Genomic DNA, 144,179 nt, shown 5'->3' on the forward strand with positions numbered 1-144,179 from the left:
TGTGTGTGAATGTTTAGCCTGCATGATTGAACATGGCACACTGACGGTGTGGTCGCCTAAAAATGAAAGCTGTACTTCCTTTGAAGGTTGGCACTAAACTGTCCCACCCATGTCCTTTCTCTCTAATCTAGGACCAAAATAAGTCCTTTAAAGTGGCATTAAGAGGCCTGGAGGTGTTATGTGGCTTTTTTTATGTACTGCTGCATGGAGTCATATAGCATACAGAAATGTTACACATGCACGAGAGGCATGGCATTATGAATTACTGTAGAGATCCCAAGGACAGAGGAAATGCTTCGTCAAAACTGGCGCAACAAAGTAGAAGGTCCTCCCACGCTCTTTTGGTGTACGGCAGGAGCAGCGGCAGCTGTCGGAAGGAGAGCTCCTATGGGTTTGTGCATGACGAGCGTCTCAACTGTTTCTCCAATTAAGGAGGTTGCGGAGGGATGCTGATATTACGGGGCAAGTTACCTCGCTGAGAAAGTTTAATCGAGTGATAGTATCAGATTTAGGAATGTTTTGAGATAAATTGGACAGGTGGTGAGAGTAACGACAGTTTGAATATCAGTAACTCAGTTCGCATGTAGTCTTATGGAAACCCAGAGATTGCTGTGTTTGTCATGTGATTGCTGAATCGCTTGTCTGAAATCCACTTTGTCGTGTACGCAATACACAGAAAGACTAAAGATTTTACTCTTTTTTTTTAATTTTGTAAGAAATTTATGTTTGTGTCAGAGTTGGTTTTTCATAAGTCAATAGCCTTGATAAATGTTTAAGCAGAGTGGTGGACAAAATTTACCTTTAGGTATTATGAAAGTTGTGCTGTCAAAACTTTGCAAACATTTAGCTAGTAAATAACTACTGATCAGTTTCTTTTCTATCACTTCCTGAATTCCCATTTCTGGCGTGGTTTTCGTGAAGCACTTCAAAGTAAACAATGTGTGCTAGCATTCCTGTTTCCATGCATGGTGTCTCCCTGGCAACTGTTGGTGACTGACTATAAACTTTTCTGGAGTCAGACAGCATTGGTTTCATATCAAACCATGGCAGACATTACAGAATGAAATAGAACCATGTATATTTGTAACATACTCTCTGAAATATTTTGAATGATGTGGGACATGACATATGTGAGAAATTTCCAACTATGACCCTTCAATTATTTTGGTAAAAGTTGGGGATGATAATTCTTCAAAAGATTTGAGTTATCTTGAAAGAAATCAAGCTTGTAATTACAGTGTATAGCAAAAAATTGTAAATCATCACGAAAAAATTGATGAATGGCTGTTTACTGGATACGTGACCAACAGATATTATCTTCTTCACCGTAATAAGACCAAAGAGTCATTTTTAGTTGGCATGTTGATACTTTACCACCAATTGGTGTGCAAATATCAATAACTATATGTCAGGTTCTGGTTGTGCGGTCTACTGTGTGAGCAGTAAGTCATTTAGATTTGATATGCACATGAGAGCTATGCAAGGGTCATTGTAAATGCTGCTCCTATGTCCAAATCATGCCTTGCGTGCCATTGCAAAGAACACACCAAAGCTAGTTGTCACATACAGGTATTTATAAACAGAAGGCAATGATCATTACAAAATGGAAAGAGAGCTATATTATGCAGTCTTTGGCTTTATATGTACATTTGTACATCATAGACAACTATTTCATTTGGGTCAGTGCAATGTTAATATTTAGTATGCAATAAGTTACATGAGGCTTTACAAGAGCTGTTTGCGACAAGACAGTAGTCAGATTTATATTTCTGTTGTCATAAATCGTGTTTTGTATTGTATTGTGTTGTGTTATTTAACTCGCGTGATGTCTGTAAATTATCTTGTTGAGTGATTGTCGGTCTGGTTTCCCTTGGTAATGGGAGCTCTACATGGCACAAGTAGGAAAGTTAAAAGGGTTTTTTTTCTTTTCTTTTCTTTTAAATTCTCTACATCTAGTGCGAAGATATTTGTTTTGTAATATCTGGTGAAACTTTCCGTCAAGTTTCTATGGCATGGTGGTTTGCTGGTACAGTGATTTGGGAAATACAGTCTCACTTTTGACTATTCTTTGGTGTTGTTTTACAATTAATGGCAGTCAATTTATGACTCTCATTTCAAAGTTACAAGACATGTTCCAAGTTTACAGTCTTTCATAGCAATTTCTCTGTGCCCATGTGAAGACGACGTTTTGAGGAAGGATATTTTTCATGCATATTTTTGTACATGAATAAATGTATGTAATGATACCACATACAATGGAAAATCATTGTTACATGAGTTTCACCTGTTTTTATTATTGCTATTTGTTAATGCTTGAAAGGGACTGTACAGTACTGGTTGAGGTTAGGAGTCAGGTTTATAACATTTTTTGGTGAGATAATGAGAAACCTTTAATGAAAGAGCATGTGATTTCAAGAAGGATTCAATGTTTATTTGATGATAATTGGCCTTGAAATGGCTGAGATATCCAAAAAAGCAATCCTAATAAACTTGACAGGCCACTTTTATTAGGATCTCTTTGATTTACCCTGTTTTTAGATATCTCAGTCATTTCAAAACCAATTTTCATCAAATAAACTTTGATTCCCCTTACAATTGTATGCTCTTTAACATTTCATATCTGAGTGGTTTCTAAATATCTCGTAAAAAACGTTACAAGCTGAGTCCTCGCCTCAATCAGTACTGTACGGTCCCTTTAAAGTACAGGATAAGGTATCTAACTCCTAGTGTGCCATATTCATGTGCCCGGCTCAGTCAATGGCTTACAAACTTTGCATATTTTGCTCAACCACACATCCATGCACAAACCAATTTGTTTTAGACACTGGCCAATCGAGAAATAGCCATTATAGCTTTGTCATAAAACTTACATCACAGCAAAGCCTGCAATTTCCTCTGTAATTTGCTTAATTGCATTTCTAGCATGAACGCTTCTATAAAAAATTATGTGGCTTTGAAAAACAGTATGTTTCCAAAAAGTGCTCATGCGTTTCAGTCTCAGAATAATGTGGCACCCAAGGGGTTTACACCGTGGTACACTTTGTGCACCATGGTGTGTATCAGGTCAAACACTTCTAACCAAAGGATGCAGTAAATGTCACACCATTGCTTGAGATCAGAATACAGAGAGTAGGTGACACAAGGATGACATAAACCAGACCAAAACAACACACATCTTCAGACACAAACACAAACACCTAAATAAGGCAGGGCTGCACACTAACCCATTTTTTTCTACTCGTCCAAACTGTCTGTCGGACCAGTAGGTACCCAATTTTTCCATCTTTTACTGGTCCATTCCTGAAAAAAGTTACTGGTCCAGCTGATTTTTACTGGTCCTGGACGGTTGGACCAGTGCCAGTGTGCAGCATTGTATAAGGGTTGTTACAGGTGGCTCTGGGAGATACACAACAGTGTGCACAATGTATACATTGGTCAGTAACCTCAAAATTTATTTCATGTCATTCTTCTAATATACAACATATCCCGACTTTATATATCTCATACAAATACTTTTCGTTCACCATTTTCATAGCACTATGGCTTCTTATGTACATTGATAATACAAAATATGTCTGGCATAATTTAGTATGCGAGTACCAAGGTACGAACTCTGCAGTTTTCCAGCACAACTTAACTCGTAGCATTCTCCGAAGTGACTGGCCTTGTATGGCAGTCACTATTATGCAAAGCAAGGTGTGACTGGGACTGATTCTGAGTCAGTATCCACATTTAATGTCACCAATGAGCAGATCTCTCTCTCTCCTTGCCTTTTAAATCAAAAATGACAAAGCTTAAATGGGTGTTGAATTTAATACTCCTTTCATGCTCAGCAAATTTCAGCAAAATTCACCCTGGTGCACCCCAATGAATGTCAAAGGTCATATTTTGTTTCTGGTTATAAACAATTTTAGGGGTTATTTTTGTTTTTGGTTGTTTTTGTTTTTGTATGTCAGTGCTGGCATGTACCTTCTTTTTGGAGCAACAAGCCAGTATATCAACAATGTTGAGTGCGCAAGAAATAAGCATTTCACACATGCATCCTAAATACATGTGTATGCCTGACCGCTGAAGAGCAGACTGGAGAAATTCAGCTGGGAGTTCAATCACGAGTGTGAAAGAAATTCTTCCCAAGTGTTGCCGTTAGATTCCCTGGCAATCCCCCGAGTGACTAGCATGAAAGGGGTATTAGTCAGCTTCTATGCTTAATGTCGTGCGGATCTCACTTTCTTCTCCAAAGAAACAAAATTCTAGCGAGACAAAGCTCAAAAGAAATTTGTTTAAAAAAAAAAAAAAGGTACAAGGGAGAAGCAAGCAATCTAGACGTTTACTTTAACAACATTTTTGTGTTAATCTTGTTTCAAAGTGAAGGTAATTGTTTATGGGTGTTCTGGCACTGATGGGCTGGAAACTTGTAACACCTTTTGACACTTTAAATGTCACATATAGTACACATTTTTTCCTTGATAAGTTTTCTTCCCTGATGAAACTCACGTAACACTATCTGGTCACTTTTACTTCAAAGACTGATAAATGTTACATGAAAGACTTGCGGAGTTTAGCTATAATAAACTTATAGCTAAACTGTGGAATAGATGCCACAGGTGCAGCAAGAGTTCATAGTGCATATCCAGTTCAATATGTCACACATACAGCATTCATCTGAGGAATATGCGGATGTGCTCTTTCACATAAACTGACATTTTCCATGACACACAAGTTGACAGTGCTTAGGAATTCAATTTAGGTAGATTCAATGAAACACATCTTTAGAGAATTGCAAGAAATGTAAAGGCAGTTTCTTGATACCACTGTATTACAGCTATTATTTGAGTGATATTTTTTGGTCTTGTCTTCATGACTTCATATCACTTATATTCTCAGAATACATCCAACAGAAAACTCTTTTAAAAATTTTTACCAGACATTTTGCCTTTCTGGTATCCAAAGTAGATGTATAATGCATGCCTAGCATCATCTCTGTCATAAAGGATTTATACAGCTCCACATTGTATCACACACTGTTGCAGAGTCTGCCTTGGACGGAACTTATTACACACTGCTGAAGGAGGATCTCTTGATCCCTTGACACAAGTCACAGGACCTTCACATTTGAGGGACCCCCAAAGTTCTTCCAAACATTCCCATGATCCCACAGTGACCTGCTCTCCCTGTCAAGACTTCTCATCGCCCTGGAAACCTCTCATCCCAGTGTTTAGAAGAACTCCGACAGTCTTGGATCAGTCTTGAGTTTCTGATCCAGAGCCATGTACTTGTGTGGAGCCATTTCTTTGTGCCTGGTTCATGGGTACAATAATGACAAGGGAGAAGAGATGTAACAGAATACATAATTACAGATATAAAAAGGAAATGGCGGACAAACTACAAATCAGAACAAACATATGATTTCAAGACACATCACATATTCTTATATTCCAAGGAAATATAATTTTTCTCTGATATTGATATGTGTGTGATCTTGAGGATGTGGTAGGAGATACTTTTATTCCTACCACAGCCATGAAAGGATCCAAATCATGAGCTACAATGGACTTCCATTACAACAAAGTCCTCGGGACCAGCAGCTTTCTTTTGTTATATCGCAATTTCGTTATAATCGAACAAATAAACCATAAAAGTACATGGGGAGCTACTGTTGCGGCCTGAATTTTTACTTCGTTGGAACCAGACTTTCGTTATAACGGTGTTTGTTGTAACGGGAGTGCACTGTATTAACCGATTGAGCCCTGGGGAGCTTGCTGCAGATATCATCATCCTGCAATTATCAAATTGGCAACTTTGAATTTCACTGCACATCTTTTACTCAGCAGAATGTGTACTATTTAGCAGTAATAGTTAAAAAGCAACCCTATGTCCATAAAAGTAAATTTGTAATCCTCATTAATATTATCATCATCATCATCATCACCACACAGTCAACACTGATTATCATTATCACTCTAAAACAAGTACTACAAATATCAGATCAAAGATATTATTGCTGTGAACATCATATTAGATATCATATTAATGATATTTTCAGTTGTAATCTTGTACAGATCTAACAGCCCGGGTCATATGATCACCATAAGCAAAAGTCACAGTTGAACTGTAAAGGTAGAAAAATTCTCTGTTTAACATTTTCGCGGATTGCGGCCGACAGCCTTTTTTTGGGAATGAAATTTTTGCAAGTTGCCACTGGCATCAATTCATTGTCAGTGTAAACAAGAATTTCAACTTAAAATGCACACAAAAATTTCTTATTTTACAGTAATTGTTTGTGTGTGGGTTTGGGTGTTTGTGTAACTGCATGTCCATTGATGGTGGTTGCGGGTGGTGGAGGGGGAGGGGGAGGGGAGGGGCGAGAGGCCCACCTGTTTAGTCTCAGCTCCAGGATGTGGATACGGAACATGGCCTCACTGCAGTACTCTAGGTACTCCTCCTCATCCTCTTTCTGCATGTTGATCTGGTTCTGTTGGTACCACTGCTGCTTCTTCTGTAGCTCTACCGTTTCCTAGCGACAACAAATAAAATACACGCAAAAACACAAAAAAGGTGAGTTACATGTCATATGACACACCAACTATCAAAGTGCAGGCAATGTGACAATCTGGGCCCCATTTCATAAACATTTGATAGCAAGTCTTGCTGGAATGGCAATTGTCATGGTAACAAGAAGAATCCAGCTTCCTGATTGGTTGCTGCTATGGGAAGCTGCCATTCCAGCAAGAGTTGCAATCCTATCAGCTTTTATGAAATGTGACCATGATATCATAACCCCTTCAGTAGTAGCACCACTCTTCCAGAGGGCCCTGCCATCATTATCACGCAAGCGTTGCCAGGTACCCATTTATACACCTGGGTCAAAAGGGACATCATCGGTAAAAACATATCTCTTCCAATAACACAAGCACATAGCCAGATTCAACTCAAGATCTCCATCTGAAGTCAAGAGTTTAATCCAGTATAGTGCCCTGACTAAAGAATAACAATACAAAGAATTACACTAGCAATCAAGAAGTAAGCAACAGACATAATTTAAACTATGGTAATTAAAAAAAAGAAAGAAAATGAAACAGAAAACCAACAAATACACGGAGAAGAATGAGAGCAAAGCTAGCTATGACATTAGTTTAGCTTGTTTATCACAAAACATCTGAAATATCATGTTTTCTGGTAGTTACTACTTGAAAATAATCAGTAATGAGCAATACAGAAAATTCCCCAGAAGGATATATTATATATACATGTATGTATTCCTGTGCAGGATGTTGAAACTGGCCTACTAGCTGGGCTGACTGGGGATTATTACCAGCAGCATGATCTCAATATCAGCTATACACATGGTAGTGGCAATATTCCTCCAAGTAAACAAATTCATGATCCTTTGGTTGCTCAGATACATGTAGTTTTGAAAAATAATGCAGTCTTGAAAACTGCCCCTTATTTTGTAAGTAGTGTGACCCAAGTCCTATCATGCCAGACAAACAGCTAATCTCTAGGTAAGTTCTTGCAAAAAAAATCAGCTTTATCCAAGTTTTTGAAATAGAACATTAAAACATCAAGTGCTTCTTAGGATGTTTTAATATTGCCATGTAAAGTAGGCTTAGATTCATGTAGTACTATATAACAGGAATGGTATGCAACAACACTTTAGACGAGACCGTTTTTCTTTGCTTTTATCATCTTTTGCTGAAATATCACAAATTTGATCTACTGGGGTATGTACACAGTCACAGAGAATATTAACATGTGTGAGCAAATTACATTGTTTACTGCATGTAGATTTGCATGTTTAGCATACTTTTTCTTTCAACATCACTGCTAGATTACAAAACAATGACCTGATATTTGAAATATGAAAAACCTCAAGAATAAAAGAAAAATCAAATAAGTGCTGTAGCAAAATTTAATAGGGACACAAGCACAGTCTGTGAATTGTAAATGTCAAGGTCTTCTGACCTAATGAGGTCTACTATCATTTCCTTTATCGCATTGCTAATTTGATTCATGTTCCATTCCTTTATACCATCGTGAATCACCGCAAAATTGTTTTAAGTCACCATTATCGGGCAAAACCACACTGCACTATCACATGCTGAGTATGTCACCAACCATGCCAACCACACGTAGGATCTCCATGGTCTCTGTCTTCTGATATCACACTGACATCAATAAACCCACATAATGACCAGGACCCCTACCCCCTTTTAAAAAGAGGGGGGGGGGGGGGGGGGAATGTAAACATACAACCAGGTGAAATCAGTTTTTAGTAGCTGTGTTGAGATTTACTGAGAGTCAATCTATGGATTCAGACCTGAGTGTTCGACTCACTTCTTGGCTACACAGCAATGAGTCATCATAAAATTTCAAAGAGAGAGAGAGAAAAAAAAAAGCATTGACACATGCAAGCATCACCATTTTGTGAGTGTGTGTGTTTAGACCCCATGTCCTTGAGAAACAACTGGTGTTCTACCGAACACTGGCTGTCAAAGGTGTGTTTCCATCGTTGCTAAAGATGTTAAGACTCACACAGGGTACTACACTAGACAAGTCATGAATCTGCAGTCCTGGAGATAACACCAATTAGCTTGTATCCATGTTTTATCACTTCATGGCAAATTGCAGCCCGAGAAAGTTACACATCTTCAGATCATACACAAAGCTATAACCTGATAGTAGATATCAAAGATGACAGAGGATTGAATAGCATATCAAAATTGCTGCAATATACAGTGAAATGACATTTAGTCACCAGACATGTGGATCTAGATAGTTTTAAAAAAGTTGTAGTAGTTTCCATTCACAATTGGCACAAGTTTAAAGGGATGGTACAGCATTGGTGGAGGCAAGGATTGGGATTTCAACTTTTTGCAAGATACCAAGAAACCACTCACAAATAGTAAAGAGCACACCATTCTAAGACAAATTCAAAGTTTATTTGACCAAAATCAGTTTTGGATTGACTGAGACATCAAAAACAAAGTAAAATCAAAAGCTATCGTAATAAAAGGTGGGTCCCACCTTTTATTAGGATTACTCTGTTTTGGGTATCTCAGCCATATCAAAATAAATTTTTGTCAAATAAACGTTGAATTCCTCTTGGAATTTTTTTGATATAATCATTTACTGTAAAACATGATATATTCGCGGCAATTTTTTTTTTTTTGCGAATTGCCACTGGCGTTTAATGCATAGTGTAGACAAAAAATTTCACGTGCATTTTAATTTCGTGAATCTTGGCGCTCATGAAATTCGCAAAATTAAAATGCACACAAACATTCCTTGTTTTACAGTATTTATGCACTTGTGGTTTTAGAATTAGGGATCACAGATACATGAAGATATCTAACTGCAAAGAAGGCAGTACAGAAATCTTTCCCTTTGTCTATGATTGTATGGCTAAAGGTCAAATTAGGTAATATCTTCTGTTATGACAACTTCATCTGGCAATGCTACTGGCTTGCAAACACTGACTGCACTGAAGCAATAACTCATTTGAGGTAACATATATTTTTTTCTCTCTCCCATTAAAAATCTACGCTCTATTTTCATCTATCATTACTTCTAGTTCTACCAATGATTTTTTTTTTTTGCAGCACTACTTTTCCTTAGTTCCTTCCTCTTATGTCAGATAGAGGCATATCCTGTATGAAAGGAGAATGAGGGGTGGAAGTTACTGTCACAATAAATCACTTAACTGCCTCCCCTCTGCACCCCCCACCCCCCTTTTTGAGTAACAGCCATAGAGCTAATTGCATCCTCTGATTTAGGTTCCCTTTCCTTGATGGCAATGCACTATTTTCCTGAATCAGCGAGGGTCACTACAAATGGTTCATGCTAAGTTCATGTGAGGAAGTTACACTGAGCGCAGTGCACCAGTCATTGATGTGTCAATGGGGCTATAGACAGAGGGAAATCTTTCATATTGCACACTTACCTGAAATAGTTGAATAGCTTACTAGTAGTCTATATCTTTCAAAATCAACCTACCCCCTTCCATCATAACACAGACTGCCCTGCAGAGCTTATGAATAATACCACGCACGCCCCTCTATCAGCAGCAATGACATAAAGCACTTTCAATATGTCCTATATATAATACATTTTCACTCTAACCTTCCCACTATTGAGAGAAAAGAAATTAAGACTAATGGTAACTAGAGCATTCTCACACTGAGTCATCTGTGCATAGTCAACATGTCTGTTCTGGGGTCTGTTTAAAATTCACATTATATTTTCCATTGGGACTTCTGCACCAGGCTAAAACTATCTAGCTCTCAGCACGCAGACCCTATCCCCACATAATCCCTCTCATTAACGATTCCTTCCATCTTTAATCTACTCTTATCCCTGCTGTCGACCACCCAGACATACTTTTTTCTTCAGAGCGCTAAATGTGCACATGATAGCTGGAATGAAATGAGATCTCTGGCCTGAAAAATCCATATCCAGTGTAACGATGAGGGAATGTCATGAAATCTCAAATCTCATACTCTAAATCAAAGTGAGAAATTGATAAAGCTTTGAAAGTGAGGCAATGGTTCACTGTGATGTGAATCTATTTGTTTATAGCCAGGGTTGCTAGAGTACTTGCAGAAAAAAGTCAGAAACTCAAAGACAAAAAATCTGAAACTTATGGGGAAAACAGCCTGAAGTGCCTTAATCTGTAAATATTTCAATGCATCTGAACTGCATGGAAAAAAAAAAGTCTGAAAAGAGGGGTTACGGGCAGAGTAAAAAGTCTGAAATCATACTAAACTCTGAGCTCTCACAGCCCTGTACAGTGATACAAATGTTTCTCGTTTACAAACATACATAATTATATCTTTTCCAGTAATGTCCTTCATAATTCACAAAAACGTCATGTAATGTACTTCAAATGGTCAATAAAGCACACTAAAAGCAATAATAAAATAAGTGAAACAACTATTCTATGGAAGACTGCAGCAAAGAAAATGTAGGAGGACTCAAAGCTACATCAGACTCCCTAAGTAGCTCATTATGACTGCAACAAATTAAGACTGCAAATTACTGTAGCACAAGCAGGTAACCAAGCAGCTATAAATCCTTTGAGCTGTTGTTACGGTAATAAACATATTATCACTGGAACTCACAAAACTTGTACTCCTGACCATAAGATGGGCATGAGATGCTACAAATGTCACTGTCCTGTTTATGACATCAATCTAGCTGTATGTTGGATCCACACATTTTAAAGAATAATGATTGTACAGCTTGTCATACAGGCATCCTTGCGGCATCCTACACACTCCTGATACGGACTTATCTTCCCAAAGCGGGGCCTAAATGAGGTCAGTCTTGCCTACAAGTCTCATACACTCCTGGTACTAACCTTCTCAAAGCGGGCCTGAGTGAGGTTAGTCTTGCCTGTGAGTTTCATACACTCCTGGTACTAACCATCTCAAAGCGGGCCTGAATGAGGTTAGTCTTGCCCAAGTACAAGTCTTATACACTCCTGGTATTAACCGTCTGAAGTTTGGTCTGAGTGAGGTTAGTCTAGCCTACGAGTCTTATACACTCCTGGTACTAACCTTCTCAAAGTGGGCCTGAGTGAGGTTAGTCTTGCCTATGAGTTTCATACACTCCTGGTACTAACCATCTCAAAGTGGGCCTGAACGAGGTTAGTCTTGCCTACAAGTCTTATACACTCCTGGGACTAATCTTCTCAAAGCGGGCCTGAGTGAGATTGTCTGTCGTGCAGGTCTCATACACTCCTGTTACTAACCTTCTCAAAGCGTGCCTGGATGAGATTAGCCTTGTCAATGAGTCTCATCTTGAGGTCTGCCAGACAGTCCTCCTTCAGCTTGAGGGCCTGTTGCCGAGTCAGCTTCTCAGGGTCTCCGATCTGGGCCAGGAATGGAGCCAGGTAATCCAGCTCCATCTCCTCTCGCCGCTTCTTCTCCTCCATCTGAAGCCGCTCCTGTGTGCACATTAGAGTCAAGATGATGATGATGATGATGATGATGATAGAGAAAAAATGGACATCCCTGACAACCTTGTTTGTGATTTCAACGTTCATGATTATTATAATATTGCCTTTGCTGCTGCTGTCAATGATTGCTCTTACGGTGGTTATGATGACAATGTTACAGTTGCTGATGATGGCTATAAGGAAATGTTGTAGGTAATAGCGATACTATTGATTAGTAATGATGATGACGATAGTGGCAGTGGTGGTGATTTTGATCATATACTTGCCACTGTCTTGGTCTTGCTTCTCTGGCTTCATACATCTCTGATACTACGCCAATTGAGATATCTGGCTAATATGCTTGATACCTAATTTTGCTTCAGAGATTAGGCAAATCTGAATTATATTCTATATTTCCTTGCAAAGGTAACACCCGAGTTTGACAAGTTTGAAATGACTCATTAGGGCAGAATTAAATAGTTTACACTAGCTAAACAGCAGATGCTACTCTCATTGGTACAGTTGAAAGTTCTGAAGGTTTTATCAAATTAATACACCTAACATCATGTATAAAAAGAAACTCTGCTCAATTTGTACTTAGGCATAGATACTTGCTGTAATGAAATAATAATTTGTAACATTCATTCGATGGACAAGACTTAAAAGCTAATTGGAAGTAGCTTACTATCTGTTTGTAAGGCCAGCAGCTACAATTAGTGAGCTTAAGCCAAGTTATAAACTTATCTTTTGAAAAGTCACTACTACTTTGTAATGTGCAGAAGAGTATATCAATATAGCAGCTACTATCCTTTCTTATCAATGATTTTGTTTACCCTTTCAATGCGATGTTGCTTGGCCTTCTCATTACGCTCCGTGTCATACACCGATATGTCCAGCTCGGATCTCTCCTCCTCCTCCTTTCTCTCACCAAGGATCTCCTTCACCTAGCAACCGGAATCAACGAGGGAGAAACGTGAGTCAACTGATCCAGCCACTACTCCTAGTAGAGGCCATAGATGGGCCGCTCTCTGATGGAATGGAGCGAGGGACTGATAAACACGGCTTTGAGGCAATCCTCTGGAGTGATACATTTGATACATGCATGGATGTATTTTCAGAGCCCACTGCTTCTGTTTGTGACAGGATTCAATCAGTAGGTGGATGATTCAGATTTGTATTGCCACTGTCAGCACAGGCAATGAGAGACATCTATTATCATCCTGTCTCGGATGACAAAATCTGTTGCACATCACACTTACTCTTTCTAAATCCATTTTTTTTTCTTTCTGTTTTTCTTTTTTTCTTTTAATTGAGTCCACACTCCATATAGAAGTAAATCCACAAGAAAAGGAGAGTCCTGGTATTGCATTTTGAGGAAAGCACTGTGTACAGGTGACTCCCGTTATAGCAAAGTCCTCGGGATTGGCATTTTTCCTTCGTTATATTGAAATTTCGTTGTAGCTAACAGTCAAGTATATAAAAGGTATACAGATAATAATTTTCAGACCTGAATTTTACTTTGTTTTAACGAGCATTTTGTTATAACCGTGTTTGTTATAATGGAAGTGCACTGTACTTAATTTGCAAAATTAAGAAGGAATGGGTTCTGTCACTATTTGGACTTTAAAAGGTTGAGCTCCTGACACATTTAAAATCACTTGGTAGAATTTGAAGCATAGACTCTATGAAACTGTCTTGTGTAGGTTGGACTTTTATATCTTGACTTTTCAGACATGAAGTGTGCTTTACTCATGAAGCCTCCCACACTGAGATACAAAAGTGAGAACATCCTTAAATAGGTATTGGGACATTCATGCAAATTTAAAGATTCCTATGAGGAATTTTGTATATCATTTCTGAGGGAAAATGGAACATCACTGGTAGGCGGCATTTCTACTGAAACACATCCTTGCTAATTAACTACAGAGAAAAAAAAAATCTTGGAATCTTTTCTACCACTGCACGTGAAAGAGAATAAAGTGAAGAATAATGGTGGGGGAGGGGAGAGAAAGGAAAACTCATGTTAAAATTTCACCTCATCCTCAGAGTCTCTGACACTGTGTACTGTCTTGTCTTCCTTGTCAACCAGTGAGACCAATAGGTTATAGATGTAGAGGTTCTTGGGCGGGTCCTTGTGGGGATCTACCCTAAACGTGGAGGTCATGTCGGGGGAAAAGGTCAACACGGCTCCCTTGTCGTTGGCATTGGGCGGCTTGATGAAGTCACGGGTGGATGCCGTGATCTTTTCATCCTGGTGGTGGAACGTCAGCTGGATGCGATCCTCCGAGATAAGATAGATGCACTCTGCTACATCCTCGTTGGCTGGTTTGGACCGGTTGCGATTGAATCTGTCCATAATTTTCTGGAAAGAGAACAGAATGAGATGAACGTGACTGTTCTTGCTTTTACTGATTAGCAGTCCTTTACAGTGTCTTGACCAATCACAAACTTTGTCAACAAATCTAGCATGTCTACAAAGACTCCTTAACTTCGGAAAATACCATTTGAAGGCACTCAGATATATATGCAGCCTATTCAATACACACTACTCTACATTTTACTATATGTAGCAGTGTCATAGTTAGTGACTAAGACAACTAATGCTTTCAAACAACACAACATTATGTGCACTATGACACTCGCTGGCCACAGGTCTCATTGCTGCAAATGTTCTTTGTCATGAAGATGTAGTTACAAAAGTTCTGGTATCGTGAATTATACATTAGCACATTGTTAATCAAGATAGCAATGAAAAGTACCAGTAAGTAGTAAGGTAAAGATCCACATGAATATGCATTAGGATAGTTTGTGAATGTATTCCTAGATTAGGGAAGGAACTGGTTACACACCAGGATTGGTTTTGGGCCAGACGTGGATTGGGTCCCAGCCGGCTCAAGCTTCTTTGGTCGCTTGCCAAAGACAACGTTCCGGTAGAACAGAAAGTCATCTCTGTTCTCAAAGTGCTCCGTCATCTCTAGGGCAGTTTCTTCCCGTTTGGTCAGCCCATCCACGCGGGCATGGTGGTAGAAGATCATGGTGCGCTCACTGTCCGGCCATGGACTGTAGGTTTGCTCTATGTGGAAGAAAAGAAAATAGATATATATTTACATTTATGATCTACCACTTGCAGCATAATCATAAAAACATAATTAATGTAGATTACAGGTTCTGCTTTATACAGATTGATTAGGTACAATGTTAAGACTGCTGAAGTTCACATCTAATCACAATAGTAACAAACCTAGCTGTATGACTTTTGAATTTTCCTAAGACCATTACACCAAAGAACTATACACTGAACTGGTTTCCTGGGTGCAAATACTCCAAAATAACATACATTTCTTTCATCAGTGCTGGCTGTAACTGGCATAAAGCTGGCACCAGCAACTTATTAATTTGAAGCTAAAGAAGTCATCTGTTGACCCCCTTCATGATGGTATAGCATCAATATCAGAAAGAAGGCAAATTTATCTTATACTTTCCCTTAAGAAAGAAATGGTAAGAGTTGAAGCAATCAAATATGTGACTACATCACAGCATTGAAAGCAGATGAGCTTAACGTCAACATATCCATGATTTTCAAGGTGCTTTGAAGAAAAAAAAAAAACGATACTTGGCCATAAGATAACGTATCTGTGTGTTGGTGTAATACAAAGTAGGCCCTTTTGTATGCTCTTTACCAATTATACAACTAAAGACAGAAATTGCAACATCTATCCTATAAAGGTAAGGATAAATTCTTGGACGACTGGTACCTTTGAGATGCAGTGGTCTGCCCTCTTTGTAGTACTCTGTGATGAGTCCAGTCCTGTGGTTGTGGACTCGGAGGTCCAGCTTGTCTCTGCGATGAGAATACCACTCCTTCACCTGAACCAGCTCCTTCACTACAATGATGCAAGGAAAAAATTGAAATACTCGACAATCAGAATTCTTAGAGTAACTTTATACATAAACTAGACTGGGCATAAACATAAGTACAAGACATCTTTGAGTGTGTATATCTTTTTTTCTTTGGGGGGGGGGGGGTTGGTTGTGCGTGTGTGTGTTTGTTTTTCGAAAACAGCAATTTCATATTTGTTATCATTCAGTACATTAGCTTGATTGCAAATGCATGCCTCACATATTATCAAAGAGTTTGAGCTGGCTTGGTTTAAATCCAAGTCATATCAGTTTCAGATACCATTTGGTTTACACAAATATAGTGTTTTCTTGCTATGACTCAAAGAAACACCAAACGAGCAAAAATCTCAAAAACAGGAAAACTGAATAGACTGCATTCAGACATATCAATAAAATATGACTGATTGAGCAAGTATAAAGAATACAGAAAATCATGGGGGAGGAACTGGGGGTCTGAGTCATTTCACATCAAGACGAAAAATTTGGTATCATAGTATGTGCAGAAAATTTTGGCATTTATAGAAGAGGGGGTTAAAGGAGAAGAAGAAAGAAGCGTCCAACTTACACTCCTTGTCTTTGTAGATAGAGAGTCGAATGATAAGACCATCCTGCATCAGATAGTGGGCATACTTCTCCAGCTTGGCTCTCTTGTACATCAGGGTCTTTTTGCCTTGAGGACAGCGGGACTGGTACTCCTTGAGGGACAGCTGGAGGGGGTCCACCCAGGAGGGGGGCATGTCAAGGTGCTTCTCCTCTTCCTTCTCCTCATCCTGCACCAAGTCACAGACAGACAGACAGACAGAGATGGACAGATTGTAAGAATATACTGATATGAATGATTTTATGATCACTAGAAAATAAGGTGGATTTTTTTTTTTAACCACAGTTATTACATTCCTGCTTAAATTCTTTTTTTTTTTAAACCACAGTTATTACATTCCTGCTTAAATTTTTTTTTTTTTTAATTTGCCTTCTTTCACATAAAATATTCCATGACCCAGGGAAAGGGAATTCATACTGTATAAATTGTTATTTTTGCAAGGGTTTAATTTTCGTGAATTTTGCAAATTACTGTTAGACCACGAATTTAACAACACACAAAAATGTTGACAAGCACTATAGGGTAATAATGCAGTTACGATAGCCTTGGTGTCAATGCATGAAAACAACATCTCGCGAAAATGTCTGTGACCTCTTCATTCCCCAAAATATCTGTACACGAAAAACAACAGCTTAATATACAGTAGTTCATAGGTTTGTTGAATAGTCCACAATTCAAAAGTTGAGTCCACCCTTTACAGACATGCTGGAGAAAAAAAAAAGGAAAGCGATCACAGCAGAATTTAGACAGCTTGGACACCATACATCACACATGTTGACTTTGAATTATAGAATGATGTCATTGATACCTGTGAACAATGGAATACATATGACTGAAAAACCCCTGTGCATTGACATTATTTACTTGCAAATATCTTGGTATTACAGGGGAATACACTTTGCTCTCTCTGCAATACATACCATATATCAGATTAAGAAACCTTATACATTATTTTGTTCATACTGGGGCATGTAATATTGCACTCATTGTGAGATTCGCCACCAGTCTATTTAACGCGGCGCTATGCGCCTTGTTGAAAAGACCAGTGGCTTATCTCGCGCCTTGTGCAATGTTTGTGCCCATATACTTAAAGTCTGGAATTAAACTCACCTCATCATCTTCGAAGTCCAGAGCGTCATCCTCCATGTCTGGTACATCCAACAGTGGCTTCTCGTTGCTAGGGAACATGAATTCCCATCTCACACAGTCACCGAGGTCAAAGAGCAAATCCTGTTGGACAGAAAAGTGACATTGTCATGATGGGTATAATGCCAAACAAACTTTCTCTAAAACAAATTACAACAGTACACATATCACAAGAATAATTCCTTGAATAGAATTATTCAAAACTAAAAACATAATACAAATCAACTATAATGATATCAAACTCAAGAGAATACAAGAAAATTTATATCATATATCCTCACCATGGCTTGCTTTTGGTGACAATGAATAGTTTGATTGGATTGTACATGAAATCAAGTAGCACAGTACCTCTATCTGCAGACACCAAAGCTTATATGATAACTAACCTTACAGCCGTTGGAACAGTCTTGCATATTAACCCAGTAGTTCTGGTTGTTCCACAGTGATTCAATGCCAAGGTAGGAATCATGCTGAGTGGAGTAGCTGTTCCCGGTCAGGGGCTCAATGAAGAAGTTCTCTGGCACCTCCCGCTTCCCACTCAGGACCAGGACCCAGCTGTGGACTCGCAGACCAAACAGCTCATCTGGGGGCGGTTTCTCCAGCTCCTGACAGTGACAAAACAGAAGCAGTGATAACATTCTCTACTCTAGTGATTTACTAACCATGCTTCGCTTCATTTACACAAAAAATCCATGAAAATTTCAATCCTTTATAAAGAAGGTATACATCATCATCTAGCATGCAAGAAACACCTGCTGGTATGGAAGTACAGTACTGTACAAGTCTGTGAACATTTCATTTTAGAGCACCACTACATGTCTAGCCTCTATGAGATTTGAGATAAAGCTCTTACAGTAAACATTAAACATCTGGTATTCCTGGTCATTCACCTAACTTTTGCATGATGAATTAGATTTATACGGAGATGAATGTGAGATGATTCACAAATGATCACAGGGAAAGACAAAAATGTGGAATACTTTCAAATAATATTCCCAAACAATGATGTGGCCGAGACTAACTTTGTCTCATGAATTACGTAAAGATCACTGAGTTCTTGACACCAAGCAAACAGTCCTGCATTTATGGATCAAGTAGATGATAAAAGATAGACAGTCCTGAGCACAATAACTGCGAAGGATTATGATGATTCCAGAATGATATCAAGTATCCTGCCGACAGCCACTATCTGGATGAAAAATCTATACATATATATCGTAGGCTGAGAACCAGAAGGGCGCTATTGCAGTTAAGGGAGGTATTGAACTATTGATATCACATTGTAGAGCTTGATCTCCTCTACATAATGGTGTCAATTTTAAATTATTTTCATTTTCAGTAAAATGTTAAAAACTAAAACCAAAAGGGCATTATTTTACCCAATATTTGGAACATTGCTAATAAATTTACCCACTTTTGATGAAATAAACTTTTTATATGATTGATTGTTTATTCTTTTATAATCTACACTCAAATCTTGGAACACAATAGTGCCCTGGCTCTCAGCTGACAATAAATTCCCCATGACTGTACCTCTTGCTTCTGCTCTAGTTCTTTCCTCCTCTGTTCTTCCTCCTTCTTTTGCTCTGCATCTTTCCTGGCTTCCATCTCCAAGATGAACTTGCTTCTCAAATCCTTGGGTGGTTTCACAGTGTACTTCCTCATCTCTTTCTTCTTTTCTTCCTTTTTCACCTTCACGACACATAAAAAAGGGAAATGTGTGGTAACATAACTGTTGAAAGTAGTCACTTGAATACTGTACTGCGGAAATCTAAACACAAAGTAGGAAATTTCATTCAGAAAAGTATACATAGTTGTTATTTGATGTAATCCTCATTATGAATGTATCATCAACAGGAGAATATAATTTGTTCATTTGTTAATCATGTTAACATGAACTGCATCAACATATTTACTACATTCCCATATTCTAATGACAGATGTGAAGGTGAAACTTTATTAATTTTTGGTTCACAGTATTTTTTTTACATAAATACTTTCTTACCTCATTTTTCTTTTTCATGAGGGGGCAGATTTCTCTGGTTTCATCACAGACTGTGATCTCCCTTGATGCGTAGCCACAGACCACGTAGGCATCGTATCCTGCTCCAAGAAGCAGAGAACAGAGAAGGGTGCTCATCTCAAAGCTATTTCCTCGCTGCCTTCTCAGTACAGTGGTAGGGGACAGCAGAGTTTTGGGCTGTGGAAGAAGTTTAGAACAGGTTAAAATTTCAAGGCTTATGATTACTGTAAATATGATCAAACACATCCATCTACAACAAGGAATCAGATATTTTCATGAAATACCAGTCAGGCAATATCTCAAATACATCATACTAGATTTTGTGCATAACAAATACCCCTAACATATAAGCCAAAGTTCAGTCCATTGCACTCACACCTCTAGGGAAAAGATGAAATAGACTTGCATGAGGGCTAATCATGGAAAAGAAATGCACATAATCAAAAACAGTGTATGAGAGAACATACACTATTTGATATAACGGATGAACGGGTGTGTATTTACACCATCAACTCTGCAAAAAAAATGCCATGGTTAGATTGCATGACCATAATTTTTTTATAGTAAAATAATGAATGTTACACTATGCCAAATCTTCCAATCACAAAACATACATAATAAATGACTGTTGACCATTATATCAATATTGACTCTGGTGAAAGGTGTTGTGCTACGATTATTTTCTCTCCCACTCTTCGTACAAAATTTAATTAATTCTAATAACAGTACCAGCCCTTTACAATTCATTTATTGGAAATAATTTGGAATGATGGGCCTGGACAAACAGTTGATTTGAATTTTAAAATAAATCTGAAAGCACTCTACTGATAGAAATCAAGATATATGGTGACATTATGATGTACATCTGTACATCAAAGTTTACATGTAGCATGAACTTATGTTGTTGCCTACCAGGTCTACCGGTGGATCCAATGGCTCAAAGGTGATGTAATCAGCTACAAATTCAGCACAACCGTCGTAGTCATAGAGTTCCTGGAAAGGTAGTGTGGTGGGCCTGATTGTGGTGCATACAAACTTTTCCACACTACATTCATTGAGTGGATTCAGCAGGAGTGGTTTGCGGTCCCTGTAGAGATGGACATACTGTCGACGGAAGTTTTCGGCATACGCCAACACCAGCTTCTCCTTGTTGTCATTCTCCTTGTATGAAAGGGGGTAGCTGTCCATAGGCAGATCTGCAGGTGTCCTGATGTGTGTCCAGTGAGAATGTAGAGAAAGATTATCAACTTTCATGAAATGATATTGATGTGGTAAAGACAAGGTTACTTACTTGAAAAATATCTAAACAAGATCTGAAGAAATCTAAAAGGTGATCTTTACTATCAACTAAGGTAAAAATTCCTGTGAGTGTTAAGCTACAGACCATCCCTGGTATAACAATAATCAGGTGTGGTATGGAATGAACGAACACATCTGAACAGTGAAAGAATGAAGGTAACAAAACTGAAGAAGAAGAAAGGTATCTGAAGTGATGGTCATGGAGGTGACAACTGAATATCATTAACTGAAATAATGTCAGACTGCAAGGCAGTGCTGAAAAGCAAACTAATGCAAATACAAGGTCTACACAGACAACAAAAGGAGAGTACACAAACGAGACATTAAAAAGCAAACAATGATAAAATAACAGTCCTACACAATGTCAAAAGATTTTGCTTGAGTTAGGCTAGTAGTAGGAGTGATGTTAGTTGACTATGATTATGAACTGCCAAAACTTGCCTTCTTTGAATCTTAATCATTTCCATCGTATTACAAACTGCAGAATCCCAGTTTCATGCATAAAACCCTGAAGAGGCCAATATTTTTCTTTTCCTGTGATCACACGGCACTTTCATCTCTTCTATTATTCTGAGGTTAACCTCATTTGGCAGTCAATGTTTCAAGATAAAAGTGGTCTTGAGTATGGAAAAGTCACAACTAGAATATAGGAATTATGCTATAATTATAATGAAACAATGAAACCGATGTGCTTATACAATGTAATTATGCCCAGAAGGGCCCTGCATCATCATGATCAATTATTCATGTTCTTGTACTACATCTAGCAGATCCAGATTATCATTTTATAAAGGATTCTCATATCAATAAAACTGACAGCAGACAGTTGACAGCATGCAGCAATGACAACATTTCAACTCAACGCATCTGATCCAAGACTTCTTTGCTGTAACTTGTTTATTGCAGGGGAAGGAGAGCAAGTTGTTTTTGTGAGCACTGATTGATGATACTTACTAAGAGTCTAGACTAGATCTAGATCAGATTTACCCCAGAGCCATAGGCATAAGAATTTGGAACACTCTCCCTGCCAAAGTAGTAACATCAGGTACTTTGATGACCTGTAGGACTCTAGGGCCCGAATTCACGAAGGTGGTACAAATGAAACCATGGTTTAAACCATGGACAAAACCATGGAGTGCCAAGTGTTGCATGGAATATTTCGTTACGAAATTGGTCATTTCGTCAACAAAATGACCGTTTCGTTAACGAAATTATCATTTTGTGGACGAAATGTTAATTTATTAGTTATAAAATGCTGTCATTTTGTTACAAAATAATCATTTCATCGGCGAAATGACTGATTTCGTAACAAAATATTCCATGCGATACTTGGCGCTCCATGGTTTCATTTGTACCACCTTCGTAAATTCGGGCCTAACGTTAGGAGTGCAGCCCTACCTGTCATTAGACAGATGGCGCCGCCTCCTACCCTCAAGATGCTGCATGAGAGGCATAGGCACACCTGCACCGAGCACCTGCACCTATTGACACACCTGAGCTCACATCACCACATGCACATGCTACAGCACACTGCACAGCACAGCCCTCTCCAGGACAGCGTCTTCGGGCAAAATCGTGAAATAGGCCCCACCGCAGTGCGCGTGCACCCGTGTGTTAGCAAGCAAGGGTAGGTCCTAGGGTTTGGTTAGGGTTTAGGTGAGGTAGGGTTGTATTTATGGTTAAATTGGCCGTTGAATTAGTCGAGGGACATTAGGGAGTCCTTCCGAGAAGAGAGTACGAAAGATGCTATGCTGTGGAAATCGGCCCCACCGCTGTATCAATTTCGCGTAAACGCTGTTTGGTGGGGCCGCATTCACGAGTATTAATCCATTATACTGTGGAAGGAAGCCCTACCGCGGTGCTTACCTACCGATGAACGCCACACGGTGGGGCTGAATTCACGAGTATAAATAGGCGAGCCGCCGTAGTATTAGTACGGACACGCAGTGGTGGGGCCTATTTCACGAGTATGCCCGTCTTCGCTTTTTGGGAGAGTAATTTACTCATTCAAGGTTCAAGATCAGATGCTCCGATACGGCAGGGCGTAGACAATAATCCATCCCATATCGTGGGTCTAACATTGTTAGAAATAGAATCAACACTCTAACGTTAGATATCTAGATTGATAGAAAAGTACACTTCCATAGCATTTTCAGGGACCATAAATGACTACATTTATAAACAAAACAAAAAAAGAATAATGACCAGAGGTATCTTACATATCAATCTTAGGAGGTTCCAAAACAACTTGGTCGAGTTCATCTTTCAGTTCTCCCACAGCTTCTAAAGCTTCAGCTGGAATTTCATTTTCTGCAGTTGACCCCTCCTCTGGAATAGCTCCTTCGCCGGGATCACCCTCATCAACGACTATTGCTGGACCTTCTCCTACTCCATCCATCTTTAATCATAACAAAACTCCGCTGCAAAAAAATTACAAACTTGTATCATGCAGAAAGAAACGGTTACTGGTTTATGGTAGCTCTTTTTCTAAACACTGCACCAGGCAATATTACGATCTTTGACTCGAACACTAGCTGCAGCACTTACGTGTGTACGTACACTGTCGATGTCCGAATGCTCGACCAAATCACAACTGACTGTATACAGATGTTCCAAATCCTTAGCAACAGTTACAAATATAGTTCTCACTAAAATCGATTGTTTCAACTTCACAAACGGCTTGAACAAATCATCTTTATATTTTACATAGTTTGATATATACAAAAATCCATAATTTCCTAGTAAGATTGATTCAAGGAGGAAAAAAAAATACTTGCGCATTAATATCATAATATGCCTGGCTGTTGTCAGGTTTATGTCTCATTTTGGACGTTGAGGGCAGCAGAAAATATCATTGCAAGATGGCAGCCCCCATGAGAAAAATGTGACCGTCTTAACGGGTGGTGTGGTCCATGGAGGAGAAGCTCCATTATTCTGTTTGCTTGACTTAGGCGGTTGTGAACAGTTGACTGCTGATATTTTCAGTATCCACCATCTTCTACGTCGTATGTGATCATATAGAATAAACTAAAGTATGGAGGAATCCGCCAGACAGCATGAATTGCAATTGACACCGACTGAATGTGTGCGGAATACAGAAATTGCATTGCTGGGCATTGCGCAATCACACGATCATCACCTGCTCAGTTCGGATGTATGTAGTCAGCTACTGTCCACTGTCAGATGTGATATAGGGCATGAAGGTAAAGTCACTAAATTATCAATGTTTATTGATTTTGGGAGAGTTCTAGCGGCATATCTTGGGGAGTACTGGTTACAAGACTTCTTTCGTGTGGGGGTGGGTGGTCATGGTGGTGGACTTAATTTACTGGTGGTGGTGGTGGTGGGGGGGGGGTGGGAAAGGAATTGGGTTTGACAATTGATCTCAGTTCGGGAAACCTCACAAGGGGGGCCCCTCCTTATAAGTAACCCGTCCCCCTTATAAGTAACCCCGTCCCCCTTTATATAAGTAACCCCCGGGGCACCCCTTATAAGGAGTCTCCACGCTTTTTTGCAATGCAATGCGAAAATGAAAGGACTGCGGCAATTCGCTTGATTATGTCCATAAAGCTTCACAAGTTTCCTAGTTACTCACGAAATTTGAGCAAAATCGGTTCGAGGCATCATATCTAAAATCATGGATTTAAATGCGATGTCAAACGACCCATGCGAATGCTGAAATGTGAGCGATTACTGGCGTGAGTGTCGCCAGGCGCGGCGGCGCGGCAATGCTTGAGTGCAGACGTGGCGACTGAGTACCGTACTCAGTCGCCACGTCTGCACTCAAGCATTGCCGCACCTGGCGACACTCACGCCAGTAATCGCTCGCATTTCAGCATTCGCATGGGTCCGTACTCAGTCGCCACGTCTGCACTCAAGCATTGCCGCGCCGCCGCGCCTGGCGACACTCACGCCAGTAATCGCTCACATTTCAGCATTCGCATGGGTCATTTGACATCGCATTTAAATCCATGATTTTAGATATGATGCCTCGAACCGATTTTGCTCAAATTTCGTGAGTAACTAGGAAACTTGTGAAGCTTTATGGACATAAGCGAATTGCCGCAGTCCTTTCATTTTCGCGTTGCAATGCAAAAAAGCGTGGAGACTCCTTATAAGGGGTGCCCCGGGGGTTACTTATAAGGGGGACAGGGTTACTTATAAGGGGGACGGGTTACTTATAAGGAGGGGCTCCCCTTGTGAGTGGGTTTCCCGAACTGATCTGGTGCATACATTTTTTAAGAGTTCAAACTTCACCACATCTACATGGCCACAAGTCCACTTAAAATTTTACTTTTTTTCCCTATATTTTTCTTTGGATCAACATGGTGGTATTTGTTAATTTGTCTCTCGAGTGTTGAGTGTTTCAGTTTAATAGAAATGGGTGAAATGCAGTATCAGTCTTGCACTGACTGTGTGAGAGTTGATAGCCCTGAAGTACACGAATGGTAATATGATTGATCAAAGTCGTTGTGTATATACTGTAGTAGAAACAATATTAAAACCCTGAAACAACAATAATGAAAATTGATTTCATGATGAATGTGGCACACACACACACACACACACACACACACACACACACAAACAAACACAATTTCCACATTAGGGCATTCAGATTGTGAAATAGTCCACCACTCCATTCACTGCCATTCATTTCGTCATAGCCGATGACTGCTTCCAATTAACTTTGTACATAGTGAAGACGCACACACAGAACAAGAGGGACCGATATCACAATTTAGCCCACATTATTTTACTATAGAAAGTGTATGATGAAAATGAGGATTCTGAATTTCATGAAAATGTTAGGGGAAATGGAATTTGAGAATATTTTTTGTTTTATGTTATCACAGTTGGTTTTGAATATGATGTTCATGTTTATTTTATGTGACATTTACTAGATGGCAACCCATTCATATGACATCCTGTGTCATGAGGAATCTAGAGAAGCAAATTAGTGATACAGGCAATTCAAGTATCATTGTCTTTTTGCATTCTTTAATTATAATATCTCTTTATGTGTGTCTGTCTATTTGCAGATGTTAAAGAAGCTCTCAATGCAATGGCTGAAGGAGACTTTGGAAAGGTTCTCCATTCATCTATAGCCAGGCTTATTTTGGGATGGAAAAGTGCAGATGCCAGTGTTTCTCTTGCAGATCTAATAAAGGAAAGCATTTCTTCCTTTGTTAGCCAAGCTGGAAATCCAGAGGATGCCATCCTAAGGTTTGTTTGGACTGTATTCTTTTTTTCTTTTAATGGCTATGATGAAAAAAATAGGGATTACATTAAAAATATATAACAAGATGTTACAATTCATGATATAAACATGCGCTTGTTGTGATTAAAACCTTTTTTCAAGGAAGTGAGGTATATGGTCCTTTCAATTGATAGGATCGGAAGGAATGCCTAACAACTGCATTTACTTAAGATTCTAATTCAGATTATACATTGTGTATGAATGTCATCAAGTGTTTATTTTTGCTATCAGATTGGAATTATTGGAATTATGTGTGAGACACAAAGTTAACATCTCACACACACACCACACACACACACACACACACACACAAAATGTATTCAGTTTCATTCCAATTAATACTATACACAGAGCAAATTACCTCTTTATTTGGATTAAGTGGTCTTTGTTTTGTAGAAGCAATAATTGCTTTTATAGGTCAGCTCTTATTATTTACAATGTGCTTGCTTCAAATCATGTCAATGACATTGTTTTGTCATCTCATTTGTTGTTGTTTTGTCATCTCATTTGTTGTTGTTTTGTTTCTCTGCAGACAGCTACTGACATTGTGTGTCGGCATTGCAAGTCTTCAGTTGTTTGTACAAAACAACTGGACAGGTCCAATCTCAAAGCACAAGGCATCAGAGTTTCTTCCGCAATATTTTCAATCTACAGAAAAGGTATTTGATATACCAATATGATTCCTGGCAAAAGTGGTCAAGTAATTATACCCCCGCCAAACGAAGTTTGAAGGGGGTATATAGGAATCAGCGGACGGTCGGGCGGTCGGGCGGTCGGTCGGGCGGTCGGTCCGTTGCAAATCTTGCGTCGCGAACTACTTCCTCAGTTTTCAACCGATTCCCATAAAACTTGGCACAGATGTGTGCCTTGGGTTGTAGATGTGCAAGACGTATTTTTTGACAGTACCCAAAAGTACGTTGCCATGGTAACGGCATATTATGGGCAAAAATGGGTACAAATCTTGCGTCGCGAACTCCTCCCACAGTTTTTGATCAATTTTTATGAAATTAGGTACAGATGTTCATCAGAATATGTTAATGTGCAAGACACATATTTCCGCAGTGGCAAAAAGTGCGTTGCCATGGTAACGGCATGTTATTGGTAAAATATAGGGCAAAATGCTTCATGGCAAAACTGCTTCATCAGTGTTCTTCCAATTCTCATGGAATTCATATTGAATGTTTGTCTTAGGATATAGGTCAGCATGACACATTTCTTGACAGTGACAAAAAGTATGTTGCCATGGTAACAGCTCACATATTATGAGCCAAAATGATGGAAAATTTTGTGTTGCAAACTACTTCCTCAGTTTTTGCCCAATTTCCATGAAACTTGGTACAGATGTGTGCCTTTGGTTGTAGATGTGCAAGACGCATTTTTCGACAGTACCCAAAAGTACGTTGCCATGGTAACGGCATATTAATGGCAGAAGATCAAGGAAAGATCTTGCGGATTTAACTACTTCCTCAGTTTTTTGACCAAAGCTTATGAAATGTTGTTTGGCGGGGGTATAACCAGTCGCTGTAGCGACATTTCTAGTTTTGTATTTGATACTAGGGAAAAGGCAATGAACAAACTCAAAGAACACCTCACATAGTAATGGTAATAGTATTTTTTTCCCTGCAAATGTCACGTGTTCATTGCTGTGTAAATTACTTTTTGTCATTCACTTTCATGTTGATAGTGGAATCATGATAGTTGAATTAAACAAGCAAAGATGAAATGCTCACTTGTAACTGCCCTATGTTTACTACATGTACCTGGTCACTTAATTAAAACATCTCTCCTTGGAGTGTTGATATGTAACCAGGCTTTGATTAAATATGCATATATTTTTATGTCTTGCTTACTTTGAGCATGCCGATGGTGTGGATTTCTCTGTGACACAAATTTGCTTGAATTTTTATTCTACCTTTTCAGACTGTAGCATATCACAATTGTTAATTGTAATAGAAAACTGTAACTTATGAACCCTAAAATTGACATTCATCAAAGAAAACATTTGTAAATTGATGATGCAAAATATCAATGATAGTGGTACATCATACATACTGTATATCATATCGCAGAATCGAAATCTGTATTCATCGGTCTATCTATCTATCTATCTATTTATCTATCTCTCTACCTATCTACCTACATCTATCTAATCTATCTATCTATCTATCTATCTATCTATCTATCTATCTATATATCTATCAATCTATCTATCCATCTATCTATCTATCTACCTATATCTCGACCTATCTACCTACATCTATCTATCTATCTATCTATCTATCTATCTATCTATCTATCCATCTACCTATTCATCTATTTATCTATCTACCTACCTACATGTATCCATCTATCTATCTATCTATCTATCTATCTATCTATCTATCTATCTATCTATCTATCTATCTATCTATCTATCTATCTATCTACCTACCTACATGTATCTACCCATCTATCTTTCTATTATCTATCTATCTATCTATCTACCTACCTACATGTGTCTATCCATCTATCCATCTATCTATATCTATCTACCTATCTCTCTACCTATCTACCTACATCTATCTATCTATCTATCTATCTATCTATCTATCTATCTATCTATCTATCTATCTACCTATCTCTCTACCTATCTCTCTACCTATCTGCCTACATCTATCTATCTATCTATCTATCTATCTATCTATCTATCTATCTATCTATCTATCTATCTATATATCTATCTATCTTTCTTTCTTTCTTTCTATTCATCTCTGTGTTAGTCTAATTCACCCTATCTGTTAGTCTGTTTAACTCTGCACACACAAATGTATGTTTTTATCTTCCTTTCACACCTATTCTACAAATACAGGGGAAGGAAGTTTACGACATTGCCAAATCATCCCTCAGTCCTACCGATACAACAATATACCCTCTGGTGTGTATACCAGAGCTTCTCCTCACTGCAAAATGCATCCTGGCTTTACTTCATGCTAGTATGTGAGGAATAGTTCAGTTTGCTTCTTTAATCTCTAGGATAAATTTTTGGACAATTCATGTGAAATGATCAGTGTAATATGTCATTAACTCAAGATATAAACTGTGTTCACTCAAGTCCCTGTATATGATTGGACTTTGGCTGTATTGATCATCAGGCACATACAGATGTATCAACAATATTGCTTTAGCTGGAAACAATGGGCACAACAAATAGCACAACTATGTTGTAAGATCCCATGAATTTGACTTTATACTAAGATCGTGGTTTACATTAACTTTAAAATGCAATGTAAATGCAATTTAGCTTGTCATAGAGCTTAATATTTAAACAATTTGCAGTTATTTATTAAGATTAAATAGCACCCACTCTAAATCATGAGATGCTAGCTCCTGCAAACATTTGTTTGTTTGTTTTTTTTTTTTGGGGGGGGATATTTTGAAACATATCAAATTCCTGATTATGTTTTGGTCTTTAAAAAAAAAAAATCTGTCGGTAAAAGTTTCACCACACTTTTTGTAAGTCGTGGTGAAATGATATCATATGTACCAGCGTATATTATTATGATTGTTATTAAATGTTGTTGAATACTAATTGTTCAATGATTATTCTTCATTATTGGATAATCATTAAATTGTATGTTATGTAGAATAATTGTTTTTACATGAAATTAAACAGAATTGAACTGAATGTAATCAACATCCACATAGTAATGTATATGATATAATGTGTATGCATTATGGCATAAATTATATTGTATATATTATATTGTTTGTTCAGACGGCAGACTGGTGGAGGTTACGCTGTCTGTGGATTCAGCAGCAGCTCCTGGATGAGAGAAGTCCAGAGATCTATGCTGCCATCATGCCTCTCATTGAATTACGTAAGAACCAAAGTTTCCAACAGTCATAATGGTACTGATAATTGATAGTGATGATTTGTATCAGAGTGTTATTATCATTTCCTTATTGTTAGTAGTTGGACTATCAATATTTTATAATAATCATCTGTCATTGTGATGATGATGATGATGATGATGATGATGATGATGATGATGATGATGGTGGTGGTGGTGATGATAAGTATTAATATCGTCACAATACCATCATCATTATAGTTACTGTTGTCATCGTCATTGTTACCATTGTTCTTAGTATCATAGGTCTTCTAATGAAAACCTTGCACAGTTTTATACACATAAGGTTAATATGAATCCTGACTGTACAGTAATATGTTTTTTCAAGTCTTTTAAACTTGGTACTAATGATAGTCCCTTCTGATAAAAGAACAACAAAATTAACTTATGTTTGAGACATTGCTGATGCTTGAAAAGCATAAGAATAATGTAGTACATTGTATATCAGTTATGATATCATTTATTGGAGAACATGATGAGTTGATCATGGACACTTTTTTCCCCTGCATCTTCTCTCAGTCAAGGAAAATGAAATACTGATGTCATCAGAGGAGACCTCTGCCCTTCCCATCATGCTCCACCTAGAATGCTGTCACATCTTTGCCTACTATTATGAGTACAAACTGGCTACCGACAGCATCACTTCTGCACAAAAACTGAGTGGATTGGAAGTCGCTCTTTCAGGTAGGGAAGATTAGATATTTTTGTCACATTTGATACCCGAATTGACTCTAGACTCTATTCAGCCTGCTATAAAGAGTGCTTTTCAAAAGAGAATGAAAACCAAATGTATGTGGTTTGAGGGAATGCAGCAATATTGTTGTAAAGTTATGAATTTGTTAAGTTTGGGTGCAACCATCACTGGATAACAAGACTACAACATTTTGTGATATCACATACGGACAACAATGTAAGGGAAAGTGTACAGTCAAAACTGTCTACAGTGGCCACCCAAGGGAGACGAAAAAAGTGGCCACTATAGACAGGTGGCCGCTATAGACAGGGTCGTTAACATAGCTTTTCTCTTGTGGGTAATTGTGTTTAGTGGTTGCATTTGGCAGGTGGACACTATAGATAGTCGTTATTATAATAATAATTATTGTATTTGGATATAAACTCCAAATTTTATTGTCCAAGAATGGAAATTCTTTTTGCCCAATTGATCGTGGGCCCGGCAGCCACTGAGCAGCGCCAGATCGACGTTGCTCTAACCTTTTCAACTGTTGAACGGCAAACAAGGTAGCAGCAACTCCCATCTTTTAACGTCTTTTGGTATGACGCGGCCGGGGTTTGAACCCACGACCTCCCGATTGTGAGGGCAGCCGCTCTACTCACTGAGCCAACACACAGGTTTGACTGTATTTTCACCTTTCTATCACTATGAAAGAGCATCTACTTCTTTCAGAAAACAGAAGTCGTGATATTACCCAAGCATATGTCAGTAACAAGTCACAAGAATATGTATTTTTCATAAAGAATTCAATTTTATGGATTCTCTTATTTTCTATATCTAGTAGTCCATGTATGACATCACAAACTGTAGTAGTCTCCTCATCCAGTGATGGCAGCACTGAAACTTAAAAAATCCTAACTCTCTAACAGATTGTCTGATTTTCCTCAAACTTTGCTGATGTGTTTTGATGTTGATTGCATTAAGTCAATCCAAATTTGGGTTTCATTTTCTGTTGATATTAGCAGTTTGAGCTCAATCAATCTCTCACTCTGCCTTTTCTCTCTGTACAGTATGCACATCATTTACACTACTGTATTTTATGTTTTACATAGGAGCACAGCAAAGGTGATGTACCAGTATGTTACATTTTTTTCATATATGTTTCTTCTTAAAGCCACCAGAAGTTAAGAAAAGTGGAAAGGTGATCATTATCCTATGAAAAGTGTAGAGATTGATTGATGAAGATATGGATATCATTGTGCTATAACTTTTACTTGTTAAACATTCTTTTTCTCTTTATCCCAATTAAGATGTGCAGTTTCTTCATTTTGCGCCAAAATACAGTGATTTTCTCAGATTGCTTTTGTTTGTTTATTTGTTTGTTTCACTGTGCATGATTTTTACTCAAATTGTAATTTGCGTCTGTTGCAGGACCCCTTGGCAGAGCAGTTCTGCGTGAGCTGAAAGGGCTACCCTGCTAAAAGAAAGTGAATGAATAAATAAATAGATAAACAAATTATGTTGTTACTTCTGCATATATTAACAGCAGTACATATTACACTTGTACTTGGTACTGATTTGTGTCCTCTTGGAATGACAGGAGCCCTCGGGAAGAGGACTCGATTCCAGGAGGAGGACCGGGCCCAGCTGGTGCTGAGAGTGAGGAGGGAAGGAGAGGGAGGTGGAGACGGAGATGGGGAGCAGAAATCTGAAAAAATTTTGGACAATGTTCCAGAAGGCTTGCCAAAGGTATGGTGAGCAGCGGAAGATGAGCAGTAGCATCAATTTATCAATATGTTTGTCTTGATTTAGGGGGAAAAATGAAAAAAAAAAGAAAGAATATTTAGGAGTTTGAGAAATATTGTGACACATATAACTGTTATACAAGTTTCTTGGAATTACTAAAATATGCATTATGCTGTTCTAGTATTCATTCTCGTAGTAGCAAGTCTATCTTGAACGAAGAGCTGAATGTGTGACAGAGATCAAAATGATAACAGACTTTCATGATTTGAGTTCTTTTAATCCTCTTGCTGTATGTTTAAGCTTGCTGAATTGGAAAATAATCCATGTGAGTATAATCTGTTACAGTGAGAAAAAGTATAAGTAAAGATATTTCTCTTTGAATTAGGGTGGCTTTGATGTCTAATGTAGACCAGAATATTCATTCTCTTCCTCACTAACTGTTGGAACATCAGAATATTGTTGTTCTTAGAGTATCATAATCTCCTTTTGAAAATGAGAATGTTATAGATGATCATCTTCCCAAGTATTTAATATGCTATTCCTGATGTTATCTCTGTTTGGCAGAGTCTCAGTCTTGATGATGACACTGTGTTGGATGCCATCAACTTCCAAGATGAAGGGTCAGGTAGACTGCCTGGCCTGTCAGGCTTAGAACAAGCCGTCATCCTTGGAGTCTGGTGAGCCTCTTACTTGAGTGATCCTTGAAAAGTACCACAACCACCACCACCACCACCACCACCATCACCACCACCATCACCATCACCACCACAACCATCACCTACACCACCAACACCATCACCACCTACACCACCACCACCACCACCACCACCACCATTACCACCATTACCACCACCATTACCACCACCAACACCTACACCACCAACACCAACACCAACACCAACACCAATACCTACACCTACACCATCACCAATATCTACACCACCACCACCTACACCATCACCAACACCAACTATGATCTATGATAGACTACCACTTGAGGTTGTTTGCTGTGGGTTTCTTTGTGTGTGTGTGTGGGGGGGGGGGGATGGATGTCTGTATCATTGATTATCTGGTGCTTGATATGTCGGTTTTCTTGTTCTTGTATGGTCTGATAGAGGCATTGCAATATCCTTTGTTTGCCCATTTTCTTTTGACAGCTAGACACATACATCAGCAAAAACCACTGCCATTCACAATGACACAAGTACCTGTGGTCATGAGCTTGTATGTCAATGACATTTCATCCCCTTCCCCCCCCCCCCCCATCGACAATCTCTCAAGCACTGATCGTATGGTAGCACACATTAATAGAATCTTGTTTTGAAGTGACAGAAATTGTTATATTTCCTCTCCACAGTATGGAGCACAAGAGGTCGAGAGCAAAAGACTTGCTCCTCGCTGAAGAAGTGATTTCCTACCTTGTGGTAAGCATGATATATTTTGGTTATTCACTCAAACTTTGAGATACTGTATCAATTGTTACCAACTATTATTACAATGAGAAGGCAGATGGTGAAGCTGAAATGTGCTGCACTGTGATTTTGAGGTCTGTGTAATTTTGCTTATGTGCAATATTATAATGGTCCAAGTTTCCTCTGTCTGTGCTGTGTTTCATATTTCTTAAAGATGGCAAATGTTACCACTGAAGGAATGAATTTATGAAAGTTTTCTTGAAAGATCATTTGAAAGAGCAATTGATGTTATGCTTTACCACCATGAGCTTGTGTATTTGCTCTAATTGTGCTTAAATGTAATTATGAAAGCTCATTAATAAACAACTTAATGAAAGAATCAGTCAATCCTACAATTTCTGCTCACAGTAAAAATGATGATAGCCCAATACCTTATCTTTATTTTCATGCATGAATGAATTGTAATAACATCACGTTGCATATCAATCTATCCCTTAAAAGTGATGGAAATTGTCACAGTAGCAAATTTGATGTTATTCATTGACCTATTTCAAATTCTAGTGTACAAACATGTATCACAATGACAAACCAAGAAAATAATATGTGATATAAATTTGAAAGTAAGAAAAGATAAGTAGAATGTGCTTATGGAATGATAACAAGAGGAATGATATGAAAGATTGTGTAAACACTTATTGTTCAGCTTGCATCGATCGACAGTGGTATTTTTGACTTTTTGTTTGAAAGGCTCTGAGAATTGATTCAATTGCAAAAGAATTTGACATAACTGAAACATGGTTAGCAATTCAAAGATCATTCACAACTGCATGAGGGTTTGTCTGCTTGTATTATTTTTGATATTTTCTTCTTTCAAGAGATTTGAATTTTAATTGTAACTTTTCAACCAGGGCATACTGCAGCAGCCACAGGACTGGTCAGTCCAGACCCTTGCCCTGAGGGTCCGCTGTCAGACGGAGAAGAGCAAGTCAAGGAAAAGGGAGAGAGCCATGATGCAGATGCAAGTAGGAGAAACTTCCTCCCAGATTATGATTACTTTTTGTCCCACTATCCTAGCTCAAAATCTTGTAGCATTTCATCATAAGTTATCAGTAACATCGAGGAGAGATTTGTTGTTGTTGTTTTTTTAAGAAGTACACAAAGCTTGCTCACTTATTCAACTTGATTTTTAGATGCAACCATGTAAGCCCTTTCCCCTTTACATATTTCTGTTAGTTCAGTAACTTTCTTCGAGCAAGTATTTTGCTTTGTCTTTAATGATGATGTTCTTATCACAACTTTCATCATTCAACTGCATGGTTTGCTTGTCATGAAATGGCATCAACAGATATAACAGTCAAATGATCATTCAAGCATAAAAGTCTAGACAAGCTTCACAATCATCTATTTTGTGCCATCGATTACTGCACTGAAGGTCACAAAGCTAGCCAGACATCTGTGAACATATGTGAGATGGTCCAAAATGATAATCATAAACATCATGTGTGTACTATTTCATGAATCAAGACTTGGTAATAAAAGTCTGTTATTTGTGCAATTCGCATTGAAGAAGCACATCACAGGAAAAAGTGATTAGTATTAACCCTTTTAGAAGCAAAGTTGGCCATCAACTACCTAGGAGAAAATATATATTGTATTTGCTTTACTGGAGGCAATATCAAGGCATTTTGTTAATATATCCATGAATATCGGTGATCTTGCTAAATTAGTTAAAATCAAACACTGCAAAATTATGTGGCATGCACATTCGGTTTAACCCAAAGTACATTTTGTTGGTGTTGCATTTTATACTTTTTTTTTTCTTTTTTTTTTTTGCGTGTGTGTGTTCATCTCATACTTAATTTGCTTGTAGGTTCTGGTGGACCAAATTTCCTGTGCAGATTGTCCTGCCCAGGACAGGTTGAAGCTCTTCTACTGTGTCAACCTACCTCCAAAGTGGACCCTTGAGGTATGAGGAAATTGTCTGTCAGTGATACATGAATATTATGATTTATTAAACAGTTTATCAAATTCTGAATCTTTATGTTTTCCTGTTTTATGTTCAGAAGACCCTTACAACCCCTGATGGATATTTGGAAACCAGACAAAAACACTTCAGGCAAAGTTTCGTTTTGATTTGCAATCAATTTGATGAAGGCAATAACTGAGTACTGTGAGTTACAGTGTGAACAGGAACAGGTGCAAATTTGTCTTTGTTTAATGTTTTTCCTGTAGCAAAATCTATGAGTATTCATGTCATCTGGCTTGCTAACCAAATTTCATGTCTCCTTAAGAGTCCTCTTATCACATTGCAAAAGTATTCAGGTCATGACTTTTGTGTGAACCTACTTTGATTTGACAAGTTTTATGTCTCTGACAAATGAGCAAATAACTATTAACCTGTTGAGCATGAGTCCCAAGTATACTTGGGCAGGTGTCTATGGGAAATGCGTGTTGTAGCAAAATCAGTCCATCCTCAACAGGTTAAACACATTCTGCGTCTTCATTAAGTTAGGGAATATGCATAATGATATTTCATTTCATCCTGTTTCACAACTGGACTGGTAGAGTATACAAATAGTGAATGCTCACGAGTGCGATGGTACAAGATTTCGCACAAGTTGAAAGACAGAGGCACTCTATTCAACGAGGCAATGCCGAGTTGAATAGTGCGCCTCATCTTTCACCAAGTGCAAAATCTTGTTCCATTGCATGAGAAAAGACCATACACTATTTGTTTTATACAACACCTTGAACGTCAACAGATGTGGTCACACAGATTCCTGAATTTAGCACAGAAATGGTCACCATTTTCCGTGAAAGACGAATGAGTACAGTCCGCACAGTCGTAGTCACCATATACGTACGTACGCTAAACAAAGTTGTTTACAAAAATGAGTGACAAAAGTATGTGCTTGAAAGCGCGCTTGTAATTGTTGAGTGCGCGTGGAAAATGTTTGTTTATTGTGACATCAGAGCCGTGCGATGGAACAAAATTTGGGTGTCAATCGTGAGTTTAACACGGGAGTCAATGGAAATGGGTGACATCAGCCATGTGCTGTCCATTTTTGCCCAAACAAAATTGCATGGCTGATGGCCAGAGCGTGCAATGGAACTTTTAACTAAATGTCACGTGATGGGCAATCGACCAATCGGATAGCTACATTCTAATGAGGTGTTGTATAGTACTCAATATTTTTTACCTACAGGGTGAGCTAGCTGAGCTACTGATTAGCCTTGGCTGTGTCAGCGCTGCGTTAGAGATTTACGTCAGACTACAGCTGTGGGAAGATGTTGTGTCTTGCTACAGAAGCCTTGGAAAACCAGACAAGGTTTGCAATGTATTCATCTTTCTTATATTTTCCTTTTCTTTTGTGAGCTCTGAATGAATTTTTAAGTATCCTCTTCCTCTCTCAAGGTCTCCCAGTTTCCTCTGAATTTTGCATCAGCATTTGGCACAGGTTGTCAGATAGACTGGTGTCAAATTGTTCACTGCTTTGAGTGTGATTTCAACTTTTGTGATCTGTTTTGTCATACCTCAAATGTTGTTTGCCGAATGATAAAATACAATTGATATACAAGAAAATATGTCATGCATATATGACAAAAGATTGGTAAGATACAACGTCGAAAGAGAAGACAGTTTAACATGAGGGTCAGGTCTTTTGAATATTTCTAACTCGTTGTGTGAGTCTACTATTCATTTTTCTCACTTTCATTGTAGATGCAGCGAAAAACAGACATATTCCACAATCTGACATGAAGAAATGTGTTTGTTTTTATTTCAAACAGTAACTTACCAAGCTCAGACTGTGTGTTATACACACCAGCAGTTAGATAACAGTGTTCAATTTTGCAGTGTGATGTTAAGAGATGGGGTACGTGAGATTCTTTCAAACGAGGAGTGGTCGATGCAATGACAAAGTAGACCAAAAGCAAATGGTCGCATGCAGCATTCAATGTCCTTCATATTTTACTTCCATTTGCCTGAAATGATTAGTTTCATGTAGGTTCAAGGATTGATAGGAGTTTTTGACATCAAACTTAGAGGAAGTGAATTGTCTATTAAACTGTTATGCTTCCATATGTGACCCGCTACAACAAAAGGATCCTAAAGTTGCTGACGGCTGAGCCGAGAAAATCGAGTTTGAAGTCACCTCATCAAAATTGGTCAAAACAATCTGATTTCTGTTTTGGGCATAATTTTGTAGTCTAATGTTTTGTCTATCATCTGCCAAAATTTCAAAGCTAAATGATCAAAGGAAAGGCAAGAAATCAGCATTTTTTGGGGCCATGATTTTCTGACTTTCAATGTAACAGAAACGTGTCCGATGATTTGGATTAAGAGCCGCAGTTAGCCTCCGCCCCTAGCAACGAGTGAGTGATCTTATTGGTCAGTGCGTGGCATCCTGATTACTGATTGGTCGTGCGTAGACCACTGGCGCTAAGCTTCAATGAACATCGCGGAGGTCGCTAGGAGCATGCCTTCTATTGTCAAGCGGTGAACACTGTCTCGCCTCCCATTAATCATGATAGCGTCGGAAGGAAAACTTTGAAGGCGTTTTTGTTGAAACTGATTTCCTCAACCACTTGACATGCGCTAATAAAATCATTGATATCTCCGCAACCAAGTACTTTTATGAGTTGTGCTATATATGAAATTATAGTAGAAGAGTAAGGAAATATTGTCATGCCATTTTCAGAAAATTGTCCTCCCCCGACTTTAGGATCCTTTTGTTGTAGCAGGTCACATATGTAGTTGCTGCCTGGTAAAAAAGAATATCTGAAAAGCATCAACATTGTTCAACTCTGATTTTCGAACAGGCGATCCATGTTATTCAAGAGCAGCTGGCAGTGAAGGAAAGCGCCCTCATGTGGTGCCTCCTGGGAGACGTCACCCAGGAGAAGAAGTACTACGAGAAGGCCTGGGAGGTGTCGGGTCAGAGGTCAAACAGGGCACAGAGGTCACTGGGCATTAGATACCTCCACGACAAGGAGTACGAGAAGGCTATTGAGTGTCTGGAGCTCTCCTTGGAAAGAAACTTTCTGCAGGTGAATGATTCACTTTCTCAGTGGAAAGGGAAATCGTATCATGGGAGAAAATTATTTGAATCCATGCGAAGAGAAGAAAACAAGGAGGAAGCATTGAAAAAATTTGTTACTGAAAAGCAAAGATGATCAAGACTGTTAAAGTGCAGGCACTTAATGAGGCATGAAGTCTTTTTGGAACCCTGTCATTTTGAAGACCAGTCGTGAGGATACTTGGGCAGGTTTCAAAAGGAAATGTGGGTTCAAAGTAAAATCAGCTCATCCTCAGTGGGTTAAGGGTGGTTTCAGAATCATCAGGTTCTCTAGTACCAACTTTGTTGTGCTGCCCATCTGTTCAGCAAACACCAAGACCAAAAATGTGATGATTCTAGAGTTTATGCAAATGGAACAACATGCTCTTGATCAGTTCTTTATAAACATGCTCTTTATGTTTGAACAATGTCTCTGTGATATATCTTGAATAGACTCATGAAGAGATAATCTCTTCATAATATGATTGTAAAATGATTGATGTATTACCTTTGTAGAAAAGGAATGCAAATACTTTCGTTATTATATGTTGTTGTCATTGTTGTCATACATGGAAAGTTGTGCCTTATTTGTTTGTTTGTTTGTTTATAATGTCAGTATGGGGCTTGGTTCAGCCTGGGCTATGCTGCATTTCAGTGCGAAAGGTACGACACAGCGGCCAAGGCCTACCGTCGATGTGTTCTGTTGGAAGCAGATGTGAGTACCAATAAAATCTAGGGGTATGTTGATGGCAATGAGGATGACGATAATGAAGATGGTGGTGACGATGATGACGATGATGATGATGATAATGATGAAAATGATGATGATGATGAAGATGATGATGACAAATCGATGATGATGACAAATCGATGATGATGATGATGATGATGATGATGGTGATAATGATGGTAGTGGTGGTGCTGATGATGATGTTGGTGATGATGTTGATGGGATGGGAGAAGGAAATAAGATTGATTCTGTTAATCTCTGATGAAATTGTAAGTTGCATCTTTAGCTCAAGCAAACCATTCTGTTCATGTCTATCCTTACTTGTTCAGGTACAATGTATTGCCTTTTTTTCCTCCACAGAATTCCCAGTCATGGAATAATCTGGCAACAGCATATGTCAAACTGAATGAGAAGTAAGTTTCATACACACACTTTGTTTTCCAGAGTTTAAGGGGCAAGTTACCCCCATCCCCCTGTAAATGGCATACTTTCCTTAAAGGTCAGCTATGAAACATCAAGAACATAAGAATATCAGTAGAGAGGAAAAACTGTTTGTGGGCTCCTATCTATTCCAATCACCTATGGAGGCATTACATCTGTAGTATCCTTTCTTCGGGGCACTTGATAATGTTCTTTTTCATTCATCATAGTTGAATTTTATGTGTCACTCTTGCTTTGCTACAATATTATTTATGGTGCTTCTCAGCATCTGACAACGTATTTCGTCATCTCTCGACAGGGGAAAAGCCTTCAGAACACTGCAAGAGGCTCTCAAGTGTGACTATGAGAACTGGAAAATCTGGGACAACTTTCTTGGGGTAAGGATGGGAAGAAGAAAGAGTGCAACTATCCCGGAATGAGGGAAGTGCACAACATAAAAAAAAAAAAAAAAAAATGCTGATGCAAAACAAAAGCACACAAGCATCAATCAAAACTGTCAGTGTACACTGTAACATAGATGTGTCTTATGTGGGTAATGAATCAATGCTGATGTTCCTTTGCAGACACTTAACAGGTGGGTAGTGTGTCTACATCAATGCTGTCCTGGTCCAGGACAGATTACTTCACATCAGAAAGATTTTCGATAATCTAAACCCAATCTTTGTTGCCAGGAATACCAATATGTTTCTTTGTTTCACATGATACACATCAGGAATGTCAAAATATTACAATGTATTATAAATTGATGTATCTTTTCATTGGTTTTTCAAATTCTGCAGAGTTTACTGTACTTTCTCTTGCTTGTTTGACCACATCTACAAATCAGAGTCTGTATGATCTTAGATTATCTCAGGAAACATGTATGGATCAGTTTACACTCCACAGGAGATCGTTTGAATTCAGAGAATGTGTGATTAAATGATGATGACTGTTACCATGGTTACGCCACCAGGTGAGCATGGATGTTGGCGAGTTTGAGGAGGGCATTAGGGCTTACAGCCGGCTGCTGGACCTGAGGGAGAAACACGTGGATGAGGCGGTCCTTGGAGTCATGGTGCGCGTTGTGATGGAGGACGTTAAGGATAATACTGGGAGACCAGGTTAGTCATAAGACCTTAAAGGGGAAATCCATCCAAAAAATAAATACACTCTAATAGAAGGAAAAAAAAAATCCTACAGAACGTTTAAAAAATAACAAAAATCCAAATTACAGATAAAGAAGATATGACATTTTGAAATTTTTTTTTTTATAACATTTCTTGACCAGTCCGCATGAGGATGTAAATGAGTGAGTTGATGATGTCATGCCCTCACAATTTTTCATTTATGTTATATATGAAATTCTGAAAAATGTTATTCTTTAACTAATACTGGTAAAAAGCATATTCCCATGACAAAATGTATATCAGAGGTAACATTTGTTCTTATTTATTTTGGGTGGTTTTAAGGCAAGTTTTATATTTGTACAGCTCAAATATGAGATTTTTGTTATTTCTGTATATAAAATGAATAAGAAATTGTGAGAGCATGACATCATCAACTTACTGATTTTAATATTCATAATGACTGGTCTCGAGGTGTTTTCCGAAAAATTTTGAAATTTCAGAATGTCATAACTTCCTTATTTCATATCCCATTTTGATAATTTTTGCATTATTTTGCAGGGATTTTTTTTTTCCTCTTATGATGAAATTGAGAAAAATTTTAGAGTGGATTTCTTCAGCACTTCTTTAAAGATAGGAATCTTGTGTCAGACAAAAGAGGGCTCAGGAGGGTTAGAAATGATCTTGTGAACACTTGGTTGTACTGTTACATTTGAGTGTGTTGCAACTTGTAGTTTTACATCAAGTTACTGAAAGTGAAGAGGTTTGTTTGGGAGGGGGGGGGGTAATCTCAGAATTTATCTTGATGAAAAGATGCAGAGGCATTTTATAAAAAAAAATGATCATGCTGATCACGCCTGAAGTAAACAGATATTTTCTATGCTCTGGATGTCTTTTACCCTTTCATGTAACAGGAAGTGTATTAAAGCCGAAGCTGGTGGAGCTATTTGGGAGACTAACGTCACAGGTCACAAACAACTCGGTGGTCTGGAGTCTGTATGGGAGACTACTCGGGGGATGCCTGACAGACAATGCCATTGAGAATGATAAGGTGGGTAGCTTGTGTCCTTGTGACAGTGTTTTACTTTCCATGTGAGGTTTCGTTTGATGACGTGTCTGAAAGAGAGTGTATATGAATGTTTTTTCCTTGAAATGTCACCCTCTGCTCTGTTCAAATTGTGATGAAAAGAGTAAAGTAAAACAACCACAGAAGTTTTGTAATAATCGTACAAATGAGTGAAAGTTACAATAAATGTCATCTTTTTTTTAAAATAAACCAATCGGTGAGTTTTTAAGTGTGTTAGATAACTAGTATGCATATATTGTGAATTCAAAACTTCCATGAATATCCTATTCCATGTCCAGTTTTAACCTGTTGAGGATGGGCTGATTTTGCTACAACATGCATTTCCTGTAGACCCCTGCCCGAGTATACTCAGGACTCGTCCTTAATGACAGTTCTGTTTGATGTACGTTGTACTAGTCAATTTTGTAGAGTGAGCTTTAAAGTGGTGCATAAGTAAAATTTATTGTGAATGAATTTTTGCATAAGTCATGAAATCTTTAGGGATTTTCATTCAGTCTTGAAGTGAATGTTTGTATGTTTCTTCCAGGCCCTACAGTGTCTTGTGAGGTCACATCGCCTGGTCACTCAAGACCAGCGATGGCACTCAGAGGTCAGCAGTGTCCAAGAGGTTATCCAGGTGTCACAGACTCTAGCCGAGGGTCAGTGTTTCAGTCCCACTCATAACAGTTCGGGGTGGGGTTGATGATATGGGGATGGAAGTGACAATAGTTACGTTCAGACGGGAGCCCTTAACCTCGAGGTTAGGAAACTTCGAGGTTAGAGCTTGTAGTTAGGGACCGTGAAGACGCACTCGTAGTTAGCAAACCTCGAGGTTTACTCGATGTTTCGAGCCACGAGAAATCTTATGGTTAGCGCTCTAACCACGAGCCGCGGGGGGTCCCCACTCGTAGTTAAGCACAGTGTGGACACAAAAAACAACGAACTCGAAGTTTAGAGTGACCTCGCCGTGAACTCCAGCCCCCACAATTTCCCTCTGCTTCCGGGTCAACCTCCCAAGCGTACACCACAAATACACTACACGTGCGCCCGAGGTGAAAAACCTATGACGCACATCACAACAACATCATCTTTTCTTCCCATGCGCTTGATCTCTGAAACTGAACACGTCGAACTCGCTACTGTATTCTATATTCTTCTCCGACGCTAAAAAATTGTTTTCGACGAATATCTTCATAAAGGCATAAAGTCATCAGTGCAGTGCTATCTCTGCATACCATGACAGAGGAAGCTGGTGCCGCCGGTGGGAAAAAGAGTACCGGTAAGTGAGTCCAACAGGATTGGACTAAAGAAGAAATAGACGCCTTGTTAGCAGTGTGGGCTGAAACTTCCGGTTTTGTGGGTTTAACATTGAGTGGGACCCACTCGTAGTTACGTGGGGCAGAAGCTTAACCTCGAGGTTTCGTAACCTCGAGGTTAAGATTCGTCGTGTGGACACACGTCATAGTTAGAGAGCAAGAGCTAAACCTCAAGGTTTCCTAACCTCGAGGTTAGGGCTTGTCGTCTGCACGTAACTAGTGGGAGGTGCCCGGTGTGGAGGGGGGGGGGGGCAATGCATATACCAAGGAGGTATGACCACATGAAAAGTAGTGTAGTGGGGTATAATTTAGTCTCTTGTTCCTGATAGGTATTGCTCTGACAGACTGACTGACAGACTGACTGAAGGTATTGTGACACAGCTCCTGGTGTTTCATGACGTCAAACTCCCATTTGAGACGAGACCCCATTGGCAAATGAAGCTGATGGGGTGCTATACCCCCCTAATGAGTCCTCGTTTGAGAAGTGGGAGGATATGTATTTGCCCATTGCAAAATAACTTTCTACTCAGGCGTGGCAAACCTGGAGGCCAAGCCAGGGTTTAATGACTACAACAGCTGTCATATTACGTAAGAGCATGCATGCGTACACAGATCTACCACCTGCATGTATACCATGCCAAAACCAAAACAATCTCCTCCTCTCAAACTCTATGTTAAAACCAACCTAGTGTGGTGTGGAATTACACTTGCATTTACAGCCACATGCAGAATACTCCCCAAAGAAGTGGAGCTTTAGTGCATGGAATTTGTATATTCAAGCTGCTGGTTTGATTCCAATGACCAGGGTGATAATTATGTTGTCCTTTGCTTTGTGCACCACCATTTGGTTGAAAGGTGTTAATATTTAAAAACAAATAAATAAATGAGCAAACCAAAACAAAGCAAAACAAACAGAGGTAACATTACTTTCATAATTATTATTTTCATTTGCATTATGACAGCGTACCAACATTGCAGCAAAGAGAAACAAGCCACAGCCCAAGCCATCCAGTTACTCTCCTCTGCGAAGCTGATGTTAAAGTCTGTCATCTCAAAGATCAAGGTACAGTGGCTGGGGATAATGACCTGGTACACGCCTCTGTCTTTCAGATTCTTTCTCTAATCTTTCCTCGTTTTAACAAACTAAACATCTCTGTATTAGAATTGAGGATTTCATATCATAATTTTATCAGCTTATGTCCAGTTGCAGCCTATCTGTACAAAATATTTCAGTCTGAAATGTTTTTAAAATTGATATGAGAGCCACACTTTTGGTGACAGATCAAATATATTATTATGATCTATCTCTATGTCAATATGTATTAGAGATCTGCCACAATATTGCCAAGGATAAAGCCTTTACTTCTGAATCTGTCTTCACTTTCAAATTAAAACAAAAAGCTAAACAAATACAAACTTGTTCCTATTCTCTCTCTTCCTTTTCCCCTTTCACAGCAAGAGTACTATGACCCTGTGTCTCCACCCGAGAGCTGGAAGGACCTTAGCGATCCTGTGTCTGGATTGGAGACTAAGCTTCAAGAAGTGATGGATAGGATAGCTCAGCTGAAAGCAGGCTAGCATCCTCTTTAAAAAGACTCTCACCTGTATGATGATGATAATGGTATTATGAACTAAGGTCAGAGATGTTTAGGGCATGGAGAGAAAAATGGGTCCTTTATATTGTTTTCAGTCGAAGCCCAGCTAGGATCCTTCTGTATCTGTCCAAAATCATGTCAATAATAATGTCAAGTGACATTGCATGATCATGAACACAGACGAAGTTTATACTTCCGTGTCTGATATTTTTGTGTTTAATTTTTGGTATATACTTTTACGATTTGAGAATCTTGGTCTGTTCTAATCCACACCTCCCCATTTGCTGATACACTTACTCACTGATACACTTACTGACACTTAACTCTTTATGTGCCACGTTCGCACATCCAACTCAGTCGACGTTATGCCAACTTCGCATATTCTGCTCAAACGCACCAATCCGCTCAATCCGATCCATAAATCGTCAAATGCTGCGGTACAATGAAAACGTTTCTCGGGCTTCCGTTCCTCTCACATATAGCTTTCATTTCATGTAGTGATTGATTATCAAGAGGTGTTCCCTACTGGATTTGAGAGTAATTTCTAAGTTTCTGTCACTGCTTTGTGTGCAAAAGTCATGCCTTTGCAGTAATGTAGCTACTGGTCATGTGAAAGAAAAACAATCATAGATTTGTCATACAATAATACGTCAAAGCAAAGCTTGGCATTTTCTCTACAACTTTACTCACTATTTGTCCAGATCAACAGTAATCTATAGAAGTTACATAGACTTGAAAAACAGAATGTTTTCTCAAAGCATAAAACCATTAGTGTCTCAGAATAATGTGGCACAAGTGGGGTTTCCACCATGGCAAATGAGGAGTTTATTGATTACGAGACTTTTAAGAGAGGAAATTTTGTTTTCATTACATCACATGATAAATGGTATGAACCTTTATCAAACTTGATGCAAGAAGAGTACAAGTTGATGCATTTTTAAGTCACTTCCACAGATAACACCATCATAGGTAGGAGAGAAAAGTAGTAAGATTACCTTTTTCATGCTTTGTTTATGATAAAAAGATGGCATTTTATCACCTTTCAAAATTCAGCATCTGCCATTTACAAATGTAGATAGATTTGATGATGATGTGATGATGATGATGATGGTAATATTGATATTGACAGCAATGATTATATAATTAGGATGAAAATGATGTTGGATGAACACAGTGAAAAAAAAGGATAGTTTCAGATGTTTAGGAAGGAATTAGTATAACATATTTTGAAAATTATGGTGATTAGAATGATGATAATTCATTCATTTTGTGGCTTTAAAGTCATCTATTCATTGAGATAGATATCCATTCATCAGGTGTTAGCTAGAGTGCATACTAAGATACCTAGGGTTATCCATTTTATCCTATTAGTCTCTTGGGATTTTGTCCACCCCGTGTGGATTTTTATCAAATAAACTTGTAATTCTTCTTAGAATTGTGTGGTCTATAATATTTCATATAAGTGGTTTCTAATTATCTTGCAAAAAGTTAAAACCTGATCCCCCATCTTAGCCAAAACTATACCATCCCTATAGCAACAGAAATATTGTTCCACTATTAAACAGAATTATATATTGCAGATGACGTGTTAATTTGTAATTCTTCAAAATTTAAGCCATAATTTCAAGCTTTTACTTGAAATATTATTTCTTCAAATTTAACACGTTTTCATGGCAACCATCATGTGAGATATATACCATGATTATGGATAATTAAGGTTTTGATTGTAGCAGACCTTTAAAAGGTACCTTGTGATCAAAAATTCAGAAAGCTGACAAAACTTCTGTGTTTTTACATATTCGTTTTTTGTTTATTTTATTCTTTCTTTCCTTTTGAATAAAATACTTTTTTCTTTAAAAAAGCAGTCTTTCCTATGTCGTTGCCATAGCAATGAAAATGATGTGGGATGAACACAGTGAAAATTAAATGCTGATAGTTATAGTAATTTGTAATAAATATGCTACTCAATCTTGTCATTTTTCATGCTTTTTCATGAACATGTCATATTTCTTTTTAATTGTTGCCATGGCAGCTGTCATTGTTATGAGGTAATTGTGACTTTGGAATATTAGGATTTTTAATTTTCTTAAAGAGATGTTTATGTTTATGTTGACATATTTTGGCTTTACAGCATGTTCTTATGATGTTTAATGAAGAATACATGTCTTTTTAAAGAAAATTAGTTGCCATGGAAACAGCTGAAGACAAGTGGATTTGTGTGCAGCACCCCCAAAAGGGAAATAGCACAAAAAATAGAGCTCTTCATAAAATTTTAAGAATGCCCCAATATTGTAACAACTTGCTGTCTACTAAATTATGAGCTCCATTATTTTAAGACATATGAATTTGTCTCCTTTCTGTACTCTGTAGGAATCTACTATGTTGGTATCGCTACTGATCATCTTGCAGTCCAGGTGGTGTGTACTGCAGATGGTACTATCTCATATGCACAGTATCTAGCCAGATGATGAAATCATTTGATGATATTCTCGTCGCATCGCCTGCCCTATCAAAGATAATACCATCAAGCCTAAAGGCTTGCAGGTTTGAAAAATCACACACACACAAAATGATGATTGCATTACAGTGTATATGAAAGAGCTTTCAAAACTCTTTTAAATTACATCATGAACAAAAATTCGATTTGGGGATGAAATTTCATGCTCGGGTCTTTTTGCTGGGCTGGTGACGATTAATGCTGTACTATTTTTTCATTGACAAATGGCTTAAGCATGACTGTCCAAAGAGAATTGTAAACTGTATCACTGCAATTGCCCACATGAACTGTTGACAATATTTAAAACGAGAACTTCAATAAGATTGGTGAAATCAGCCGTTTGGTTAAAAAAGGAAACATTTGACAAACAGAAGTTCAAATCTTGATAGCTGCTGCATGTAGGAAGATGTCACCAAAGAAGAATATCAGTAGGTCCTATAGCTGTGACACTGCTTCTGAAAAACTTCATTCAAATTGAAGATACAAAATCAGCGTGGGATTATTGTTGCAGTAAAAAGAAGGGATGCCCTTTTTCTTAGCAGAAGGTGTAACATCTGATATGAGTTGCGAAGATACATGTACACTGCATTTTATATGAAAAGTTGTACATAAATGATGACATTTCATGTTCATGAAATATACTAAGAAACTCTTTGGAGTTGCTTGTGCTCTGTAGCTATGTTGGAGTTATGTCACAACACATAAAATAGAATGAGGAATATGTGTCATTTCATTCAGAACTTTTGAGCCCTGCATGATAATTGATCTTATTGTAGCTAGTCCTTACTAACTGCACCTTCGGTACTTCCACAAAATTTCGTCTGTAAACAAAATTTTAAGATATGAATAACTCCATGAGATACTAGGTCAGGTGAAATACTCATTTCCTGTGTGATTGTCTCGTATCCAGATTTCTCCACCTACCTCAACTCTCATCCCCCCAAATAAAACAGAAACAAACAAAAACTAAACAGTATTACCACCTTTTCATATCTCTTCGTCTTACCTAACATGCTCTGATTGCCCAATAGAAATGGTTCCAACAGGGAGGTGATAGAGAAGGAGAAGAAACAAGAATGTCTCCTTTGTACCCATGTTCCGTTCCTCGGAAAAGTTATGCACTCTATCACTGGTGTAAATAAATTGCTTTGATAAAAGACAGCATTTCTGTTGAGTATTCATCCTTCCGCAATCTGAACAGACCAACAAGCATCAGTTTGCTGTCCCTTTCAATGTTTTCGGCAGCAATTATTGAGTACAAAGGGAACAGGACACGCAAACAAAAATCAGTAAAAGATTTTACTTTTTTTTAACTGTAAAATCCTATCAAACACGCAGAAACGCATATGAGAGAATGACTTAATCCACAAGATTTTAACACTAATATTCCTTTTTTTTATGAAGAGAAATTGAAAGTACATGTATTTGTTTCATAACATATTACCAAAAATTTCCATAAAGGATTTCAACATTACTGCTGAAATGCAGCTTAAAATGGTTAAAATCAAGACATCTTCTTTTTCTGCATACAATGTATCCAAATTCTATGGAAGAGCGGCTTGGAGCATGGACCATCAAAGCCCGTGGAATGTTAATCATTCAGTTGTCGTGCTATTGAGCCTACACATAAATTTGCACAATTATACTGTAATTGGTAAAAGTTCCACTCCTTTTCTAAAGCTGCGTTTACACCATGTTCCCTGCAACCATGGCAGCCCCGTTTCAGGCCACCGTGGACAAAACGGGATGGACGTAAAACAATGCGGTGGTGGGATAGGCAAACGTGACAGGCCTTCATTGCCGTGGATGCCTTGTCAGATTTTCAGACTGTCAAAAAAATTGCCACGGCAGCCTCGGTGCTAATGAGGAATCTTGTATGCCGCGATATAACGGGGTGAACGCAACAAAACGGGGCGGCATGTAATAGGCCGTAAGAAAACTTGGAGGCTGTCCGTAGCAGGACGCGACCGAGAATATTGATAGCCTAGCCTGACCAGACACAGAACAGCATCTCGTAGCTATGATGTTCACAGGGGCGAGGATTAGAACGAACAAGGCTAGAATGCGAAGGGGGAAAATTTAAGAGAATGTCTCTATCGTGGCCGCCGGGAACATGGTGTAAATGCAACCCCTTACATTTCCCTGATTCCAGTATGACATCATGCAGTTTTTCTAATTAGTAGTATATGGGATAGGTTTCAACAAACCTCTCTATGGCTGGTTGTGATTCTACAGCAGCTGCATTTCATATAAAAAAGAAAATAAAATGTCAGTGGTTAAAGTTGCTTATACAGTATAAAGACTGATGCATCCATGTATTCTCCATGATTGCATGTGCTCGCTTTTAATCCTATTCCTAAGAGGACTTATACTCGTTTGAGGGAGAGACATTTTTGGCAGTATTTTGGCCCAATTGGTAGCACGTCTACTTTCAGATCCAAAGGACCCCGGTTCGATTTCCGAGTCTATATAAACTGAGCAATGTTGTGTTAATCATACTGTCCCCTCTAGTAATAGGCAAAACGCTGTCCCTTGGATAGGACATAATAAGATGGAGTTCCCGTGTATGAAAGAGTCACAACTCGTGCACTTTAAAGATCCCGCTTCATTCATTCATCGCAAAGAGCAGGGTGTTTTACCCGGTGAAGTAGTTCCGCCTCATATCCAACTGGACCCCATGAAAGACCAGATATTGCAACTGAATATGGGCTATCCAGCCATCTTCCCAAGTGGAAAAATTAAACAATATATTTCCAACTGGTTAATTTTCAAGGAGAGAAGCGAACTGCTGGAGAGGTGATCATTTAAATTCTTACGGTCATGAGAGTTACTGGAAGTGGAGAATAATCATGTTTTATTAATCATTTTCAACAAAAACAAAAATCAAACTCGAATGTTAACGGCTTGGTCGATTGTCTTGCAATCGGTGAGCTTCGACCATTCCTGATCACCAACACAGAATTTTCTAAACTTATTTGGGTCAAGATTTTTGCAATTCTAAGATAAATAATCCTGGGAGTCGCCGTCGCTCCAGAGTTCCAAATCAAATAACTTTTTGAATGATCACCCATTCCGCCGCTCACTACTCCAGATTTCTTTATACTATCTGAGCAGTGAGTAAGCATCTGATCAACTAATCTTGTTGAAACTCGAGTGATTCTAGTCGCTTTCTTTATATGTACTTGTATTATGATACTACTACTACTACTTCTACTAAACATTGTACTACTACTAATGATAGCAATAATGGACTCTTGTGAAGCACTCATTTTACCTAAAAAGACACTCATATAGCACTGTGGAAACAGAATGAATAGGTATGTTACGTGACAACAGTATCATAGAAGATAGAACATGAGAACAATACGCAAACAAACAAACAATCTACCAAATGGTAATTGATGATCATCAGGGCTCTAGAATATCCTTCGGATCCTGCGTATCACATATACTGTTCTACACAGTGTAGGTGACGAATTCGAGTCTATGTAGTTGTTGATGGCCCGGGGTCAGGATTTACCAATATTCGAACTTGACCGACATCTGGCAAATCCCAGGTGCGCACCTTTGAAGGTAGCTGAAGGTTGTGTTTTGAAAAGAAGGGGAACCCCCATGTGGCGGGTAATACGAATTCATCCCTGCATATACCCCTCAGATAATACAAAAATCGTCAATGGCGGTAAATAGTAAATATTAACAGTGAAAGGCATTTCAATGGTAAGTTTCCAGTGTTCAGTGTTAACTAGCTGTCAATCGTGAAAGGTATTTCCATTGTAAGTTTCCAGTGGTCAGTGGTAACTATAGGTATATCAACATTAGTAGAACACATCAGTGAAAGTTTGAGGAAAATCGTTTTGGTGGTAGAACCGCTGGATAAAAAAGGAGACTACTTGAGTTTATGACATCATGTGTGGACAAAAATATAAAGAAAACAAAGAAAATTCAACATACCTTCCCTTTTCTAGCATAATGAAAGAGAATTTGACTAAAGCCCTGTCACACCTTTCCGGGTAAGCTACGCGGGCTTGTTGCGAGTAGGGATTTGCAAGCACGCAGGGGAATTTTCTGCGGGCGGACAAGGATGTTGGCGAGTTTCGCACTGGCGTCTTACCTGCTAGACGCGTGCTACTTACCTGCTACTTGTATGTATTCCATGTGACCTGCGTGAGAGCTTCGAAACCGATCCGTTTTCAGTTACGAGTGACGTACAGGGACTGCGAAGTACCTGCGTGAGAGTTGCCTGCGAGGTGCTGCCACTAAAGGGCCTCCTACTGGTGTTCTGCGAGACACGTGCAAGGTACTGTCATATTGTGCTGGTCATCTGCGGGGACCTCCGGGTAGCAGAAATTGTTCTTCGCGAGTCGCACGCAAGGCTTGTCCGGAAAGGTGTGACAGGGCCTTAACCGCTTTCAGAAAGCAGAGGGAACTACTATCCTTAACAAATGTCAGTATCAAGTTGATGGAATGTGTAATAATTTTAATGAAAAATGAATTTTTGTGTAATTCTCTTTATATTTTCTTTATATTGTTGTCCACATATGATGTCATGAACTGTAGTAGTCTCCTTATCCAACGGTTCCAACACGTCCAACACCGAAACTTTAAAAATTCATAACTTTTGCTTTCACTCTATCCACATAGCTCTTTGGGTTTTGGTTTCCTTTAAAATCAACTGTAAAATCTCAACAGCCAATAGTATCACAATGGAAGTGTTATGATGACTTACAGAAAACCCTCAATGATTCTGGGCTTTGAATGATAGATCCATTAGATTGAATATTATCACTGCAGTTTCAAACAATGGTTACTGAGAAGGAATTCTATGTTGAAAATTGCATTCATCAAGGGTGCCTTGTAGCTATTCTGTATGCCTTTTGGTTTCTACTGGATTGGTATTGCAACCTATGAAACGTGTTGCTTATAGAAGACTCTACACACTAAAAAAATAAAGGTTCAAATTTGCACCCTATTTGTCCCTATTGCAGCACCCTGGGGTGCAGAATTGCACCTTTTATTATGCAATTAGACAATTAAATCTCGTAATATTTATATTCGTACCTACAAAGATGTAGACATATCCACCAGAGTGTAAGTTTGATCTTTCGAGTAAAGCCTTAAAATTGGTACTCGTGGTCCAAATTTTCAATTCATGTTTGCACCCTTGATTAGCACTAAACTGAGGATGCAAATTCGCACCCCTGCAGGTTCAAAATTCAGCGTATTGCACCTCTAAGGGTGCAAACTGCACCTATAGGATGGTTGTATAGCGACAATTTTGGGGTTCAAATTGAACCCGTATTTCTTAGTGTGTAAAGACAACTAAGTTTTAGTTGCTTTTATCAAATAACATTGGTTTGGGACGTTTCTACTGGTTTCTCCTGGTTTTTATAAGGTATATGTAATGCCCCTGTATAAAATGAACGTTATACCAATGGTTGATGCTGAACGGCAAACCAATGGTATGCCAATGATCAATCCTGAACATTCATGTGTTCATGAACTAATCATAATATATGGACAGGGAGCTTTAGTGGTATAGTGAAGGGTAGACTAATGGCAATTCGAGTAGTATGCTCAATGGAATACTAGTGGTGAGAGGAGAAAAGGGTACGCCCATATGTGAAGTGTCGTGGTAAGGGGTATTAGACAAATGGAGTGGTATGTTGAAGGGTAAATCAATGGTAAGCTGAGTGTGATATGGTATACTACAGAGTACTCCAGTAATAATCTTAAAGGTATGTTGAATGTTAGGTAAATGGTCATTCTACTAATGAATGTTCATGAGTGCAATGGACAGAATATTTCATGAGGTGAAAGATGAAATGATCTATTCATCGAGGTGCAGCCAAGTTGAATGGATCAATACCTTTCACCGAATGAAATATTCTGTCCATTGCACTCATAAACATTCATTATTTGTATACTGACCCCCCCCCCCCCAAAAAAAAAAAAATCATTACTTGTTCTAACATAACACCTAAAATTAGATCCTTGTCATTTGATGTCTTATGCATTTAGAAACAAGAGAGAAGGAACTTACATTTTTGGCTGGTGTCATGTCCGTCAAAATGCTTTGATCGCATGCACACAGCAAACGCAACGTTTACGTACGTCTTCAAAGGTGGCCTCACACTATGCGGTTTTTTCTTGCGACTGCTTGCGGATTCGAGAAGTCGCACGCGGTTCTCGACTGCATGCGACTTCTCGAGACTTGGAGGCGTCCGCAAGCCTTGCGACCTCCTCGCGGCTGCTGACAAATTTTGAACATGTTCAAAACCTTGCCATCGTCTGCCGTTGCCTCTGCGAACCCTTGCGACCGGCTGAAATTTCGCAAGCCTTGCGGTTGTTGCGTTCACACTATGCGACTCGATGATTGCGATCTGGCAACCGCAACGGATCGCAAGCACTGCGATCGAAAAAAAAAACCCGCATAGAACGGGCTCTCGGCGTGTGTGCATATGGAGCAAATCGCGTGGATTCAAGATTGCACGGTATTGACGACGTAATAGTAAAATGGGACAAATGATCAACAAAATAATGATCAACAATCAAGCAACGATCTATTTAGGTGTTATATAATGGTGGATGGTTGATGCATTGTCGATGGTAATTTCATATCTAATGTAAAGTGATGGTGCCATTCATTTGCTAGACCGATTCAATATGCAAAATTGATGTTCCAATTAGGGTCTACTTCAATTAGTTTGAATGACAGTTTTGAATGAGAAGTTGTGAATGGTGAAAAATGGTAACTTGAATAGTACCCAAACATTGAAGAGGTAAATTCTAAAAGGTAGGCCTAAATGAATGCTGCATATAGCGTCGATTGTACACATTTCAATACCAAATGTTTTAAGCGGTAAACTGTAAGAGTGTAAAAGGTAAATGAAAAGTAATATCAATGGTATAGCTTTCAATTTTCTTCTTTCTGTAAGGGAAGTCTCCGCCATGCTGTCGAGGAATCCTCTGTAACTGCACCTCAAACCGGCAGCTTGTCCAGGGCGGCGGTCAGGCTCAGAATGCTCACGAAGCCCAGGTGGAATTCGTCTTGTAGGATCCGGTGGAAGAACTCCGGAGAGCGGGCGAGTTGCTTCCGCATCTGCACCAGCTGCTCTCCGTTGAGGGTGCTGAGCGTCTCGTGCAGATTATGGACGTTGTTGGACTCCAGCCAGCTGTGGACCTGCTCCGGGGTCCACTTTGAGATGGCCACCGCGCTTGGGGCACTCTTGATGGACGACTTTGCTAGGAGTGCAGGGGCCTCAGGGCGGGGCCGTGGACTTGTTGTCAGGATAGATTTGTGGGGGACAATACCTGCATGACAACACAATTGACACATCATTTTGCTTGCGATGGATGCAACAACAGCATCACTGGTTCAACACTATCTAATACAACATAAGCGAACCGTGATGAAAGGGGAGGGGTTGCATAGTTGCAAAATGGCATTACTCAACAATGGAAAATGGAGATCACTACGTACGCGGGGCGATGGATTTGTGGGTGACGTGACAAAACAAAACACATCATTTTATTTCCGCAAAGAAGGAAATGAACAACATCACCGGTATGTCTACCGGACCGGAGGGGTTTGCATAATTCATCACTCAATAAAGAAAATGGAGATACATCACCCAGCGGCAGGCTAATGATTGGTGTTAGCCCTCATTTTCCATACATTGTGAAACATGCATTAATCATTAACAGTAGGTATTTCACAAAAACTTTGAAAACAGACAGACGATTCTCGGAGATCATCCTCTTCTTTATAAAAACAGGTAACAAAATGATAATTATGAGACATGGAAGACATATACCGTTGAGTATATTGATGCCGATGTAGATGACAGTTAATGAAAAAAAAATGAGATAATTAAGAGAAGAACTCGATGATTCTGCCACAGAAAACTAAATGCAGATATTGTATATTTGTACATATATATATATATATATATATATATATATATATATAGATATATATACAGTACATATGTTTACATATATTCTGGATCACATTTTGTTGTACACTTCGTATTGCTTTTCCTTTTCCAGTGTATTGAATTATAACTTTGTTGAGTGAATAAGTGTATGTGCGCATTGCAGTTGTACTTTCCTTAGTCTTGGCTATGCATTAAGTTCTGTTTCAGAAATTCTACCATTTAATTACATCATGTGACAATAACGAAATTAATAGGTTGACACGTAAAGAAAAAAATATATACTCTTGAGGGAGAAAGGTTTGCGGTGACACCATGTGTACATAGTCCTTATCTGGATAGTTGCTTGGCAGAAGAAGAGCCTAGAAAGAGGAGAATTGAGGAGGGAAGCGACATAATGGGAGTTGTAAGGAGGGCAAAAAGCAAAGAGTGGGGGACAGTAATGGGCTGGAAGTTGAAGTTGCACTAGTGGAGACGGTAGAGAAAGGAGTGGTAAGAGTGGTAAGAGTGGTAAGAAAGAATAGAGTGAGTATCAAGTAAGGTGTTCGGACATCTTTGGGAGGAGAAAGATGAAATAGAAGAGAGGGGGAAGAGGGAGTAGTTGAAGGTTGGAAAATCATAGAGATTTTGGAGAGAAAGTGAAGATTCATGAAACCAAAGAGAATAACAAAGTCGAACGATGGCTATAAAAACGCGGAATCAAACTGAGAAAGGATGAATAATCCCGAAGGAAAGGTAAGTCGAAGAGAGATGGGACTATAGGCAGATATGTTGAGAGAAGGGAGAGACAGAGAGGGAGAGATAAAAAATAAGGAAACAAAAAGGAAAAGAGGAATGACAGCTAAGAAAGTAAACGGGAGGGGGATTGGTTGGACCCTAGGAATAAATGCTGTAGAGGAGAGAAAATATAGAGAGGAAAAAAAATTATTACAGTTAAATCCTGAAGAGGTTCCTGTTGGAGAAAGGGAGGAGAGAATATAAAGTTATAGTGTAGTCCTAAAATCTACTCTTTATTAGTGTTTTCATTCATCAAATAATAGTACGACTTTAGGTGTATCCAAGCTCCAGTAACTAATAATCTATTATACCCATATGAAATAAATCCTGTTCATTTTGACAATGAAATATTGCATGATACAGGTACTAAAGACGACAATCAAAATGTTACCAAGACCTAAATGTCAACATAAGTTTGGTCTAGATTTCCACTCTAGATTTTGTGATGGGCAGTTAAATTTTCCACTTTTCACGTCTCCCAAAGAAAAAGTCTTCAAAAAAAAAAAAAAAAATCGATCAGTAAGGCTTTTGAAATCATGCTTGCATTACGTGGTTACAACTTTAGTGTAATAGCACTTTCCAAAATTAGAGTTAGTGTTAAATAGGCCTACATGTTTTAATTTTTATAACATTTTTAATTATTCTCACTTTCATAGGCCTATGTTTAGAACTCAGAAGACTGATAGTGGAGTTGCTATCCGAAATGATTATCAATATCGTAAGGATTTGTCATTTGTATATGGAAATAATCTTCAAGAAAAAGTCTGTAATTGTAGCATGCACTCACAAACTACCATATACTGAAATGATATCATCTTTTCTCGATAAAAGGCACAATGTACTTGAAGAACTGGCATGTGACAAGAAACATTAAATATGTATTCATCTAATTCATACCCTTTGATTACAAAGCCAACTCGTGTATCTACGAAACATACTTATTTGACTGAAGATATCTATACAAATACTTTCCTGAATAATCAATTTCATACTGAAATTATATTTATTAAGATCCTTCTTATTCCAGTTTTTTTTTTTTGTGTGCACTAAAACCAGTGGCGTATCTAGGGAAAACGGCGCCCGGGGCAAGCACGAAAATTGCGCCCCTAATTTCTGAAAAAGTGTTCAACCCCAACCCCATCCCGGTAGGGACTTTAAACAAGGTCCACATGATGCTTTTTCAAGCACTTAAAAGGGATCTTTTGAGGGTGATTTAAATGTAATGAATTTTGATAGATTTTGGCGAGCGAGCGCAGCGAGCGAGCCGAAAATTTTTGTATTTCAGCTTACAAAACATGGAATTCTTGTCATTTTTTGCTTACCAAATCTTACAATTCTAAACAAGATATAGTGACGGCCTTATAGATAACGATTTATACCAAAAAACTGAGGACTCTAAAAAATACTCTACATTAGTACGCGCGAGTGAGCTGAAATTTGTATATGTCCTCGTCATCATCACGTATTGTTCTTATCTTTTTTTATATAAATTTTAGCGAGCGAGCGCAGCGAGCGAGCCGAAAATTTTTGTATTTCAGCTTACAAAACATGGAATTCTTGTCATTTTTTGCTCTTAATCTCACAATTATAGTGACGACCTTATAGATAACGATTTACACCAACAAAGTGAGGACTTGAAAAAATACTCTAAATTAGTACGAGCGAGTGAGCCGAAATTTGTATATTTCTGCGTCATCATTACGGTTTTTTTTTTCTTATCTTTTTTGATTTTTTTTTTTTGCGCCCCCCTCCCCCTTATGTTCGAAACCGTTGGCGTCCTCTTTTGATAAAATCGGCGATCGCTTCAGAACGAATGAAATTGCAGACGCTGCTCCGTGTAACATTTTTCCTGCTAAATATAAAATGACATGAGTGAACACAATAGACATTGTCATTTTGTCCGCGTCATCGTCACGTTTTGTTCTTATCTTCTTCTCTTTTTTTTATACAAATTTTGGCGAGCGAGCGCAGCGAGCGAGCCGAAAATTTCTGTATTTTAGCTTACAAATCATGAAACTCTTGTCATTTTTTGCTTATTAAATCTTACAATTCTAATCAAGATAATAGTGACGGCCTTATAGATAACGATTTATACCAAGAAACCGAGGACTTGAAAAAAATAATCTAAATTAGTACGAGCGAGTGAGCCGAAATTTGTATATTTCCGCGTCATCATTACGTTTTGTTATTATCTTGTTTGATTCGGGGTTTTTTGCGCCCCCCTCCCCCTCCCCCGTATGTTCGAAACCGTTGGCGCCTTCTTTTGATCCAATTGGCGATCGCTTCAGAACGAAAGAAATTGCAGCCGCTGCTCCGTGAAACATTTTGCCTGCTAAATATAAAATTACATGTGTGAACACAATAGACACTGTCATTTTGTCATCATCACGTTTTGTTCTTACCTTCCTTTTTATATAAATTTTGGCGAGCGAGCGCAGCGAGCGAGCCGAAAATTTTTGTATTTCAGCTCACAGAACATGGAATTTTTGTGTGAACACAATAAACATTGTCATTTTGTCCGCGTTATCATCATGTTTAGTTTTTATCTTGTTTGATTTGGTTTTCTGCCCCCCCCCCCCCCACCATTCTCCCTCCCCCTTCCGGACGTTTTTTTTTTTTTTTTTTTCCTTCTTCTTCTTCTTTTCTTTTTTTCTTCTTCTTCTTCCTTTCTTTTCTTCTGTTTCTTCATTTTTTCCCCGTTTTTTTGCGCCCCCAAGGAGTGGCGCCCGGGGCACGTGCCCCCCTTGCCCCCCCCCCCCCAGATACGCCACTGACTAAAACTAAATCTATGGCCATGGCAACAAAGGAAGGAAATTTATTCGTGAAACATTGATAACAAATATATCACTTGAAAAAAAAAATTATGTCACTGATTGGTCAAATGCTTGGGGAAAAAAAATTGCTGTAAATTTACTTTTTTTTAAGTTTTTTTTTTTAAGTTTTTTTTTTTTTTTTTTTTTTTTTATGCCTCCGTCCCGAACTGTCTCCTAAGGCATTATGTTTTCGGGTTGTTCGTCCGTCCTTCCGTCAGTACAATGTAATCGATTTTGTGGACAGCGTATAACTTTAAAACAGTTTGAGGTATCCTAACGAATCTTAGCATAATATTTATATATGAGTGGATAAAGTTGTGCCTATCAACTATTGGGTGCACATTCTGAAGGCCAAAGGTCAAGGTCAAGACCCAATTTTCTCGAAATTCCACAATATCCCCCATACACTCTTATGAGTGGATAAAGTTGTGTCTATCAACTATTGGGTGCACATTCTGAAGGCCAAAGGTCAAGGTCAAGACCCAATTTTCTCGAAATTTCACAATATCCCCCATACACTCTTAAAATAGTTGGGCCCCCCCCCCCAAAAAAAAAAAAAAAAAAAAATGCCCAACTTTTAACCAACACTGGGCAACATACTGTCCACACAACTATTGCTTAAAATCTGCCCAACTGATGTTGGGTAATGAGTTTGCTATGTGGTTGGGCAAATTAAATTGCCCATCACCTGTTGACCAATCAGACTTTACCTATATAGCTTTGCAATTTCCCAACTGTTGGTTATATTTTGAGTTGGGTAATCGTTTGCCCAACCAATTTTACCCAATCAGATATTGCCTAACTTCCATTTAATTGTCCAACTGTTTAGTAAGTTGAATTTTGGTCAATCAAAAAATTTGTGTTGAATTATTTGATGTATGGGTGTTTACCAGAACATGTGTATGTCAAGACATTGTTCATAACCTATCATAATCCTACAGCTAGTCGTAAAGCCTATACATACAAGTACATCTAGGCTTAGCCTACATCTTAGACCTAGTTAGTAACAGGGGTATTTCATTCACATATATAGGGACATTTAGTTGTAATGCTTTAAGACATGGTTACCATGTAGATTACACTTTTATTATAAAAATATGAAAATACCTCATCAAAGGTACAACTTGAAATTGTGAATATCACGGCAATAATATTTAATAAATTTCTAATACATTTCAGAGTTTATTGAAATCATAAAAAACATTAAATTTAACAATATTTTATCTTTTTCACGAAGAGAATTTGAATAGCTTATGAATATTCATGAGCAAAAAACAAAACAAAACAAACAAACAGTAGAAACCAATAGAAAGCAACAGCTTTCAACTGGTATCAAAATTTCAATGTTTTAGTTACTGGGTTTTAATGTGGAATGAAGTGGTAAGCAAGTCCAGTCAGGTAGGCCTATATGGGTTTCAAATTGTGTCATCTAACTACTTGCACACAAACCGACACACACACACACACGTGCACACACACGTGCACACACACAAAACACAAAATAGCAATATTGTAGGAGTATCCTGCAGTTTGCTCCCACAGACAGATACTCCCACAATGTTGATTTTTAACCCCTCCGGTGTTGACGGAATAAAGGGAAACGTAAGAAAATTATGTCAAAATACGTCCACAATGTAGCTCTTGCTTATATATATATATATATATATATATATATATATATAATGTATATATAGACAATACCGTGTGTGTGTGTGTGTGTGTGTGTGTGTGTGTATTGTCCCCCCCCCCCCCAATTCCTAAAACGGAGAACACCCTATAGTAATTCTTGGTACCCCCTATACAAAATCTTAAGGTTCCGCCATCCTTCCATACGTAGGCCTATACCACACACACACACACACACACACACCGTCAAATACATACACACTCGCGTACACGCACAGACTTTTTGACTTGTCCATGAAAATTTACCAACTTAGAAAGGAGCGTAACAAAATTACCCAATTACTGGTAAGAAATACCCAGGCTTAATGTGCACAATAATGTTGGTAATATTATATAAGGCGAATTTCTACCCAAGTATCAGTTGCCCAACAAAAATTACCCAACACGCAAAGGGAATGCGTCACTTACACAACAGCGGGGCAAAAAGTACCCAACTCTCCATTACCAATTCTGTTGGTAAATATTCGCCCAATATTTAAGTAAAGATAATTGCCCAATGTTGGTTTCATCACCTAAAAGCTCAATTGGGCGATAATTGCCCAGAATGATGATTTTTTTTTTTTTTACCCAACCAACAATTGCCCACCTAAATTTACCCAATATTTTAAGAGTGTATGTTGTTTGTTTGTTTTTATTTCCGAAACAATAAAATCATATACAAGATAAACAGTGTTGAACATGACATAACTGAAACATGAATCAAGATTGAAGTATCAAAATACAATGAAAACAAGCTGACATGTGACAATGATGATAACATGTAACGGTGGATAGCCCATTTCAGATCTATCAACATCATAGATCTGTTCTTCCATGGGGTCCAAGATATATAAACATATAATAACTAACATGTCTTTAATTCATACCAAACATAATATCTGAAATCATATCACAAAACAATCCCTCAAACATCCCCCCCCCCCGACTCATCTTAGATCTCTGGTGACATAGGGTAGTATACATATAAATACATACAACATATTCATCAATTCATTTTCAATAATTCTACTATTTTACGGTTCAAAATCTACATATACAATTTTTGATTTCTCTATTGAAATCAGTAAGGCTGCTGGACTGTCTAATAGACAAAGGTAGATCGTTGTACAATGTACTACCACGATATAAAAATGTACGTTTGCAATTTTGAGAATTAGGTTTCGGTAAAATCAATTTCTCACATTGTCTTAAAGAGTAACCGATTTCTTTGTAAATAAATTTATCACGTAAATAAGTAGGTGCCATTTCATGAAGAATTTTGTACATGATCAAATAAACATGCCTTATGCTGCGATTTTATAAAGTTTCCCACTTCAGATTATCATGAATTTCACTTATTGATTTATGTTCAGACGACTTTACATTGAGTATTATCCTGCCTGCTCTGTTTTGTAGTTTCTGTAACGTTTCTACATGGGCTTTGGCTGCTGAGTGCCAGATTACATCACCATAATCACAATGTGGTAAAATTACGGAATTATACAGTAATTTCATAGTTGATTCGTTGACGAATCCTCTCACTCTGCCCAAAAGACTTATCATCTTACTAATCTTTTTACACATTGCCCAATATGTAAGTCCCATTTTAACTGCGAATCAATGATAATGCCTAGATACTTGAAACTTTCAACTTGAAATATAAATTTGTTCTTTATTCTCAAGTTGAGTGTACTATGTTTATGTAGCATATGTTTTGCACCGATTAATATAGAAACAGTTTTTGAACAGTTTACTTTCAACTTATTATGATATCTAATGCAATGCCTGAAACTTTGCGCATGCATGTATTACCAGATACAGATTCTCAAGGGAAAGTTTGGGAAATTGTGGTCAAAGGGCAAAGGTCAAGTGAAAATGTTAAAATTACATTTTTTTCCTCCATTTCTCGGAAATGGCTCAAGGTATCTTCATGAAACTTATTACATATGTATGTACTGCCTGACAGTGATTATCTTACGAATTTTGGGGTCATTGGGTCAAAGGTCAAGGTCAAATTCTCAAAATCTCATTATTTCCTCAACAGCCTGAAGGTATTTTCTTGAAACTTAGTGTGTACATGTATTACCAGATAGAGATTCATAGGGAAAATCTCTCGAGGAACAAATGGGTGACGCACGAGACGTACATTGAACGTCAGAGAACCATAAACGTGACGAATCAATTGCAGCAAGGCCGGTACATAATCGTTAAACGTCAGCTTCATGTCCTGTTCATATACTGTGGAAGTGCTGTAGATATCCGGTAGATATGCTGTAATCATCACTTATATGGGCGTCCTATCCATTTGTCATCCGTAACTACATGCGTTTTGCCCGGTAGTCGTCCTGTGGCTATGCCATGTGTATGTGTTTGATGTAGTGTACATTGCCGATCCATCCGTTCCAGCTCTTGCAGCAACTGACTCTACAGAGCCTAGCGCATGAAAACGCGTGGAAAACGGCAAAGTACAGTGCAGATACAGGAGAAAACGTTCAACTATCGGACAAGGGTCAGAACGCGCTATCCGTTTTTGGCGAGGAAAAAAAAAATCCCTCAAGAAAACGAAATCAGAGAATGGAGAATATTATGTAATGCAGGCCAAGGGTCAACAAAGATTGTGTGGGATCAGGCAAAACGTTCTGATTTCAGAAGTGAAATTAATGAGAGCATCATAGATGACATCTCTGCGAGAATGGACTCTATTGAAGTGAGTAATGTCAATCAAACCGTGATAGATAATTTGTTCGTTTCATTACAAACTGTGGACTTTAACGGCAGCCTCTAACACGAATATGGAATAACGCAGAACGTCTGTAACAAAGACTAAAAAGTACTTTCGAAAAATCTTCGGATAATAAACTATGGTTTGACGATAATTGCAAAAAAAAAAAAAAAAAAAAAAACTTATCGACGAAAAAATTTATTTAGAAAGCACAATACATGTTCTTTTGATAAAGACACCCATGAAAAATTACGTGTCAAGTGTCAATTGACATTGGAACTTTCCGGAACCATTCTATAAGTTGAAATGATATTAATGATGGTATGCTGGGATCGAAACCGACGAGTTTTGTAAATACAAGTACTTGCACTGCAGCACATATTCCTCTTACCATGCATATTGAACATGCTTATAACGACCGAATATCTGTAGAAGAGGTGACTGCTCACGTAAAACAATTGAAAAACAATAAAGCATCTGGTTTTGATTTGATACTTAATGAATTAAAAAAAAGCAATGCGTCTTTAGTGCATGTAATAACCAACTTATTTAATTTAGTTTTGGATACCGGAATCATTCAAACGGATTAGACTATTGGTATGATAGGCCCTATTTACAAACTAGAAATGTCGCTACGGCGACTGATGCCTCCGCCATAATGCATGATTCTCCCAATAGGTGTATAGTACAATGTCTTGACAATGTGTGATGACAGTTTCACATAACTGGCAAAATATCGAAATAACAGGTTTGTCAGAAATATCTTGAATGTTCACTTTCCACGAACTGGGTTTGCTATAATTGTCTATTAAAGAGTGCAGGTACATATATTTGGGGAATTGAAAATTTTTACTTGACTTCTGACCGACCTTATTATAAGTTTATGCATTGAGTATAATTTTCAAGGTATGAAGAAAGAGTGTAATTACAGTACAAAATATATTTTTTTTTCATTTAAACCTGACCTTTGACCCTTAACCTTTGACCTTTGACCTTCTGGCTGGAAATTTCCAAGAGAATCTCCATCAAGTAATACATGTACATATATTAAACACTTTTAAAACTAATAATGCAATCACTGCATATACTAGTATACATGTATGAGGGAAATACAGTAGTAACATTTTGAGGAGTTGACCTTGACCTTTGAACCCCTGACTATTGACCCATGACCCCTAAATTCCCTAGATAATCCCTGCCAGTCAGTACATGCATATGTACCATGTTCCATGAAGATACATTGAACCATTTGCGAGAAAAGTGATATTGCAACATTTTCACCTAACCTTTGACCTTTTGACCTTTGACCTTATGACATGAAACTCTCTCTGGAGAATCCTTATGCAGTAGTACATGTCTACACTAAGTTTCAAGAAAATAACTGCGGGCATTGCATAGATATGGGGGAAATAGCAACATTTTTAGCATTTGACCTTGACCTTTTGACCTTTGACCTCTTGTAAATGTCACTAGAATCTACTCAACTAATTGTCCCATCATACATCATCCTTGGACCAAGTTTGGTGAAAGCTGCTTCATCCAGTTTTGAGTTATCACATAAACAGATAAATTTTAGGATTTGACCTTGATCTTTGACCTTTGACCTCTGTCCGATTTCACTGAAAAACTAATCAAGTAATTGTCCCATCATACATCATCCTCCAACAAAGTTTGGTGAAATTTGCTCCATACAGTCTTGAGTTATCGCGTAAACGGATACAATTTTATGATTTGACCTTGACCTTTGACCTTTGACCTTCAGCCGATTTCACCCAAAATCTTATCAAATCGTTGCCCCATCATACTTCATACTTGGACCAAGTTTGGTAAAATTCCAGTAAATATTACTCAAGTTATCGCGTAAACGAAAGCGGACGGACGTACGGACGTACGTACGGACGTACGTACGGACGGACGGACAACCCGAAAACATAATGCCTCCGGCACCACTTCGTGGCGGAGGCATAAAAAAGAAAGGTTCTGTTAATGACCCTGATAATTATCGTGGAATATCTTTATTAAGTTGCATTGGAAAATTATTTACTTCAATAATTAATGATAGATTAACAGATTTTCGTGATGCTAATCATGCGATCGGGAAGAACAGGCAGGATTTAGAGAGACTTATTCAACTGTTGATCACATATTTTTTTTTGTACTCAGTTATTGACTTGTATTTATCCCCGAGAAAATGAGTTTATTGTGCATTTATAGATTATAAGAAAGCATTTGACTCTGTCGATAGAACATTGCTATGGAATAAAGTTGATCGATGTAATATACAGGGAAAAGTTTTCGACGTAATCCGAAATATGTATCAAAATATGAAGTCGTGTGTTATCGACAATTCAGGGCGTTCTGAGTTTTTTAATTGTAATATTGGAGTGAGACAAGTAAAATTGTGGTTACTACAAGTTAATATCAGTAAAACAAAAGTAATGATTTTCTCAAGAGGAAAAGTTAGAAAATTTAAGCCCCTTAAGTTTAATGAGAATATTTCAAAGGTTGTAGATAAGTATACTTACCTTGGAGTTGTGTTTAATTATAAAAATATTTTTAAAAAGGCCCAAGCTAAACAAGTTGATAAAGCGAAACGAGCAATGTATAGTCTAATAGTTAAGTCTCCAAAGATGCGGCTTCCATTATAGATATCCAGTTAGAATTGTTTGACCGGCTTGTTGTACCCATTCTTATTTATGGAAGTGAAGTTTGAGGATATGAAAATTTAGTACCTATAGAGAGTCTGCATACTCAATACTGTAAACATTTACTGATTAACAAAAAATACTATGAATAGCATGGCTCTGGTGAAATACCCTGTACTGTTAAGGAAAGAATACTTTGGTTGAAGTTTATCACTGGAAAAGAGAGCAAATATTCAACCATTGTATGTAAGATTCTATCAAATTTGCGTGATTACAAGATATATTCACCGCCATGGTTGTTGAAAGTTTATGATACACTCGATGAGTTAGGAATGTCTTTTGTTAGGAATAGCTTTGATAACATAAATTCTTCGTGGTTTAAGTATTCGATAAAACTTAGACTACGTGACGGTTTTGTACAGAATTGGCAGTCGAAGCTAAGGAACAGTATAGCTGTACCAATTACAGAATCTTCAAAACGAATTTGTGTTTAGACTCATACTCGTCAAAAATTCCTAGCGTGTTCAGACGAACTCTTGCAAAAAATTTCGTTGTGCCAAGCAGTTTTTTTTTTCTCCAATTGTGACTAGTAGATATGTGGGTATTAAACATAGCGATCAATTTTGTAATTTATGTAATTCTAATAGACTCGGTGATGAATTTCACTATTTATTTGAGAGCCATACATTGACTAATGCCAGAAATAAATTCACTAAGTCCTATTATAGAATAAGACCGAACACTTTAAAGATGTCCCAATTATTCAATTCCAGAAATCGTAGTGAGTTGATTAATTCAGCTAAATATTGTGATGAAATAATTAAGCTCCACAAGAAATAATTATTGTCTATATCATTATTTGTTTGATTTTTTTAGTGTTAATCCGTATTTACAATATTTTGCTTTATAATAATTGAAATTGCTCTTATGTTCTTAAAATTTTCTGTAGATTTTGATTTTTTGTGCTATTTCCCCTATTTTTGGGGTGCTGAACACGAATCCACTTGTTGCCATTTTTCTAACCGACGTCTTCAGCCGTTGCCATGGCAACGCATTATTTTCCTTAAAAGAATATGTATTCTTCATCAAACATCATAAAAACATGTAAACACCAAAATATGTCATTATAAACCCTCTTTTATCAAATCTATAAAAAATTACAATTCTTGTAGTGTCATGGTTACCTCATAGCAATGACGGTTACCATGGCAACAACTATCTCTAAAGAAAAATTGTATTTTCATGAAAAATCAAGAAAACATGACAACATTTAGTGGACTATTTATCATAAATTACTATTTTGATTGCCAGCTCATTTTTCTACTATGTTAATTTCACATCATTTTTGTTGCTATAGCAACAACATGAAAAATCTACCTTTAAAGAATAGTAATAATAATAACAATAATGATAATAATAGTGAGACTTTTATAAAGCGCACATTTCTACCTAAAAAGATACTCAAGGCGCTAAGCATTGAGATTGAAAGAAAAGCAAGAATAAAATACGTCGGTAGATAATAAATTTCTGTATAGTGAGATTTTTTGTGTTATTTCCTTTATTTTGGGGGTGCCGAACACGAATCAACCTGTTGCCATATTTCTAAATGACATCTTTAGCCGTTGCCATGGCAACAAATGATTTTCTCTAAAAGAACATTCTTCATTAGAATCATAAAAACATGCTATAGACACCAAAATAAGTCAATATAAACATATTGCTTCAATCAAATTATAGATCACAATCTCCGACTGTTACAGCTACCTCATAGCAATGACGGTTGCCATGGTAACAGCTATTTTTTAAAAGAAAATGATTTTTCATCATAAAGTATGAAAACATGAAAAGTTTGAGTAGCATATACTTATTGCAAATTACTATGATAATTATTAGCTTTTTTCATTATGTTCATGCCACATTATTATCGTTGCTATGCAACAACATTATGCTTTTTTCCCAGAAAGAAGAAGTATGTCATTAAAAGGAAAAACAAAATAAATGATTGATTTTTGGAGAGTTTTATTTTTTCGGCTCTTTCTTTTCTATTTTGGGAATGCTGAAAAGGAATCCACATGTGGTCACTCTTCTAAATGATGTCTTCAGCCGTTGCCATGGCAACATTTTTTTTTTAAAGAACATGTGTTCTGCATTAAACATCATTAAGACAGGAGGGCGCTATTTTCGCTTCATCTGAGCGGTCACGACTACTTTGACGGAGCCAGAAAAATCTCCCTGATTTTATTGTTTGTGAGTGAAAGTGAATGATATATATATAATTTCTTGATTTTGAAACACCTTTGAAGTAATTGAGCCAGGAAAATTGTGCTATCTAGACTAAGAACAGTGGATGCTGGATGATTTCTTCAATAAGTCTCTGCCTTGAGAATGCCTCAAAATGGCGACAAGTGTGTCGTATTCAGCAATGACTGGCGATAGTCAAGAGCCGAACAGAGGTAAGCCAGTTTTTCTCAAGAGCAAGGATATTCCAGACTTTAATGGGAAAAATGTGTACGCAGATGACCCCTGTTCAAATGTCTCCTTCACGTTGTACCCTCAAGTGAAATCAAAGGAATTCAGAGAATTGGGGGACTTTGGCGCTTGTACATTACGGATAAAGATGCTCGTATCAAACTCATCACCAATGGCCTGAACATTCGTAGTGTCAATGTGTGTGTGTATGATTCGAATCCTTTTCTTCCTGGTGGCAGAGAGGACACACTGCGTCTTGTCGTAAAAGACATACCGTTGTCGGTTCATGAGAACGTGATAACCGATGAGCTAGAGAGGAGAAAATGCAAAATAACGGGAAAAATGCACTGTCAGAAACTCAGAGTGGATGGGAAACTGACAGAGTGTTTGACTGGGGATCGTGTGGTGTATGTAGAACCCATGGCGTCACCCCTCCCACGAACAATCACCTTTGGGCTTTTCAAGGGAAGGATCTTCCATGTTGGACAGCCAGACCCAAACAAAGCGAACAAGATATGTTCGAGATGCCTGAAGTCTGGACACCTGCGATCAGCGTGTATGAATGAGATCGTGTGTCGGAATTGTAAACAAACCGGTCACGTCGAAGCTGACTGCCCAACCCATGACACACCCACCTCTCCAGCCAATCAACAATCAGGAAAGAGACAGCCCTCTCGATGGTCTCGCACAGAAGACCAAAGAGGTCGCCACGAAAACCGCCAAGCAGATAATGCTCTATCACGGGACCGGTATGAGACAGACTTCCCTCCTGCCGAGAAACTGACCCATCGAAGAAGTAACAGCCTCCCCCGGAGAACACGGAGTAGCAACAGAACAGCATCTTCTACGTCTTCATACCGACAACATGCTGGTCCACGGAGAGATCACGAGGACAGCAGCAACATGCGATCTTCGGATGCAGCGAACCCCCAACAGCTGGAATCCACCGCTGCGTTTCGTCCCGCTGAACAGAAGTCAGAGACAGCTGATCAGACCGCACCCCCAAAACCGTCCAATCAGCAGCAATCAAAAATTACGCAATTCATCGAGCAAGCTAGGCAACACAGCGACGCTATTCGCGAACACAATGGAAAGCCAGCTGACACCAGCGCACTGAGCGACCAACACTCAGCTGACAACAGTGCCTGTTCTGAAGAAGACGAGTCCGAATCAGGTGAATATTCAGAGTGCGAGGAAGATAACATCACTCAGCACCAGTCTGATCTCTCGGCAGAGTCTCCAGAAACAGGAAAAGTGCGTGGTAAAGTGAACCAGACATCTAAAAGAAAGCAGAAACCCAAGAAGAAAACCGCGAAAAAAAAAAAAGATCAAAGCATCCACTTCCTAAATGTCTTCTTCTTTATGTCATTTGCTTAGTCTGAATGTGAGAGGATTAAGGAACAAAATTAAACGAACTCAGATATATAAATGGTGTAAACAGCAAAAAGTAAACATAATGTTTTTGCAAGAAACATACTGGACAAAAGATATGGAGACAATTATCCAAAGTGAATGGAGAGGTAAATGCTTCTTCTCACATGGAACCAATCACTCTTGTGGTGTGGCGATATTTATAGATAATAGATTTGACATAGAAATAAATAAGATAGATTCACACAATGATGGAAGAACTCTACTTTTAGATGCTAAGATAGAAGGTTATGATGTTATCTTAGTAAATGTTTATGCACCCGCTAAAAAGATGAAAAGAGAAAGTTTCTTTATGAAAATTGATAAATGGTTGAGTTATTATACTTCAGAAAATGAAGTCCATCTTATTGTAGGTGGGGATATGAATTGCGTTCTCGATATAAAGAAAGATGTGCGTGGTAGTCAAAACTCATATTATAAGACACAAAGTTTGCGCCAACTTTGTAAAGAAAGAAAACTGATTGACGTGTGGAGAAATACTCATACCGATATCAGACAATTTACTTGGAGAAATTTGTCATTAAATGTAGCATCAAGACTTGACTACTGGTTAGTCAGTAAAAATGTACAGGCAAAAGTTTTGTCAAATGATATAAGACCATGTTATAAAGCTGATCATAATGCTATTTCTCTTAAGTTAAAGATTTCAAATATTTTTAAAGGTCCAGGGTGTTGGAAAATGAACGCAGAAATATTAAAGGATGAAATATATCAACAAAAAGTTAAATCGCTCATCAGAAGCATTTCAGGTAATGCATGTTTTTTCCTTTACACAGGTATGGGAACTCATAAAGATTAAAGTATGTGAGTTCACGCAAAAGTTCTGCAAAGATAGAGCTTTAAGAAAGAAAGAAGCAAAATTATGCTTAGAACAAAGATTCAGTGAACTTCAGAGAATGATTGATGTAGACAGTGACGTCAAGATACTGAAAGAGTATATATATGTTAAGAAAGAACTTGAACAGGTTAATGAAAGAGAATGTAGAGGTGCAGCTGTTAGAGCAAGAGTTAGGTGGCTGGAAAAGGGGGAAAAGTGTACGAAGTATTTTCTAGGCTTAGAAAAATATAAATCAGAAAGAAAAGAGATGAACCAGTTGTTTTCAGTAGAAAAAGACAGATGTTTAACTGAACAAACAGAGATACTACAAGAAGTAGTGACATTTTATTCACTGTTATATAAGAAATCTAATGCTGATGAAAATAAGCAAAATCAGTATATAAACTCAGTTCAAATTCCTTCATTGAGTGAAGAGGGAAAGAATAAATGCGAACGTCTGCTTACAATTGCTGAATGCAAACGTGCGGTTTTTTCAATGAATAAAAACAAATCACCCGGTTCTGACGGTATACCTATAGAATTCTATCAAACTTTTTGGGATGAAATTCAATTTGTATTGTTAAATTTTCTTAATGAATGTTTCAAAAAGAAAGAAATGTCCGAAACTCAAAAAAAAAAATGGACTCATAACATTGATCTATAAAAAAAGGAGATCAGCGATATTTAGAAAATTGGAGACCAATTACACTGTTGAACTGCGACTACAAGATAATTGCCGCAGTTTTAGCCACACGCTTGCAATCAGTGATTAGTGAAATTGTAAATGAAGATCAAACTGGTTATATAAAAAATCGATTATCCGCTTTTAATATACGAATGACAATCGATGTTATTGAATATATGAAAAGAAAGGGAATAGATGGTGCAATAATGATGGCAGATTTTTCAAAGCTTTTGATGTAATTGATTTTGATTTTGTGTTATTGTGTTTAAACAAGTTTAATTTTGGTAATATTTTTCAGACATGGATAAAAATACTGTACACAGATATTCGCAGCTCAGTGTTAGTAAATGGCTGGATATCTGAGTCTTTCTCAATACAAAGAGGCATTTCTTTTTTTTTCTTTCTTTTCAACATTTCTTTAACTGTTCCTTCTTTCTTTCTTTCTTTTCTTTTCTCCCTCCCCCTTTCCCTACCTTCTCTTCTGTATCATTAGATACTACAAAGAAGAATTTTTTTTTTTCATGTGCAATATACATATTCAATAGTACTCAGCGACACTGAGTCAGTTGGGGCTGTTTGGTTTCGACCGTAGTCACTTCCTTTAATCTTTTCTTAGGCGTCTGTAGATCTGACACATGAATTGTGTTTAGGGATTTATATGTATCATAAGATGCCATTTAAATTTGTTATATATGTATTATAATATGTTACCACATGGTATTTAACTTGTTATTGATGGGGAAACAATAGGGTACATGTAGTCTCTCTACCAGCATATGCATTTTTTTCTCTTTATCTTTTCTTCTTTTTCTTGCTTTCTCTCCCTCTCTCTCTTTTCTTCCTTCCTCTTTTCTTTCCCCCTCATTCCCCTCTCTTTCTTACTTCTCGTCTCGTATCACTTGATATAATGAAGACGTTTGGTCATATTTATTTATTTTTACCACTCGATTTGTTTTAACCTCACGTGCATTAAGCACACTTACACAAGACCATGGTAAATTGTTTGAGTAGATGCGCATTGTCTCGCCTGGAGTGTGCCGGGCGTTGATCGTGCTAACTACACGAATTTGCATGATTCGGTTGGCATGGTCACTGCATGGCTTGCACCTGGTGGGACATTCCTGCATCAGAAGTTACATGAAGTTACATGAAGGTATGCTACTCCTGAACACTGCATTCCAGCATGTGTCCTTAACTAGGGCACTATCGACAGGTTGTCTTTGTGTCTTTCCCAGTGCAGTCTTTGTATATGTATTTCTTTCTTGTAATTTAATTTAAACACAGTGCAGTGCATAAATGATGTCCCTTTTCTTTTCTGTATATCAGACTTTTCCTTTCTTTTTACCACTTCTAGTTGGGTGTCTCCCTTTTTTCTTTCTCCCTCACTCTCTTTCTTATTTCTTTCTCCCCCACTCTCTTTCTTATTTCTTTCTCTCTCTCTATCTTTTTATCTCTTATTAGTCTCTCTTCCTGGTTACTCTGTATTATGATTGTGAAGATATTTTAATTGTGTTTTAAATTTACGTGGATTGTATATTATGTGCGACTGCTAAGTTATATTGTTGTAGTTATTTTTTCATGTCTGAATTATGTATACAGTGTACTTTGTATAATTTGTATTGTATTTTTTCACCTGGAAAATGATTATCTTTTTTGTTGGAAGAAAGACTAATAAAAATATCTGTATCTGTATCTGTATCTGTATCTGTATGTCCACTTTCAGCTTTACTCTTTGTGCTTGCTGCAGAATTTATGTCGACCCGAATAAGAAATAACAAGTGTATAAATGGTATTTCTGTTTTACAAATGGAGGAAAATTTTGAAGTAAAATTACTACAATATGCAGACGACACTTTATTTTTTGTTTCAGATAAACAATCATTAGAAAAAGTAAGTGAAGAGTTGGAATTATTTGGAAATGTAGCAGGACCAAAACTGAATAGGAGTAAAACATCTGTTATGTGGCTGGGAGCTGCCAAGTCAAAATGGTCACTCGATGATCTTGATTTAGTGTGGACAGACACACCCACAAAGTACTTAGGGTTTTATGTTTCACCTGATATGAATAAAGCACGAGCATTGAATTGGGAAAACAAACTTACGAAATTGCAAAGACTTTTGGATAATTGGAGAAAAAGAAAACTTACTCTTTTTGGTAGATTGATTATTGTCAAAACCTTAGCTTTAAGTCAAATAGTTCATATACTTATGGTTGACACAATTCCTGAGAAAATATTGAAACGATTGAATAATCTGTTATATATTTCTATTTGGCAAGCAAAAACTGAAAAAATGAAACGAACTATTATGATTAAAGAGTTTGAAAAAGGAGGCGTTAATATGATCGATCTTTTTAAGCAAAAACTCAGTTTCCGATTGAGATGGCTTGGTCGCACTATAGGTGCAACGAAAGGAACATGGGGTAAAATGTGTTTTTATTGGTATAACTTTTTCGGTGGATTGGAATTGTTGCTAAATTCTAATTTGGATTGTTTGAATATGAAGAAAATGAGTAAAGATCAACTCCCATTGTTTTATATTGAAATATTAGAAGCTTGGTTAATGATAAAGAATGATATTTGTTTAAAATTTCAACCCATGGTACACGGAGTACAATATGAAATTTTGTGGCATAATAAAAATGTAACCTTTCATAAAAAGACCTTATTTTATGATGGTTGGTATCAAAGTGGAATTGTATTTTTTAAAGATTTTTTTAAGAATGGTAAGTTTATATCCATTCCAGAAATTTTATATCTACTTAAACGACAGAAAATTAAGCAAACATTAATTTTTGATTATATTTTATTACGCCAGGCTATCCCAAAAGCATGGATAAGTAATTACGAGGAATCATGTATAAAGTTTCATAACAGGTTATTGGAAATTCCTAAAATAAGAATAGGAAGAAAAGAGCAGAAAAGAAGCATTCAAGATGTTTCAACCAAACAGTTTTACAAACTATTGTGTACACAATGTCCCGATAGTAACAGATGTTGTATATACTGGGAAAAGATATTCGACTCATCATTTGATTGGATGAATATATTCAAAAGAAACTTGTGTTATTGTAAAGAAAACAATTTGAAAGAATTTAATTCTAAGATTTTGTATAATCTACTACCAGTTAAAAAGAATTTGTACAGATGGCAAATCAAAAGAGATGGAATATGTGAGCATTGCGGTGTAGATGAAGATAATCTACATGCGTTTATTGAGTGTAAATTGAATAAGTTTTTCTTTTCGTATCTAACAGTTATAATTAAAATTGTATATAAAGTTGATTTTAAGATAACAGGGATGCATCTCTTAAAAGCTCATAAAGAGACTGAATTAGATTTGTTTTTGACAATTGCCTTTTGGTGTATTTATAAATATATACTGTTAAGAAATAAAACCGGAAAAGAATGTCGTGAAACTAATTTGCAACATTTGTTTGGAAGAGAAATTTGTAAAAGAATAGAGGAAGATCTGAATAGTAAGAAAACATATTATAATTTACCAAAGCAAATGAAGTATATTGTGTAAATAGTTTGTGGTTTCCTTTGATCTCAGGAACCCCTTTTGAAGCTCATTGTATTTTTTTTTTCAATTTTTTGTATAATGTGATATAAAATGTTGAATTATGGAGGCAATAAATACCGTGTTGGGGTCAAAAAAAAAAATCATTAAGACATGTTGTTAAGGCCAAAATATATCAATATACACTTCTCTTCAGTTAATCAAAAACAACCCCCTTTTCCAATTTCATTGTTACCTTATAGTAATGACAGTTGCCATGGTAACTGCTCTTAAAAAGAAAATACTGATATTTTAATGAAAAAATTGAAAATATGACAAGATTGAGGAGCATTTTCATCACAAATTACTATCAAGCAGCTTATTGTATTTACACCGTTCATTCCACATCATTTCTGTTGCTATAGCAATAACATAAGAAAAATGTTTTTTTTTTTCAAGGATAAAAGTTCTACAGCAATCTGTTGGAAATTGCTACAGGTGAGGTATCATAGTCATTAAAGGTTTACAAATGTCTTGGAGGCATCAATGCTGAAACAGAGTACATCATGACAAGAAAATTGGAAATTTTGGGGAGGTTTTTACACATTTGAATTGCTTGTTATTTGCTATTTTATATTCCCTAGGTATTTCTATGGTAAAAGACAAAAAAAAAAAAAAAATCTATTCCTTAACAAGTTAATTGTTGCGATAGGAACAGAAATGATGTTCCATGAACAGAATTATGTATGGCTAATAATCTTGCTCATTTGCAATTCTTCAAAATTTAGGCCATAATTTCAAGATTTTTTTTTGAAGATATTTTTGTCTAAAAAATTGATGCATTTCCATGGCAACCATGTTAAATATTAACCATTATGACGGATATTAAAGGTTTTGAAGGGTGCAATGTGATCAGAAATTCAGGACGTTGACTAAACTTTTGTGTTTTTACTTCTTTGTTTTTTGTTTAGTATGTTCTTTCCCCCTTATTTAATGATTAACGTTATTTTTTCTTTAAAAAAACAGTTTTCTCATGTTATTGCTATAGCAACAAAGACGATGTAAGATGAATATAGTGAAAAAAAAAGAACTGATAGTAATTTGTTATAGATATGCTACTCAATCTTGTCATTTTTTCATGTTTTTTCATGAAAATATTATTTTCTGTAATAAATTGTTGTCACTATGGCAACTGTCATTGCTATGAGGTAACCATGAAATTGGAAAATTGTGATGTTCTACTAAATTAATTGAATAAATAAATGTTATTCTTTGCTATTTATGTATCATTTCTTCAAACGCATGTCGAATTTATACTTTTTGTACACTCTGTTGAAAGAAGTGAAAATAAAACCTTTGAGTTGAATTGAATTGAATAAATTAAAGAGACATGTTTATGTTGACACATTTTGGTGTTAACAGCATGTTTTCATGATGTTTAAAGAAGAACACAAGTTCTTTTAAAGAAAATAATTTGTTGCCATGGCAACGGCTGAAGACGTCATTTAGAAAAATGACCACAGGTGCATTCCTATTCAGCATCCCCAAAATAGAGGAAAAAGCACAAAAGATTTAAACTTTACAGAAATTGATCATTACTTTATTTATTTTAGTCTTTCTTTTCTTTTTAATGAAATATTTCTTCTTTCAATAAAAGAAAGTTTTCCTCATGTCGTTGCCATAGCAACGACAATAATGAGAAATGAGCATATTAAAAAAAAAAGCTGATAGTCAGAATAGGACCCTAACTGGTAATGAATAACAACTCAATCTTTTCATGTTTTCATGCTTTTGGATGAACAAATCATTTTTTTTAAATCTAAAAATAGCTGTTACCATGGCAACCGTCATCGCTATGAGGTAGCTGTGACATTCGGAAATTGTGACTTTTAATTTAATCAAAGAAATATGTTTATATTGACATCTGTTGGAAATTACAGTATGTTTTCATAATGTTTAATGAAGAATACATGTTCTTTTAAAGAAAATAATCTGTTGCCATGGCAACGGCTAACGATGTCATTTAGAAATATGGCAACAGGTGGATTCGTGTACGGCACTCCCAAAATGAGGGAAAGAGCACAAAAAATCTAACTCATCAGAAATGTATTATAAAGGCCTACTGATTTATTTCATTCTTGCTTTCCTTCTAATTGAAATGCCTATTTTTTTCTTTAAAAGGTAGCTTTTGTCATGCTGTTGCTATAGCAACAAAAAGGAAGCGAAATGGACATAGTGGGAAAAAAGCTGATAATCATGATAGTTGTTAGTGATCAATATTCCACTCCATCTTGTCATATGTTCTTGCTTTTTCATGAAAATATCACTATTTTCTTTAAAAATAGTTGTTACCATGGCAACCATCGTTGCTATGAGGTAACCATGGCATGATAAGTATTGTGATTTTTTTTTTATTTGATTAAAGAGATGTTTATATTGACTTATTTTGGTGTTTACAGCATGTTTTTATGTTTAGTGAAGAATACACGTTCTTTTAAAGAAAATAATTCGTTGCCATGGCAACGGGTGAAGACGTCAGTTAGAAAAATGGCAACAGGTGGATTCGTGTTCAGCATCCATAAAATAGGGGTATTAGCACAAAAAATCAAAATCTACAGAAAATTTTAAGAACACCCCAATATTGTGACAACTCGACGTCTACTATAATATTGCCTTGCTATTTCAACTCTGTTTTGTTTGTCCTGCTTCTCTCTCTCCCTCTCTTTCACTCTCTCTCTCTCTCTCTTGGATCCTGCACCACTCTGTATATCTTGTAAATAACATGCAATTTTTGTACTAGTGTAAAATTATATGAAATCACTAATGTAATAACTCATTTTATATGCTCAGTACGATGTCTGTTCAAATTTTCTTCAATACATGCTCAAGGCCTTGTCATACCGTATCTGGGGAAGTTTGACTTGCGGGGAAGCAAATTGCTACCCGGAGCTCTCCGCAGTTGGTCCGCACCTGACAGTACCTAGTGCGTATCTCGCCCGGAGGTGCGCACGCAAGTCTGATTTACCCGCAGCTAAGTTTACAGCATGACCAAAATTTTTTCCGGGTGAGTCGTGGGAATTGCCTGCAGAGGTACACGCAGAACGCCAGTATGAGGCCCTTAGCGGAGGCCCTTCATCTCTGATAATTTTATTTTGTACATATTTGTAGGTCTTAAGTTTTGTACTTTTGTTATGCTGTTTTGTTTTGTTTTTGTTTTATTTTGTTTTGATTTGTTTCTTTACTCATTTTCAGTTATGTAACTATTGTACGGTAGAATATCATTGTGTATCGTGTATTTCTAATTCACGGACTGGCTGAAAAACAGCCTCCGGCTGAGCTCGGTACCGTGAAAAAAAAAAATGAATGAATGAAATGAATGAGCATCTCGCAGGCAACTCCCACGCATGTATTTCGCGGCCAAATTAATGACATACAATGTGGTACTTCTGCCATTCCTTCAGAGGTATTCCTTCACTGAGTTGTCAGCCCCACGCACCTGGCACGCAGGTCACACAGCATACCCGCACGAAAGGCAATCGCAATAGCTTACTCGAGCCTTCAGCTCGGGTGAGCTAAATAAGTGTCTTGCCTGTCTTTACTGCTGCAGCAGGACCATATCACCTTAACTCCTTGACCGTATTATAAATCTCGAGCCCATCCATGGGTTTTTAGTTCAGTTACCAAAATCTGCAGATTGTCCAAAATGTGCAGGCAAATCCACTTTTAACTGCACATTTTGGTAACAGTTGATCCCGTCAGGTATAGGTGCACTATCGGCACATTTTGGTAACTTGCACATTTTGGTAATTTACCAAAATGTGCCGTAACATACCCTTCGAATAAAAATAGATATTTCTCCACTTCGAATGCTCCTCGAATGTTTTAATCATGCTTAAAACATTCTGGCTGGCCACAAGAATGGGCCCGAATGTTTGGAACGCACTCAGAATGTCGTCAGAATTTTTAGAAGCACTTCGAATATGCAGGAATGCAGGAAGAATTTTCATTCCAACGGCATTCCGGCTCTAGTGTGACGGGGGTATCACTGTTTAATATTCACAATGAGAGAACCTTTGAAACACCGTTTACCAGTCGTGTCCACGAATGAAATTCCGTTCACCATTGACCATTCACCAAGTTCCATTGAACACAGTATACCAGTTGGCCGTTTGACTGCTGACTATTTTAAAAAACCGTTTACCATCGACTATACCATTAAGTTACCATTTACCTATCACTGGATCTGTTTGTTGTTGATGTTTGTATGATCACGTGTATGGCTTTGTTTTTATTTGCGGTCATACACTTTAGTGTGTATATAAAAATTTGTCAGTGAATGGATATGTGTCCAGGAATTATAACATAGGCCAACTGCAGATTCTCTTAGTACGTGGGTGCGTGACACTTTTGCTGACGACTGAAAGTGACATTGTTAAAAACAAGAGAGCACATTCCTGCAGACTATTACCTGAGAACCTGCCGAGTATAGTTTTGCTATCTATGCAGTTTAAAACAAACAAACAAACAAAAGGTAAAAACTGACCACAATTCAGTCCCTGCTTTACCTCTGGATCCACCATAGATAACCTTGAAAGTAGTCTACATCAGTGGCGTATCTAGGGAAGACGGCGCCCGGGGCAAGCGCGAAAATTGCGCCCCTAATTTCTGAAAAAGTGTTCAACCCCAACCCCAACCCCATCCCGGTAGGGACTTTAAACAAAGTCCGCGTGATATGTTTTTTTCAAGCACTTAAAAGGCGTCTTTTTGAGGGTGATTTAAATGTAATGAATTTTGCTAAATTTTGGCGAGCGAGCGCAGCGAGCGAGCGGAAAATTTGTGCATTTGAGCTTACAAAACATGGAATTCTTGTCATTTTTTGTTTATCAAATCTTACAATTCTAATCAAGATAGTGACGGCCTTATAGATAACGATTTAAACCGACAAACTGAGGACCTAAAAAAATGCTCTAAATTAGTACGCGCGAGTCGGCCGAAATTTATATAATTCCGCGTCATCATCACGTTTTGTTCTTACCTTCTTTTTCATATAAATTTTGGCGAGCGAGCGCAGCGAGCGAGCCGAAAATTTGTGTATTTCAGCTTACAAAACATGAAATTCTTGTCATTTTTTTTTTGCTTATTAAATCTTACAATTCTAATCAAGATATAGAGACGACCTTGTTATAGATGGCGATTAATACCAACAAACTGAGGACTTGAAAAAATACTCTAAATTAGTACGAGCGAGTCAGCCGAAATTTGTATATTTCCGCGTCATCATCACGTTTTGTTCTTATCTTTTTTGATTTTTTGTGCCCCCCCCCCTTTCGTATGTTAGAAACCGTTGGCGTCCTCTTTTGATTAAATTGCGACCGCTGCAGCGTGTTACATTTTTCCTGTTAAATATAAAATGACATGTGTGAACACAATAGATATTGTCATTGTGTCCGCGTCATCGTCACGTTTTGTTCTTATCTTCTTCTCTTATTTTTTTTTGGGGGGGGGAGGGATAAATTTTGGCGAGCGAGCGCAGCGAGCGAGCCGAAAATTTTGTATTTCAGCTTACAAAACATGGAACTCTTGTCATTTTTTGCTTAAATCTTACAATTCTAATCAAGATATAATGACTGCCTTATATATTATAGCGATTTATACCAACAAACTGAGGACTTGAAAAAATACTCTAAATCAGTACGAGCGAGTGAGCCGAAATTTTTATTTTTCCGCGTCATCATTACTTTTTGTTCTTATCTTGTTTGATTTGGGGGGTTTTTTGCGCCCCCCCCCCCCCCACCCGTATGTTCGGAACCGTTGGCGCCTTCTTTTGATCCAATAATCTTGGCGATCGCTTCAGAACAAAAGAAATTGCAGCCGCTGCTCCGTGAAATATTTTGCCTGCTAAATATGAAATGACATGTGTGAACACAACAGACATCGTCATTTTGTCCGCGTTATCATCACGTTTTGTTCTTGTCTTCTTTTTTTTTTTATATAAATTTTGGCGAGCAAGCGCAGCGAGCGAGCCGAAAAATTTTGTATTTCAGCTTACAGAACGTGGAATTCTTGTGTGAACACAATAAACATTGTCATTTTGTTCGCGTCATCATCATGTTTTGTTTTTATCTTGTTTGATTTGGTTTTCTGCCTCCCCCCGACCATTCTCCCTCCTCCCCCCCCCCCCCTTTCCGGGTGAGTTTTTTTTTTTCTTCTTCTTCTTCTTCTTCTTCTTCTTCTTTTCTTTTTTATTTTTTCTTCTTCTTCTTCGTTTTTTTCTTTTTTTTTCTTTTTTTCTTCTTCTTCTTCGTTTTTTTTTTTTCGTTTTTTGCGCCCCCAAGGAGTGGCGCCCGGGGCACGTGCCCCCCTTGCCCCCCCCCCCCCTAGATACGCCACTGGGCTACATTCACTCATGTATTTACTAAAAGTATTTCAAAACTTTTTAGACATTCTTTTTTCTTTTTATATTCTGTAATTTGGGGGTTCTTAATTGGGTCCTTGTGTTATATTATCACGATATATTGATATTGGGCCGTATGCATAATAGTAGCTATTGCTTGCAAAGCAATTGCTTCAAGCAGAAGCATCAGCTTGTCAAGCAAAACATCAAGCTCAAGCAATATTGCTTAAATCCATGATACATGAAATTTACTATGCATAATCTTTTGCTTGCCATGCACAACCTTACGATTTCAACAAAGGGGACGTAATGCCTGTGCGAACATAAGAACCAAGGCGGGTTTGACAGCATGTATTTGAAAGGGCGTGTGTGTGCGGACATAATTATTTCCTGACATAGCAGAAGAGCTACATAACTTTTTTTTTTAAATTCTTTATTCGAATTTCGTTCAATACCATAGAATTCACATTCACAAAAACAAAACAAAACATTTTACAATGACAAAAAATATACACAAACTCTTGTGCAAAGATGATATGTCAGATCTTATAGATCTTACATCATGACTCATTTGATCAAACACGAAATCCGGGTTTTTATTTTTCTAAACACACATACATTCAAGCAAAGCGCCCATAACTGTGGACATGATAATTTGCTCAAGACAAAATGGGCACATTCCACCACTTGTTTCTTGAAACACACGGATTTCCCTTACCTAGCGTTAATCCGAAATTGAAAAAAAAAAAAAAGGTTCGTTAGTCCTAACATTCGAGGCTTTATTCCGAAGGTTCTTTAATCCGAAAATGAAATAAGATTCGTAAATCCAAAGGTTTAACAACAACCTTTGGAATAAAGAACCTTATTTCATTTTCGGATTAAAGAACCTTTGAAATAAAAACCTTATTTCATCTTCGGAATTACGAACCTTTGGAATAACGAACCTTATTTCATTTTCGGATTAACGAATTCATTCGGAATAAGGAAACTTCAGAATAACGAACTGTAACCAAGTAAAAGACGTAGTTTTTCAAAGATACTGACCATGTGGCTTGATAACAACTTTTAGGGGCATCTTGCCCCTGTCTCCAAGTTCCTTGATAAGGGGTTGAAAGTTGTCTAACGCCACCTGGCTTGAGTACATCTTGTAGTAGAGCAGCGTGCCGACAAGCGCCCCCAACCAACCATCAGCGTCATAGCCCTCTTCCAGCTGTAGTGGTATAATTGCCTTCTTCAGTTTGTAGGCATACGTTGCCTCTAGGGGGGGGGGGGGGGAGGGGTGGATCCAAAAAGGAGTCAATGCCAGGTAAACTCAAGATGTAGTCTTCACTCTGCAAGGGCTTCACTCTTTGTATTTTTCTGCCACTTTACTGCCAGGCCAAGCATTGCTGTAAGTTTATGCCATCAAGATTAAAAACAGATTATCTCTAAAAGAATCTCCAAAAGAAACCCTCTTCCTTTGAGCTTTAGTGCCATTTTCTGCTCATACTTCTGGCAAAATAGAATGATAATTTCTAATTAGTCGGCAATTTACAGTGTATATTGTGGAAATTCACCTCCCTTAATTGTTCTTGTCCAACCTGAATTAATTGTGCCCAAAGAATCGATGTCTAGAATACCCATGACTTTTTCCATTTTATTTTTAATTATTGTGTCTTTTGGAATGTTGTGATTTCATCACGTTTATCATGAAAATACCCAAATGACACTATTACAGCTTTCACAAGACCTGAAATAGCGTGTTTCATAACACAAGTTTGTTGCATTCACAAATGATGGCAGCATCTGCTCAGTAGAACAGGCAGCAAAAACTATCCCACAATCTAAAGCACTGCCATGCTACACCTACTAGCTGTTACAAAAATCATTTCCTACTTTTGATCCTTCATAATTGGAAAACTATAGGCCCTACATCAGGTAACACTGTCATAGATATGGGTAATAGCTGAATAGTGTACAATTTAATTGGAGGTGATTTGAATATGAGAGCATGAATCAGGTTCTTTCAATCCATGATTAATTTTAAAGTTAAGTTGCAGATTTACGTCAAACTCGAACCCTCTGTACAAAATTGAATTTTACACATTCAAATAATGTGTATGTGAGTGTGTGCTTACAATGACTCGAGCAATAGATGTGAATACCACAAATACCACTTATTCAGAGCTCTGCTGACTAGGCTTCTGGTCTCTTGCTCCAAAGCACGTGAATGCTTTATTAATTCCATTTTATTTTTAATTATTGTGTCTTTTGGAATGTTGCTGAATTCATGGTAAAGGGTAAAATGCATGCAAATGAAAAAGATAAGCACATGTTTGCATGTACTTGCATACACTATATTTCACGATGAATAAAGACTAGCTGTGATAGTGGAATTCCTCATGAACATTTTAAAGAGCATTCAAACCCTTTCCATTGTTCAGGACCATTGTCTGGGTGTTAACCACGCATTCCCATACACACCAATTGTCCCCTGTGCAAAGTTGAAGTTTTGTACAGAGGGTTGAAAATAGAGTAAAATCTGAAACCTAACTTAAAAACTAATCTTGAATTTAATGAAACTGATTTGTGCTTTCATTTTCAAATTACCTCCAACTAAAGTGTACACTATTCAGCTATTGCTCATATCAATGTCAGTGTTGTGTCACCCATTCCAAATCCTATTTTCATCTAACAAATTTTGAATTCCTCTGAGAATGTTGCACTCGAAGATTTTGGAGTGATCCCTGAGATCACTCCAAAATTAGTGAAAATGAAAATTTTCACTCGAAATTCATTCCCATTTCACTCGAAACTCACATCTTTCTGTTATTCACTCCTTCAAGAGTGAAGATTTTCACTTTTTTTTTTTAGAGGGAGAGTAAGACAAGGTTAACCAAAAATGTCGGAGGGATCGATGTGTAATTTCAACACGGCTCTTCTGAATCAGAGGTTTATGTGTGGCTGCTATATACGTCTAAAACATTCAGGTTCTTTTATAGTAAATTATCGGTTAAAGTTTTATCACACTGTTGTCAAATAAATAGTACAAGGTAGTTGATACTAATGATCTAGGCAGCAATAAAGAGAATATTCATCGAGTTGTTGGAGATATTGACAAACTTTTAGTGGTGTATCAGAAGCTACAATCAAAGTTGTTCAAATTCCTATCTGTCGACATTTCTATCTGTTTTATACTTTCATCTTTCCTCCACTCTCTCCATCTATCTAGCTATCTTCTTATTCATCTATCAGGACATCTATCTATCTATCTAAACACACACACTCTCATATAACCTCCTATTTCTAAGAATTTACTGTGATTATAACTCTCCATATAGATCTGAGTATGGAGGATGCCCATCCCCCCAGCCCATACTCAAAATGGCATGATGATCTGTGACAGGGACACTAAGACTAGCGACGGACGTGATGTATTACTGTAAGACCAACACCCAAACATACCTGTTCTTCCGTTGTGGCTCTCTGAGTACTTTTGAGTCATGCAGACCAAGACAACAGCAGCTCTCTCAACAGCCTGGGCCATAGCACCGAGGATGTCTCCCGCTATTTGGGAAGAAGAAAAAAACGCATTTATTTTTGGAAGAGAAGCATTTCTTGAAGCCAGCCACTGTTTGATAATTTTTGTTAAATTCTTTATAGATAATATAACAACTTCTTTATTGCACATAAAAGAATATTTCTCATCATGGTTCATGATTTTCGACACAAATTAGATAAGACCAGGTCTCTAGCCGTAATGTTCTTACAGGGGAATTCCTGTGCAGTTACACGTTAGTCTGAAAAGAAGCAGTAATATTTTGTCAGCACAACAATGAGAATTTGACCAAAAAATTGGATTAAAAATAAGGCAGTTATGACATTTTGACGTTTCGCTAATTTTTTCAGGAAACAGTTCTTGAACAGTCAATATGAATATAAAATTAATGAAGGGATGATGTCATCCCTCACAACTTGCCATCTGTAATTTGTACATGAATTTTGAAGTTTTCGGTTTCTTATTCAAACGCAATTACGCTCCGGTCTTAAATCCTGATATATCTAAGTGATCATTATTCTTAAGTTATTCAAGCAGGAATAACATCATGTTCGACACTTAACAAAAACAATTGATTTTTTATTCTTTGTGAGGTGATGACATCATCAGCTCACTCATTGGCATATTTATATAAACTGTACGAAAACTTCTGCAGAAATTAGCGAAACTTCACAATTTCATAACCTCCATAATTCTCATCCAATTTTGATCAAATTAATTTTGACTGTTGCACGCCAACTCGTAAGATTTTACTTTTTCTTTTCAGACTAACTTCTAACTGGACTGGAATTCCTCTTCAATGTTGTGCAAATTTCAGAGGAAAATGGAGAAGAAACTGTAATGGATAGAGGGTGCTTGATTTATATATGTCACGATTTTTTTCTTACTGTCAATATGTGTACCGGCTACTAAAGTTACAGAGATGATATCATATTCTTACTGTTTCCACCCTAATACTTCATGAGAAAATTACAATAGACATTGTCATTTGTATATTGTTTAATAGACATTGTCATTCGTATGTTTTATGATGGTTCCAACAGAGACACTGTTTGCAACATCTAGAGTGTGTCACGGGATTAGAAATTTGAGTCTGGAAGATTTGATTAGAGTTATTTGGAAGGTCTTAGGATTACAGCTTGAATATGGGAAACTGATAGTACACTTCATTGACATGCTCCTACACAAAAACAAAAACAAAAAACAAATAGAAACACAAACTAGGAAAACATACACACACACACAGCCAATCCCATACACTTGGGTCCCAAAGTTAGAGAATACTTTGAGTATAAATGCATCAGTGAATGTATACTTTCAGTATTATTTATGGTAAATCCATGGATGGCTCCATTGGCGACAGAAAGAATTGGGTCAGATTTTACATTCTTCGTTTGAAAATGTATAGTCACACTTTGTATAACAATAATTTCGTCGCTGAATCCACGAACCGGCACACGCGCACCGCCGGTGCGCGAAGTACATTTCGAGTAAATCGCATTTAAAGATTTCTGTTTTTTCAAACTATTAGTAAGATATGTTAATGGAATTGATTTTCAATAAATTTCATTGTGACGTATGAGAAGAATCTGCTCTTTCTTGCTATACATAAAAATCCTCCCAGTGATGTAAAATATGCACACAGTAAGGCTATAAAGTTGTGTGTCGTTTTGTGAAAACTCCAGACTAGGTCCAAAAAAATCCACGAACCGGCACACAGTGCTTAGTGTCGCATATCGCGTTCAGGATTCTCCGCAAAATAAATCCACGAACCGGCACACAGCGCTTAGTGTCGCACATAGCGTTCAGGATTCTCCGCAAAATAAATCCACGAACCGGCACACAGCGCTTAGTGTCGCACATGGCGTTCAGGATTCTCCGCAAAATAAATCCACGAACCGGCACACTGCTCTTGTGTCGCACATAGCGTTCAGGATTCTCCGCAAAATAAATTAGTTACAGCTCGTTATTCCGAAGGTTCGTTATTCCGAAGGTTCATTAATTCGAAAATGAAATAAGGTTCGTTATTCCGAAGGTTCGTTATTCCGAAAATGAAACAAAACTCGTTATTCCGAAGGTTCGTTACCGACCCTATACCCTATCATTTCGGATTAAAATCTTCGGAATAACGAACCCTATTTCATTTTCGGATAAACGAGCCTTCGGAATAGCGAACCCTATTTCATTTTCGGATTAACGAACCTTCGGAATAATGCCCCAAATGTTCGGATTATCGAACCCTATTTCATTTTCGGATTAACAAACGTCTAGGTATACTGTGTGTTTCGGGTTAACGAACCTTCGGAATAAGGAACCTTCGGAATAACGAACAGCACCCAATAAATTCACGAAACGGCACATGGCTTTCAAATTTATTTCTGGTTAAGGTTATTTCACTAAGAAAAGTTTAAATTACAGTTAGCTCTTCTAGTAATCGTAAAGCACTGCGCTCTTGGTATTGTAAATCTAATATCCGTGGATAAAAGTATTGTAGATTAGTTGTTCTTATTTATGGAGCTTCATGTTTAGATCTTTACTTCTTCTTTTTTTTTTGCATTTTTCATTACGTATTCTCAATATTCATTTAAACAGAAAGGCAGCCTTTTATATTTTGTTTTTCATGCACTTCCTTGTTCACGAAAATGAACAAATTCCCGACTCATTTTAGATAGGTATGCAGACGTACATTAATACCAAATAAGAATTCACACAAATTTCTCGTACTCCTCTCTCCATCACTCCTTCTCTCTCAATCTTCATCATCTTCATCATCATCCTCTACACTAAGTCTTGTCTTCTTCGAGAAATAATGACATTTTCAAACACTCTCAAGTCCTGTATTATATTTAATCATTCATTAAAGGAAGAAATACACATTCCTTTTTAACAAATGAAATTTATCTTTATTAGATTATATTCAACATTTAATTCGGGCAGAACTGAAAAAAAAAAGAAATCTAGGAAAAATAATTGTTTGAATATATATTCATTACTATAATCATATTGTATTGTTTCCAAGTATCATACGTTGTACATTTCATTAAATGGATTTCCACATTTCATTTTCAGCCAAATTCAAAATGCATTACTATATATGGTATTTCGTAACAACAAATATAATAAGCAAAACTGCTGTTAAATAAGAAGCTGTTAAAATGAGATTTCATATTACCTCCAGGATAGACAGTAGTTCATTCAATCATAATTTAAAGTAACTATATTTCCCGTAATGAAAAAAATCTTAACGTTATTGACATATATGTTCTAATGAACAAGACAATTTCGAGGAACCCATATCACAATGAAATAGAAATACATTACATTGTACCTTTACACAATATTGCTTTACCTTCATAGAATAAAATATTGCTTAGTATTTCTTATATCCATTTCTGACCAAAAAATGAAGGAATCTTTTTTTCTTATCATCAAACTAAATACTAGTTATCTCTACTTCTTCGGAACCGATTATAAAATGTATTGTTCTCGCAGCTTTCAGCTCTCTGGCAGAAAGAAATTTAATGTTCATTCCAAATCGGCATAATATCAATCTCGTTTCTTACTCCAAAATCAGTTACTGGATATTCCCTATACACGAATTAATGATAAGTTTTACTTCTTAAACTTTACTGTTGTTTAAGTATGATTGATTCTAAGTGGAGAAATAAAGTCCAACCTCTTCAAAGCAAACATTTCTTCAAACAGTACAAAGATATTGTTAAACACTTTACAGAGTTATCTACACAAGTAATGTTCTTTTAAAAAAATAGAGATGAATTTCTACCTGATATTTTTACTATAGATTTACGTGGAAATTATCAGTTTTGATATCTCTTCGAGTATCACACTTTCCACATTCAGATTCGTTAACGCAATCACATTTTTCATGTTTTTATATTTCTGTGGTTCTTTACGTCACAAATATTTCTGTATATAATTTTCTGCACATATTTCTGTAAATAATATTGACACCATGAAACAAGGTGACTGTTTTTTTTTGTTTTTTGTTTTTTTTTTCTGGCACTGTACCTGTTTACAAGTAGACTGTTAACATATCAGACCTACATTTCTTCATTTTTTCTTTGAAAAATGAAATCTACAACAATATTCAATATAAAAAGACATAGATAATGATGGCCATGCTATAAGTCCTCATGTGGACACAGACTGCAAGAATATGGCTGTGTACTGCAGTACACGTATCATCCAATAAAACATTTTCTGTCAGAGTTTATTATTCATTCTCGAGTTGCAGAGAGAGAGAGCAAGCAGAGGAAATGTAAGCATCCAATTGCTTATAACCCTCTTGCAGTCTCCTAATACCTTTCTAACTCGCACAACTTGACTTGAAGCTTGGTCCTGACTTTAGTTTATGTCTGCTGTGGGTGTCCCTGGTGCTGGGGTAGGCATGATTAAAAAATACTGGGAATCGTTAACGGGGTTGGCCTAATGGCGGCCTGGCTAAAGGAGACAAAATGAATAGTATGATAGGTGAGCTGCTTCATAAACAAAGTAAAAGAAAATACATTTTATATGGATTTTGATACTTATATAATTTTTGCTTTGAAAAGCACTGTTAAGCCAAAGAAAATGGAAGCATATTACAGTGGAAATTGAGGATGGCATCATTGTGACAAAGGTGTATGGAGAGACCCATGGATTGATGGTTATCACGAGTAATGCCAGTGAATAAAGTGACAGTGTAAGATACAGTACATAGGATTAATGTCCCATAATGTCCCCTTGATTCTTTCACATACAATATTTGAAATTTGAGACTCCATTGATAAACACATAGCAGTACGTTCAGTTCATGGTTTCTTCATTTGACATGATGATTTCATCACTAATTAGTTTGTGGATTGTCAGTCAAACAGATACAGAGATAACAAGCTATCCCAAACTCTGCTGCAAAAGTAGTGTTCAAATTTAAAACGAAATATATATAAACATTAACACAAATTTCACTGGTTCTAAGAAGCTTGCACTGGCTTCATGTCAAAATTCATATTCAGTACAAAATGTTGATGTTAACTTTTGAATACAAACTATTTGAGAGAACTACTTTGAATAGGAGACACACCAGAGAGAACCCTTTGTTCAAAAGGCAGGGACTTATTTGTTATGCTGAATAAAAAAGCAACAATATACATATGTGCTTGTCATGTCTCTACCATATGGAAGAATCTGCCCCAGAATTTAAAATAATTTACAAATGTTAATCTAAGTCTGCCTTGGGAATGCCTTCATTACAGTCTAAACATGAAACAAGGTATTATTGTTATTGCAATTGTATGTTTTTGTGTAATCATTTTTATCCTTGATCACATAGGGACATAATACAGAATGTTCTATGTGCTATATATAAGTACTGTTGATTATTATAATTACTTTTATTATCATTTATATCATTATTATTCATGTCATCATTATCATCATCACTATTACTATCATCATTATTATTATTATTATTAGTAGTAGTAGTAGTAGTATCATTATTACTATTGTTATCATTATAATTATTATTATTAAAATGATGTCATATTTTATAATCCCACTACCCCCCCCCCCCCAATTTCTGCACACACACAACCCAAAGTCATTAAACAGGACATTAAGCAGAATATCGAGATAATGTTCTGCCAGAACCTGACTGCCCATTCATCACGCACACACATTTGTGAAAAGTTCGCTGAGTGCTGTCTGGAGCAACTTTGTGATTGTAGTGAAATATTGCTATGCTCTCCTTCCATAATGATCCCTGGCTTGGACTTTGGTGCAGATGTTCAGCTCAGCCACCCTAGTCATTTGAAGCTGTTCCGGGTTTCTCTTTGCTTTCTCCACTTTGACATATCCAGTAGACAGTTGTCATCAGATTCTCTCCCTATATGCAAAGATGAACAATTGTTTTTCACGACAATGTTACTTCTATATTGCAGAGGGGAATGATGACATTTGAGACAACAGTCATAACATACTACTTAATCAATTTTCCTCATCTGTAAAACTATATTGATTTGCCTGAGAAAATAATCATATAATGTTCCTTTCATATCAACACTTTGGTAATGTTTTGCTCAAAAGTGCTAATGCAATTCTGTTGAATTATACGTTTTAATCAATGTGATAACGTACATAACAAGACTATACTAGGATAACTCCTAATTGTCCATTGACACTGGATTTTCTGAGTAATATCTATGACAAAATGAAACCCAATACTACATGAATAGGTGTTGCACTGATTGCTGTTTATATCTTGCTCACCTTTAGCTCAGTGCACAATGTAACCTTTGAGTGCAGTAAGGAGAGGATGCTAAGCCAGACGAAATGGTGAATGAACACATTGTTGACTAGAATCAGGAGCAGAACTGAAGTAAAGAATAAGACAAAGAATAAAGAAAGCAGAACATCACAAGTGAAAATCGGTGATATAGTTAACCCCATGTAAAAGTCTCAGACTCTTACAACATTTGACTTCTGAATGTACAAAGCAAAAAAAAAAAACAAACAACAACATTAATATTAGTGCAGCTTTAAATGTATATTGAGACCTTTCATTTTCATTGTCTTTGCCAAGTATTTGTCATACAGTATGTGCCATTGACTTTTGCAAAGCTGATGGTATCTCATATCAGTACAGAGAGCTGCTCATTTCCCATCTCCATTGTCCCTCCCCCCCCCCCCAAAAAAAAATAAAACCAAAACACAGCAAACATTAAAAAACACACACACACAACTACAGTTATAACAGTAATGAAAGATACATGACACTGAAGAAATGCATATACCGGTACCATATTATAAAGATCAGATTGAGAGACTTCATTGCCTTTATACCAAAATGCAGCATGACTGCAGGTAATTAGATGTCAAAATGTCGGATTCCATGTTATGTCAGTGCTTCACGTCCATCAAAACTACAAATACAGTTGTAATTAAAAAAAAAGAGTAAGATACACAATCATTTCAGTACGGTATGTGGAAAGTTAAATTATTAGTGGTATGCCTGCACTGTGTACTAGTATTACACACTGGTCTGTCTAAATCCTTGTCAGATAGTAATGTAACTTACTGTTCTTGTTCAAGCTTGTGATGATGGTAGAAATCTACTGGGATGCGGTTTGGAGTACAATTGTGTAAAGTAGCCCATCATCGAAGAACATCACTCATTTCAGTCCAGTCTGCAAGTTGTTGCGTTGTCCACACAAATGCCTCAATATCTGTTTGGAATGGAAGATGAATGCAAGATGTCAGTTACATGAAAATCCATCACTACTTACAATTCTGTAAGATCATCAATACGAGCCACAAATTTCCAAAACATCACACTGCCCCCTTCCCCACCTCCTTTTCAGGTCTACATTATATGGCGTATTAGAATCTGAAGTTTGAGAACATCACTCTGGTCTAATTTTACTATTCATGCCTCCCCCCCCCCCAAAAAAAAAAAAAAAACAAAAAACAAAAACAAAAAACAAAAAACAAAAAAACACACAAAACACACACAAAAAAAAAACACTGTGTTTCAAAGAACCATAGATTGTAGAAAATCATAACAAGCAAATATCACAAACTAAGGCAAAATTACTTGCCAGGTACATGTTTATAATGTTTACATTTAGGCCTATAGCATGATATAACAATTTATGAATTCAGGTGCTGAGCATTAACGTTGCATAACAAATACGTTTTTGCTTGTTTATCCAAATCAAAATTGCTGGTATGATATTCACGACAACATTATCAAACCTTATTGTTGTTCGTAACACCTCGCCCTCAATTTAGACAATTGTGGGAGGAGGACCTTCCTCATTTAGATTTTAGCATTTATAAGTAGCTTTAAATCATTTTTTTCCCATTGAGACTTCAAGGGTAGTCAGCGAAATAACATCACAGTAACCTGGACAGGTAAAGGTATTCAAGATCACTATCAATAATTTAACACTGTAACACAGTTAACTATCTACATTAGATCTAGAAGAACTGTAGATAATTCCTGGAAGATTCAGAGTGAATAAGAGAGCTAATTTACCTGGGAAGAAGTAGGCCGTAGCATTACATACTTGAGCTCGTATTACAGGCAACAATAAAATTGTACAATATATTACCGTTTAGTGCGTTACAGATTCGATGCAAATGTGAGACGAGTTCATTTGACTCTAGTTCGAACCGCTTTCCCTATCCTTCACTTACACCGAATAATAGCTGTGGGACTGCAAACGTAGCGCACGAAGCTAGGACAGAGCCAAACTAAGTCATTGTGACCTGTTAGAGTACATATTTACACTCTTTGGATATTCTAATTCCTTATTCACAAATCTACATTCAATAAGGTGAAAAATTCGAATAATTTAACTGTCAATACAGAGCGATATGTAACTTTACCGATTTCATCTGTCTGGTTTCCGCTGATCTGGGCGCAGCCATTTTGGACGAGCGCGTACGAGGACGTTTGACAGATAAGTGATTTGTGATGACATCCGGCGTGTACGCACGCGATAGTGCCACTTCGTGAAAATCCAGACCGACCAAACGGAGTTTTCACGAAGTGGCACAGTCGTTATTATTACGTAATTACTCGAGATTGAGGTTCAAAAATTTGTCAGGTTGTAGAACTCGGTATATACTATCATAATATGCAAAAATCTCAAAATCGAAAATTTACTCGATTTTGGCCGGTTGTGCCGGTTCGTGGATTCAGCGACGAATTGGTAGACATTTCTGCCAGTGTGATAGTATAGAAATGGACACCCATACCCATATGCTCCTAGGAAGGCCTATAATCTGATAGTAGTCTATAAGAATGCGTGGAAGGTATTTTGTTCTATTTCATTTCATTTCAATCATTTGATTTCCGACAAAATTGCAATTACAAATAGATGTAATTTCAATACACAAAGCTAACAAAATCAATACAAAATTGTATCAAGGAAATTACTGTCAACTAAAATTAGATAAATGTGACTTTTATGACAAATACCGAATTAGAATTCATTGGGAATACAGGGGACCATTAACAATAGAGCTTGCAGTTTGCAGTCACCTCTAACAATATTTAATGTCTAATTGCTGAACTAACGAGACTATGCAAATTGCCTTAAAGAGGAAAGAGAGACAAAAAAAAAAAACACGCATGCGAACAAACACAAGGTAGCTCTCTTGTGAAAAAAAGAGAAAAACAGGATAAGCGTGGAAGGAATAACAGGAAGAGACTAAAGAGGACAGGGAAAAGTGTGAAGGAAGAAGAGTTGAAGGGTCAAAATCAAAGCACGCGATTCACGAAATGCATGAACTCATCGAGGAATAGAAAACAGATTGCATTAAAAAGACGATAAACGATTTTGATAAGAAAAAGAGAACTGAAATCAAATTAGGGCTTACGAGTGTATAACTCAAATACGAATTTCTGAAAAAGAAAATAACTTGTAAAAAAAAACTAAAAATAGTCCTCGTCAATACACAAGTAAAATTCATTGGATTGCCACGTAAGATATGAGTGGACTGTTTTGTTTTTAAAGAACATGGAATGAAATACAAAGACGAGAATGGTTCGTAAGTAAGTACATAACTTGTCCTAATATTGCCAAAGACAACTTGTTAGCTCTTATCCATTAAAATAATTTTATCAATTCGGGGTTTGTAGTATCAATCAATGCATCAGGATCAGAGTGAGATAGAAACACATTAGAATCATCAGCAAATAACAAAAGAAGAAGAAGAAAGAATACTTAAAATACTTGATGAATTTGGCAAATCGATATAAAGAAGAAACTAAACTCAGAAATTTGCCATAACTGTCAAATTAGGTGATCCATTTAATTTGTGATAGGGGCAATTGGCCATGGAATTTCTGATATGTTTATCGCAGAACAGATATTTGACCTTGGCATCTTGCAGACGATAAACTTCAGGATCTGCTCTGCTCTGAGTATGGCACAAAATCTCTGTAAAGTGAAGTCTGAGTTTCAAATTGAACCACATTCTTAGAAATGATTGCAACATTCAACTAAAAAACAATGGCCACGTGACGATAGCCCAAAGTGCCAGCTACAGAAAGTCGAAATCTGGAAGAAATTCAATCAGGGATAAGTGAACTACTGCTCATTTAGTAAAGTCATGTCATTTGCATTTCGCAAAAAAAAAAAAAAATGCCATAATGACAAAACGTAAAATGGTCAAATTTGACAAGGGACAACTTCAATCGATTTTGCACCATGAAGACGTCATCACATTGAAAAATTGTAGAACAATTTTGATTGAGAATCTAAAAAGCTACAACAGATTAAAATGTGTGTACAAACTGATCAAGGATACGTTCGAATAAATTTGAAATCTGATGACGTCAAGAAATTTCATATTTTTAATTTCACGCAGGAATATTGATAACTTTGAAATATTTTGCAAGACTTGTAGACGCAATAGCTGAAATCTACCATTCGTCAGCTTTCAGAATATGACACAAAAATAATATGGGGGTCATCGTCCATTCCACGAGACGGATAAAAAATAAGCATTTCCCCCACATTTGCACTGTATAACGGCATTGACTGAGACACGGAATTTCAACTTTGGCACGGACAGACTTGATTTTTTTTTAACATACTCTTCATAATAATTTATCACAATATAATTATATGCAAAAATATCATTACAACGTGATATCTTACAGACGATTGGTAACAGGTTATGCCTATAACTATACACGATACGAACTGCACAAATCTCCGTAAATCGAAGCCTAATTTACAATTTCAACCAATTTCAAGACATGATTTACACATCCACTCAAATATAAATGTAATTATCATAAACATCCATTAGGTAAGGTACAGCGTATGAAAATTTATGAGAAATTTAAGGATAAGTGAGCTAGATTAACACGGTCATGTCAATTTCGAGAAAGGAAATTGGGCTACCATAGAGATAACATGTAAAATGGTCAAATTTTACAAAGGTAATTCAATCGATTCTTTTTTTTTTTCACCATAATGTCGTAGTGACATGACATTGAAAAATAGTAATTACAATTTCGATAAAAAATTCAATAAGCTACAACACACTGAAATTTGGGCAGCAATTGGTGAAAGATAAGATAGATACGCTTAAATGAATTTGAAATCTGATGAAGTCATTATGAAATTTCATTTTCCTCATTTCATGCACAAATTTGATATCTTAATTTAAATCGTTTTGCTAGCCTTAAAGTCCCTTTAGCTGATGTCTATCCCTCGTCAGCTTTCAGAATATGTACAAAAAATGTAGGGTCATCCTAACGAGCTACAACGAATTATAAGATAGTCGTATGCATTTTTCCGCACATTTTCATTGTATATCGCCTTTGACCATGTTGCCGCACGCACGAAAACTTTGACAGGTTTTATGACGTCATATCAAGTCTAATAGATTTGAAATTTGGTTTTAAAAAATGTGCTCGATGGAATTAGAAACTGATTCCATGCAGAAAATTCATTTTTTGCCTTACGGACGCGCACATGCGCGCAAATGACGGGCGCGTAGAAGTGCGCGAGAAAATTTTTTATAATGCTCAAAATGGTCTGAAACGTATCCAAATGATTTCTTGCTCGATTGGCACATTTTTAAATTTTGACGCGCACGTACGTGCGCGACAGGACAATTGCCTATATCAAGGAAGTAGATCATTGCATGAAATATGCATCTGCTAATTTTCATTGCAAAAAAAGTTTAGAAATGGAGATAGAGGCAATAATGTGCTTTTAGAAATTACGTCATAATGACGTCACGGTTAAGCAATCACATATAAAAAATGAGCTCATGAGACATAAGAAATTTCAAAAGCGAAGAGCTTGAATTGAGCTTTAAAAGAAACGCGATATACAAGATTTATACGAAAGAAACAAAAAAAAAATAAAAAAAGAATTTGTACAGAAACAGGTGATCCGTGAGCTTTCACAGATCACCTAATAAAAGGGGTCCACGCAAGCTTCTTTGAGGTACACCACATTTGACATTTGCAAAATGGATGTGTGACTATTGATAAAAGCAGATTTTTTTTTGCGATTAGTAAGTGGAATAATTCATCAATTGGAATAATTGATAACAATTAATTTATCAATGGCTCTTGAGACTTAATCACAGAAGGTAATGACCGCATGAGATGAATTGTGTTTTTGCCGAAAACCAAACTGATAATCAGAAATCATTTTATCAATGTCCAAAAATTTTCAAAAGAGTAAACAACTGGTTTTTTTTTTGTTTTGTTTTTTTACTTTTTCTAACAATTTTGAAATAGAAGTTAGAAGGGATATTTGCATGTAAATTTGATAGCAAACATCTTCCCTTTCCTCTCTCCCACCGACTGGAACTTGGACACTTTCACAGCCTCGGACACAACACCATATGAAAGGACCAATTGAACACATGTACCAGCGGATCAACAATAAAACCCATTCACATAAAAAAGCATGATCACTACCGTTATGTCCAGCTCCTTTTTTTTCCACCCTGAACCCCACCCCCATCCTCACCTTTTCAGTATGTGTTACCACTAAGCCCAAGTATTTTCCTTCTGAGGAAGACTTCTTTATGCCATGCCCCACTACTGCACAAGCAACTTATCGTGCCATTCCAGCCTGTACAGTGTACACTACTGTGTACACTGTATAACACCATGTCCTTGTTTGCTTGCGCTTATCCGCATGGATACAAATAGGGAGGGGGACATAAGGAAGTCTTTTCATTTTCTGAATGATATTGATGATATCAAATTTGCATTTGGTAGTGTTAGCAAAATGAATTGCAATGCATTAAAAAAAACTGAAATCTTGAAAATTAGCCTTGGTCAGAGGATTCACTTTAATGTTTGACAAATCTGTCCTACATCACTATGCCTGTTTGCATACATAACACATGTTAAAGTATAACCTATTTCCATCCTTATAAGGGGTTTCTCTATAGGAATCTGGAACAAACGTATATGTGTATATATTTACTCCCTGATTTTTTTTTTTTTTTTTTGGGGGGGGGGGTTGTTCTAAATTGTATCTATTATAGTTCGTTTCTATGTAAAGGAGAAAAAAGGAGCTTGAGTTTGTAAAAAAAGAAATGAAAATAATCTTACTTATGATTCTGGGCAATATTTTGGGCAAGATAGTTGTATATCTGCGAAAAATACTGATTGAAAATATTCCCTATTTATGCGGGGTCAGTAATTACTGAATTATCATGTTGAATTGTAGTAATGCGGGGATTATCGTTGTTTTTCTTGATGGCTGTATTGATAATTTTCCAATTATTTTGAATATCACGTTTAAACAGAAATATTCTGGTTGATGAAGTATTTACTTTTTCACAGCGTATAATGTTGGGGTAAGGACATTTCTGCACATAGTTATAATGAGATTCCTGAGTGCAAGCAAGCCGGAACAATTCTGGTTTTGGGGGGCAAAATCTCGACAGGGGCACATTAATGTCAATGAGCGGGGGGGGGGGGGGTGGGAGGGTGGCATCCCCCCTCAGACGGTAGGGCCTTTTGTAAAAAAAAAAAAAAGTACAAGGGTAAGAGTACAAAAGTCGCGTTTATTGAGCATTTAAAAGCAAATTTCTAGGGAATTAAACAGAGTGAAAAAAAAATCAGTGCGAAGGATAATGATTATAACATACGCGAGGTACATTGTGACGGTGTGAGATCCTCGGTGAGGGAGCGAAGCAACCGAGTGGGGGAGGGTGTATCCCCCCTCTGACGGCAGGGACTTTTGGGGTATCTCCCCTCTGACGGTAGGGAATTTTTGTACAAACAAAGAAAAAGTCGCGTTTATACAGCATTTAAAAGCAAATTTCTATAGGGAATTAAACATAGTAAAAAAAAATAGTGCGAAGGACTATGATTACAACATACGGAGGTACATTTTATGTGACGGTGTGAGATCCTCGGCGAGAGAGCGAAGCGACCGAGCGGGGGAGGGTGGGGGGGGGGGGGTACAAAGGGTAAAAATGACTTTTTCTAAAACAGAGGATGAAAGTCGCGTTTATAGAGCATTTTAAATCAAATTTCTACAAAAATAAAAAAAAATCACTACGAAGGACTATGATCATAATTTACGAAAACTATTCGAGCCTCTTTTACTTCGCCATTCGTCTGAAATGTATTCATTAAAAGCTTAAACGTGATCGCATTGTTCGAGCAATGAAAATCAATCTTATATTGCTAGGAAGCATAAAAGAAAAAGACAAAAAGAAAGGTTTACTAAAGGTACCAGCCCCACCCCCCCCCCCGCGCCCGGGGACCTTGCTTGAGTGCTAATAGTTTCAACAACATGAACAGAATGCAAATCAGTCTAGAGAGTTATTGATCGCATCAGGTTACAAACATCTGTAGAGTTGAAAGGATCTTTTGCAGTTATAGATATTTTTTTCCTAACTACAGGAATGTGCTTATCCAACAAGAAAGTCATTGCAGTATTGTGTACACACTGGACCAGTCCACTCCACTAGATCGTCTTGCTACCTGACTATATTGTCAGGTGTTATGTTTCGATAGGTTACCACAGGGCTATTAAAAGTGATTTAATGATTTATTGCGGAATCTCAGTAAAGATGGGATAATGAACTGATAAGTCTGATGAGACAATACCAGAAACGGATAAAGGGTTGATATTCATATATATATATATATATATATATATGCACATATATATTCAATTAGAGTTGTTGAATGATTGCTTCCATTGAGTTGGTTTTGTTACACAGGTAAAAAAGATGTAGACATTGTAATGATTATGAAGAAAAGAATGAGCAGTATTTGACGTTTGAAACTTAGCTTTAAAGGTCAACATTTAATTCAATTCAGTTCACACATTTATTCAGTAATACAAATCGTTTGGATATAAAATGTTTACAGAATGTAGCAGGTACAGTTCTGAGAAAGCCAAAGGCTTGTTAAAAAAGAATGTACCCTTGAAAACAATCATACACATATTGCAATTTAAACATTGAAAATGATAAAAGGAGCACAGAGAGAAGAAAACATATTAAAACAAACACAAAATAAAAAAATTACAAAAATTACCGATAACATCAAGGGAACATGGAGAGAATAAAACATACTAAGACAGAGGACAAAACAAATAACACCACATGAAGCAAAGCAAACAAAACAAAACGAGGTATAGAACGAGACTACAAAATATACGTGTTAATAGTACGAGAAAGCATTACCGATTGCAGCACATGTAAAATACATAATTAAACAAATGTAATTCAAATTTCCTATTCTGACTAAAATGAGGAGAAGGCAAGAGCATATCGAATTTTTTTCTTTAAATTGTGCAGAGGCAGCTTTTTAAGATTTTCCGGAATTCCAAATATTAGATCCATGAAACCTTATCGATTGTTTTTGGCCACGAGTTGTTCGGAAACAAAATGGATACATATTAGATTGATGCCGAGTGTTTTTTGAGTGATTTTCATTACAACGTTTGAAATAATCCATAAAAACAGATGGAAGTTTATTGTGAATTAACTTATACATAAAAATTCCAGTCTTATACAAAACCAAATCAGACAGAGATAAGACGCCGAGGCGTCGAAATAGATCATGTGAATGCGCACGATAATGTGAGCCAGTAAAAAGACGAATAACCTCCTTCTGTAACACCACTAGTCTCTTTAAAAGGTAGGCAGATGCACGACCCCATTATGAGGTTACAGTAGTTGTAGTAAGGTAATACAGTGGTGTTGTACAGTGCATGCAGGGCATTTAATGGTAACATAGTACGTAGCTTATGCATAATAATGTCCCATCATGTAACAATCTTTTCTGAATTTGTAATACAGATTGTATGTACGTGTAGTCAGAAAAATCTTAATTATTTTAATTACATGGTCTACACATTACTACTACAAGTGTATTCGCAGAATACGGGACCTTAATTTCTACAAAGAGTGATTCAGTGACTACATTCAAACAGTTCAATTCACTATGAATCCCGTACTCAAGATTTTGCTTGACGTAAACAATGGAGCAACTCCTCCAATTCAAACTTTATTTCATTTTTCGAAAAGAACATAAACATTTCACTTTCTTTGTTAACAGAGAATAAGGTTGCAACTGATTGACAAATTGCCCTACATCGACGTAAATAAGCACTGAATTGATCAGTGTTTTAGTTTTAGCCATGATAAAAAAATCATGGGCGTACACATACTCGAGCAGGATTCGAACCCACGACCTCCTGATAACCGGACAGGCGTCATCTCCACTAGACCACCGAGCTTTCGCCCGACAGCAAGTGTTGGTTCTAATCCTTATAGCATGCAGCGGGTACTGCTTTGTTATTCAAATTCATGAAATTCTTCCGTCGAGATGTTTTCATTGCAACTAATTGACAAATTGCCCTACATCAACGTAAAATAAGCACTGAATTGATCAGTGTTTTAGTTTTAGCCATGACAAAAATGGGTTCGAATCCTGCTTGAGTGTGTGTACGCCCATGATTTTTTTTTTATCATGGCTAAAACTAAAACACTGATCAATTCAGTGCTTATTTACGTCGATGTAGGGCAATTTGTCAATCAGTTGCAATGAAAACATCTCAACGGAAGAATTTCATGAATTTGGAGAATAAGGTTGCATAACCCAAACAAAGTAAATTGAGAAAAATATAATTGTGGAACCTTGGGGTAACAAATAAGTTGTAATGAAAATTGACTGACTGAAGTGATAAAGACGATATAACAATACCCAAAACATCGAAAAATGGAGGGACCCACTAAAAAGACAATGCTTGTAAAATGTGGGACCCTCAGGTACAGAATGTCAATAGAAAATGAACTGATGCAAAAAGGGGGAAAAAGGCTGGGAATAAAGTCAGAAAAAAAGTCTGGAAGCCCACTAAGAAGATACACATACACGGGCGAATTAACATTAAACGAGACTGGGACGACGAAACTAATAAAGGGGGACTAAAAACAAGACAGAATGAGACAAGACTAAACATAACAGGAAGACGATACAACGGACAGAAAGGCAAAACAGATCCAGCGATCCTCGACAGAATTATATCGAAAAAATAATGGGATGCGTGAAAAGGATACGGAAATATAGAAAAATAGAGAGAAATAGATGCAGAAGTCATATTAATAAGATCAAATCTACTCAAATCTACTCTAAATCTACTCTGTGGGATCATGAAATTGCAATAAAAAAAAACCTTTAATCTCCTTTTGAATAAATATAGGGGGGCATTTTTTTATCATTATTTAGAAAATTCCAATAAGTTAGGCCAGTATAAATAAGTGTGTTCTTGGCAAAAATCGTTCGTAAAAGAGGTACATGAAATTCATTGGAGCGTCGAGTGGGATACTCATGGAATGATTGATTTCTTTGAAACATAGAATCGAAAATGGACGGGAGTGAGTTGTTGCTGTACATGTACATAAATTGCCCAAAATTGAATAAGAACAAATCTTTAATCTTTAACAGCTTATTAGAGGCAAATAACAAATTTGAGTGGGAGGGTATGGAAGGATAACAGATGACACGGAGAGCTTTCTTTTGTAGAAGGGACACCCTATCCAGTCAGTAGGTTCTGATGAGTGTTGCCCCAGACTAAAACATCATAATTAAGATAAGGCAATATCAATGACGAATATAACATAAGTACCGTAATGATTTTTGTGGGATATACAATTTCATTCTATTCATAATGCCTATATTACGCGAGATTGTGTTGGATATATAATCAATATGTAACTTCCAGGAAAGTTTGTCGTCAACAATAATTCCAAGGAATTTAAAATGTGGAACTCTTTCTAAATGAAAATCATCCAAAACTACAGCTGTTCTCAAAGTGTCAACAGTATTACTGAAAATCATATATTTCGGGTTTTTTTTTTTTTTTAGCATTCAACGATGATTTATTGGCTCTTACCCAATCATTCACTTTTTGTAATTCAGTATTGACTTTTTGAACAAAAAAAAAAATAACATCACTGTGGGCAAAAAAAAAAAAATACATTGGTCTCGTCAGCAAAATGGATGAAGGAAAGTACTTCAGATGCCTGACCAAAAAAAAAAAAAAAATAATGTAAACAATAAGTAGTGGCCCTAATAAACTTCCCTGTGGAACACCACAATTTGCCTCTCTTATTACTGAACAATTGTCTTTGATTGTAACAAATTGTCTTCTATTTCCTAAGTAACTCTTGAACCACTCCAAGGCCTTCCCACGTATTCCGTAATGTGATAACTTTTGGAGTAGAATATCGTGATCAACTGTGTCGAAGGCCTTGGAGAAGTCCAAGAAAATACTAATTAAATGAGAGTGATTATCAATTGCGTGAGCTACTTTATTAAATAAAATATAGAAGAGCATGAGTTGTACTATGCTTCTCTCGAAAACCAAATTGAGAATTATTAAGAATATTGTGCAACTTCAAAAATTTAATAATTCTCTTATAAATGAGTTTCTCTATAACTTTGGACAACGATGATAATAGTGAAATTGGACGATAATTACTGACTTCAGATTTGTCACCCTTCTTAAATCATGGAATTACTTTGGCCAGTTTCATCTTATCAGGAAACACTAGCACCGATAGAAATTGACAAATTAAAAATATGCACAAGTGGATCAGCAACTGGAGATATAACACCTTTAAGAATAAAATTATCTATATCATCATAACCAGAACTCCTCTTGTTCTTAAAAAAGATACAATATTAATAATCTCATGTCTATTAGTTGGAGTAAAGTAAACAGAATTGGAATTGCGCTGACCTGAATATTCAGTAAAATGATGCTCTGACACAGGGATTTTTGGGGCGTAATTTTCACATACCTTTGAAAAAATAAGAATTGAAAATATCTATTTGCAATGTGAACAGAGTCACTGATGGTTTCATCATTCAACTTATTAATAGCTGAATTCTTACTCAAAACATTCATAGCTTGCTTTAAAACATTCCAAGTATTTTCCATATTAAAGTCGTATCTTTGCAATTGCCTAAAATAATATTTTCTTTTTCAGAACGTAAAATCATAGAGTATTTTTATATGAAGTGTATTTATGTTTTGATCGCTCATTTTTTCCAGTTTGTATCTATAATACAATCGATTTTTTCCTGTTGATCGAACGAAGAATTGATTTTGAAATCCACGGTAACCTATAACAATATTGAAGTCGCCAAGGAAGAAACAATCCTTGTTTTTGAAAACTGGGGATTTTACCAAATCTGAAAGGTAAGTTAAAAAATCCTTGATATTGGAGTTGGGAGGTCTGTACATAATGCCTACTACAATATTCCTAATTCCTGGGATGTAAATTTCGAAAAAAAAAGTGATTCAACAATACTATACATTTTCGAAATATCACTATGAACAATGCATTCAAAAGTACGCGATATGTACAGTGCAACACCTCCACCACTCATTAGGCCTCTTATTAACTTTTTTCTCTAAAAAAAACAACAACGTATTTTCTCTAAAATCATAACCTGGGAGTGAATGATATTCAAAGGTAGAAAGTTTTCAAGAAGAAACTTGCACAGATGTTGCGGATTAGAATTAGTTGGCTTCTTTAGTTTTAGGTGAGGTACTGATCACATTCAGTGACATAATTTTTAGTTCAAAAGTTTCTTGTTAATGTTTTTGGTTAGATACGTAGACCCACCATGGTATTATCGTTTGTTTTATTAGTATGTTTATAAATGTCAGTGTATGGTTATTGTGTGATTGTATGTATGGGGTTCAGTGGAAGAACTGTACCTGTCCACGTATGTTGCACTTACTGTAAATGTCATTGTTTTGTCATCTGCTATGATTGTATGTGAGGGCCCCCGGGAAGAACAGTACCTACTACTGATGGGGCTACCCTGTTGAAATAAGTCTGAATAAATTCATAAATAAACAAATAAATACATGAACAAATAAATAAATAAATAAACAAATATTCGAGTGCTTAAGGTTATTTTCCCTGACATTAATAACTGTGCAACTTCAATGTATTGAATGGCCTACCTCGAAGGAATACAGATAAGCGTATACAAAGCAAAAACAAATAAAAAAAAAAACCACCCGAGATATGCAACTCTCCTCTTTAAGACGACTTAGGTGATACGCAGGGGTGGTGATTAGATTGTTAGATATCGGTCGCCAGTAATCGTTACCCCTTAAAAGGGGACAGTTTGAAATCAAAAGTTTGCTGTTATAAAATTTAAAAATACATGTATAGTCACAACCCTTATATTTCTCAATTTCGACTCTCATTTAAACGAGTAAGGGAAAGTTCTTTAACAAAAGATAAATAAAAAATGACATTAAAGTGTTTTAAAGGTCATCTTGACTTTAAAATTTGCCTTTTCAAATATGAACTCTGGCAGTCATTTGCAAAACCAAGATGTCTATGTATAACCTTGCCGTTATCATATAATATATTCAATTGAGCAAGCTCTACAAGCCTACAAAATTTTACAGACGTCGGAGCAATAAAACCTTCTTTACAAACCAAAGGGAAGTTGCGTGCATGTGCGTGTGGGGGTATTTATTTGACATTATGGTTTCAACATAAACGAAAGAGGAGATTAGCTCAACTGAAAAAAAAGAAAGAAAAATGATCTTATCTTGTCGGGTTCGAACCTGCACGTGTCCGAACTTAGGTCTCTAGCGTCAGAGGCCGAGTTCTTAACCATGTCTCCATAATTATGTCTACAACCTCAGCGCATGTAGAACGTAATCTAATATTTGAAAGGTAAATCAAGAATCACTTCTTCCGGATTCCAATAGCAATTTCACTTTTAGACTTCAAAAACATTCACCCTTATCAGCACATTAAAAAAAAAATAGAATACAAGATCACTAAAGATTATTGTCTCAGCTACAACATATTCAACTTTCAGAGGAAATATTGCAAAATCAACTGAGATACAGCTTCCAGAACGTTGTCAAGTCAATGCATGAATGGCACAAAAACATCACCCCACTTGTACACGTCACAATTTTTTATATGATGACGTCATCAAATGGAAAAAAAAACAAAACAAAACATTGAAGCTGTCTCGGAAGGCACGTTTGTCCAAAGTACAACAATTTGGGAGAATATTGAGCAAAAAAAGACCGAGATACGCTCAAATGAATATCAAAAACGTTACGTCGCACATGAAATTAAACTCCTTTTTTTTTATTTCAGACGACGATATGATGACGTCAGCTCACTGACCTGAAATATTGATTCTTGAAATGTCATTTACAATTTATATCCTTTGGCAATATAAAACATGTGATACCTGGCATATATGACAGGTATGAAACAAAAACTCACAAAAGTGTTACGACTCAAATCATACATAATATATATCATTGGAGAGTTAATGTGTTCGAAGTGTCCGACCACCTTCCAATGTTTATTGTTGACAAGAAGAACATATCTCTCTCGAAACAACCCGACATTTTAAAGTATCGCAAAGAATATTCATTTTATTTCAGAACGGTACAAGCTTCAGCAAGGGCTGTTCTTCAGCTTGTCCGTGCACAGATAAAGAGCAAACAGAAATTAATACACTGATATGCTATTCAAGGAAAAAAAAAAAAACCCTGAGAGGAATATTCCATCTGTAGAAGCTTAGGGTGGTGTACTCAGTCAGAATGATACGAACAGTCAGGATCACTTGTCGTTTTCGGCAAGTGAAATTCTTGCCATTATCGGAAAAAAAAACAACAAAAAAAAAAAACCGAGCTCTGTCAATAGCGGGCGCGAGCGATCACGCGACACTTCCCGCGATATTATCGTTGAACTATCGGTGATCATTGAGTACTTGAAAAATACTCCAGTCGTTTTATTAAAACAACGAACGCTTCGCTTTGTCTCTTGCACTCACTCTGTAGTATTCTTATAAATATTCCTTATGAAAAATGTAATCATAAACTGAAGATTTATTATTAAAAAATATATATTTGTAAAAGTAAAGTCTGCTTCCAGAAAACCTTAAAAATCCATGGATAACAAAATTAGTTATGAAATCAATTAGAACGAAGAATCATCCGTGTGAATCTTATTTGACAAATTCTGCGATTAAAAAACATCAAAGTTACACAAATACCATAACAATTTGACAAGTATTCGAGTGTCTCGTAATCTACAGATATTGCTAATTTAATTCAATGATTGCTATTTTTTTTTAAGATTTCAGCAAGGCGCATGACACGCTTAACAATGCAATTTTATCTTTTAAACTCCATTCATTATACTATGTGGTAAATGCGCTTTCATGGTAACGGAATAATGCAACGGAATTGGATTTCATCAGGACTCAATTTTGGGGCCTCTTCTTTACTCTTTTGTTCGTACATGTTTTATATCTAATGCGTCACCTTTGCTATCATTCATTTCATTTGCTGAAGACACTAACATTTTTTATTCACGAAAAACCTTTAAACACCAGTTAATGTATACTGTAAATTCGGAATTACCGAAAGTTTTTGAATTCTTTAGGTGCAATGTATTATCCCTAAATATCAATAAAACTCATTTTATACACAAGAAGTGGTTACTACTCCTTTAAAAATTAAGATTTATAATACATTTCTTGAATAGAAACAAAAAAAAATATTTTTTGGAGTCGGTACCATCTATTGATAAAAATCTAATCTGGACTGCTCTATACGTTATATTTGAAGCTTAATCCAAAGGCTTAGGAATCATTTCAAATTGAAATTCATTTTACCTATCTAAGCACTATTTGTGATGAAGACTAAAGTCAATCCTATTTCAGTATTACGAAAAAAAGAAGAAAGAATTCGCATCTGTACAGGCTTGTCCCATATCGATAATTTGAATACATTATTTCACAAGCTGCTGCATCAAAGGTGACCCATATCAATGCTTTCCAAACTGCCGTTTTTATTATGCTATTTTCTAAAATTCTATATGAACAACTTCCCTCACCTTTGAAAGCCTCTTCATGTTAGAGGACAAGTCCACCATCATAATAACATGTGGATTGAGTGAATGCAGCAGTGTTTGTGGAACACATCAGTGAAAGTTTGTGGAAAATCGGACAATCTGTTCAAAAGTTAAGAATTTTTAAAGTATCTGCACAGTCACTGCTGGATGTCAAGACTACAAGAGTGTATGATGTGTACAAAGGTATAAGGAAAATATGAAGAGAATTTAACAAAATTTTCTTTTTGAAAAAAAAAAAAGTGCACATTTCCTCGACTTGTCACTGACATATATTAAGGGTAATACTAATCCCCCTTGCCTTCTGAAAGAGGGAAGTCAAGTGTTCTTTTATTATGCGAGAAAAGTGAAAATATTTTGAATTTTCCTCATACTTTCCTCATATCGTTGTACACATGTGACATCACAAGCTATAGTAGTCTTCTCATCCAGCAGTGACTAAGCAGAAACTTCAAAAATTCAAAACTTTTTAACGGATTGTCCGATTTTTCTCAAACTGTTGCTGATATGTTCTATTGATATTGCTGCAATCACTCAATCCATATGTCTATGAAGGTGAACTTGTCCTTAAATAACAGTATTCACTCATATCCATATGGTTTTTATCTTTGGGTTAGAAACCTACAGTAACTGTTGATAGTGCATAAAACTGCGTCTAATTATCAAAATGTTAAGGGGCCAATCTTAAAGGGTGCTGTTCGTTATTCCGAAGGTTCGATATTCCGAAGGTTCGTTATTCCGAAGGTTCGTTAATCCGAAACACGCAAATTCCCTATACCTAGAGGTTCGTTAATCCGAAAATGAAAAAGGGTTCGTTAATCCGAACATTTGTGGCGTTATTCCGAAGGTTCGTTATTCCGAAGATTTGTTCATCCGAAAATGAAATTCGGAAAAACGAACCTTCGGAATAAGGAATCTTCGGACTGAAGAGACTTCGGAATAACGAACCTTCGGAATTACGAGCTGTAACCATTTTAAAGTAGGGAGGAAAAGTACGAAAGAGAGAGAAAATTAAAAGATGCATTTAAGAACAAAATATTTCCACACTTGATATTATCTCTTGTGCGCATCATGTTTATATTCTAAGGTCTAATTAATGTGAGCCCAAATATTTACAATAGTGATATGCTAACAATCACTTGCAATTAGATTTTTTTTAACATAATGTATGTAACATTATAAAGACACGTTCTGGTATCGCGTGTGATGACACTCGATTGGCGAGGGTTGGGGGGGGGGGGGGGATATCCACCTACAGGAACGAGGGAAAATAAAGCTCTCTCAAGCCTACCGAACGGTCCCGCGTCACTATCGCATTCTGTGCATGGGCTTCAGGGTACAGAATACCCCAAGCCACACATGCAATGCAGTGTGGGGGAAAACCCGGGGCACAGTGGACTATTTTTTTTTTTGTCCAGCCGAAACGGGAATTCAAAGCAGAGTAAAGCAAAATATGGAGGTTATAATATTTTCTTGGGACTACCGTTAACAAATGACACTACTTTTTTTTTTCTCGAATTAACAGTTTTATCAAATACTGTCAATTTGAAAAAAGTTTGAAAACTCCATTTTGCCCCAGACCTTTGGGACAAAGTGAAACACTTCTCCTAGACCTCTACGCTAGAGGTTGTCTTCGATGTAAACATATACCCCCTGATAAATTGCTCTACTATGGCGTTATACATTCTTGTATGGTTTTGAATGTCCTGTTTCCTTAAAGGCCTACTTACATGGCTTCAAAATGAAATGACTTTATTGTGTGTGGTAATGTTCCACTATAGAGTTCTGAGCGTTTTCTGAAACTGTAACTGAAAAATAAATAATTTGCATCATATTTCGAGGAACTGTATGCAATTTATGTTAACTGTCATGTCACGTGACCACCCTCAGAATAGTGATTATTGACGTGTAAGCACGGAGTCAAAATCAGATTCTGCTGGCGATCCAATCTAGCAACTATAGGAGAGCGTATATAGCTGCGGTATAAGGCATGCGGCGTGCGGCCCTGTTGCGCGGCCTCGAGCGTGGAAACATACCTAACTGCATTTTATATTTTTACCTACAAGCCCATTATCTAACATGTTCCGCATTGCCCCGTTTACACTTTTTCCCGACCATGTATAATTCTTCTCAACATGCATCACTGTGACGGCGGCCGTTATGCCACGATTTATGGAAGCTTAGGCCCATGCATCGTTACATAATTATCATTATCAATTACTGGTTTTGAGAAATGAAAAACAGACATTTTCCCTTAAAACTCACATGCAATGACTTAATTATTTGCACGGCCCAGTTTTCCCCTACTTTCATCCAGAATTACATTAATCATCAAATATATAGGCCTACGCATCTGCGATAACTTTATTCGAACACCTCACTACAAGTTAGGACGCGACGGTACGTGCGCACGCTTGCGCAGGCTGCAAACGTAGAAGGTGCCAAAACTTCAAGACTTAGTTTGAGCATCCCTCACCATTACTTTCTCTTTTCCTGGAAAGAAAAAAAAAAGATGTCAGGTGCTTATCCACATGGCAGTGTGGGTGTGTGTGTGTGTGTGTGTGTGTGAGTGTGTTCGTGGGTATGTAAAGGCTATGATAGGATGTGCTTCCTTAGGAAGATAAATTCATTTAATGTTGATGGGTAATTTTAGAGTTATTTCGTAAATCAGTAACTGAAAGTGTGATGTTTTCCAGTTGAGTGGGTTGGTACGGTAGGTGACGAAAGAAAGAAATTACAGAAAAGCTGGTAAGATGACTGGTCTAGGGGCAAAACTGACACAGGAATGCAACATTATGATTTGAAATAAGTTTTGTAAATATTAGGGAACGTCAATCATCCTTTTCATCAATGATATATTTCAAGGTGATCAGGAATATGGTAAAGGTCAATGAACGGATGGACTTCACGTTTTCTTAACTCTTTTGTTCCTTTTTTTTATCTGAAAGTAAAATGAATTATAACGAATAATAAGCTGGTTATCATGTATTTGTTCATGATTATATGATTATCATGATTGTATAATTGTACATTGAAAATTGTACCGGCATTTCATACATGTAAGTATTTATACACATGTATGTATGTATGCGCGTATGTAGATATCCCTATTTGTATAAACATGATAAATGCCAATAGAGAATTTCTTATATTGGACAATAAAATGAGTTCTGAATCTGAATGTCAAAGTAGTCCAATGGATTTTCCTTTTACAGCACAAATTTGTATGATTTTACTTTGGAAATGGTTAAAGGGTGTGTACATGCAGTTCTGGTCGAGGTGAGGATTTAGCTTTTAACATTTGGCGAGATATTCAGAAACCACTCTATGAGATGTCAAAGAGCATGCAATTCTAAGGGGTATCAAAAGTTTATCATTTTGATGACAATCAGATTTGAAATGGCTGAGATATCCAAAAACAAGGTGAAACAAAGAGATCCTAATAAAAGGCGAGGCCTGTCGCCTTTTATTATTATCACTTTTTTGGATATCTCAGCCATTTGAAAACCAGTTTTCATCAAATAAACGTTGAATCCTTCTTAAAATTACACGCTCTTTCATATTTCATAGGAGGTTTCTCATTATCTTACTTAGGAATGTTCAAAACGTGAATTCCCACCTCAACCAGTACTGTAGGCCTACAGCCCCTTTAAAAGGCGGCGGGTCACATGCGTATATACCCCCCCCCCTTTTCTTGCATTTCTATCAAATGGGTGGGGGGGGGGGGCAACAAAGACCGCCCAATAGGGCTCACACCTGTAAATAGAATAGACTGTCCCAGACCCCTTCACAAATTCGTACCAAAGATACCAAAATAAATGAAGAAAAAAATTAATCAAAAATCAATGATGTAGTTTGGCAAAAAACTGAATAGCTGTAGATATTGAGTATGAATTCCTCTACAAACTGCATTTTGGTTGGAGGATGAAAGCTTTTCTGATGGAATTTTAGGGGACTATATTTCACTAGGTACGTGTACGGAAAATAGGTGATTTTTTGAGTGACAAGAACTCGTAGTCTGGCTTTGCGGACCCTTGGACAGAATTTGAGCCGAAGAACCCACTCTGCAAATTTGATGGATGAAAGGTTATATCTCACTTATCCAGGTTAGTGAAGCTGAAACACCTCATTTCTCCCAAGTATTTTATAGAATTTTTTGAAATTTGAATTTTAACACACGTCTCTATGGGGAATTATTTACCCGTGTGAGCCCTGTAGCCAACCAAGGTTGGCAGGGTCAGTTGTGACGTCCAGTGCGAGGGAGCGCTTGTACCTACCCATCTTGTCGATGTCCATCCAGACGTTGTAGCCGGCTTTGATGAGAAGATCCCTGACCTCAATCATTCTCTCCTGGCTGTCCCACTGGTAGCTGATCATGATGTGCGGCGCTTCGCTGCTCAGGGACAGCGTCGAGGAGCTGACAGGGCGCTCAGTCTCGTTGTGGAGACCTAGCGGCACCTTGGAGTCGTAAATCTCCCACAGCGCCCCCGTGCACGAGTCTCTGATAGTTGGACTGTCGCTGTTCTTTAATACCATCAAAGCTGGAATTTAATATACATTAATCATAGATCCGATGATATCGTTATTTGACTCTCGGTTCTTAGATTATCCTCATTGTTCGCACTACATATATTTACGCAAATTTATTCCACATCACAAACAAGAGATTAAAATTCACGATCTCAGATGTATTAGTTTGGTTTGGTTTGATTTTATTTCTGCATTTTTCAAAATCACACATAACAAAAAATACATACATTTAGAAATTAACATTACACGACGCACAAGCTAGCATACTGTCGTACAAATTAATTCAAAGTACATGTATACATACACTATGAACATGACAGTATTCGATGTATGAGACGTATAACATAATATCACCACACACAAAAAAAAAAAAAAATCAGAAGGAAATCGTAAAATTAACGGTTGTAAATCATCTAGATGATGATTGATTATGCATTCAGAATATGCTATGTCGTTACAATGAACGAATTTCAGGAAAAAATAAAAGAGGGGGATTTGAATGAACTGATTTTAGAATCGTGCATTTTTAGACATTATAATAACAGAAAACAGGAGGCCACGATCATAAGCAGCAGCTTGACATGGATCGAGGCCTCGGGGTAAAATTCGAAATTTAAATTCGATTTACGTAACTGTATAACGGACGTGTCTACAAAATAGAATCAATAATCAAATCCAAAATATCGTAGTAATTTGTGAGGTAAAAAAGAACAGAGAGGACAATTCAAAACAGTTATCGTTTATTTGTTTTCAAGAGGCATTCTTTACTATAATACTGTGCTGTGCTGTGCTGTGCTGTGCTGTGCAGTGCATGCCATGAAATACAATGTTGTTAATATATCGTTAGGGCATATGATACATAATTGGGCTTGTTTTTAGTATATTTGTGTGTCATTATGTATGTCTGTAACATAAAAAGAACTCTTGCAGCTAATTACTAAACTCCTAATATACCTGTATAAGCTGTTTATGAGTTAAATAAAAAAAATTCTTATCACTCATCACTAATACATTATTACACTTCGATAAAAAGATATTTTTCATGTCTTAAAAGAATATAATTTAGTGGTTGCCTTTATTTGCTCAGGGAGATTATTCCAAACATCTGGTCCATGGTGTCTAATTGCCTTATGAGCTATCATTAGCTCCGGGGATTGTGAAGGTGATAATCTTTGGAATGTCGAGTTGGGAAAGCGTGGACGCTGGAGTTCACAGTGAACAGGTTGTGGGAAGAGGAAGGGAATGTGTTGGATGTGTAGGCCTATTTGAACATGAATGTTGCGCATTGTAATGCATGAATATCGTTTATTTCCAGGGTTTTAAATTTAGAGAATAATGGTTCAATGTTTGCAAGATAATGTGAGTTGGTGCAAATGCGAAATACTCTTTTTTTGTAGCAGGTGAACTGATTGAATTTTTGTCTTGCTAGAAAATGCCCATACCCTATTGCAGTATGTGATGTATGTTAAAAATCAGTGCATATTATAAAACAAAAGGAGACTTTTCTGTCAAAGGATCTTTCAGTTTAAACAATATACCTATATTTCTCGATATTATACCACTTATATTGTTTACATGTTCATTCCAGGTAAGATTGGCATCAATAATTACATCAAAGAATTTGGTGGACTTTTTTTCTACAGGGGTAAAAGCCCATCAATATGTGAATTACATTCAGTATCAGAAGATCGAACATTTTTTAAAATATACAAAATTAGTTTAACCAATGTTTAATGATAATTTATTGCATTTGAACCAAGAAGAAACTTTACATAATTCAAAAGATAAGTGTGTGGATCTTTGTGTGAATATAATATTGCATGCAGCAATTCTCGAACTGTCAATACATTATATCTTGACAAGAAATCGACCAATATACCTGTTCACAAATTAAAAATACAAATAATAATAGATATTAATTAAAGGCATAGTTTACCATTTGCAGATGAAAGCATTAGTGCTTTAAAATAGTTCTAAAATGTGAGTTAGGGATAGAAACAACCACTGTCAAAATTTGAATCCGTATAATCGATGTTAAGTGTTGTTAAATACACAAAATGTGAACAATAGTTATAATGAAAATGTTTCCAGACTAAACCGTATACAGTTACGGTTTACTGAGAAAAACCCTGATATCTCCTTATATTTTAGGTTTTATTGCAAATATTTAATATGGTAGGATGTTTTATGATACAACAGACCTACACATATGCATCAAATGTGATACCTTGAACATTTTTGAAATCACTGCTCCCAAAGGTAAACTGGACCTTTAAGTGCTCGTTCAACTGTATAGAAAGATCCATATAAATATTGAGTTTCCCAGCAAACTTCTCCTCTAAATTCTCCTCACATATTATAGTAAGACAGATCAAATTCACTTACACTTGATGTCTTGCTCTTGCCGCACTCTTCCCCTCATTTACATCACCATGCAAACTTTCAAACAAGACATAAAGTGACTTACACTTGATGATGTCTTGCTCTTGCCGCACTCTCTCCTTGTTCTCCTCCACGAAGGCAAGCTGCCAGATGGTGGTTGCCGCAATCTCCTTCTCCTCGTCAGAAAACTTGTCCTGTAGCATTCTACCAATGAGTGGCAAGCCCCCGAGCTCCATTATCAAACGCTTATTGGAGTCATTCATTGCCAGCTGACAGATTCCCTGAAGGGTCTCGCGGGCTGAGAAGCGATATCTTTTTGCCATATGGTCTTCGTACTCAAGTGCTTCTTCCAGCATTCCAAGCATAAATTTCATGCAAGCCTCGTTGGTCTCGAGTTTCTCAATCTCTGATATTTTAGCAACATACGCCACCACGATGAACGCCTTAGCACGGACGATGAGATAAGAAGAAGTGGAAAGCTCCTGCAGCAGATCTATAACGCGGTGACATCGCTGGCGGTTTTCCATTATTCGGCTACAGCAATTGTGCATAATACCGAGGATTCCTTTGACAACAAACGTCTTCTCATCGTCGATAAGTTTGTCCACACTCAGCTCAGGGTCTTTCAGTCCTTCGGCAAGTAACTCCAGGGCCTTGCTCTTGCCGAACTCTCTGCCCAGCTTATCAGAGCAGTCGGTGAAAGTCCAGTAGCTTCCCAACATCCTCTTTAAATTAGACAGAGCCTGTTTGGCTTTTGGCACTGGCTCATCAACATAGAGCTGGTAGCTGTTCAGGTCGTTCCACATTCGTATGAAAAGCTGGCAGTAACCCAGATCCACCAGATGCTCTGCCAGCACCACCCGCTTCGATTTGGGCTTCATTTTGCTCGCCCGTCGCAGGTTGTCGTAGATCTTGAAGCACTCCTCCGTAGCATAGTCGTCGTTGCTCTGCAAATACTCCATGCTGTCTTCCACTATCAGACGCTGCTCCTCAAACTTCGCCTCCTGCTCCGCGTCGCCCGCCGAGGCGTCCTTCTCCGTGTTGGCGATCGGTGACGCGGACTGGATCTTCCGATCCGTCTTTTGCCACTCAGCCGGCATGTCTGGCATGTCAGCGGTGATCACCTTCCTCCCCTTCTTATGACTGCTCATCGCTGTGCCCATGGTGAGGCTGTAGGTGGGGAGTTCCTGGTGGGGCTTTTCTGGATCACTCCAACGTCAGAACCTGTGTGGGGGAGGGAAGGAGAGGAAGAGATGCAGAGAGGAGAGGAAACTGAGCAGGGAGGATTAATAACTAAAATGTCGCACTCCATTGCCGCGCATTCGATTGTATTCCCCGGCACTAGCAGCAGCTTTTGCTTCATCTTCATATAGAGCGCATACAAACCATCCATCAGCAATATGACCTTTGACCCTATAAAAGACGGAACACTGGGAAAAGCAGATCCAAATCTATAAGCTTGTAGATTATATCGTGGCAGACCTTCATACCAAATTTGAACAAAATCCGTCAAGAAATGTAACATATAGAGCGCATACAAACCATCCATCAGCAATATGACCTTTGACCCTATAAAAGACGGAACACTGGGAAAAGCAGATCCAAATCTATAAGCTTGTAGATTATATCGTGGCAGACCTTCATACCAAATTTGAACAAAATCCGTCAAGAAATGTAGTCTATAGAGCGCACACAGACCATCCACCAACATGACCTTTAAACCTTGAAAAGACGGAACACTGCATGGGGGCGGTACATCCAAAATCTGTCGACTTGTAGCTCATATCATGGTAGACCTTCATACAAAACTTGAACAAAATCCGTTTAGCCTATAGAGCGCACACAAACCATCCACTAACAATATGACCTTTGGCCCTATAAAAGACGGAACACTGGGGGCAGCAGATCCAAAATATGTAGGCTTGTAGATTACATCATGATAAACCTCCATACCAAATTTGAACAAAATCCGTTAACAAGCCATGTGACCTCTAGAGTGCACACAAACTATGCCCAAAAATATGGCATTTTACCCTATAAAAGACGGAACACTGGGGGCAGCATCACCCAAAGTTATAGGTGTGGGGATATTACCAATATTATGAACCTCAAATGCAAACTTTCAAAGAAATCCGTCAAAGTTTATGGCCGCTAGAGTGCACACAAGAATGTGACGCGGCGGCGGAGACGGCGGCGGAGACGGCGGCGGGGTAACGCTGCTGCATCCAAAGTATCCTGCGGCATACATGCCGGAGGATACAATAATGAAACGGAATATATTGTAATATAATGTAATTTATTCCTAAATTGTCTCTCAATGTTAACCAAACGAGATATTTCTTTTCAGCTTGTGCCCAATAAATTCCAGAGTTTAGGACCGGTGAATGTAAAAATTCTGTTAGCAGGCAACATTCCATTCAAAGGTAAATGCAGTGAGTTTGACCGTCTTCTTGGGCAATTGTGAACAGATCTATTTTTGACAAACACTTCAGATAATGTCATTGGAAGATCATTATAATTGAATTTGTGCATGGACTGTCCTCATTGAAATCAGATAAATCATGACTTGATAATCTTTTGTTCATCATCTTTCAATCGATGTAGCGACTTTTGTAAGCAAACTCTTCATAAAAAGAACACACAATTATGCAACAAAATTTATCTTAAACATCCTCAAATTGAAATATATCTCCTCTGGCCTCGGGTGTTATGCCATTACACACATCTTAGGAGAAAACTCATCAACACAGCGCAGTTTCAGCAGGTTTGGCTGCCATCCCTCCTTCAAAACTACAGCACACAATAGAGGGATACACTGGTATAACAATGGCCAACAAACTTTGACCCCCAGCCAATGTTTTGAAATACACTAATAATCTCTCAAATTGCAAACTCATGATAATATATAATATACATCACAAAAGACCTGCAAAAGGGCACATTCACACATACAGCAAACACTATAGATCAATAGTATTTAGAACTCGATTCGACCATTAGTGTTTAGATCCGGGAAGAGACATTTGACATCAGATGAGTAAGGAGACTTTGATAAAAAGAATTATTATTATCCTTGGTTTTTTTTTTTGACCAATCATGACAATTCCCAGTTACTAGCCACTATAAAGCAAAACTATTACATAAAGTCAGAGCATCAATGTGTTCAGTCCCATCATGCATAACCGTATATCATGTACACATTCATACGCAGGTAAACTGTATGGATACAATATCAAAATAACAATTGTAGACTATCAAATTACTTTTTAGATAAAACACAATACCGGTTAACATGTGATACTAAAAAACAAACACATAAACGAACAAACAAACAAACAATGACATAGCCTGTACGAAGACAGGCTTTCGTTTTTCTGCAAAATAGTCCACAAAATTTGACATTCTTTTCAAATACACATGTACTGTAAAGCTTCACGTAAGATGAGAAAAAGATTAGACCAAGAGTTACGATTCATAGTCATCTCACGGTTGCAACTGCGTCATATCAGGCGTTATCCAACAGAGATCTGGTTAGACGATTTTTGCATTGGAGCTGGCGAATATTTTTCTCCAGTGACGGAGCAGCACGGAATGTCAACACATTAACCTATTATAGCCTTTTTGTGTTGATACCTACAGTGCATTGAAGCTACAGGCACCGACATTCTGAAAGTAATCCTAATCGCGTCCTGCCACATCCAAATCAGTGTTCGATACCAGCAGACGAGCACTCGTCTTCCTGTATAAGTGAAGTGACATGGCCTTGTCCCTGAGAACACGCAGGAAACGGACACATAGAGCGACATATCCACTTATAATTGTCAGTCGTGCTGTGACAACTTGCGTCAGAGCGGTTTGATTCTCGTTTGTTTTGTTTTGTTTTTTGTACGATGAGATGAAATGCATCCTGATAACAGCGACTTTAAAAATCCATTCTAAACCTACAAATATAATTTAGGCTACCACATATGGGTGCTGTTCGATAGTTCATCCTAAGGTTTGTTATTCCGAAGTTTTCCTATTCTAGAACACTCAAAAATTCCCTACACAGGCCTAACTAGCTGTTCGATAATCCGAAAATGAAAAGGGGTTTGTTAATCCCAGCGGCGTATCGGGGAGGGGGGGGGGGGCAAGGGGGGCACGTGCCCCGGGCGCCACTCTTGGGGACGCCAAAAACGAAAAAAAAAAAAAAAAAAAAAAAAAACTCGCCCGGACGAGGGTGGGGGTGGGGAATGGGGGGGGGGGGGGCAGAAAACCAAATCAAACAAGATAAGAACAAAACATGATGATGACGCGGACAAAATGACAATGTTTATTGTGTTCACACATGCCATTTTATATCTAGCAGGCAAAATGTTACACGGTGCAGCGGCTGCAATTTCTTTCGTTCTGAAGCGATCGCCGATTGAATCAAAAGAGGGCACCAACGGTTTCGAACATACGGGGGGGGGGGGCGCAGAAAAACCAAATCAAACGCGATAAGAACAAAACGTAATGATGACGCGGACAAAATGACAATGTCTATTGTGTTCACACATGTCATTTTATATTTTGCAGGCAAAATGTTACACGGTGCAGAATGGTTGAAAGTGCGTTCTTTATTTTTCTCCCGATAATCTCTTCGCATTTGTGCATGGATTCTTGAAAGGTACACGGCATGCAGGGCCGAATTCGCGATCCTTTTTGCACCTATTTCTACCTCAAATATCAGCGGGACTGTGACGATTTCATAAATTACTTCGGCTGTAATATTTAATGATGCGCGCTCCAAAAAGTGGTTGAAATGTGTCCGTTATTTATCCCGATGAACTCTTCGCATTTCGTAAATGCGTTCTTAAAAGATATAAGACTAGGCCGAATTCATGATCCTTTTTGCGCCTATTGTTTCCTCAAATTTTAACGGGATTGCGATGATTTCATGAATTATCATTCGGCTGTAATCTTTATGATGCACTCGCCAAAAGGGGTTAAAAATGTGTCTTTTATTTTTCTCCCGATAATCTCTTTGTATTTAGTACCTGCGTTCTTAAAAGGTATACGACACGGCCGAATTCATGATCCTTTTTGCGCCTATTTCTCCCTCAGCGGGATTGCGATGATTTCATGATCTTTTTTTTTTTCTCCCGATACTCTCTTCACATTTTGTGCATGCGTTCTTGAAAGGTACACGGCAGGCCAAATTCGTGATCCTTTTTGCGCCTATCTTCGTTATGAGACCATTATGAAAGAATGAAAATATTCATTTGTGAAACGTGTAAAATGAAAATGAACGCAATCAGATCTATTTACTGTTGAATATGTTTTTTACTTTTTCAAAAAATCGGCACAAGTAAATTAGTTCTAACATGTCAACTACCACGCTGTTGCGAAGCAGGGATCGGATCTTGCGTTTAAAAATCATGAGTAAAATGACCACAGAAATGTGCGGTGGCTGATTTCCGCCAAAAGAAAAACACTTTTTTAAATTACGGCGTTATAACGCTCTAATATCAATAGGGCGTTATAACGCCCTAATACGGCGTAATAACACCCTAATTTATGGCATTATAACGCCCTAATTACGGCGTTATAACGCCCTAATATTAATAGGGCGTTATAACGCCCTAATACGACGTAATAACGCCCTAATTTACGGCGTTATAACGCCCTATTTACGGCGTTATATCGCCCTAATTTACGGCATTATTATGCCCTAAATTACGGCGTTATATCGCCCTAATTTACGGTGTTATTACGCCCTAATTTACGGCGTTATAACGCTCTAATTTACGGCGTTATCACGCCCTAATTTACGGCGTTATAACGCTCTAATTTACGTCGTTATTACACCCTAATTTACGGCGTTATTACGCCCTAATTTACGGCGCTATAACGCCCTAATTTACGGCGGTAATAGGCCCTAATTTACGGCGTTAAAATAGGGCGTTATTACGCCGAAATAGGGCGTTATTACGCCGTAAATTAGGGCGTAATTACGCCGTAAATTAGAACGTTATTATGCCGTAATAGGGCGTTATTACGCCGTAATTAGGGCGTTATAAGGCCGTATTTAGGGCGTTATAACGCCGTAATTAAGGCGTTATAACGCCGTAAATTAGGGCGTTATTACGCCGTATTAGGGAGTTATAACGCCGTAATTAGGGCAACGCCGTAATTAGGGCTTTATAACGCCGTAATTTAAAAAAAGTGTTTTTCTTTTGACGGAAATCAGCCACCGGAGTACATCAGCCACCGTAGATACGCGATCTTTCACCATAGAGACAGTTCTGTGAGATGCGTGCATACAATTTCGAAACAAACAGGTTAGTGGGAAGAGTCGTCTTGCCGGGATCGGTCATGTTTGCAAAAGTATGCCCGATTCTGGAAGCTGGTATCTCACTGAGCGGCGAACGTTTGCGAACGTAGCGAATTTGAGATTCGCCAACTTTTCTGACGAACGTTTGCGAAAAATCAAGGTTCGCTTCTGCCATTAGCGACAATTAGCGACTTTTAGCGATGTTTAGCGACAATTAGCAACACTTGAGCGAACGTTTGCGAAAGTGTTTGCGAAACACAGATGGCGACTATTAGCGAATGTTAGCAAATGTTAGCGACAATTTTGCAAATGTTAGCGACAGTTTTGCAAATATTAACAACTGTTTGCAAATCCTTTGCGACAATTTTGCGAATGTTCTTGGACCTAGAAAAGTACCAGGCGATTGTGTATAGTCAGACCCATAAAACGAACGTAAAACCTTCCACTGAATTCAGATCTCTTGTGACAACCGTTCAAGATGGATTTCCAGTATATGGAAATAAATTTCTGCCAAGAAGAGGCTCAAGGTGTTGCTATTCTTGAAGAGCTGCTTTGTCAGGCTGCTGCTACAGCTATTGTGCAGCATAAGAGAAATAAAATAAAGAAAAACAAGAAAGGAAGAAGAAAAGAAAGACTGTTTGGGCCAGAGAGTGGTTCCAGAGGACAGACTTGCAGCAATTACATGATGGAGATTTCAAGAGCTTCAAGAACTTTCTTAGAGTGGAACCATGTCTGTTTCAGAAGCTTTTATATAGGAACCATATGGCTACTTGTTCGCTAGCAGTGGCGAATCAAATAAAAATGTTAGCGACACCGTATTACGACCGTTTGCGAATTCTTACAAGTGTTTTGCGAATGTTTGCAACTGTTAGCGAAAATACAAATTCTCAAAGGTTCGCAAAGAAATTTTGAACATGTTCAAAATTTCTTTGCGACAAGAAAAACTGTTTGCGACAATAAAAACCGTTTGCGAACTTTCTTGCGACTGTTAACGAACAGTTTTGCAACCCTTTACGAACCCTGACGAAATCCCAAATTCACTACGTTCGCAAACGTTCGCCGCTCAGTGAGATACCCCCTGGAACGATTCTTTCATACTTTTCTTTTTTCACCTTCCGCTCCCCGGCAACTGATGAAGAGAGCGGCTTTTGGACTAACCTGTTTCAGTTCATTTTTTGGCTAATGCCCCAGTCACATAGACATCCCGGACCACCGGAGAGATCCGTGTTGACGCCGGGGACATCCGTGTATGTCCGGGGACATCCGGGGACATCCGGGATGCCAACACGGCAACTTTTGGATGTCAAAAACATCTATCCGGCGTCATCCGGGGATTGCCGTGTTGGCAGAGCAATCCGGGGTGGTCCGTGTGGCTGCCATGTACGTAAAAGCCGGGAAGGTCCGTGTTGTTACCTGGAACGACCGTGTAGGTGCCGGGAGTATCCTTGGCAGTCCATCTCTCTTTTTTTTTTTTTTTTTCACATCAAGATCACACGGACCCACTCGACTTCCCTATAAATTGGGGAAGATTTCAACATCATCTCACTTCTCGCTGCTGCCACAGGCGCTGCATCCATGGATGACGAGATGAGATTGAAGTTGCTGAGCTGCCAAATTGAATTGCGAAAGAATCAAATTGAGAATTGCCAAGAGAACATGCAGTTTTATTAAGAGGAATTCAAAGTTTTGAAATGGTCGAGATATCCAAAATAAAGTAAAAGAAAGCGGTCGTAACAAAATATGATGGCCCATCTACTTTTATTTGGACTTCTTTCTTTCACTTTATCTGGGACATCTCAGCCATTTCTAAACCGAATTTCATGAAATAAACTTTTGATTCCTCTTAAAATTGTATGCTCTTGGCAACGGCGTAAATCCGTACTGAGGAGTGGGGGGGGGGGGGGATGGTCACCATCACCACGATTACAAGCCCATAACCGGACCGGGGGGGGGGGGGGGGGGAGGGGAAAGAAGCTTGGTGCCCCCCCCCCTCCCCCCCCCCCACACACACACTTTACAGGGACCGGATGTCCCACTCTTTTGCATGAAAATATAAAGTGGGAGGAAAGTGGCAGCAAAAATATGAAGACTTTTTGTTCTTGTTGCTTTTTTTGTGCTTGTCAGATGACTTTCGGCGGAAAATCAGACCTTAAAAGTATGAAGACACTTTTTTGTTTTTTAAATATCTGTGAGAGGGAGCGGAGCGACCGAACGGGGGGGAGGGTGTGTAGGGGGGGGGGGGGGTATCCCTCTCCCACACGAGGAAGATTTTGCATTTTCAGACCTGAAATTCAGCGATCTGGTGCACACTTTTGGTGAAAATTTTCTTTTCTTTTCTTAAAAGAAAATTAAGAAAATGAAATATTCACAATATATTATTGAAAGACTAAATCGTGGTATTTCAGCTCTTGCTTCGCCTGTGCGACATCACTGTGAAGGCCTACTAAATAATGGGGCCTATTACCGGCGTAGACAGGATTTGACCTATAGGAGGAGCGGTTATGTGAGGGAGCGAAGCAAACGGGGGGGGGGGTATAAATCTTTTTGTATTGAAAATTTTGACATTTTACAGTCCAAAAACTGCCGTTTGTAGCTATATTTTCGCTTTGGAAATTAAGGGGGGCACACCGGGTGCAACTGCTGTCAACCACTGGCAGCAACATCAGGAGAATGGCCGCTATTTGATAGCGATTAAATGCGAGCGAGCTTGAAAATTTTGACATTCTACAGTCTAAAAACTGCCGTTTGTCGCTATCCTTTTTCGCTTTGGAAATTATGGGGGGCCGCGCCGGGCGCAACTGCTGTCAATCACTGGCAGCAACATCAGGAGAATGGCCTAGCGGTCAAATGCGAGCGAGCGGAGCGAGCGAGCTTGAAAGTTTTCACATTTTACAGTCCAAAGATTGCCGTTTGTGGCTGTATTTTTTCGCTTTGGAAATTAAGGGGGACACACCGGGCAAAACTGCCGGCAATTACTGGCAGCAACATCAGGAGAATATCATAACGAATAAATGCGAGCGAGCGAAGCGAGTGAGCTTGAAAATTTTGATATTTTACAGTCCCCCAAACTGTCCTTTGTGGCTGTATTTTTTCGCTTGGGAAATAAAGGGGGAGCACCGGGTGAAAACTGCTGGCAATTACTGGCAGCAACATCAGGAGAATGGCATAATGATTAAATGCGAGCGAGCGAAGCGAGCGAGCTTCAAAATTTTCACATTTTACAGTTCAAAAACTACTGTTCGTAGTTATATTTTTCGCTTTGGAAATTAAGGGGGACCACACCGGGCGCAACTGCTGTCAATCACTGGCAGCAACATCAGGAGAATGGCATAGCGATTAAATGCGAGCGAGCGGAGCGAGCGAGCTTAAAAATTCTGACATTTTAGAGTCTAAAAACTGCCGTTTGTAGCTATACTTTTTTTAGCTTTGAAAATTAAGGGGAGCCGCACCCGGCGCAACTGCTGGCAATCACTGGCAGCAACATCAGGAGAATGGCATAGCGGTTAAATGCGAGCGAGCGGAGCGAGCGAGCTTGAAAAGTTTGACATTTTACAGTCCAAAGACTGCCGTTTGTGGCTGTATTATTTCACTTTGGAAATAAAGGGGAGCGCACCGGGGGAAAACTGCTGGCAATTACTGGCAGCAACATCTGGAGAATGGCATAATGATTAAATGCGAGCGAGCGAAGCGAGCGAGCTTCAAAATTTTCACATTTTACAGTCCCAAAACTACCGTTCGTAGCTATATTTTTCGCTTTGGAAATTAAAGGTCCAGTTTACCTTTGGGAGCAGTGATTTCAAAAATTTTCAAGATATCATATTTGATGCATATGTGTAGGTCTGTTGTATCATAAAATATCTTACCATATGAAATATTTGCAATAAAACCTAAAATATAAGGAGATATCAGGGTTTTTCTCAATAAACCGTAACTGTATACGGTTTAGTCTGGAAAATTTTTTATTATAACTATTGTTCACATTTTGTGTATTTAACAACACTTAACATCGATTATACGGATTCAAATTTTGACAGTGGTTGTTTCTATCCCCAACTCACATTTTAGAACTATTTTATAGCACTAATGCTTTCATCTGCAAATGGTAAATTATGCCTTTAAGGGGGGCGCACCGGGTGCAACTGCTGTCAATCACTGGCAGCAACATAGGAGAATGGCATAATGACTGAATGCGAGCGAGCTTCAAAATTTTTACATTTTACAGTCCCAAAACTGCCGTTCGTAGCTATATTTTTCGCTTTGGATATTGAGGGGGGCGCACCGGCCGAAAACTGCTGTCAGTCACTGGCAGCAACATCAGGAGAATGGCATTATGGTTGAATGCGAGCGAACGGAGCGAGCGAGCTTTAAAATTTTGATATTTTACACTCCAAAAACTGCCGTTTGTAGCTATATTTTTCGCTTTTGTTTGTCCCGCTTTTATGGGTGAACCATCCCCCCCCCCTCATCGACGCCTCTGCATATGAGGTTGCTTTTGTTAAGTGAAAGATCTGCTGCACACTCTTTGATGAATTAGGGATTTATACGTCAATGTCAAAAGTGTACAAAGTTTATCGAAGGGGATCCTGTATAGCGGAGCTTTTGCATGCTTGATTGCAATACAACGATCTGGTGCATAGTTCTGGGGGATATTTGGACAATTTAAGAAAGTTCGAGATTTGTCCTCATCTCGGGAATTGCTTGGGGGATAAATGATTTGTCTGCCTAAACACTTCCAAAGGGGCGGGGCAAATGCTCTTTGCCCCCCGAGATAGATTTGACGCCCCTGATCTTCCCTGGGAATGCCCATAGATGTATCCTGACTGAGTAATCAGTCACTGTCGTTTCTGAGGAATGATTCAGGAAATGGAGGGGGTTCAATTATGACGATATAGTTTTTGTTATTGTTTGTTTGTTTGTTTTCGTACATATTTTGCAGATGGTCCCCAGTTACTCGCGTCATAGCATGTTTACATGTAGGCCTATACTATTTGACGTTGTCAACGTCTGAGCCATACCTTACAGTGACTGTATGTCGATGTTACTTTCTTCGCGAGCGAGCAAAGCGAGCGAGCGCTTGAGAAAATTGTGTATACATTTTCCTACAAGATAGAATACTGTTCAGCTATATACCTGTCTGAAGGCCGGCGTACAAACGTCATGCAATAATTATGTCAAAATTGTTACAATCACATTTCTGCTTCCTCCATTTTTTTCCTCAAAATTCAGGGGGGGATGATTGTACAGGCCATCCCCCCCCCCTCCTCCATTTCAGGGGGGGATATATCCCCCCCATCCCCCCCGGGATTTACGCCCATGGAAGTATGTCGTATATCAGTGGATTTCGATTATCTTGCAAAAATTTAAAACCTGAATCCTCATCTAAACCAGAACTGTACTATCCCTTAGAATTATGTCATTAACAAAAAGTGCAGTCAGATATACGTTCTAAATCCATTATATTTCTGCTTTGTTGTGGTGTTTTTGTGTGTTTGTGTGTGTGTGTGTGTGTGTGTTTGTGGGTTTTATAATTACAATAACTTTTTTTTTTCTGTAAAACTCAACTTACCGGGATTTTAATGGCTAAAGTCTGGTACTCGCCTTATGTTGTCAACTTCACAGCAAACGCGACTACATGAACGGTCTATCTGTGTTCATTATAATTTTGCATTTTATCTCCATAAAGGTAAAAAAAAAATCAGGTTTTTGAATCGCATGTTTCAGTGATCGGGGTTTGATGTAAATCGGTAGTTAAATGTGTCAATGAACCATAAATGCTTTGTCAGATACGTTACCAACATTTATCGATTCTTGAGGGCTAATTTATTATAGACAGGTACAAAGGAAAATTGAATTCACGTGTATTATTTGCATAGAAATCTTTTCCAATTTCATTTTTACTGTCTTTCGTGTAATTACAAACTTTCTGAACTATATCAAAAAAGTATTGTGGATTTATGTTTGTTTGGTTGTCGTATTTCATGTATATCTCAAAGTTTTATTGATATGATTGAAGATTTATCTAATCTTCTATCTATGACGAGACCATTCTTTATGATTAGCAGTGCGGTGTTTTAACTGAAATAGTCACATTGTGATGTTCTTACAAGTTCAAATCAATTTATTGGCATGATTGGCGTTGGGTCTGAAACGTACACGCTAACGGAACTTCTAATACGTAAGATAGCCTACGTTACCACACTGGTCGTCTTCTGATCCAATTTTCTAAGATGCTACCTCTGGTAACGTATCTGACATGTGGTTTTAACATTACTTTTTTGAGTAAAAAAAGGACTCTGCGTTTGGAAATGTTTCTAGAAAAAAAAAATGAGTGTTCAAAAATCACCCATTGATTGTTTTGTGTTCCTACAGGATTAAATTTTCTGAATAACTGGTTAAAAATGAATGAAATCTGTGATGTTGATTTTTTTTTGTCACATGTAGGCCCTACAACTGTAATTACACACTTTTTCGGAGAATTGCCCATACGACCCCTTTAAAGATGCAACATATATATATCAGTCTAATATGTTATTTTTTTTTTGATGATTTACTGAAGAAGGAAAAGCGATGTTGACGTGACGAGAACGACAAGACTGATGAAAATTCAAAATTTGCTCGCTTTTTCGTCTGCAGGTGTGGCATGTGTGTAGCTGCCGTGTTGGTCCGTGTTGGTGCCGTGTTAGTCCGTGTTGCTCGTGTTGGTCCGTGTAGACGCCGTGCTCTGCCTGCATGGACCGTGTAGATGCCGGCTTTGTCCGGCATGGTCCATGTTAGCGCCGTGTAGATGCCGTATAAGTCCGGCCTCATCCGTGTAGCTGCCGTGTCGATGCCGTGTGTACAGTCGACGCTCCATTCTGGGCAAATCTATCCCGGATCTCCCCGGATCATCGCACGCATGATCCGGGGATTGCCGTGTAGATCCTTGAGCATCCGTGTTTATATGTGACTGGGGCTCCTGACGGGATGTCGCCGTTTATTTTGGCCAATGTTTTGGTATTTCATATATGGTTGGATCTACTATACTCATCGACCGGCTAATGTTTATTTGCTTGATAAGAATATTTAACACTGAAATTCACGTAAAAAACTTGACCTACGTGATTGAGAAAATCCAGCACTATCAAATGCAGTTGTTCCCTATTCAATTCGAAGTTTCAGTGCAAAAATATCGCCGTCGAACTTGCGTGGCCTCTTTTCAGCTCCCCGCGGTAACTCTCCCTATTTAGATCGACCGCTGTTTTTGCATTGACAATGCACTCAAACCGAGTTGTATTGAACACCGTGTTGTACGAAACTTTTTAGAAACTTCCATAGACATTACATCACGATTCGGTTAAAATATTTATTCGAAATTTTGTCTCTGATTCAAACCGTCAATGAACAGTAAATTTTCGCGTTTTCCCACACATCCTCATCAAAAGTCAAAGCCAATCCATTTTTATGTGCTCTGCGCGCAGTGACGTGCGTACTAAGCGTGCTGTACGCCAATACTACGTGGTCGGTTTCAATAAGGGCGGTCGATGAGGGTATACCATATATATAATTTATTTATATCTGAAGTTATACAAGGTATGATGGGGGTTGTGTACCCGGACACTTAAGAAGTTGAGATTTAGATGAATTTTTCACATTGCCATATGCATTCTCAATAAAAATATTCCAATACACAATGATGAGGTTCTGAAAATGATACTTAACAGTTCTTCCAAAGCAAAGCGAACAAAATCAATTTTTGTCGTAATTAGAGAACTTAGCTGAAACCCTTGCAAATATATTTTGAACGTTGCAGCCAGCCTGCGTTTATTGTCTATGGGAATGGATTAAGACGGAAGTTTGTGTTGTTTCTGACTCAAACACGCGCACAAGTTTCATATCCCGCGTGTGATAAAATATTGCGCGCTTCTTCTGGTTGACAAATCATGACAACAATCATTGACAACAAATCGCCGAATTCTTCTTTAGAGAAGTTACCTAAAAAATTGGTATAAAATATTTATTCAAAAGCCATTGTTTTTTATGCTTATTTTATGGGATTTTATTGTGTTTATGGAAGTAAATTTTTAGTCCGGTCCCACAACCTGTCCGGTCCGACCACGTATGGTCACACTTACAACTGTTTGGCCCGAATTCACGAAGGTGGTTTAAACTTAGACCATGGTACAAATTTAGACCATGGTCTAAAATAAGCGTTAAATAGGCGTACTATATGCGCGCATCAATGCACGTTTTTTTACTGGATGCCTGTTAGCGTACACAATCTGTCGATCATATCTATTATGTTGAAATTGCGTTCTCCAATACCCTAATGGGGTGACATGAGAATAAAATTACTGTCATTAGTGTCATTACTGTCATTACACAGAAGAAATATACATAAACCATGGTTTAAATTTAGACCACCTTCGTGAATTCGGGCCTTTATGTTTATATCAGAACAACCGGTGTTTTAGTCAAATGCGTACGCAGGCGCACGGCGCAAGTTTCCTATTGACCGATTCTGTGACGCGCTATGTGTATTTTTGGCATGGGCAGCGCCATTACTGCGGTGTCTCAGCCGACCCCCCCCCCTTCCCACTCCCCACCCCTCTCACGCGCGCTTAATGAGAAACTGATGCATGGTTGTTTTAGCCAATGGGCGTCTCGTACTGAGTGCGCGAATGCTTGCTTAGTGCGCGAACCTTTGTTACAAGTGCGCGATAAACATGTTGCCCTTGGGGTGGGGGAGAGCAGGAGGGGTCGGCTGAGACACCGCAATATGAGCTCATGGCTGCGCCCAGTGCCATAAAAATGTCTGCTGCCCTCAACGAACCCGAATCGGTCAATAGAGACCTTTCAGCGTGTTTCTACAGAACCCCAAATTCCGGGTCTATCGGATTGTATCCGATAGAGGGGGCTGTAGAAACACACCAGTAACGGTTTCTTTCCGATGCAGATTCCGATACCGATTCCGCTTAACTTACCCGTCTAATGAGGTAGTTCTTTCCGGGGCAGTTTCCAGTGTCAGCGCTGTAGAAACACGTCAGGTTCAATAATCCGATACTGACCCGGAAGACAATCACCTAAATCAATTTAGACAATTCTAAATCAGATTTTTTTAAGAGTAACATAGGTGTAAAACAAGGCGAGAATTTATCACCAATATTATTTTCGTTGTATTTAAACGATTTTTCGTCATTTCTGTCTCAGAGATACCCTGGCCTGGATTTTCTTTCATCAGGTATCAATGAAACGTGTTCTACCGAAGAAGTGAATATGTTTGTTGATTTATTCACATTACTATATGCAGATGATACGATTGTGTTGGCTGAAAATGCTGAGGAACTCCAGTTAGCTCTTGATGCTTTATTTGATTATTGCCAATTGTGGCATCTGACCGTTAATACTACTAAGACTAAGATAGTTATTTTTTCCCGTGGAAAAGTTAGAAAAACTCCGACCTTTCTTTTTGGAGATGACAAAATTTGTGTCTGCAATGATTACATTTACTTAGGAACGACGTTCAATTATAACAATGATTTTAAGAAAGCTATAAACAAACAAGTAACCCAAGCCAAAAGAGCCTTGTATTCCATGAAAAGTAAAATTTTACCTCTCCTTCTTCCAATCGACGTAAAACTAGAGCTATTTGAACATTTGATCATGCCTATTTTGCTTTACGGCAGTGAAATTTGGGGTTTTGAAGACCTCGCCCAAATTGAAACTTTCTTTTGTAGATATTGTAAGGAACTTCTTGGATTACATAAGCGAACTCCGAATTGTATGGTTTACGGAGAAATAGGTAAAGATAGATTACAAAAAACAGTGACCCTTCGGATGTTAATGTTTTGGTTTAAACTTGTTAACAGTAAGATGTCAAAGATAGCGCATGTTTTGTTTAATTTTCAATATGTTTTATCGGCGAGGCAAGAAAATTCGATGACGTGGGTAATTAGGATAAAAGAAATATTTAACAACTTAGGTCTAACTGCAATTTGGAACAGCCAAGCATCACATCTCACTTTAGCTGGCTTTAAAAGTTTAGTTAGTACCAGATTAAATGATATCTATAAACAAGAGTGGCATAGTAATGTAGACAAAAATTCTCAATGTTTAAATTATCGAATCTTTAAACAGGATCTTTATTTTGAGAAGTATTTTCGACACCTTAATGATTCACAGGCAAAAACTTTATGTAAATTCCGTTGCGCAAATCATAAACTGCCCATTGTTTCTGGAAGATACAATCAGATTCCAAGAAACGAAAGGTTTTGTACCCATTGTAATGAAGAGAAAATTGGTGATGAATTCCACTACCTTTTTCAGTGTAGACTCTTTAATGAACAACGAAAGAAATACTTAAAAAAATATTACTGGAAATACCCCAACACTATGAAGATGGATCAATTATTTAATAGTCAAAAGAAAACAGTCCTTTCCAATTTATCCAAGTTTTGTAATTATATAATGACACATGTTTAGATTATTAGTATTTTTTATCCTTTTTGCAAATACTATACATGCCTTTTTACAGGCTGTGCCTTCTTTATAATTAATATGTAACTTATTTGTCTTTCCATTCTCTCCTCCTTTTTTCTTCCCCTCTCTACTTCTTCTTCTTCTCGTTCCCGTCTCCATATTTCCTTCATTCTTGTTCACTTAGCGTATGGATTCATTTCCGATATGTCTTTGCGTTTTTCTTTTTATGTTTCTATTTTTCTTTTTTTTTTCCTGAACCAAAAGTCACTCGTATATCTTTTGTTAATTCACCAGTCTTGTGTCCTTCTCACTCTCCCTCTTCACCTCCATATCCCTTCTCTCTCTCTCGTCATATTTTCCTTTCTTTGTTTTTTGTTGTTTTTTTTTACCATATATCGTGTATATATTGTATATTTCTGTACATTTTTTTTTTCTTTTCATCAATCGCATTTCATTCTTATTTTGTTTGTTATAGTTGTTTTGTACACTTTTCAGAGTTATTTGCAATTATTATTTATTAATATTATAATGTGCTATATGTTTTTTATTGGACTCCGATACCCAGAGTTTGGGTTGTGAGTAAATAAACTTTCAAACTTTCAAAACTTTCAAACTTTCAAACCAGTTTGACATACACGTGTACGGTAATGTGGCCATGACTTTTATGTGCATGCATGTTGCACCTATTTTATCTAACGTTGAATAGTTGGGTGTCTCCAAAACGTCCGAGTATCACTGCAGGTTCTAACGTTACTAGTCACAATTTGCCTCAGATTTGACAAACTTGTAAAGAAAATACTCTGAATTTTAACATAAAGAAAAGACACACGAACAGGGGCAGGGGTGTTATTTTTATACAGTTGCGCTGTAATTTTAAAACCAAGGCAACTAACACTAGATCTAGTAACCGTTCTCACTTTAGTTCGGAAAAGACAAACTCTAAGGTCTAGCATTAGCAAACTAAAAGGGTTTGTTTTACGAACTTTTTGTCGTTATTCTAAAGGTTCGTTACTAGGGTCTAGTTTGTTAATCCGACAAAGAATCAAATAGAAATATGGATCTTGGTAGGGCCTATAAAAATACGACGTTTCGTTAGTCCGAAAATGAAAGGAAATTCAAACATTCATTTACTGAGTATCGAAACATAATTGAAGCACATTTTGTCAATCCAAAAGTGGAAAAAGTGAGTCCACTTGGGGTGTAACGTTAGAATATGTCTAACAAAGACCTAGTTAACGTTAGATTTTAGAGGCAAGGTGCCTACCTATTAAACAAACTTTACCGTACGTTAGAATTAACGCTATCTAACGTTAACCGTTAAGTGTTTTGTTAGACATCCTAACAACAGCTGCTTCTGTTCTAAAATCTAACGTTGACTTGGAATATAACTAACAGATCTTTAATGTTCCATAAACCCGAGTTTCTACCCGAATTAAATCCTACCTGCCCGAAGAAAGAGGTCTAACACAGTTAACACAAACAGTCAACGTTAGCCCTCACGTTTAATAGGCCTTTGTTCTAACGTTACTTGTAAATCCAATGACACACAGTCGATCCTTTTAGTTGTAACGTTAGGCCGTTTGTGTTTAAGACTCTGACAGTTAGACTAGCGTTATACTGAACGTTTTAACTTGTTAAGTTAGAGTGCTTCTCTAGGTCTAGGGCCTAATTTAAGGGGCCCTGAAATTCAAATGCATGTTGATTTGTGTTGATTTAAAATACCCTCAAGTTCTCAATACCACTTTTGTGGTGAAACGGATATCTAACACGATTAACGTTAGAAACATTCTATTTATTTTTAACGACTTTTTCTTTTTATTGTCCAGATTAACGTTAGACTCTACTTGGGAACGCCCACAAAAAAAAAAAAAGAAACCACCTTCCAAACTAACACGTTACAAGTTCTACGTTAGATCCAGAGATCTAGAGTCTACTTTAACTAAGACATTTCTAATCAATATTATTCCTCATCTGTCAGTCATTGGTAAAGACAGTAGATCTATGTAATGCAGTAGTAAAGTACGTCTAGGCCTACTGAAATATTTAACAAAACTATAAAAAAAACATCTTCCAAACTAGTTCTAGATTGACTTTAATACATTTCTAATCAATATAATCAAAATAGAGCCTGTAAATATGGAATGTTTCTTAGAACCACCCTTATATTCCCAAAAGTGATGTTTTCAAATAAAATTGGATTTCAGGGCCCCTTTAAGAACGTTAGTAAAAGTAGGCCTAGATAGTAACGTTAGAATCTAACGTTAGGCCTAATGACAAGTAGAAATGTGGAAATCACTATTAAACATGAATAGTCTAACATTAGAGCTAACTTGTAGTATGCCTAGGCCTAGGCCCTAGGGCCTAGTTAACTATACACAGCCCAGTCGCCGCTGTTTAGCGTATTAACAGCGTCTGGTCGGGCTAGGGCCTAGTATGAGTAACTGTTAGAGTATCCAGTCGCAGTAGGCCCCAACGACTCTTAACGCCTAAACGTGTAACTGCTAGGCCCTAATCTAATCATTTTTTTTATCTTAACTTGTTAGCGTTAGAAATATGCCTAACGTTGGGCCTAGCCCAACAGTTGAGTAGGAGGTTCTACTTCTACTCTAGAAACTAGTTAGAATTGATGATAGAACTTACAGAACTCAGTCAGACGCGACAGAAGCTGTGTCTCTGTGAACTGCTGTTGTCTCGTCACATGTGATAATCCAGTTATAAAAATCCAACCTTAAGATCCGTGAAAAATTGACGAACCAAAGAATTGGTAGAAAACAAAACTAGTTTCTAATCCATATAAACGTTGGAGCTAACGTTAGAGTAGGAGCCCTAACGTTAAGTTAGATGAAAACAAATTCGTCCAGCAGCCGGTCGTAACTTGTACCCACACTAGGCCGGGCCGGCCGGCCCAGGGCTAGGCTAGCTAGGCAGGCCCTGTGCTCAGTTTCGTTCAATCGGTGATCGCATCCGCATCATCAGTAGATGCTTGACCTTGACCCAGGCCCACAATGCACCAGCCAACTTTCCAGACATCCGGTCACACCTGAATTCAGGTGGAGAATCGGATTCAATCCGATTATGCGCTTTCTGTAGAAACAACCCGGTTCCGCGTTAGCGCACTGTTTGATTACGCGCTTGCAAATGCTAGGTCTATCGGATTCTCTGTAGAAACACGCTGAAAGATAGTAGTTAAGCGTTTTTGATAGAGACCTACGCTATGGACTCCTCTTAAGCGCTTACGCTTTGGCCCACTTCCCCGAGTCCGAAGAAGTCCGATTCACTGTAGTCAGTGGTCGGATCACAGTTCGGCTCATGATTCGGCTGAGGGGGATGACAGCTTTAGCAAACTTCTTTTGTGATGTCATAATAACAAGCACAATTTGTCATATGCACGCACCCTGGCATTACTACAAACTGCGCCATGCGCAGAGAAGACAACGAAGGCAACGGTACTGGTCCGGAAGCCAGCGGGGGTCGGTCAGCCTAGCTGAAAAGGTTACCAATTTTTATGTATATAGCAATTTAGTACATATCCCCCCGAGTATGAAGATGCATGTCTGGCTGGACATCGGTGGTGGGTGTGGCCAGGAGGGCCATAAAAAAGGACCCCCCAAAATTTGGCTAGCATACTTGCCAACATTTTCATTTGAGAAAGCGGTAGAATCCAGGATGCTTATGCGAGCAGCGCTAGCTTGAATGCTAATGAAATCTTTCAAAAGCGGTAGTCTAGTCTACCGCCAAATTAACTACACGCAGCCGCTGTCGCGAATCGCGACAGCGCTGCACCTCTTTTCCTTCGCGGACGTTGTTATCGTTCACTGTTTCCTTCATGAATATCTTTATTAATCGTGGAAAACTAAAATATAAGGAATTATCGTAATCTATGACCATCATTCAATAACCGGTATGCGATTTTTTTGTTTAATTACGTCTAAAACTTACCGAAATCTATGGCTGAAATCAGGTCTGTAAACGTCCTTACTGCTTCACTCCTCATCTGCGTGTTATATGAATGGCATTCACTCTCGTATACTACAACGTAGGTAGTCGGAGATAGTCGGATGACCCCGACTAAAAAAGGTCAAATCATTGCCAGTGCAGCACGCGCGGATCTACTACAAGTTTTACGCAAAGAGATTTTCCCCAGTGACTGGGGAGGAGAAAAATCTCTTTGGTTTTAAGGCGGACTCACACTGTGCGATTTTTACTGCGATTTACCCTTTGCGATGTCGCACGACGAGAAATCGCACAGTGTGAGGATGTCTGCGATACGACAACCGGCGATTTGGGGCTATCGCAGGGATCGCAGCCCCATCGCAGAACTTTGAACATGTTCAAAATTCTGCGACAATCTCTCTCTCTCTCTCTCTTAGCTGATCCCTCCACTATTTTGGAGATTCCTGGAATCCAGATATGCAAATCCAGCAAGATAAGATAATGGTATCAAACATAGGTAGAACGGCAAGTATGGATTTTATGAAGAAAGAAGAGGGATAGAAGAAGCAGGCTATTTTGGATTACAGATGGCAGGCAAGGTTGAAAGGTTAATAAGGTAGCGCGAGAAAATTGCAGTGGGTAATCAGTGTCATACAAGTCCAGACAGTTCGGGTGATCAACGAGACATTCCTTGACTCTGCATATGAATTCTTGACGAAGATGTACAAGACTGGGACAGGATCCGACAAAGTGTTCCACTGTCTCATCCTCAGAATCACATAGGGGGCAAGTACATGTGGACGACTTTCTAAGTATGTAGAGACGACGTTGTGTTAAGTAAGTGGATGACAGAAGTTGGGCTCTAATTATTAACGCATGACGGATGATGGGAGACGGGGGGTTCTTCGGATATAGGAGATTAGTAGTGGGTGGAATGTTATCTATCCAGAACTTGAGGGACGACTTGGAGCGGATTCCTTGTATGGTAAGATGTCTTACAGCCTGATAGACTCTGTATTTGGTCAGCCTCTTCCAAGTTGAGTACGGGAGTGGTGTAGAGACGATGCTATGTAGATCTGGAAGATTATATTTCAGTACAGTCTCTTGTAGGACTTGAACCGTGGGTGTACAAGCTTTGAGAGCTGCTAGAAATGTTCTGAATTCATAACGGCTATGGTCAAGGCTGGCGAGTTGGCCTAGAAGCAACAGTCTGTCAAGATCTATCTGTGCAGAGAGAGGCAAGAGGTTGGTGAGCAGATAGACTATCTCGTCAGCAGCTGATTTTGGAACTCCAAGTACTTGCTTGAAGAGATGGGACTGTGCCCCATCCAACTTCTGCAGCATCAATTTTGTGAATTTAGTGGTCAACGTGCCATGCAACATTCTCGGGATACAAAAAATCCTCCATAACTGGGATACAAGTGTAGGAATAAGCCCTCCCGTATAAGCTCCAGAGCATAAAAAGTACGGAGACCAGTTCCAATGATGTTGTCTGTAGGGTCATACCGTGAGCCTGATTTAATGACCCCAAGATGAGGATGACTGGATTTCTCCTCAACAGTGAATCCATTGACACACCAAGATGATCTAGTGGGTTGCTTAGCATTGTTGATAGCGATCACTGCACTTTTGGAGGGATTAATTTTGTAATGCCAATGCTCCGCATAGTTGAAGGTGACCTCTAACATCTGTTGCAGCTGGTCTGGAGAGTTAGCGATGAGTGCTACATCATCGGCAAGAACTACCACACCCGAGAAACGGCCGTCTATTGAGCATCCAAGGTTCTTCTCTCTTAACTCCTTTATCAGGTCATCAACGAATGTTGTGTAGAGTAATGGAGACAAGACCCCGCCTTGTCTTACACCTTGGGTGATAGGGATCGGGTTGCTGACCTTACCCTTCCAGAATACTTTGCTCTCTAAGCCATTGTACATTGATTGCAACATATCCAGAATACACGGTTCTAGCTTTGAAGACTTTAGCTTACGAAAAAGACCTCTATGCCAGACAGTGTCGAATGCCTTTTCCGCATCGAGAAGAGCTAGGTATGTTGGTTGTTTACGGATGGTATTCAATTCAATAACAAGCTCGAGTGAAATTGATGTGAGAGAGCAAGAGAATCCTTTCCTGAATCCAAACTGGAGTTCATCTGGGATGTTGCTAATATAGAGCTGACGTTCAATATGAGGCTTAAGAGACAGTTCAAGGAGCTTGCACAGGACAGATGTCAGAGTTATGCCTCTATAGTTCCGTGGATCGTGTGGGTCTTTCCCTTTCCCTTTATGTAGAGGGAGTATGAGCCCTTCCTTGAATGTTTTGGGGCAGTGTGCATGATGCAAGATGGCATTGTACAGGGCGAGAATGAGTCGACGAGCGGTCTCACCCAGATGCTTAAGATGCTCTGCAGAAACATTATCGGCACCAGCCGCCTTCTCCGTCTTGAGTCGCTTGATAGCTTCATCAATATCTACTGACGTAAGATGGATACTGCTGCACGATTCCAGTCCTAGGGCGCTAGAAAGATCTCGAGAAGAACTGCATTCCATACTTTGCCTGCATTCAGGGTCATCATGAAGAGTATCACTGTCAGTACCAGCAGAGGATAGAGCTGCGAAGTAGAGCTGCCAACCGTGTAGCATGTCATCACCTTCATATGTATGATCTCCATATGAGATTTTGTCCACTTCAGCACAAGCAGTGTCTGAACCACGATTCATTTTCACAATACGAAAGAATAATTTGCTGTTGGAGGATGAAGCAGTCTCAATTTTAGACAGAAGGTTATTTCTCAGTTGTGCTCTAGACTGCCGTAGACTTCTCCTGAAGGCTTTCTTAGCATTGACGTGATCTTCATTAGCTTGATTTTTATTATCGGGGCTGGACAGGAGCCACGTCTTCCTGGCTTTCTTGGCTATATCATATGCCTGGCTAACCTGAGCATTCCATTCTGGCTTCCCTTTCCTAGATCCAGAGGGGAAGGTATGTGGTAGTTCCAGTGAGTGTGAGATCATGGAGTCAATCAGTGAAGAAAGCAGATTGTCAACCTCTACTGGAGGTATATTCTCTATGTCGTTGATACTCTGAAAAAGGTCACTTGACACCTTTTCCATCGGAATGGTATAAGATTCCTTGATTGTGGTCTGGTCGAGACATTGCCATTTCACTTTGAGTCTTTTGATACCAACACAGGACTGGGCGGATGAAGCGTGGCCATCGTAATCCTTGACCTCATAAATCCTAGTTACTGTGACTAATAGGTGGTCAGAAGTATTTGTGGGATCATCTTTCTCTGTCACAATGTTGTTATATAGATGTTTGTCTCTTGAGGGAGTGAGGAAAGAATCTATGCAAGACTTGTGTCTTCCATCATCGGAGTGAAAGGTGTAATCCATTGTGCAGCAGTGAAATGAGGTGAGGCTACAAGGATTCTCCCGAGTCAAGAAATCCTTGAGAATGGGGAGTGTCTTCTTTGTGTTTGGATGGATCAGATCCACATTGATGTCTCCAGCGATGATAGGGGAAGATCCCCTTGTAGTGTCAAGCAATTGCGAGAGAAGGGACATACAGGCATGATAGGACACCCCACAAGGTAAGTAGCAGCATATAAAGGTAAAAGTTTCCTTAGCATCTTTCAGAATGGTATGGACAGCAAGGATTCTTGAAGAAGAACATTTGATCTCATTACACTCCACGATCAAAGATTTCCTGATGAATAGGGCAGTACCACCTTTCCCTCTTTTGGTACGGAAATTGAGGGCGCCATCTAGTTTCTCGGCAGGTTTGTGGAAGACAAGGTGCTGGTCACTCACAAGATTTAACATGTGACAGTCATGTTCCTGCAGCCAATGTTCTTGAATGGCCAAGATATCTAGTTTGAGAAGTTGCTCCTTTAGATATGCAATGATGGTGTTAAACCCCCTGACATTGAGTGTGCCCAGGGAAAGTGAGTTGGGGATGAGTGATTTCTTTGTCAAAGAAATTGGTTGCAAGGAAGTGGTAAGATTGGCCGGCGTAAAGGTTGACTGCTTGGTGTCCGTTGGTGAAGTCAGGTGATCCAAGATGTCTGGGGTGGTTGTTGCGATTAGTTGCTCAGTACTTGAGTAAGGTTTAGTAATTTCATACTGGATTGAGTGCATTCGATCACTTGCTCGTGAAGCATTCTGATTTCTGCTGTGATCACTGGATCTTGCCGCGCCTTGGGGTAGGACATTAGATGTAAGGTGGCCATGAGGGAGTAATGGGCCCTTTCCAGAAGAGTAGTGTGAGAGAGATTGGAGGCCCGTCCATGGCGAAAACCCTGGGCAGACTGCACGTGAGGGTGTCCAGTGGGAGGAGCATTACCCCTGGGAGAAGGATTCAAAGTCCCAGAGGAAGGGTTCTGAGGTTCATTGCGTATGGAAATATCTAGGTTCTTATCGGGCTTCTTTCCATTCTGTTGGGGTTCAGTAGCACATCTGTTATGAGGCATACCGTTGGGGCGACAGTCATCACTATTTTCCACGGCACAAGCACTATCATCCTCAAGATGAGGTGATGACAGAGATGAGTAGTTATTATGTGCTCCCGAAGTAACCCTGTCTGTATGTTTCAGACTGTCATGAACAGCATGTTTTGGAGGGGCAGTGATCTTTACAATACCAACCGGTTTTGGAGGGGCAGTGATCTTTACAATACTAACAGGTGATACATCACTGGAAGAGCAAGAAGCCTGTAACAGATCACCAACTGGAGATTGAGAATCTGAGACGGAGGATGGGAGGGATTGAGTCGCAATAAGATCTGCCTTGGAGCTTTGTTGGATCTTGTCATCTGAAGAAAGGGATTTGGATACAGAGGCTTGTCGATTGAGCTCAGTCTTGGCAAAGGCTGTTTCAGACTTTGGATTGGGAACATGTTGCGTTGTTTCAGATTGCGAGGTGTAGTGTGAGTCCAGGAAAGAGGTTGATCCTATGGAGATGTCCCGGTCACATGGTAATGATCTTGTTCTTGACATAAGCCTGGGTGGAGAAGGGTGAGAAGTCTTTGAGAGCCTGCAAGACTGTCTGGAAGGGGAGGAGGGAAGTGACCTGTGGGCATTACTCCTCTTTGTAGTATTGCTTGAGTGGTTAGAGGCAGAACCAAAGTTCAAATAAGAGCAACTCTGTTTGTAGATATGGGTAGACTGTTTCATCGGTGTGCGAATTTCGTTTGTGGATGGACTGCTCTTTCTCCCATCAGAATTCCTTCTACCGGTGCTAGCAGAATTACTAGCGAGTTTGTTGCCATGATTATGGGGAGCAGTCTGGCTTTGTTTAAAGTCAGAAGTAGAGTTATTTGCAGAACGTGAGCTCTTTTTATAAGAGACATTCTTCTTACTGCTACTAGCAGTAATATTGGGAGTATCCTCCTCAAGATCACTAAGGATGCTGAATGCATTCTTTACTGCCAAGGGTCTACCAGGACGTCCTGCGGCAGAAACAGATGGGGAAGAAGGAGCGGCCTTAGACTGAGAAGGAACAGTGAGACTTCCATGTATAGCGATACCATTTTGCAGGCAGACAGAGTACAGGTAGTCATTATCAGTTAGAAGATTTAGATTTTGTTGTTCAGCATCATGAGATTTTAATTTCAATTCAGCTATTGCCTTCTCTTTATCACTGATGATATCACGGTCTTTTTTCTGGCGAGTTTTCAGCTCTTCGAACTCCCTTTTCAGTTGCTCATGTTCACATACAATCCTTTCATGCTCTTCAAGCACTGTACTGCAGGTTCGTTTCTGTTGCTCAAAGTTTTCTTTGGATATCTTCAGAGATTTTTCAAGTTTAGGACACCGGGAACAAGGTACCGGTAATTGAATATCCTGAACAGTAGGAGGAAGAGGCATAGTTTGGCATGCTGTGGAGGCGATCTCGTTGTCCGAAGACTGAGTTTCTGTTTGCGAAGCAGTTGATCTAGAGAATTTCACGTGGGGCTCTGGTATACTGATAAGCTTTGTTTGGGATGCTGCTTTGAAAGTGGCACCTTTACATGTGCTGGGTGTGAGAAGATCCAAGTCAGGAGATGTGGCAGTGTCAATTAAGAGAGCAGGATGTGAGGTTTGCTTAATTTCCATGCTTTGAGAGGGTTGACAGCATAGGTTACAAAAGTAATCTTTGTCTTGTTTTGAGAAGTCATCAATCTCTATTGGCGACAGAGCAGCACATTTGAAGTGAGTCCAGTTCCCACAGTGTGAGCACTGAACTGCGTCGTGACAAGCATGATTGTTACAGAGAGGGCATGATATTGCTCTGTCCGCAGGTGAGCAGGTGCAGGGATGAGAGTTGGATTCTGAATTTGTAGTGATGGCTGCGCGACTAAGATCATGAAAGAGACATGAAAGTTCCGACGATTGGAAAAAGTTGGGATGGTCTTGCTTTAGCTTGTTCAAGATCCATGGTAATATGATACTCACAAGTTGAGAGAGGTGTTTCCCTGTAATCAGAACTTCTCCAGTGGTACACTGTAGTTGTATATCAAATTGTTTGATTTTCCCTGGTTTGCCGGATTTCAGTCTGTTTTGAAATATTACGCCAATCTCATCTAGGGCCTTAACCTTAGAAGATCCAAGGTTAGACCAGGAAGCCGCTAGAGTTGAGGAGTATATCCTCTGATTGTCCTTGAGCAGAGAGGTGATAGCATCTTTGAAGCCAGAGAGAATTCGAAGAGGAACTGTGGCCGTGATGCGCTTCTCCCCATTTTTCGATGTGATTTCCTTTACCACAAATAGGTTGGCTCTACTATCAAGGCTATTTCTTTTAGATAGAGGCATGGCAATAGGTGAGTAGTGAGCTTCAGAATGCAAGTTTTTGCAGCGCAGAATAAGGCAGAGTAAAGGTGATGCAACATAAAGCAAGCAAAATAAAGGTGATGAGTACAAACAAGCATGCAAGAAGCAACGGAACAGGTAACTGACAGGCAACACGCGTGCAAGAAACGACGGAACAGGTATCAGTTAGAACGTTGGCATATGACGAGGACAAAATCAGACGTCAGCAGACAATTACATGAAGGTGATGAATACAGACAAAATCAGGTGATGAATACAGACAAGATCAGACGTCAGCAGTCAATTACATGAAGGTGATGAATACAGACAAGCATGCAAGAAGCAACGGAACAGGTAACAGGTAACAAGCATGCAAGAAACGACGGAACAGGTATCAGTTAGAATGTTGGCATATGACGAGGACAAAATCAGACGTCAGCAGTCAGTTACATGCAACAGCCAACAAAAGAGTCACAGTTATACAATACCGGCTCTCAGGCTCAGCAGACGCACGAAAACTTTTTGCCGTTTGTGGTTTGAAGATTTGAAGATTTGAAGAACAAATAATGCTGTCCGTTGTACGTGATGGCACAGTCGTGAACTATCAAACATCATAGACGTGTGTAGATGGGACTATTATGTGATCGCTGAGTGGCTTTCCCGCGTATACAGCATCAAAGTGTGTAGGTGGGACAATATGATCACTGGCTGGCTTTCCCGCGTTTACTTGGTGAAAGAAGGGTTGCACGTTGCAGCGTCAAAAAACAAAAAAAAACAGCGTCAAAAAACAAAACAGATGGAGAAGACCTGTTCGCTCATATATATAAGATGATGCTAGACACTATGTTTGTGAAAAGAATATGAAGTTATGAAGAAAATAGGAAGGCAAAATAGGGAGCTCTAAAGGATAGAACGTCCGTGATACACCTCCGTAGCTAGCCACCTTGCTTGCGACGATGATCGAATACTTTCAGTGAAGCAAGGTGGTAGAAGACGTACTAATCAAGATTTGGCTGGATATGCTTCCTTCATTCCACATTTGTTCACCGATCTGCCTCAACATGATGACGAAGATTAAATTAGGAGGGAGTTCTACAACGACTTAGAATGTAATCGTGAGTAATTCTACCATGAATATGGGCTTGTCGCGTCCATCGCAGTTGTTTGGTCCATACGTAGTCCCATGTATAGAGTTTGACCGAGGGCAGACTAAACAGTATGTGGGTTGGTTAAAATTTTGTGTGCGTACCGCCGGACCGGTACTGTATGCATAGCCGTGACCCTTGGACTAACTTGTTAAGTCAAAAGTGTGAATTGATCTAACGTTAATGTTTAAATTATACTAGACATAGGCCCTACTGAGTATACTATAAACTAGACCCATATCTAGCCATGCCTAAATACGTGTGTGGGCCTAGAAGTGGTTCTACTTCTAGGCCTAACGCTAGATCCCTACCGGTACATATGATACGTGTTCCAGTCGAATTTTAATAAATCGACATAAATTTACAGGATATAAATTTACTACTACTACTACTACTAACGTTTGTACTAACTAGGCCCCTGGTCTGGACAGGCCCTAGATCTAAGTCTAGACCATATTGGCTTAGTATTGCACTGCCACTGGATCGACTGACGTGGACGTGAACACTAACACGTAAACAGCTAAGTAACGTTAGGGCCTAACATTAGTATATTATACGTGATTTCTGTCTAACTTTGAAAAAGAGTAACCTATTTTAAACCAACAGTTAGAGAGATCCAGATAATTTTTTTACACG

General features: G+C 38.0%; 3 protein-coding genes across 3 annotated transcripts; 1 reads left to right on the forward strand and 2 right to left on the reverse strand.

The window, feature by feature from the left end:
- Window positions 1–3,427: 3,427 nt before the first annotated feature.
- LOC140231924 (dynein regulatory complex subunit 7-like) lies at window positions 3,428–23,409 on the reverse strand. Its single transcript, XM_072312074.1, has 14 exons — window positions 23,124–23,409; window positions 20,518–20,812; window positions 19,588–19,782; window positions 19,116–19,274; window positions 17,969–18,187; window positions 17,547–17,666; window positions 16,401–16,605; window positions 15,691–15,819; window positions 14,785–15,008; window positions 13,971–14,297; window positions 12,769–12,879; window positions 11,750–11,944; window positions 6,375–6,514; window positions 3,428–5,297 (listed from the first exon to the last, which is right to left on the reverse strand). Exons 1-14 carry the CDS (start codon window positions 23,300–23,302, stop codon window positions 5,216–5,218), a joined length of 2,580 nt encoding a protein of 859 aa, XP_072168175.1. The 5' UTR covers window positions 23,303–23,409; the 3' UTR covers window positions 3,428–5,215.
- A 2,548-nt stretch (window positions 23,410–25,957) lies between these two features.
- On the forward strand, window positions 25,958–45,299 carry LOC140231935 (tetratricopeptide repeat protein 27-like). The gene is made up of 20 exons (XM_072312085.1): window positions 25,958–26,130; window positions 26,697–26,823; window positions 29,013–29,143; window positions 29,915–30,021; window positions 30,574–30,738; window positions 32,328–32,476; window positions 33,038–33,150; window positions 33,831–33,897; window positions 34,794–34,907; window positions 35,756–35,851; window positions 37,092–37,214; window positions 38,707–38,934; window positions 39,559–39,657; window positions 40,033–40,085; window positions 40,412–40,490; window positions 41,066–41,213; window positions 42,131–42,267; window positions 42,830–42,941; window positions 44,561–44,661; window positions 45,054–45,299. Exons 1-20 carry the CDS (start codon window positions 25,970–25,972, stop codon window positions 45,174–45,176), a joined length of 2,433 nt encoding a protein of 810 aa, XP_072168186.1. The 5' UTR covers window positions 25,958–25,969; the 3' UTR covers window positions 45,177–45,299.
- A 9,370-nt stretch (window positions 45,300–54,669) lies between these two features.
- On the reverse strand, window positions 54,670–116,094 carry LOC140231946 (uncharacterized). Its single transcript, XM_072312096.1, has 5 exons — window positions 115,017–116,094; window positions 112,297–112,560; window positions 84,988–85,089; window positions 82,588–82,800; window positions 54,670–55,001 (listed from the first exon to the last, which is right to left on the reverse strand). The coding sequence occupies exons 1-5, from the start codon at window positions 116,092–116,094 to the stop codon at window positions 54,670–54,672; spliced, it is 1,989 nt and encodes a 662-aa protein (XP_072168197.1).
- Window positions 116,095–144,179: the final 28,085 nt, after the last annotated feature.

This window comes from Diadema setosum, chromosome 1 (assembly GCF_964275005.1).
Source record: "Diadema setosum chromosome 1, eeDiaSeto1, whole genome shotgun sequence".
Taxonomy (NCBI): domain Eukaryota; kingdom Metazoa; phylum Echinodermata; class Echinoidea; order Diadematoida; family Diadematidae; genus Diadema; species Diadema setosum.

Coding starts and splice junctions, on each gene's coding strand:
- LOC140231935 (XM_072312085.1), top strand. CDS start 25,970: ATGGCTGAAGGAGACTTTGGAAAGGTTCTCCATTCATCTATAGCCAGG. Junction 26,824..29,012: donor ATTTTCAATCTACAGAAAAG/GTATTTGATATA, acceptor CTACAAATACAG/GGGAAGGAAGTTTACGACAT. Junction 37,215..38,706: donor GCCTTGGAAAACCAGACAAG/GTTTGCAATGTA, acceptor ATTTTCGAACAG/GCGATCCATGTTATTCAAGA.
- LOC140231946 (XM_072312096.1), bottom strand. CDS start 116,094: ATGGGCACAGCGATGAGCAGTCATAAGAAGGGGAGGAAGGTGATCACC. Junction 85,090..112,296: donor GATGGACATCGACAAGATGG/GTAGGTACAAGC, acceptor CTTCCCAAATAG/CGGGAGACATCCTCGGTGCT. Junction 55,002..82,587: donor AGTTGTTATCAAGCCACATG/GTCAGTATCTTT, acceptor GTTGTCATGCAG/GTATTGTCCCCCACAAATCT.
- LOC140231924 (XM_072312074.1), bottom strand. CDS start 23,302: ATGGATGGAGTAGGAGAAGGTCCAGCAATAGTCGTTGATGAGGGTGAT. Junction 16,606..17,546: donor TGGACTTCGAAGATGATGAG/GTGAGTTTAATT, acceptor GACTTGGTGCAG/GATGAGGAGAAGGAAGAGGA. Junction 15,820..16,400: donor TATCTACAAAGACAAGGAGT/GTAAGTTGGACG, acceptor GCATCATTGTAG/TGAAGGAGCTGGTTCAGGTG.